The sequence below is a fragment of the Leptodactylus fuscus genome, unplaced genomic scaffold (genome assembly GCF_031893055.1).
Source record: "Leptodactylus fuscus isolate aLepFus1 unplaced genomic scaffold, aLepFus1.hap2 HAP2_SCAFFOLD_56, whole genome shotgun sequence".
Lineage (NCBI taxonomy): Eukaryota > Metazoa > Chordata > Amphibia > Anura > Leptodactylidae > Leptodactylus > Leptodactylus fuscus.
Window position 1 is genome coordinate 83601 of NW_027440589.1, and position 112661 is coordinate 196261.

The following is a 112661-nucleotide window of genomic DNA, read 5'->3' on the forward strand; positions in this document are numbered from 1 at the left end:
GGCGATACTTATACTGTATATACCCTGTGTCACTTATATACTATATAAGAGTCTGTGCTGTGTAATCATTATCTGGGGACACCGAGGATTATCTGATAGGACTGCAGGGGGCGATACTTATACTGTATATACCCTGTGTCACTTATATACTATATGAGTCTGTGCTGTGTAATCATTATCTGGGGGACAGCGAGGATTATCTGACAGGACTGCAGGGGGGCGATACTTATACTGTATATACCCTGTGTCACTTATATACTATATGAGTCTGTGCTGTGTAATCATTATCTGGGGGACACCGAGGATTATCTGACAGGACTGCAGGGGGCGATACTTATACTGTATATACCCTGTGTCACTTATATACTATATAAGAGTCTGTGCTGTGTAATCATTATCTGGGGACAGCGAGGATTATCTGACAGGACTGCAGGGGGCGATACTTATACTGTATATACCCTGTGTCACTTATATACTATATAAGAGTCTGTGCTGTGTAATCATTATCTGGGGACAGCGAGGATTATCTGACAGGACTGCAGGGGGCGATACTTATACTGTATATACCCAGTGTCACTTATATACTATATAAGAGTCTGTGCTGTGTAATCATTATCTGGGGGACACCGAGGATTATCTGACAGGACTGCAGGGGGCGATACTTATACTGTATATACCCTGTGTCACTTATATACTATATAAGAGTTTGTGCTGTGTAATCATTATCTGGGGGACAGCGAGGATTATCTGACAGGACTGCAGGGGGCGATACTTATACTGTATATACCCTGTGTCACTTATATACTATATAAGAGTCTGTGCTGTGTAATCATTATCTGGGGGACAGCGAGGATTATCTGACAGGACTGCAGGGGGCGATACTTATACTGTATATACCCTGTGTCACTTATATACTATATAAGAGTCTGTGCTATGTAATCATTATCTGGGGGACAGTGAGGATTATCTGATAGGACTGCAGGGGGCGATACTTATACTGTATATACCCTGTGTCACATATACTATATAAGAGTCTGTGCTGTGTAATCATTATCTGGGGGACAGCGAGGATTATCTGACAGGACTGCAGGGGGCGATACTTATACTGTATATACCCTGTGTCACTTATATACTATATAAGAGTCTGTGCTGTGTAATCATTATCTGGGGGACACCGAGGATTATCTGACAGGACTGCAGGGGGCGATACTTATACTGTATATACCCTGTGTCACTTATACACTATATACAGAGTCTGTGCTGTGTAATCATTATCTGGGGGACAGTGAGGATTATCTGACAGGACTGCAGGGGGCGATACTTATACTGTATATACCCTGTGTCACTTATATACTATATAAGAGTCTGTGCTGTGTAATCATTATCTGGGGGACACCGAGGATTATCTGACAGGACTGCAGGGGGCGATACTTATACTGTATATACCCTGTGTCACTTATATACTATATAAGAGTTTGTGCTGTGTAATCATTATCTGGGGACAGTGAGGATTATCTGACAGGACTGCAGGGGGCGATACTTATACTGTATATACCCTGTGTCACTTATATACTATATAAGAGTTTGTGCTGTGTAATCATTATCTGGGGACAGCGAGGATTATCTGACAGGACTGCAGGGGGCGATACTTATACTGTATATACCCTGTGTCACTTATATACTATATAAGAGTCTGTGCTGTGTAATCATTATCTGGGGGACACCGGGGATTATCTGACAGGACTGCAGGGGGCGATACTTATACTGTATATACCCTGTGTCACTTATATACTATATAAGAGTCTGTGCTATGTAATCATTATCTGGGGGACAGCGAGGATTATCTGACAGGACTGCAGGGGGCGATACTTATACTGTATATACCCTGTGTCACTTATATACTATATAAGAGTCTGTGCTGTGTAATCATTATCTGGGGACAGTGAGGATTATCTGACAGGACTGCAGGGGGCGATACTTATACTGTATATACCCTGTGTCACTTATATACTATATAAGAGTCTGTGCTGTGTAATCATTATCTGGGGACACCGAGGATTATCTGACAGGACTGCAGGGGGCGATACTTATACTGTATATACCCTGTGTCACTTATATACTATATAAGAGTCTGTGCTGTGTAATCATTATCTGGGGACACCGAGGATTATCTGACAGGACTACAGGGGGCGATACTTATACTGTATATACCCTGTGTCACTTATATACTATATAAGAGTCTGTGCTGTGTAATCATTATCTGGGGACAGTGAGGATTATCTGACAGGACTGCAGGGGGCGATACTTATACTGTATATACCCTGTGTCACTTATATACTATATAAGAGTCTGTGCTGTGTAATCATTATCTGGGGACACCGAGGATTATCTGACAGGACTGCAGGGGGCGATACTTATACTGTATATACCCTGTGTCACTTATATACTATATAAGAGTCTGTGCTGTGTAATCATTATCTGGGGACACCGAGGATTATCTGACAGGACTGCAGGGGGCGATACTTATACTGTATATACCCTGTGTCACTTATATACTATATAAGAGTCTGTGCTGTGTAATCATTATCTGGGGGACAGTGAGGATTATCTGACAGGACTGCAGGGGGCGATACTTATACTGTATATACCCTGTGTCACTTATATACTATATAAGAGTCTGTGCTGTGTAATCATTATCTGGGGACAGCGAGGATTATCTGACAGGACTGCAGGGGGCGATACTTATACTGTATATACCCTGTGTCACTTATATACTATATAAGAGTCTGTGCTGTGTAATCATTATCTGGGGGACAGCGAGGATTATCTGACAGGACTGCAGGGGGCGATACTTATACTGTATATACCCTGTGTCACTTATATACTATATAAGAGTCTGTGCTGTGTAATCATTATCTGGGGACAGCGAGGATTATCTGACAGGACTGCAGGGGGCGATACTTATACTGTATATACCCTGTGTCACTTATATACTATATAAGAGTCTGTGCTGTGTAATCATTATCTGGGGACAGTGAGGATTATCTGACAGGACTGCAGGGGGCGATACTTATACTGTATATACCCTGTGTCACTTATATACTATATAAGAGTCTGTGCTGTGTAATCATTATCTGGGGACAGTGAGGATTATCTGACAGAGAGGACCGCCATACTGTGAGGCATTTCCACTGCATTTTTTTCTGTAGTGTTTTGTTTGCTATGCGGGGCCTAAGGCGAGTGATCCAGACTGAGCGGAGTGTTACCGTATATGTCATTGCTGCAGTGTCATTTGGTCATTGTCGCTTCCTGATCATTTCTATTTAGGATTATATAGAAGGTGTAGGGAAATGTATAGCCAGATGTATAGGGAGAGATATAAGCAGGAGTATAGGCAGATGTATAGGGAGAGATATAAGCAGGAGTATAGGCAGATGTATAGGGAGACACCTTGGCCAGTAAATGATACGCAGATTACTAATCCTACACAAGAGATGACTCCGCACAGATTTGTGGACTCGGGAGGGTCGGGGGTGGATATAAGTTGGCTGTATTTGCCCCCCTGACAGGCGCCCGCTCCTCCGCAGCTGCCAGAACTTTGTTCCTATTTTGTAGGTTTCAGATTTTCCTTTTCTCGCTGTGACTTATTAGCGACTCTCCTGATAACGTATATAATGTATAGATTATAGAATAACACAGGGAATCTACAGCAGCAGGATCCTCCCTCTATAGACCCTGGGATGGCGGTATATAACACCATCTCTGCTCAGTGCACAGTCTTCAGCAGTTTTCCCCTCTGATTTGCTGTATCTGCAGTTCTCTCTGAGCTGGTGGCGGAGACTGTTACAGGAGACTGCGCTAGAAGAGTCTCTCACTGTCTCAGAGGATAGAAATGTCCCTGAAACTGGGTAAGGGAAGTCGCTATCTGCTGGTACATATACATGCGGTACATATAGGCGCGGTACTTTCCATGCTACGTATAGGAGTGGTATATGTAGGTGCGGTACTTGCTGTGTTACATATAGGTGCGGTACTTGCTGTGTTACATGTAGGTGCGGTACTTGCTGTGTTACATGTAGGTGCGGTACTTGCTGTGTTACATACTGGTGCGGTACTTGCTGTTACATACTGGTGCGGTACTTGCCGTGTTACATATAGGTGCGGTACTTGCCGTGTTACATATAGGTGCGGTACTTGCCGTGTTACATATAGGTGCGGTACTTGCCTGTTACATACTAGTGCGGTACATGTAGGTGCGGTACTTGCTGTGTTACATGTAGGTGCGGTACTTGCTGTGTTACATGTAGGTGCGGTACTTGCTGTGTTACATGTAGGTGCGGTACTTGCTGTGTTACATGTAGGTGCGGTACTTGCTGTGTTACATATAGGTGCGGTACTTGCTGTGTTACATATAGGTGCGGTACTTGCTGTGTTACATGTAGGTGCGGTACTTGCTTTGTTACATATAGGTGCGGTACTTGCTGTGTTACATGTAGGTGCGGTACTTGCTGTGTTACATGTAGGTGCGGTACTTGCTGTGTTACATGTAGGTGCGGTACTTGCTGTGTTACATATAGGTGCGGTACTTGCTGTGTTACATATAGGTGCGGTACTTGCTGTGTTACATATAGGTGCGGTACTTGCCTGTTACATACTAGTGTGGTACTTGCTGTGTTACATACTGGTGCGGTACATATAGGTGCGGTACTTGCTGTGTTACATATAGGTGCGGTACTTGCTGTGTTACATGTAGGTGCGGTACTTGCTGTGTTACATGTAGGTGCGGTACTTGCTGTGTTACATATAGGTGCGGTACTTGCTGTGTTACATGTAGGTGCGGTACTTGCTGTTACATACTGGTGCGGTACTTGCCGTGTTACATATAGGTGCGGTACTTGCCGTGTTACATATAGGTGCGGTACTTGCCGTGTTACATATAGGTGCGGTACTTGCCTGTTACATACTAGTGCGGTACATGTAGGTGCGGTACTTGCTGTGTTACATGTAGGTGCGGTACTTGCTGTGTTACATGTAGGTGCGGTACTTGCTGTGTTACATGTAGGTGCGGTACTTGCTGTGTTACATGTAGGTGCGGTACTTGCTGTGTTACATATAGGTGCGGTACTTGCTGTGTTACATATAGGTGCGGTACTTGCTGTGTTACATATAGGTGCGGTACTTGCCTGTTACATACTAGTGCGGTACATGTAGGTGTGGTACTTGCTTTGTTACATATAGGTGCGGTACTTGCTGTGTTACATGTAGGTGCGGTACTTGCTGTGTTACATGTAGGTGCGGTACTTGCTGTGTTACATGTAGGTGCGGTACTTGCTGTGTTACATGTAGGTGCGGTACTTGCTGTGTTACATGTAGGTGCGGTACTTGCTGTGTTACATATAGGTGCGGTACTTGCTGTGTTACATGTAGGTGCGGTACTTGCTTTGTTACATATAGGTGCGGTACTTGCTGTGTTACATGTAGGTGCGGTACTTGCTGTGTTACATGTAGGTGCGGTACTTGCTGTGTTACATGTAGGTGCGGTACTTGCTGTGTTACATATAGGTGCGGTACTTGCTGTGTTACATATAGGTGCGGTACTTGCTGTGTTACATATAGGTGCGGTACTTGCCTGTTACATACTAGTGTGGTACTTGCTGTGTTACATACTGGTGCGGTACATATAGGTGCGGTACTTGCTGTGTTACATATAGGTGCGGTACTTGCTGTGTTACATGTAGGTGCGGTACTTGCTGTGTTACATGTAGGTGCGGTACTTGCTGTGTTACATATAGGTGCGGTACTTGCTGTGTTACATGTAGGTGTGGTACTTGCTGTGTTACATATAGGTGCGGTACTTGCTGTGTTACATATAGGTGCGGTACTTGCTGTGTTACATGTAGGTGCGGTACTTGCTGTGTTACATGTAGGTGCGGTACTTGCTGTGTTACATATAGGTGTGGTGCAGGAGTTGTGGTGATGAATTTTAGAGCATACAGTGGATATATACAGGGATAAGGACATGCCAGCCATGGCGGGGCCCTGTGTATATTGGGTTTCAGGGTTTGGCGGTTGTGTCTCCGCCAGTAGATAAGAAGGTGTTACGGAGGGGCTGAGACTGTTTGGAACGACAACTGTTCATTAAACCATTTTTTTTGTGAGGCTCGTGTGTGGGCGTGGCCGTCCTTCCTGGGGTTTCCTAGTGCACGCTATAGGTGGAGGGCGGGGGTTTGACAAGCCCATACTCTCATTGGCTGCTTGCTGTGTCACTCGGAAGTGGGGCGGGGCTTCTTTGGCCATATAAGAATGTATGGGCTGGGGGGCGGGCTGGAGTAGCTGCACTAGTCGGTGACCGCTCCAGCTCTGTATATTGTCACCTATAGGGGCTGCACATCCTTTTTGGTTTTTCTTGTTTCCCGCCCCATCAGTAGAGACCAGCAGGGACCCAACAACGCGCTTCACATTTCTTTAACCCTTTCTGTCCCTTTTGAGCTAAATGTGTTCTGCTGGAAAATCACATTTACCGAAACCAAGAGCCCGACCCATAAAGTACAACGGGCGGAGGCGGAGTGTCCATGAAGACTTGTAACATCTGCTGCGGCGCCTCTTCTCTGCTGTACAAGTCCTTCAGTATATCAGCTGTTACTAGTCCCATTATAGCTGCAGCACACTGTACATTTCTCTCTGAGGCAGGGGCTGTATACAGCAGTCTGACCCCTCCCCATCCATTATTACTACTACTGGTTGTGATTCTGCCAGGAGTAACTGTAAAATAGCGACCAATAGACCACAATATAGGAACAGTGGTCTGCAAATCCAGGGCGTGATGGAGCTAAAGAGATCCCTGGCACAGACAAAGAGAAACCTGAGCACAATAAGAGAAGCTGCTGTCAGTGACTAACAACCTGTCCGCAGGAACACAAGCGGCTACTCGGTAGTAGGAAGAAGAGCAGACTCTCCTAACACTCACAGCAACAGATCGGGGTGTAGACAGGTATAGGCTGAGAGATCCGCCCCCCGACCCTGCCCCCTACCAGGGAAAGAAGACCCGCCCCTCCCAAGGAAAGAAGACCCGCCCCTCCCCCCTACCAGGGAAAGAAGACCCGCCCCTCCCAGGGAAAGAAGACCCGCCCCTCCCAGGGAAAGAAGACCCGCCCCTACCAGGGAAAGAAGACCCGCCCCTCCCCCCTACCAGGGAAAGAAGACCCGCCCCTCCCCCCTACCAGGGAAAGAAGACCCGCCCCTCCCCCCTCCCAGGGAAAGAAGACCCGCCCCTCCCCCCTCCCAGGGAAAGAAGACCCGCCCCTCCCCCCTCCCAGGGAAAGAAGACCCGCCCCTCCCCCCTCCCAGGGAAAGAAGACCCGCCCCTCCCCCCTACCAGGGAAAGAAGACCCGCCCCTCCCCCCTACCAGGGAAAGAAGACCCGCCCCTCCCCCTTACCAGGGAAAGAAGACCCGCCCCTCCCCCTTACCAGGGAAAGAAGACCCGCCCCTCCCCCTTACCAGGGAAAGAAGACCCGCCCCTCCCCCTTACCAGGGAAAGAAGACCCGCCCCTCCCCCCTACCAGGGAAAGAAGACCCGCCCCTCCCCCTTACCAGGGAAAGAAGACCCGCCCCTCCCCCTTACCAGGGAAAGAAGACCCGCCCCTCCCCCCTACCAGGGAAAGAAGACCCGCCCCTCCCCCCTACCAGGGAAAGAAGACCCGCCCCTCCCCCCTACCAGGGAAAGAAGACCCGCCCCTCCCCCCTACCAGGGAAAGAAGACCCGCCCCTCCCCCCTACCAGGGAAAGAAGACCCGCCCCTCCCCCTTCCAGGGAAAGAAGACCCGCCCCTCCCCCCTCCCAGGGAAAGAAGACCCGCCCCTCCCCCCTCCCAGGGAAAGAAGACCCGCCCCTCCCCCCTACCAGGGAAAGAAGACCCGCCCCTCCCCCCTACCAGGGAAAGAAGACCCGCCCCTCCCCCCTACCAGGGAAAGAAGACCCGCCCCTCCCCCCTACCAGGGAAAGAAGACCCGCCCCTCCCCCTTCCAGGGAAAGAAGACCCGCCCCTCCCCCTTCCAGGGAAAGAAGACCCGCCCCTCCCCCCTACCAGGGAAAGAAGACCCGCCCCTCCCCCTTCCAGGGAAAGAAGACCCGCCCCTCCCCCCTACCAGGGAAAGAAGACCCGCCCCTCCCCCCTACCAGGGAAAGAAGACCCGCCCCTCCCCCTTCCAGGGAAAGAAGACCCGCCCCTCCCCCCTACCAGGGAAAGAAGACCCGCCCCTCCCCCTTCCAGGGAAAGAAGACCTGCCCCTCCCCCCTACCAGGGAAAGACGACCCGCCCCTCCCCCCTTCCAGTAACTTTTAGAGGTTTTCTTGTAAAATCTTTATTACTCGGTGACATCAGAAATCCTTCGCACAATTCCATAGAAAAGTCTATTGTGTCACCGCCCGATACAAATGAACCCGTCACTTGTACAATAATCTCAGAGATGGCTGCCGCTGCCGCTGCCCCCCTTTATACCACGTGAATGAATCGGTAGGATAAGGGGCGGGGCTTCCCTTTTGGGGTCCCTGCACACGAGAGGGGATCGGTGAACACAAGGACGGCCCTGAAAAGCTTCGAGGAGTCGCCGTCAGTTATAAAGTCATTTACAAATCCAGATGTATGGCAACTCAGGACCCCTATAGAGGTAGAGGCTGCCCCATCTGACCCCCATCACAGCGGCACGTATAGGAGAGATGGCGGCGGCACGTGGAGGAGAGAGGGCGGCGGCACGTGGAGGAGAGAGGGCGGCGGCACGTATAGGAGAGATGGCGGCGGCACGTGGAGGAGAGATGGCGGCGGCACGTGGAGGAGAGAGGGCGGCGGCACGTATAGGAGAGATGGCGGCGGCACGTGGAGGAGAGAGGGCGGCGGCACGTGGAGGAGAGATGGCGGCGGCACGTGGAGGAGAGATGGCGGCGGCACGTAGAGGAGAGAGGGCGGCGGCACGTAGAGGAGAGAGGGCGGCGGCACGTGGAGGAGAGAGGGCGGCGGCACGTGGAGGAGAGAGGGCGGCGGCACGTGGAGGAGAGAGGGCGGCGGCACGTGGAGGAGAGATGGCGGCGGCACGTGGAGGAGAGAGGGCGGCGGCACGTGGAGGAGAGAGGGCGGCGGCACGTGGAGGAGAGAGGGCGGCGGCACGTGGAGGAGAGATGGCGGCGGCACGTGGAGGAGAGATGGAAGCACATAGAGGAGAGATGGCGGCGGCGCATAGAGGAGAGATGGAAGCACATAGAGGAGAGATGGCGGCGGCACGTGGAGGAGAGATGGAAGCACATAGAGGAGAGATGGCGGCGGCGCATAGAGGAGAGATGGCGGCGACGCATAGAGGAGAGATGGCGGCGGCGCATAGAGGAGAGATGGCGGCGGCGCATAGAGGAGAGATGGCGGCGGCACATAGAGGAGAGATGGCGGCGGCACATAGAGGAGAGATGGCGGCGGCGCATAGAGGAGAGATGGCGGCGGCACATAGAGGAGAGATGGAGGCACATAGAGGAGAGATGGAGGCACATAGAGGAGAGAAGGTGGCGGCACATAGAGGAGAGATGGAGGCACATAGAGGAGAGATGGAGGCACATAGAGGAGAGATGGAGGCGGCACATAGAGGAGAGATGGCGGCGGCACATAGAGGAGAGATGGAGGCACATAGAGGAGAGAAGGTGGCGGCACATAGAGGAGAGATGGCGGCGGCACATAGAGGAGAGATGGCGGCGGCACATAGAGGAGAGATGGAGGCACATAGAGGAGAGATGGCGGCGGCACATAGAGGAGAGATGGCGGCGGCACATAGAGGAGAGATGGCGGCGGCACATAGAGGAGAGATGGCGGCGGCACATAGAGGAGAGATGGCGGCGGCACATAGAGGAGAGATGGCGGCACGTGGAGGAGAGATGGCAGCACATAGAGGAGAGATGGAAGCACATAGAGGAGAGATGGCGGCACATAGAGGAGAGATGGCGGTGGCACATAGAGGAGAGATGGCGGCACATAGAGGAGAGATGGCGGCACATAGAGGAGAGATGGCGGCACATAGAGGAGAGATGGCGGCACATAGAGGAGAGATGGCGGCACATAGAGGAGAGATGGCGGCGGCACATAGAGGAGAGATGGCGGCACATAGAGGAGAGATGGCGGCACATAGAGGAGAGATGGCGGCGGCACATAGAGGAGAGATGGCGGCGGCACATAGAGGAGAGATGGCGGCACATAGAGGAGAGATGGCGGCACATAGAGGAGAGATGGCGGCGGCACATAGAGGAGAGATGGCGGCACATAGAGGAGAGATGGAAGCACATAGAGGAGAGATGGCGGCACATAGAGGAGAGAAGGTGGCGGCACATAGAGGAGAGATGGCGGCGGCACATAGAGGAGAGATGGCGGCGGCACATAGAGGAGAGATGGCGGCGGCACATAGAGGAGAGATGGGCAGGGGCTATGAGGTCTCTCCTGCAGTAAGGACTGACACCATGTATTGGATCTGTATTACATGACCCCGCGAGATGATGATGGCGGCCGGAGATCACATGACTGTGACCGCTCACAAAGATGCTGCGATGCTTATGGAACGACGTTTCGGGGTTAGAATTATATTCGCATTGTATTCTATAAGCTCAATAAACACGGAATATAACAAGCTCTGTCTGATATTGTGGAGACATAAAGGGGTCCTCAGGATCTGATCGGTGTCGGGGCCCGGCGCCAACCAGCTGCTCTTACTGAAGTGCAGCCTCCAGTATATAGCTGTATACAGTATATACAGTGGACAGAGCTGCAGGTACAGTGTCCAGTATATAGTGAGGTCTTCTCTATACAGTGGACAGAGCTGCAGGTACAGTGTCCAGTATATAGCGGGGTCTGTCCTATACAGTGGAGGGAGCGGCAGGTACAGTGTCCAGTATATAGCGGGGTCTGTCCTATACAGTGGAGGGAGCGGCAGGTACAGTGTCCAGTATATAGCGGGGTCTGTCCTATACAGTGGAGGGAGCGGCAGGTACAGTGTCCAGTATATAGCGGGGTCTGTCCTATACAGTGGAGGGAGCGGCAGGTACAGTGTCCAGTATATAGCGGGGTCTGTCCTATACAGTGGAGGGAGCGGCAGGTACAGTGTCCAGTATATAGTGAGGTCTTCTCTATACAGTGGACAGAGCTGCAGGTACAGTGTCCAGTATATAGCAGGGTCTGTCCTATACAGTGGAGGGAGCGGCAGGTACAGTGTCCAGTATATAGTGAGGTCTTCTCTATACAGTGGACAGAGCTGCAGGTACAGTGTCCAGTATATAGCGGGGTCTGTCCTATACAGTGGAGGGAGCGGCAGGTACAGTGTCCAGTATATAGTGAGGTCTTCTCTATACAGTGGACAGAGCTGCAGGTACAGTGTCCAGTATATAGTAGGGTCTGTCCTATACAGTGTCCAGTATATAGCAGGGTCTTTCCTATACAGTGGAGGGAGCTGCAGGTACAGTGTCCAGTATATAGTGGGGTCTGTCCTATACAGTGGAGGGAGCTGCAGGTACAGTGTCCAGTATATAGCGGGGTCTGTCCTATACAGTGGAGGGAGCGGCAGGTACAGTGTCCAGTATATAGTGAGGTCTTCTCTATACAGTGGACAGAGCTGCAGGTACAGTGTCCAGTATATAGCGGGGTCTGTCCTATACAGTGGAGGGAGCGGCAGGTACAGTGTCCAGTATATAGTGAGGTCTTCTCTATACAGTGGACAGAGCTGCAGGTACAGTGTCCAGTATATAGCGGGGTCTGTCCTATACAGTGGAGGGAGCGGCAGGTACAGTGTCCAGTATATAGTGAGGTCTTCTCTATACAGTGGACAGAGCTGCAGGTACAGTGTCCAGTATATAGTAGGGTCTGTCCTATACAGTGTCCAGTATATAGCAGGGTCTGTCCTATACAGTGGAGGGAGCTGCAGGTACAGTGTCCAGTATATAGTGGGGTCTTCTCTATACAGTGGAGGGAGCTGCAGGTACAGTGTCCAGTATATAGTGGGGTCTGTCCTATACAGTGGAGGGAGCTGCAGGTACAGTGTCCAGTATATAGTGGGGTCTGTCCTATACAGTGTCCAGTATATAGCGGGGTCCGCCCTATACAGTGGAGGGAGCTGCAGGTACAGTGTCCAGTATATAGTGAGATCTTCTCTATACAGTGGACAGAGCTGCAGGTACAGTGTCCAGTATATAGCAGGGTCCGTCCTATACAGTGGAGGGAGCGGCAGGTACAGTGTCCAGTATATAGTGGGGTCTGTCCTATACAGTGGAGGGAGCTGCAGGTACAGTATCCAGTATATAGTGGGGTGAGTCCTATACAGTGTCCAGTATATAGCGGGGTCCGCCCTATACAGTGGAGGGAGCTGCAGGTACAGTGTCCAGTATATAGTGGGATCTTCTCTATACAGTGGACAGAGCTGCAGGTACAGTGTCCAGTATATAGCGGGGTCCGCCCTATACAGTGTCCAGTATATAGTGGGATCTTCTCTATACAGTGGACAGAGCTGCAGGTACAGTGTCCAGTATATAGTGGGATCTTCTCTATACAGTGGAGGGAGCTGCAGGTACAGTGTCCAGTATATAGTGGGATCTTCTCTATACAGTGGACAGAGCTGCAGGTACAGTGTCCAGTATATAGCGGGGTCCGCCCTATACAGTGGAGGGAGCTGCAGGTACAGTGTCCAGTGTATAGTGGGATCTTCTCTATACAGTGGACAGAGCTGCAGGTCTGTGTTGAGTACGAGCAGAGCTGCCCCTGGCCTGGACCTGCGCAGTCGCCACGTCAGCTGATCGGTGCGGGGACATCTCCCGATCAGACAACCCACCCTATGGATAATTCAATATAAAAAAAACACATTGCAATAACTCAGCCCTTTCCGCAGGTTCGCACCAGACTTGGGGTTTCCGGCTCCATTTGGGAACCCTAAAAAAAAACACCCAATCCATTAAGAAGCCGTTACCCCAGAAACCAACGACTATAATGGCGCCGCCGCGTTTCCACCCATTTCCTGTTTGCACGTCTTTTCTTTCTGATTTTCCAGTGGATGGAAAGCCCGAGCACAGGTGTGACCCCGCCTGACGTTACCTGCACATGGGGGGGGGGGGGGGGAGACTTCCTATACCAACATTTAGCACCTTATCCAAGTGTTGCGTCCCCGGGGTCCCAACTGCTGGAATCTCCGCGTATCACTAGTATGAATGGCGCTCCAGCACATACGTGACCACCTGAGCACGGGGTCCAATAATCCCAGTGGAGCGGGATACACACAGGGGACGCGGGGACACTTTCTGGTGGTCGGGCGTCCCCCCACCATACATATATTACCGTCTCCTGGCTATAGGTGATAAAGGTTTCGTACAGAACCCCCGGACGTTCCGACATATACAGGTAGACATTACATAAGTGTCACTGCCAGCCGCCCGTATCTGCTAGACCTCGGTGTGCGTCTGCTCCACAAACTCCAGGCCCAGGTGCCCCCATACAGGAGGGGGGGTCTCCACAACATCCTTATAGACAGGCTGCACCGCAAACTCCAGCCGCCCAGGAGTCGGAGGACATGGGTCTGGTACAGCGAGATCAACCACGCGGTAGATACAAGCGTGCGCCAAGCCAAGGAGATGAGGCTGAGACTCCGGAGCCCGGTGACACGTAACGCCACGGCAGTATATGCGGAAGTGTCGGAGGTTCTCCAGAGGGTGCGTCCAGTGAAGGGTTAAGCTGACAGATAACTGGCTGCTTTCCTGGTCTCTTCGCCAGTGGACATGAGACAAGGTGAGGTCAGAAGGCTGCACGGAAGGCGGTAGAGGTAGCGAAGCATCTAGTACCTGCAAGAGAAGGAGGAGAAACGCTGATGACATCACTGTATTACTGTACACCTGCATGCAGGAAGCACATAACTATACACCATGGGATACACTGAGGGCGGGAGCACATAACTATACACCATGGGATACACTGAGGGCGGGAGCACATAACTATACACCATGGGATACACTGAGGGCGGGAGCACATAACTATACACCATGGGATACACTGAGGGCGGGAGCACATAACTATACACCATGGGATACACTGAGGGCGGGAGCACATAACTATACACCATGGGATACACTGAGGGCGGGAGCACATAACTATACACCATGGGATACACTGAGGGCGGGAGCACATAACTATACACCATGGGATACACTGAGGGCGGGAGCACATAACTATACACCATGGGATACACTGAGGGCGGGAGCACATAACTATACACCATGGGATACACTGAGGGCGGGAGCACATAACTATACACCATGGGATACACTGAGGGCGGGAGCACATAACTATACACCATGGGATACACTGAGGGCGGGAGCACATAACTATACACCATGGGATACACTGAGGGCGGGAGCACATAACTATACACCATGGGATACACTGAGGGCGGGAGCACATAACTATACACCATGGGATACACTGAGGGCGGGAGCACATAACTATACACCATGGGATACACTGAGGGCGGGAGCACATAACTATACACCATGGGATACACTGAGGGCGGGAGCACATAACTATACACCATGGGATACACTGAGGGCGGGAGCACATAACTATACACCATGGGATACACTGAGGGCAGAAGCACATAACTATACACAATAGGATACACTGAGGGCGGGAGCACATAACTATACACCATGGGATACACTGAGGGCAGGAGCACATAACTATACACCATGGGATACACTGAGGGCGGGGGCACATAATTATACACCATGCGATACACTGAGGGCGGGAGCACATAATTATACACCATGGGATACACTGAGGGCGGGAGCACACAACTATACACCATGGGATACACTGAGGGCGGGAGCACATAACTATACACAACGGGATACACTGAGGGCGGGAGCACATAACTATACACCATGGGATACACTGAGGGCGGGAGCACATAACTATACACCATGGGATACACTAATACAAGGAGCGGGAGCACATAACTATACACCATGGGATACACTGAGGGCGGGAGCACATAATTATACACCATGGGATACACTGGGGGCGGGAGCACATAACTATACACCATGGGATACACTGAGGGCAGGAGCACATAATTATACACCATGCGATACACTGGGGGCGGGAGCACATAACTATACACCATGGGATACACTGAGGGCGGGAGCACATAACTATACACAACAGGATACACTGAAGGCGGGAGCACATAACTATACACCATGGGATACAGTGAGGGCGGGAGCACATAACTATACACCATGGGATACACTGGGGGCGGGAGCACATAACTATACACCATGGGATACACTGAGGGCGGGAGCACATAATTATACACCATGGGATACACTGAGGGCGGGAGCACATAATTATACACCATGGGATACACTGAGGGCGGGAGCACACATAACTATACACCATGGGATACACTGAGGGCGGGAGCACACAACTATACACCATGGGATACACTGAGGGCGGGAGCACACAACTATACACCATGGGATACACTGAGGGCGGGAGCACATAATTATACACCATGCGATACACTGAGGGCGGGAGCACATAATTATACACCATGGGATACACTGAGGGCGGGAGCACACATAACTATACACCATGGGATACACTGAGGGCGGGAGCACATAACTATACACCATGGGATACACTGAGGGCGGGAGCACACAACTATACACCATGGGATACACTGAGGGCGGGAGCACACAACTATACACCATGGGATACACTGAGGGCGGGAGCACATAACTATACACAACAGGATACACTGAAGGCGGGAGCACATAACTATACACCATGGGATACAGTGAGGGCGGGAGCACATAACTATACACCATGGGATACAGTGAGGGCGGGAGCACATAACTATACACCATGGGATACACTGAGGGCGGGAGCACATAACTATATACCATGGGATACACTAATACAAGGAGCGGGAGCACATAACTATACACCATGGGATACACTGAGGGCGGGAGCACATAATTATACACCATGGGATACACTGGGGGCGGGAGCACATAACTATACACCATGGGATACACTGAGGGCGGGAGCACATAACTATACACCATGGGATACACTAATACAAGGAGCGGGAGCACATAACTATACACCATGGGATACACTGAGGGCGGGAGCACATAATTATACACCATGGGATACACTGGGGGCGGGAGCACATAACTATACACCATGGGATACACTGAGGGCGGGAGCACATAACTACACACCATGGGATACACTGAGGGCGGGAGCACATAACTATACACCATGGGATACACTGAGGGCGGGAGCACATAATTATACACTGGGGATAAACTATAACAAGGAGCGGGAGCACATAACTACACACCACGGGATACACTGAGGGCGGGAGCACATAATTATACACCATGGGATACACTGAGGGCGGGAGCACATAACTATACACCATGGGATACACTGAGGGCGGGAGCACATAACTATACACCATGGGATACACTGAGGGCGGGAGCACATAACTATACACCATGGGATACACTGAGGGCGGGAGCACATAACTATACACCATGGGATACACTGAGGGCGGGAGCACATAACTATACACCATGGGATACACTGAGGGCGGGAGCACATAACTATACACCATGGGATACACTGAGGGCGGGAGCACATAATTATACACTGGGGATAAACTATAACAAGGAGCGGGAGCACATAACTATACACCATGGGATACACTGAGGGCGGGAGCACATAATTATACACCATGGGATACACTGGGGGCGGGAGCACATAACTATACACCATGGGATACACTGAGGGCGGGAGCACATAACTATACACCATGGGATACACTGGGGGCAGGAGCACATAACTATACACCATGGGATACACTGAGGGCGGGAGCACATAACTACACACCATGGGATACACTGAGGGCGGGAGCACATAACTACACACCATGGGATACACTGAGGGCGGGAGCACATAACTATACACCATGGGATACACTGAGGGCGGGAGCACATAATTATACACTGGGGATAAACTATAACAAGGAGCGGGAGCACATAACTACACACCACGGGATACACTGAGGGCGGGAGCACATAATTATACACCATGGGATACACTGAGGGCGGGAGCACATAACTATACACCATGGGATACACTGAGGGCGGGAGCACATAACTATACACCATGGGATACACTGAGGGCGGGAGCACATAACTATACACCATGGGATACACTGAGGGCGGGAGCACATAACTATACACCATGGGATACACTGAGGGCGGGAGCACATAACTATAGACCATGGGATACACTGAGGGCGGGAGCACATAATTATACACTGGGGATAAACTATAACAAGGAGCGGGAGCACATAACTACACACCACGAGATACACTAATACAAGGAGCAGGAGCACATAACTACACACCACGGGATACGCTATTATTATTGGGGCCTTGGCAGCGACCAAAAGCTAAGAGACCAGGTCCCCCCAGTTACTTCAGGACCGGTTTCAGACTACGTACCCTGATCTCTCCCACGCGGCACACAAAGTTCTCGTCATCTTGGTTGTGCTTGGTTTTGGCCACCCGTACAGATAGGCTGGTGATCAGACACCCGCTGAGCTGCACCTCATAGAACCTGCAACGGGACAGGGAGATCCGTAACCACCTCGCATAACAGCCCCATGGGACAGGACACCAGAGCGCCCCCCGGCCTCACTCACCTCTTTAACCATCCGGATGATTCCTCCTGTTCTGTAAGAATCTGGGGAGGGTCTGAGGGGGTCTCTAGAGTGAGGGTCTGACCTAGGAGAGAAAACCTAAGAATAAGGCAATTGTATAGGGCAGGATAGATTTATATAGTAGATGAGGCAGGGACACAGCCTGGGGGTCCGCACACATCATTACTGTACTGGGGGTCCGCACACATCATTACTGTACTGGGGGTCCGCACACATCATTACTGTACTGGGGGTCCGCACACATCATTACTGTACTGGGGGTCCGCACACATCATTACTGTGCTGGGGGTCCGCACACATCATTACTGTACTGGGGGTCCGCACACATCATTACTGTACTGGGGGTCCGCACACATCATTACTGTACTGGGGGTCCGCACATCATTACTGTACTGGGGGTCCGCACATCATTACTGTACTGGGGGTCCGCACATCATTACTGTACTGAGGGTCCGCACATCATTACTGTACTGGGGGTCCGCACACCATTACTATGCTGGGGGTCCGCACACCATTACTGTACTGGGGGTCCGCACACCATTACTGTACTGGGGGTCCGCACACCATTACTGTACTGGGGGTCCGCACACCATTACTGTACTGGGGGTCCGCACACATCACTGTACTGGGGGTCCGCACACATCACTGTACTGGGGGTCCGCACACATCATTACTGTACTGGGGGTCCGCACACATCATTACTGTACTGGGGGTCCGCACACATCATTACTGTACTGGGAGTCCGCACACATCATTACTGTACTGGGGGTCCGCACACATCATTACTGTACTGGGGGTCCGCACATCATTACTGTACTGGGGGTCCGCACATCATTACTGTACTGGGGGTCCGCACATCATTACTGTACTGGGGGTCCGCACATCATTACTGTACTGGGGGTCCGCACATCATTACTATGCTGGGGGTCCGCACATCATTACTATGCTGGGGGTCCGCACATCATTACTATACTGGGGGTCCGCACATCATTACTGTACTGGGGGTCCGCACATCATTACTGTACTGGGGGTCCGCACACATCATTACTGCGCTAGTACTATAGGTAACGCTGACGGCTTGGGCGAGTCTCTTACCTGTTATCTCGGTGACGCTCTCCACGTCGCACACGGGGGCATCTTGTGTGGAGACCTCCAGTGACACGGAAACGTTCGTTGCGCTCTCCAGCTTGTACACAATGGCGAGCATCAGCTTTTCTGGAGCTGGAACATGTAGAGAGAACAACCTAGAGACCCCCCCAAATATTCAGGGCGTCAGCAAGGTGTGCAATGGATTAAACAAGTAACAGACAAGTGCACGGAGCGGGAGCACTGCAGGTACCACCCCGCAGCAGAGATCAGCCGATTCCCACCAGGGGTTTTACCCCTTCAGCAGGATCGGTTTACGGCTTTTACTTGTTCTCAGAGGAGTGAAGGTGTAATTCTAACCGACTGTGACTACACCCCACGAGGCCCCGACTGTGACTACACCCCACGAGGCCCCGACTGTGACTACACCCCACGAGGCCCCGACTGTGACTACACCCCACGAGGCCCCGACTGTGACTACACCCCACGAGGCCCCGACTGTGACTACACCCCACGAGGCCCCGACTGTGACTACACCCCACGAGGCCCCGACTGTGACTACACCCCACGAGGCCCCGACTGTGACTACACCCCACGAGGCCCCGACTGTGACTACACCCCACGAGGCCCCGACTGTGACTACACCCCACGAGGCCCCGACTGTGACTACACCCCACGAGGCCCCGACTGTGACTACACCCCACGAGGCCCCGACTGTGACTACACCCCACGAGGCCCCGACTGTGACTACACCCCACGAGGCCCCGACTGTGACTACACCCCACGAGGCCCCGACTGTGACTACACCCCACGAGGCCCCGACTGTGACTACACCCCACGAGGCCCCGACTGTGACTACACCCCACGAGGCCCCGACTGTGACTACACCCCACGAGGCCCCGACTGTGACTACACCCCACGAGGCGACGACTGTGACTACACCCCACGAGGCGACGACTGTGACTACACCCCACGAGGCCCCGACTGTGACTACACCCCACGAGGCCCCGACTGTGACTACACCCCACGAGGCCCCGACTGTGACTACACCCCACGAGGCCCCGACTGTGACTACACCCCACGAGGCCCCGACTGTGACTACACCCCACGAGGCGACGACTGTGACTACACCCCACGAGGCGACGACTGACTACACCCCACGAGGCCCCGACTGTGACTACACCACACGAGGACCCGACTGTGACTACACCTCACGGGGCCCCGACTGTGACTACACCCCACGAGGCCCCGACTGTGACTACACCCCACGAGGCCCCGACTGTGACTACACCCCACGAGGCCCCGACTGTGACTACACCCCATCATTCAGTATGGAGACTTCTCAGTAAGACACTCACCTCAAGGAAACTGCGTTGGTATCTGCTGACAGTGTCCCTTCGATGAGGAGTGAATTGCCCCCATGCCAGGCATCTTGAGGGCAGATCCGAGACTTGACGTAACTGGCGCCCTCACCAAGGGCTACTTGGGAGAAGATGGGCTGTAACTCCTGAGCGCTGAGGTTCAGCCAAGGACCAACATCTTCTGCCTAATGGGAGGAGAAACATCTAGTACATTACTGGGAGGTAATAAGAGAGTGGGATTAAAGGGGTCCCCAGAAGAGAGAACTGCTCTAGTATTGGGGTCACTCCTCATATAAGGCCACATTTACCTGCCGAGAATCGGAGTCTTCTCCTACCGGAGCCCAATACTCTAGTGCTGCAAACCCCTTTACATGTCATGATATATTTTGGAACCTTTATTTGGGGTACCCCAATCCTGTTACTGATGTGCCTGATCCTGAGGCTCCTCCTACTATAATGGCTGCCCTGACTTTGGGGTCTTTCATGTCGCCTTCACCATTATCTTCCATCCATAGCATTTGGGTCCAGATATGCCCCATGACGGCTCCGATACTTCGGGGACACTCTGAGACATACGGGCTGTATATTGGGAAGGATTTCTGAGACATACAGTATATTATATAGGGGACATACAGTATATTATATACAGGACATACAGTATATTATATAGGGGACACACAGTATATTACATAGGGGACATACAGTATATTACATAGGGGACATACAGTATATTAAATAAGGGACATACAGTATATTATATAGGGGACATACAGTATATTACATAGGGGACAGACAGCATATTACATAGGGGACAGACAGCATATTACATAGGGGACAGACAGCATATTACATAGGGGACAGACAGCATATTACATAGGGGACAGACAGTATATTATATAGGGGACAGACAGTATATTATATAGGGGACAGACAGTATATTATATAGGGGACAGACAGTATATTATATAGGGGACAGACAGTATATTATATAAGGGACATACAGTATATTACATAGGGGACATACAGTATATTATATACAGGACATACAGTATATTACATAGGGGACATACAGTATATTAAATAAGGGACATACAGTATATTACATAGGGGACATACAGTATATTATATACGGGACATACAGCATATTATATAGGGGACAGACAGTATATTATATAGGGGACAGACAGTATATTAAATAGGGGACATACAGTATATTACATAGGGGACATACAGTATATTATATACGGGACATACAGTATATTACATAGGGGACATACAGTATATTACATAGGGGACATACAGCATATTATATAGGGGACAGACAGTATATTATATAGGGGACAGACAGTATATTAAATAGGGGACATACAGTATATTACATAGGGGACATACAGTATATTACATAGGGGACATACAGTATATTACATAGGGGACATACAGCATATTATATAGGGGACAGACAGTATATTATATAGGGGACAGACAGTATATCACATACGTCAGACCACACCTCACATTATCTCATTCTATATTTCCAGGTGACAGATCTGCAGATCTGAGCCTGTATACGATGTACAGTAGTCAGTATATACCAGGGTAACATCACACAACATTCATGTCTAAATCCCTGGTAACAAAAGGGAGTGTGTTTCCGCCATACGCTGCTCTGGACACATACTGTACATTCACCACTAACAGCAGTAACACAGGCGTCCTGAAGCATCAGGTGGCAGCACTTCTGAGGTGTGCTTTGTGGTCTATGACTTTAGAGGTCGTCAGCCTTACAATTATTGCCGCACTCCGATGATCTCATCAGTAATTCTCTCATTTATATCGGCCGAACAATAAAGGATCCCTGGTACATAATATACAGACTGCGCTGAGATAGAGGCCACAGTCCAAATAACTTATATTACGCCCCCCACTGCTGGGAGCCCCCCCCGGGTCCTCCTCACTGCTACCCTCAGAGTCCCACTCACTGCCGCCCCCCGGGTCCCCCTCACTGCCCCCCCCCCACAAGTCCCCCTCACTGCCGCCCCCCGGGTCGCCCTCACTGCCCCCCCCCCCCACAAGTCCCCCTCACTGCCGCCCCCCGGGTCCCCCTCACTGCCCCCCCCCCCACAAGTCCCCCTCACTGCCGCCCCCCGGGTCCCCCTCACTGCCCCCCCCCCACAAGTCCCCCTCACTGCCGCCCCCCGGGTCCCCCTCACTGCCCCCCCCCCCACAAGTCCCCCTCACTGCCGCCCCCCGGGTCCCCCTCACTGCCCCCCCCCCCACAAGTCCCCCTCACTGCCGCCCCCCGGGTCCCCCTCACTGCCCCCCCCCCCACAAGTCCCCCTCACTGCCGCCCCCCGGGTCCCCCTCACTGCCCCCCCCCACAAGTCCCCCTCACTGCCGCCCCCCGGGTCCCCCTCACTGCCCCCCCCACAAGTCCCCCTCACTGCCGCCCCCCGGGTCCTCCTCACTGCCGCCCCCCACGAGTCGTCCCCCTCACTGACGCCCCCAGTGCCCCTCACCCCAGTCCCCCTCACTGCCACCCCCCGAGTCCCCCTCACTGCCTCTCCCCCCCCCCCCCCGGAATCCCCCTCACTGCCGCCCCCCCGAGTCCTCCTCACTGCCACCCCCCGAGTCCTCCTCACTGCCGCCCCCCAGTGCCCCTCGCTGGCTGGGACCACAACGGGGTATATACAGGGACTGCAGCCTGGGAACATAGACAGGAGTAAAGCCAATCCGAAATATGGTGAAGAACTGAAACAAGAAGTTTCTTCCTCTAGAGGAAGGTAGATGAGGTCCAAGGTCAGAACGTCACCCACCTGTCCATAAGAAAACCTCTTCATCCCACGACCAAGACAGAAAGACGAGCAAATCGGGAGGACGCTGAGGCTGTGAGCATAGAGGTGATTCTCCAGGAGAGACCAAAACCTGCGGCAGAAGGAGTGCAGAGAGTTATGGGGGACACTACGAGAACAGGCGCAAGTACAAGGCTCCACATACATATATATCAAATGTAAATGCGGGACCCTCAGAGAAGGTAAGTTGCTAGGTCAATCACACGGAGGCAAGGATATCAGCTCTCAGTTGTAGTCAGTTTATTGGGGGCAGTTCACACAGTCCACAGAATGTAAATCAAAAACAGCTTTCTTCAGCAAAAGGATAACACAAAGGAGCTTTCTTCAGCAGGGTACAAAAATGAAACAACAAAACAGTCCTTACTTCAGGATGTAAAGAAGGTAAGTCCTCAGGCTTTCCTCACCCACACACAAGGTGAATTTTAAGGTTTTATCCTCCAGACACACACAGGGCAGTGTGTACAACAGGTTTCTCCTCCAAGAGACGACCACACCCCCCTCCCATGGCCAACCTCAGTGCTTTAGTAGCTGACCACTTGGGTCAGCCAGAAAACCAGGACTGGAGTATCGGCCTGAGTTACTACAATACCTGACTCCTGGTCCCATACTCCAGCCAGTCACCTTGTAGATACCAGCCACCTCAGTGGAATGTACCTGCCCTCTACCACTTTACCATCTGCCTGTTTACACAACCTAGTAATATGGTGTGCTAACCACTGAGCCAGCATGCTAACTGAGGAGACACAATACTAACCGCTGAGCCAGGATACTAACCGCTGAGCCAGGATACTAACCACTGAGCCACGATACTAACCACTGAGCCAGGATACTAACCACTGAGCCACGATACTAACCACTGAGCCACGATACTAACCAATGAGTCACGATACTAACCGCTGAGCTACAATACTAACCAATGAGTCACGATACTAACCACTGAGCCACGATACTAACCACTGAGCCACGATACTAACCACTGAGCCACGATACTAACCAATGAGTCACGATACTAACCGCTGAGCTACAATACTAACCGCTGAGCCACAATACTAACCGCTGAGCCACAATACTAACCACTGAGCTACTATACTAACTGATGAGCCACAATAGTAACTACTGAGCCAGTATGATAACCACTGAGCCACAATACTAAATGCTGACCCACGATACTAACTACTGAGCAAGTATGATAACCGCTAAGCCACGATACTAACCACTGAGCTACCATACTAACTGATGATCCACAATACTAACTACTGAGCCAGTATGATAACCACTGAGCCACGAAACTAACCACTGAGCCACAATACTAACTACTGAGCCACAATACTAACCACTGAGCCACAATACTAACCACTGAGCCACGATACTAACCACTGAGCCACGATACTAACAACTAAGCCAGGATACTAACCACTGAGCCACGATACTAACCACTAAGCCAGGTAACTAACCACTGAGCCATAATACTAATCGATGAGTCACAATAGTAACCACTGAGCCACTGTACTAACCGCTGAGCCACAATACTAACCACTGAGCTACTATACTAACGGATTAGCCACAATGTTAACTACTGAGCCAGTATGACAACCAATGAGCCACAATACTAAATGCTGACCCACGATACTAACTGCTGAGCCAGTATGCTAACCACTGAGCATGATACTAACCACTGAGCCAAAATACTAACTACTGAACCAGTAAATACTAACTGCTGAGCCACAATACTAACTACTGAGCCACAATACTAACCACTGAGCCACGATACTAACCACTGAGCCATGATACTAACAACTAAGCCAGGATACTAACCACTGAGCCACGATACTAACCACTAAGCCAGGTAACTAACCACTGAGCCATAATACTAATCGATGAGTCACAATAGTAACCACTGAGCCACTGTACTAACCGCTGAGCCACAATACTAACCGCTGAGCCACAATACTAACCGATGAGCCACAATACTAACCGATGAGCCACAATACAAACCAATGAGCCACAATACTAACCGCTGAGCCACAATACTAACCACTGAGCCATAATACTAATCGATGAGTCACAATAGTAACCACTGAGCCACTGTACTAACCGCTGAGCCACAATACTAACCGCTGAGCTACTATACTAACGGATGAGCCACAATGTTAACTACTGAGCCAGTATGACAACCACTGAGCCACAATACTAAATGCTGACCCACGATACTAACTGCTGAGCCAGTATGCTAACCACTGAGCATGATACTAACCACTGAGCCAAAATACTAACTACTGAACCAGTAAATACTAACCGCTGAGCCACAATATTAACCACTGAGCCACAATACTAAGTGATGAGCCACAATACTAACCACTGAGCCACAATACTAACCGCTGAGCCACAATACAAACCAATGAGCCACAATACAAACCAATGAGCCACAATTCTAACCGCTGAGCCACAATACTAACCGCTGAGCCACAATACTAACCACTGAGCCACAATACTAACCGATGAGCCACAATACTAACCGCTGAGCCACAATACTAACCGCTGAGCCACAATACCAACTGCTGAGCCACAATACTAACCACCGAGCCACAATACTAACCGCTGAGCCACAATACTAACCGCTGAGCCACAATACTAACCGCTGAGCCACAATACTAACTACTGAGCCACAATACTAACCACTGAGCCACGATACTAACCACTGAGCCACGATACTAACAACTAAGCCAGGATACTAACCACTGAGCCACGATACTAACCACTAAGCCAGGTAACTAACCACTGAGCCATAATACTAATCGATGAGTCACAATAGTAACCACTGAGCCACTGTACTAACCGCTGAGCCACAATACTAACCGCTGAGCCACAATACTAACCGATGAGCCACAATACTAACCGATGAGCCACAATACAAACCAATGAGCCACAATTCTAACCGCTGAGCCACAATACTAACCACTGAGCCACAATACTAACCGATGAGCCACAATACTAACCGCTGAGCCACAATACTAACCGATGAGCCACAATACTAACCGCTGAGCCACAATACTAACCGATGAGCCACAATACTAACCGATGAGCCACAATACTAACCGATGAGCCACAATACTAACCGCTGAGCCACAATACTAACCGCTGAGCCACAATACTAACCGATGAGCCACAATACTAACCGATGAGCCACAATACTAACCGATGAGCCACAATACTAACCGCTGAGCCACAATACTAACCGCTGAGCCACAATACTAACCGATGAGCCACAATACTAACCGATGAGCCACAATACTAACCGATGAGCCACAATACTAACCGCTGAGCCACAATACTAACCGCTGAGCCACAATACTAATCACTGAGCCGCCATACTATCCACTAAAATAATATCGGATAATATACCCAGAAGCTGTAGAGATAACATTCTATGACGTATTCACAGACTATGCAGATGGCCTATGGGCGGAAGGTCCGAATCTCCAATCAGAAGAATGAAGGAGCCGCTGCCTCCCCTAAATACACAGGATAAGCAGGTCCAAGCAATCCATTGTGCTGATCCTTGGCGGTCCCAGCAATCACAAGTCCTTAGGCCCCCTGTGGTATCAGAGCAGGAGTCCCCTTCTATGTGTGTGCCCACCTCTCCATCCCCTTCTATGTGTGTACGTACCTCTCCATCCCCTTCTATGTGTCTGCCCACCTCTCCATCCCCTTCTGTGCGTGTGCCCACCTGTCCATCCCCTTCTGTGTGTGTGCCCACCTCTCCATCCCCTTCTGTGTGTGTGCCCACCTCTCCATCCCCTTCTGTGTGTGTGCCCACCTCTCCATCCCCTTCTGTGTGTTTGCCCACCTCTCCATCCCCTTCTGTGTGTGTGCCCACCTCTCCATCCCCTTCTATGTGTGTGCCCACCTCTCCATCCCCTTCTATGTGTGTACGTACCTCTCCATCCCCTTCTGTGTGTGTGCCCACCTCTCCATCCCCTTCTGTGTGTGTGCCCACCTCTCCATCCCCTTCTGTGTGTGTGCCCACCTCTCCATCCCCTTCTGTGTGTGTGCCCACCTCTCCATCCCCTTCTGTGTGTGTGCCCACCTCTCCATCCCCTTCTGTGTGTGTGCCCACCTCTCCATCCCCTTCTGTGTGTGTGCCCACCTCTCCATCCCCTTCTATGTGTGTGCCCACCTCTCCATCCCCTTCTATGTGTGTACGTACCTCTCCATCCCCTTCTGTGTGTGTGCCCACCTCTCCATCCCCTTCTGTGTGTGTGCCCACCTCTCCATCCCCTTCTGTGTGTGTGCCCACCTCTCCATCCCCTTCTGTGTGTGTGCCCACCTCTCCATCCCCTTCTATGTGTGTGCCCACCTCTCCATCCCCTTCTATGTGTGTACGTACCTCTCCATCCCCTTCTGTGTGTGTGCCCACCTCTCCATCCCCTTCTGTGTGTGTACGTACCTCTCCATCCCCTTCTGTGTGTGTGCCCACCTCTCCATCCCCTTCTGTGTGTGTGCCCACCTCTCCATCCCCTTCTATGTGTGTACGTACCTCTCCATCCCCTTCTGTGTGTGTGCCCACCTCTCCATCCCCTTCTGTGTGTGTGCCCACCTCTCCATCCCCTTCTATGTGTGTGCCCACCTCTCCATCCCCTTCTATGTGTGTGCCCACCTCTCCATCCCCTTCTATGTGTGTGCCCACCTCTCCATCCCCTTCTATGTTTCTACCTACCTCTCCATCCCCTTCTATGTGTGTGCCCATCTCTCCATCCCCTTCTATGTGACTGGCTGTGTACTTGGGCTGGGGGTAGAGGATTTTTGGCCATCAGAAATGATCAATAATCTTATGTGTAGGCCGGAGACTTGATGACCAGGCACTAGACAAGGCCTGCAGACATTGCAACGGTTACCTGTGCTGGTTCTCCAGGAATTGTTCTCTATTGAAGCACTCGTACACCCAACCGGGAGCAAAGAGCGCAGCAGAGAAGCCATACTGTCGTATCATCTCCAGCGACTGAAAGAGAAGGGGAGAAATATATAGGGTCAACAACAGATAGGAGGGAGCTGTGCCCTATACATAGGAGGGATCTGTACCATATAGATAGGAGGGAGCTGTGCCCTATACATAGGAGGGATCTGTACCATATAGATAGGAGGGAGCTGTGCCCTATACATAGGAGGGATCTGTACCATATAGATAGGAGGGAGCTGTGCCCTATACATAGGAGGGATCTGTACCATATAGATAGGAGGGAGCTGTGCCCTATACATAGGAGGGATCTGTACCATATAGATAGGAGGGAGCTGTGCCCTATACATAGGAGGGATCTGTACCATATAGATAGGAGGGAGCTGTGCCCTATACATAGGAGGGATCTGTACCATATAGATAGGAGGGAGCTGTGCCCTATAGAGAAGAGGAGGCCCAAAAGAGGGAGCTGTGCCCTATAGATAGGAGGGAGCTGTGCCCTATAGATAGGAGGGAGCTGTGCCCTATAGATAGGAGGGAGCTGTGCCCTATAGATAGGAGGGAGCTGTGCCCTATACATAGGAGGGAGCTGTACCATATAGATAGGAGGGAGCTGTGCCCTATAGAGAAGAGGAGGCCCAAAAGAGGGAGCTGTGCCCTATACATAGGAGGGAGCTGTGCCCTATAGATAGGAGGGAGCTGTGCCGTATAGATAGGAGGGAGCTGTGCCCTATACATAGGAGGGAGCTGTGCCCTATAGATAGGAGGGAGCTGTGCCCTATAGATAGGAGGGAGCTGTGCCCTATACATAGGAGGGAGCTGTGCCCTATACATAGGAGGGAGCTGTGCCCTATAGATAGGAGGGAGCTGTGCCCTATAGAGAAGAGGAGGCCCAAAAGAGGGAAGTGTGCCCTATAGATAGGAGGGAGCTGTGCCCTATAGATGGGAGGGAGCTGTGCCCTATAGATGGGAGGGAGCTGTGCCCTATAGATAGGAGGGAGCTGTGTCCTATAGAGAAGAGGAGGCCCAAAAGAGGGAGCTGTGCCCTATACATAGGAGGGAGCTGTGCCCTATAGATAGGAGGGAGCTGTGCCCTATAGATAGGAGGGAGCTGTGCCCTATAGATAGGAGGGAGCTGTGCCCTATAGAGAAGAGGAGGCCCAAAAGAGGGAAGTGTGCCCTATAGATAGGAGGGAGCTGTGCCCTATACACAAGAGGGAGCTGAGCCCTATACACAAGAGGGAGCTGTACCCTATACACAAGAGGGAGCTGAGCCCTATACACAAGAGGGAGCTGTACCCTATACACAAGAGGGAGCTGAGCCCTATACACAAGAGGGAGCTGTGCCCTATACACAAGAGGGAGCTGAGCCCTATACACAAGAGGGAGCTGAGCCCTATACACAAGAGGGAGCTGAGCCCTATACACAAGAGGGAGCTGTGCCCTATACACAAGAGGGAGCTGTGCCCTATACACAAGAGGGAGCTGTGCCCTATACACAAGAGGGAGCTGTGCCCTATACACAAGAGGGAGCTGAGCCCTATACACAAGAGGGAGCTGTGCCCTATACACAAGAGGGAGCTGAGCCCTATACACAAGAGGGAGCTGAGCCCTATACACAAGAGGGACCTGTGCCTTATACACAAGAGGGAGCTGTGCCCTATACACAAGAGAGAGCTGAGCCCTATACACAAGAGGGAGCTGAGCCCTATACACAAGAGGGAGCTGAGCCCTATACACAAGAGGGAGCTGTGCCCTATACACAAGAGGGAGCTGAGCCCTATACACAAGAGGGAGCTGTGCCCTATACACAAGAGGGAGCTGAGCCCTATACACAAGAGGGAGCTGAGCCCTATACACAAGAGAGAGCTGAGCCCTATACACAAGAGGGAGCTGAGCCCTATACACAAGAGGGAGCTGAGCCCTATACACAAGAGGGAGCTGAGCCCTATACACAACAGGGAGCTGTGCCCTATACACAAGAGGGAGCTGAGCCCTATACACAAGAGGGAGCTGAGCCCTATACACAAGAGGGAGCTGTGCCCTATACACAAGAGGGAGCTGAGCCCTATACACAAGAGGGAGCTGAGCCCTATACACAAGAGGGAGCTGTGCCCTATACACAAGAGAGAGCTGAGCCCTATACACAAGAGAGAGCTGAGCCCTATACACAAGAGGGAGCTGAGCCCTATACACAAGAGAGAGCTGAGCCCTATACACAAGAGGGAGCTGTGCCCTATACACAAGAGAGAGCTGAGCCCTATACACAAGAGGGAGCTGTGCCCTATACACAAGAGGGAGCTGTGCCCTATACACAAGAGGGAGCTGAGCCCTATACACAAGAGGGAGCTGAGCCCTATACACAAGAGAGAGCTGAGCCCTATACACAAGAGGGAGCTGAGCCCTATACACAAGAGGGAGCTGAGCCCTATACACAAGAGAGAGCTGAGCCCTATACACAACAGGCAGCTGAGCCCTATACACAAGAGAGAGCTGAGCCCTATACACAAGAGGGAGCTGAGCCCTATACACAAGAGGGAGCTGAGCCCTATACACAAGAGGGAGCTGTGCCCTATACACAAGAGGGAGCTGAGCCCTATACACAAGAGGGAGCTGTGCCCTATACACAAGAGGGAGCTGAGCCCTATACACAAGAGGGAGCTGAGCCCTATACACAAGAGGGACCTGTGCCCTATACACAAGAGGGAGCTGAGCCCTATACACAAGAGGGAGCTGAGCCCTATACACAAGAGGGAGCTGAGCCCTATACACAAGAGGGACCTGTGCCTTATACACAAGAGGGAGCTGAGCCCTATACACAAGAGGGAGCTGAGCCCTATACACAAGAGGGAGCTGAGCCCTATACACAAGAGGGAGCTGAGCCCTATACACAACAGGGAGCTGTGCCCTATACACAAGAGGGAGCTGAGCCCTATACACAAGAGGGAGCTGAGCCCTATACACAAGAGGGAGCTGTGCCCTATACACAAGAGGGAGCTGAGCCCTATACACAAGAGGGAGCTGAGCCCTATACACAAGAGGGAGCTGTGCCCTATACACAAGAGAGAGCTGAGCCCTATACACAAGAGAGAGCTGAGCCCTATACACAAGAGGGAGCTGAGCCCTATACACAAGAGAGAGCTGAGCCCTATACACAACAGGCAGCTGAGCCCTATACACAAGAGGGAGCTGAGCCCTATACACAAGAGAGAGCTGAGCCCTATACACAAGAGAGAACTGAGCCCTATACACAAGAGGGAGCTGAGCCCTATACACAAGAGAGAGCTGTGCCTTATACACAAGAGGGAGCTGTGCCCTATACACAAGAGGGAGCTGAGCCCTATACACAAGAGGGAGCTGAGCCCTATACACAAGAGAGAGCTGAGCCCTATACACAAGAGGGAGCTGAGCCCTATACACAAGAGAGAGCTGAGCCCTATACACAAGAGGGAGCTGTGCCCTATACACAAGAGAGAGCTGAGCCCTATACACAAGAGGGAGCTGAGCCCTATACACAAGAGGGAGCTGTGCCCTATACACAAGAGGGAGCTGTGCCCTATACACAAGAGGGAGCTGAGCCCTATACACAAGAGAGAGCTGTGCCTTATACACAAGAGGGAGCTGAGCCCTATACACAAGAGAGAGCTGAGCCCTATACACAAGAGGGAGCTGAGCCCTATACACAAGAGGGAGCTGAGCCCTATACACAAGAGGGAGCTGAGCCCTATACACAAGAGGGAGCTGTGCCCTATACACAAGAGGGAGCTGTGCCCTATACACAAGAGGGAGCTGAGCCCTATACACAAGAGGGAGCTGAGCCCTATACACAAGAGGGAGCTGAGCCCTATACACAAGAGGGAGCTGAGCCCTATACACAACAGGGAGCTGAGCCCTATACACAAGAGAGAGCTGAGCCCTATACACAAGAGGGAGCTGTGCCCTATACACAAGAGGGAGCTGAGCCCTATACACAAGAGGGAGCTGAGCCCTATACACAAGAGAGAGCTGAGCCCTATACACAAGAGGGAGCTGAGCCCTATACACAAGAGGGAGCTGAGCCCTATACACAAGAGGGAGCTGAGCCCTATACACAAGAGGGAGCTGAGCCCTATACACAAGAGGGAGCTGAGCCCTATACACAAGAGGGAGCTGTGCCCTATACACAAGAGGGAGCTGTGCCCTATACACAAGAGAGAGCTGAGCCCTATACACAAGAGGGAGCTGTGCCCTATACACAAGAGGGAGCTGAGCCCTATACACAAGAGGGAGCTGAGCCCTATACACAAGAGGGAGCTGAGCCCTATACACAAGAGGGAGCTGTGCCCTATACACAAGAGGGAGCTGAGCCCTATACACAAGAGGGAGCTGAGCCCTATACACAGGAGGGATCTGTACCCTATACACAAGAGGGAGCTGTGCCCTATACACAAGAGGGAGCTGAGCCCTATACACAAGAGGGAGCTGAGCCCTATACACAAGAGGGAGCTGAGCCCTATACACAAGAGGGAGCTGAGCCCTATACACAAGAGGGAGCTGAGCCCTATACACAAGAGGGAGCTGAGCCCTATACACAAGAGGGAGCTGAGCCCTATACACAGGAGGGATCTGTACCCTATACACAAGAGGGAGCTGAGCCCTATACACAAGAGGGAGCTGTGCCCTATACACAAGAGAGAGCTGAGCCCTATACACAAGAGGGAGCTGAGCCCTATACACAAGAGGGAGCTGTGCCCTATACACAAGAGGGAGCTGAGCCCTATACACAAGAGGGAGCTGTACCCTATACACAAGAGGGAGCTGAGCCCTATACACAGAAGGGATCTGTGCCCTATACACAAGAGGGAGCTGTGCCCTATAGAGAAGAGGGAGCTGTACCCTATACACAAGAGGGAGCTGAGCCCTATACACAAGAGGGAGCTGTGCCCTATACACAAGAGGGAGCTGTGCCCTATACACAAGAGGGAGCTGAGCCCTATACACAAGAGGGAGCTGTGCCCTATACACAAGAGGGAGCTGTGCCCTATACACAAGAGGGAGCTGTGCCCTATACACAAGAGGGAGCTGTGCCCTATACACAAGAGGGAGCTGAGCCCTATACACAAGAGGGAGCTGTGCCCTATACACAAGAGGGAGCTGAGCCCTATACACAAGAGGGAGCTGTGCCCTATACACAAGAGGGAGCTGAGCCCTATAAACAAGAGGGAGCTGTACCCTATACACAAGAGGGAGCTGAGCCCTATACACAGAAGGGATCTGTGCCCTATACACAAGAGGGAGCTGAGCCCTATACACAAGAGGGAGCTGTGCCCTATACACAAGAGGGAGCTGAGCCCTATACACAAGAGGGAGCTGTGCCCTATACACAAGAGGGAGCTGTGCCCTATACACAAGAGGGAGCTGTGCCCTATACACAAGAGAGAGCTGAGCCCTATACACAAGAGGGAGCTGAGCCCTATACACAAGAGGGAGCTGAGCCCTATACACAAGAGGGAGCTGAGCCCTATACACAAGAGGGAGCTGTGCCCTATACACAAGAGGGAGCTGAGCCCTATACACAAGAGGGAGCTGTGCCCTATACACAAGAGGGAGCTGAGCCCTATACACAAGAGGGAGCTGTGCCCTATACACAAGAGGGAGCTGAGCCCTATAAACAAGAGGGAGCTGAGCCCTATACACAAGAGGGAGCTGAGCCCTATACACAAGAGGGAGCTGAGCCCTATACACAAGAGGGAGCTGAGCCCTATACACAAGAGGGAGCTGTGCCCTATACACAAGAGGGAGCTGAGCCCTATACACAAGAGGGAGCTGTGCCCTATACACAAGAGGGAGCTGTGCCCTATACACAAGAGGGAGCTGTGCCCTATACACAAGAGGGAGCTGAGCCCTATACACAAGAGGGAGCTGAGCCCTATACACAAGAGGGAGCTGAGCCCTATACACAAGAGGGAGCTGAGCCCTATACACAAGAGGGAGCTGAGCCCTATACACAGGAGGGATCTGTACCCTATACACAAGAGGGAGCTGTGCCCTATACACAAGAGGGAGCTGAGCCCTATACACAAGAGGGAGCTGAGCCCTATACACAAGAGGGAGCTGAGCCCTATACACAAGAGGGAGCTGAGCCCTATACACAAGAGGGAGCTGAGCCCTATACACAAGAGGGAGCTGAGCCCTATACACAAGAGGGAGCTGAGCCCTATACACAGGAGGGATCTGTACCCTATACACAAGAGGGAGCTGAGCCCTATACACAAGAGGGAGCTGTGCCCTATACACAAGAGAGAGCTGAGCCCTATACACAAGAGGGAGCTGAGCCCTATACACAAGAGGGAGCTGTGCCCTATACACAAGAGGGAGCTGAGCCCTATACACAAGAGGGAGCTGTACCCTATACACAAGAGGGAGCTGAGCCCTATACACAGAAGGGATCTGTGCCCTATACACAAGAGGGAGCTGTGCCCTATAGAGAAGAGGGAGCTGTACCCTATACACAAGAGGGAGCTGAGCCCTATACACAAGAGGGAGCTGTGCCCTATACACAAGAGGGAGCTGTGCCCTATACACAAGAGGGAGCTGAGCCCTATACACAAGAGGGAGCTGTGCCCTATACACAAGAGGGAGCTGTGCCCTATACACAAGAGGGAGCTGTGCCCTATACACAAGAGGGAGCTGTGCCCTATACACAAGAGGGAGCTGTGCCCTATACACAAGAGGGAGCTGTGCCCTATACACAAGAGGGAGCTGAGCCCTATACACAAGAGGGAGCTGAGCCCTATAAACAAGAGGGAGCTGTACCCTATACACAAGAGGGAGCTGAGCCCTATACACAAGAGGGAGCTGTGCCCTATACACAAGAGGGAGCTGAGCCCTATACACAAGAGGGAGCTGTGCCCTATACACAAGAGGGAGCTGAGCCCTATACACAAGAGGGAGCTGTGCCCTATACACAAGAGGGAGCTGAGCCCTATAAACAAGAGGGAGCTGTACCCTATACACAAGAGGGAGCTGAGCCCTATACACAGAAGGGATCTGTGCCCTATACACAAGAGGGAGCTGAGCCCTATACACAAGAGGGAGCTGTGCCCTATACACAAGAGGGAGCTGAGCCCTATACACAAGAGGGAGCTGTGCCCTATACACAAGAGGGAGCTGTGCCCTATACACAAGAGGGAGCTGTGCCCTATACACAAGAGGGAGCTGAGCCCTATACACAAGAGGGAGCTGTGCCCTATACACAAGAGGGAGCTGAGCCCTATAAACAAGAGGGAGCTGTACCCTATACACAAGAGGGAGCTGAGCCCTATACACAGAAGGGATCTGTGCCCTATACACAAGAGGGAGCTGAGCCCTATACACAAGAGGGAGCTGTGCCCTATACACAAGAGGGAGCTGAGCCCTATACACAAGAGGGAGCTGTGCCCTATACACAAGAGGGAGCTGAGCCCTATAAACAAGAGGGAGCTGAGCCCTATACACAAGAGGGAGCTGAGCCCTATACACAAGAGGGAGCTGAGCCCTATACACAAGAGAGAGCTGAGCCCTATACACAAGAGGGAGCTGAGCCCTATACACAGGAGGGAGCTGAGCCCTATACACAGGAGGGATCTGTGCCCTATACACAAGAGGGAGCTGAGCCCTATACACAAGAGGGAGCTGAGCCCTATACACAAGAGGGAGCTGAGCCCTATACACAAGAGGGAGCTGAGCCCTATACACAAGAGGGAGCTGAGCCCTATACACAAGAGGGAGCTGAGCCCTATACACAAGAGGGAGCTGAGCCCTATACACAAGAGGGAGCTGTGCCCTATACACAAGAGGGAGCTGAGCCCTATACACAAGAGGGAGCTGAGCCCTATACACAAGAGGGAGCTGAGCCCTATACACAAGAGGGAGCTGAGCCCTATACACAAGAGGGAGCTGAGCCCTATAGAGAGGAGTGATCTGGGGTAAATCCTGCCACAATGGACCATCCTTGGCTAGTAATGTGGCTCTGCTGTGCACATAGACTGTAGTGTAGTACACACGTCTGTGCTTCATAGATTATATATAGGATCAGATGTATGGACTGAGCTGTAGTACTGCACATGGCCACTAGTCGGTATTAGGCATGACTATTCATTGATGTATAACTCTCAGAACGTCCAGTGTAAAATCCTAGAGACTCCTTTTATCAGTGTTATCATATAGGGTATCCAGCGAGCTATATAGGGGCCGCGTTGTGGTGTATTCAGATTGTCCTTACTGTACTGCAATGCTACATATCACCTGCAGGCAGCAGGACCGGGGCAGGGTCTACATGGCCGCAGCCCCCCATGACAACCTCAGCTATGGCCGGCTACTTGTGCACATCGCATATACTGTAGGATCAGAGAACCGAGACATAAAATCAATAGGACCATAAACACAAATATTCAGATACCTTAAAAGTTTCAAACTTTCCGCCTACAACATCTCCCCGAGCGAAGACGTCAACACCAACGTAGATGTCTGCGCTGCGCGGCCCGGCCGCCATGCGCACCAGGTGATCCTCTTTCCAGTTGTAGTTGGTGAAAATCCCATCACAGGCGTCAAAAAACTGCCTGAGGTGACGGAAATAAGGGACAGAATATGAAATAAGGCAAATGACTGGCCACATTACCCCTGGCTATAGGGCCTATATATGGGGCCCCGGAGCGGAGGATGGTCAGCACTGGCCACATTACCCCAGGCTATAGGCTCTGTATATGGGGCCCCGGAGCGGAGGATGGTCAGCACTGGCCACATTACCCCTGGCTATAGGCTCTGTATATGGGGCCCCGGAGCGGGAGGATGGTCAGCACTGGCCACATTACCCCTGGCTATAGGGCCTATATATGGGGCCCCCGAGTGGGAGGATGGTCAGCACTGGCCACATTACCCCTGGCTATAGGCTCTGTATATGGGGCCCCAGAGTGGGAGGATGGTCAGCACTGGCCACATTACCCCTGGCTATAAGGCCTATATATGGGGCCCCAGAGCGGGAGGATGGTCAGCACTGGCCACATTACCCCTGGCTATAGGGCCTATATATGGGGCCCCGCAGCGGGAGGATGGTCAGCACTGGCCACATTACCCCTGGCTATAGGGCCTATATATGCGGCCCCGGAGCGGGAGGATGGTCAGCACTGGCCACATTATCCCAGGCTATAGGCTCTGTATATGGGGCCCCACTGCTCTATAGGGGTCACCCCTCCTAAGGATAGCCCAGGAAAGGCCTATAGGGTCCCCAGAACTAGCACTCATTTGTATGAAAGCGATTTCTCTGGACTCCCCATACACAAGGAGTAGAGTGAACCATTGCAGGATTGTCCCATTAGTCTGACCCCCCAGATCCCACTGTATAGCTGCTATATGTAGCCCTGGACGCAGACCACTCTGTTCTCCGTGTAGTGACTCTATACAATAACTCAGCACAACCAATACCTGGAGAACACAAGGTCTGTGATAGTGGCGAGAACTGCTGATCTATAGGGTGTGTATAGCAGGCGCATTTTACGTCACTGCATGCTGAAGGTCTGAGATACTAAACCCCAAGATGAGCTCAGATACAGAACCTATAGATTCTACCTGATATGTCTGTATGACAACTTATCACATAGTGAAGGAGAGATGAGTAATGTAAGGAAGACAAGAGCGTGGACAGACACTTCGTGCATAGACTGACAACTATAGGGGCCACCGAAGCTTGTGACCACGTCCCCAGCCTGTGCACATGGATGCTGCATAGTAAGGGATAGATTAGTAAATGGCTAATGCAGGGGATTTGGGATGAAGGAGAAGACTACTCACCTGTTCTGGTCATTGAGCTCGTCCTGCCACTTCAGCTCTCCGCTGTGGATGACGCTGTCGTACCAGAGGACCAGACCCCCGGGGACCTGTGAGTGCAGCCTCTCTGTAAGATAGGAGAGGAACGCGGGCATCCGGGACACGGCAGCCGGCTACACGCAAGAGGAGAACACAAGGTAAAGCTTTATAGCCAGGTAATAGGGGCCTGGGACTGTGCGGGGTCACGGAGGGCAGGACTTACACTAAGAACATTCTCTATATTCACCAACCAGCCATCAAACCTATAGAATCGAGCAAGTGCAACCATCTGATCTGCAACCGCCTTATACGTAGACTCATCGCCAGACAGAATCGCTTCACAGACCTTGGCGCCATCTTCCCATTCAGTGATAAATGTGCCTGAGCGAAGGGGAAAAGATCAACGTGAGAAATCACGGAAATAGAAGAGTATGGAGAGTATAAGAGTACTGTATACACCAGCCATTATATATTGAGCTCTGCTGTACTGTATACACCAACCATTATATACTGAGCTCTGCTGTACTGTATACACCAGCCATTATATACTGAGCTCTGCTGTACTATATACACCAGCCATTATATACAGAGCTCTACTGTACTGTATAGACCAGCCATTATATACAGAGCTCTACTGTACTGTATAGACCAGCCATTATATACTGAGCTCTGCTGTACTGTATAGACCAGCCATTATATACAGAGCTCTGCTGTACTGTATACACCAGTCATTATACACTGAGCTCTGCTGTACTGTATACACCAGCCATTATATACAGAGCTCTGCTGTACTGTATACACCAGCCATTATATACTGAGCTCGGCTGTACTGTATACACCAGCCATTATATACAGAGCTCTGCTGTACTGTATACACCAGCCATTATATACAGAGCTCTACTGTACTGTATAGACCAGCCATTATATACTGAGCTCTGCTGTACTGTATACACCAGCCATTATATACTGAGCTCTGCTGTACTGTATAGACCAGCCATTATACACTGAGCTCTGCTGTACTGTATACACCAGCCATTATACACTGAGCTCTGCTGTACTTTATACACCAGCCATTATATACAGGGCTCTGCTGTACTGTATAGGCCAGCCATTATATACTGAGCTCTGCTGTACTGTATACACCAGCCATTATATACTGAGCTCTGCTGTACTGTGTACACCAGCCATTATATACAGAGCTCTGCTGTACTGTATACACCAGCCAATATATACAGGGCTCTGCTGTACTGTATACACCAGCCATTATATACTGAGCTCTGCTGTACTGCATATACCAGTCATTATACACTGAGCTCTGCTGTACTGTATACACCAGCCACTATATACTGAGCTCTGCTGTACTGTATAGACCAGCCATTATATGCAGAGCTCTGCTGTACTGTATACACCAGCCATTATATACTGAGCTCTGCTGTACTGTATACACCAGCCATTATATACTGAGCTCTGCTGTACTATATACACCAGCCATTATATGCAGAGCTCTGCTGTACTGTATACACCAGCCATTATATACAGAGCTCTGCTGTACTGTATACACCAGCCATTATATACTGAGCTCTGCTGTACTATATACACCAGCCATTATATGCAGAGCTCTGCTGTACTATATACACCAGCCATTATACACTGAGCACTGCTGTACTGTATACACCAGCCATTATATACTGAGCTCTGCTGTACTGTGTACACCAGCCATTATATACAGAGCTCTGCTGTACTGTATACACCAGCCAATATATACAGGGCTCTGCTGTACTGTATACACCAGCCATTATATACTGAGCTCTGCTGTACTGCATATACCAGTCATTATACACTGAGCTCTGCTGTACTGTATACACCAGCCACTATATACTGAGCTCTGCTGTACTGTATAGACCAGCCATTATATGCAGAGCTCTGCTGTACTGTATACACCAGCCATTATATACTGAGCTCTGCTGTACTGTATACACCAGCCATTATATACTGAGCTCTGCTGTACTATATACACCAGCCATTATATGCAGAGCTCTGCTGTACTGTATACACCAGCCATTATATACAGAGCTCTGCTGTACTGTATACACCAGCCATTATATACTGAGCTCTGCTGTACTATATACACCAGCCATTATATACAGAGCTCTGCTGTACTGTATACACCAGCCATTATATGCAGAGCTCTGCTGTACTGTATACACCAGCCATTATACACTGAGCTCTGCTGTACTGTATACACCCGCCATTATATACTGAGCTCTGCTGTACTGTATACACCAGCCATTATATACAGAGCTCTGCTGTACTGTATACACCAGCCATTATATAAAGAGCTCTGTTGTACTGTATACACCAGCCATTATATACAGAGCTCTGCTGTACTGTATACACCAGCCATTATATACAGAGCTCTGCTGTACTGTATACACCAGCCATTATATACAGAGCTCTGCTGTACTGTATACACCAGCCATTATATACTGAGCTCTGCTGTACTGTATACACCAGCCATTATATACAGAGCTCTGCTGTACTGTATACACCAGCCATTATATACAGAGCTCTGCTGTACTGTATACACCAGCCATTATATACAGAGCTCTGCTGTACTGTATACACCAGCCATTATATACAGAGCTCTGCTGTACTGTATACACCAGCCATTATATACAGAGCTCTGCTGTACTGTATACACCAGCCATTATATGCAGAGCTCTGCTGTACTGTATACACCAGCCATTATACACTGAGCTCTGCTGTACTGTATACACCAGCCATTATATACTGAGCTCTGCTGTACTGTATATACCAGCCATTATACACTGAGCTCTGCTGTACTGTATACACCAGCCATTATATACAGGGCTCTGCTGTACTGTATACACCAGCCATTATATACTGAGCTCTGCTGTACTATATACACCAGCCATTATATACTGAGCTCGGCTGTACTGTATACACCAGCCATTATACACTGAGCTCTGCTGTACTGTATACACCAGCCATTATATACTGAGCTCTGCTGTACTGTATACACCAGCCATTATATACTGAGCTCTGCTGTACTATATACACCAGCCATTATATACTGAGCTCTGCTATACTGTATACACCAGCCATTATATACAGAGCTCTGCTATACTGTATACACCAGCCATTATATACAGAGCTCTGCTGTACTGTATACACCAGCCATTATATACAGAGCTCTGCTGTACTGTATACACCAGCCATTATATACAGAGCTCTGCTGTACTGTATACACCAGCCATTATATACTGAGCTCGGCTGTACTGTATACACCAGCCATTATACACTGAGCTCTGCTGTACTGTATACACCAGCCATTATATGCAGAGCTCTGCTGTACTGTATACACCAGCCATTATATACTGAGCTCTGCTGTACTGTATACACCCGCCATTATATACTGAGCTCTGCTGTACTGTATACACCAGCCATTATATACTGAGCTCTGCTGTACTGTATACACCAGCCATTATATACTGAGCTCTGCTGTACTGTATACACCCGCTATTATATACAGAGCTCTACTGTACTGTATACACCAGCCATTATACACTGAGCTCTGCTGTACTGTATACACCAGCCATTATATACTGAGCTCTGCTGTACTGTATACACCAGCCATTATATACTGAGCTCTGCTGTACTGTATAGACCAGCCATTATATACTGAGCTCTGCTGTACTGTATACACCAGCCATTATATACTGAGCTCTGCTGTACTGTATACACCAGCCATTATATACTGAGCTCTGCTGTACTGTATACACCAGCCATTATATACTGAGCTCTGCTGTACTGTATACACCAGCCATTATATGCAGAGCTCTGCTGTACTGTATACACCAGCCATTATATACAGAGCTCTGCTGTACTATATACACCAGCCATTATATACAGAGCTCTGCTGTACTGTATACACCAGCCATTATATGCAGAGCTCTGCTGTACTGTATACACCAGTCATTATATACTGAGCTCTGCTGTATTGTATACACCAGCCATTATATACAGAGCTCAGCTGTACTGTATACACCAGCCACTATATACTGAGCTCTGCTGTACTGTATAGACCAGCCATTATATACAGAGCTCTGCTGTACTGTATACACCAGCCATTATATACTGAGCTCTGCTGTACTGTATACACCAGCCATTATATACAGGGCTCTGCTGTACTGTATACACCAGCCATTATATACAGAGCTCAGCTGTACTGTATACACCAGCCACTATATACTGAGCTCTGCTGTACTGTATATACCAGCCATTATACACTGAGCTCTGCTGTACTGTATACACCAGCCATTATATACAGGGCTCTGCTGTACTGTATAGACCAGCCATTATATACAGAGCTCTGCTGTACTGTATACACCAGCCACTATATACTGAGCTCTGCTGTACTGTATACACCAGCCATTATATACTGAGCTCTGCTGTACTGTATACACCAGCCATTATATACAGGGCTCTGCTGTACTGTGTACACCAGCCATTATTTACAGAGCTCTGCTGTACTGTATACACCAGCCATTATATACAGAGCTCTGCTGTACTGTATACACCAGCCATTATATACAGAGCTCTGCTGTACTGTATACACCAGCCATTATATACTGAGCTCTGCTGTACTGTGTACACCAGGCATTATATACAGAGCTCTGCTGTACTGTATACACCAGCCATTATACACTGAGCTCTGCTGTACTATATACACCAGCCATTATATACAGAGCTCTGCTGTACTGTATACACCAGCCATTATACACTGAGCTCTGCTGTACTATATACACCAGCCATTATATACAGAGCTCTGCTGTACTGTATACACCAGCCATTATATACAGAGCTCTGCTGTACTGTATACATCAGCCATTATATACTGAGCTCTGCTGTACTGTATACACCAGCCATTATATACTGAGCTCTGCTGTACTGTATACACCAGCCATTGTATACTGAGCTCCGCTGTACTGTGTACACCAGCCATTATATACAGGGCTCTGCTGTACTGTATACACCAGTCATTATATACTGAGCTCTGCTGTACTGTATACACCAGCCATTATATACTGAGCTCTGCTGTACTGTATACACCAGCCATTATATTCTGAGCTCTGCTGTACTGTATACACCAGCCAATATATACTGAGCTCTGCTGTACTGTATACACCATACATTATATACAGGGCTCTGCTGTACTGTATACACCAGTCATTATATACTGAGCTCTGCTGTACTGTATACACCAGCCATTATATACTGAGCTCTGCTGTACTGTATACACCAGCCATCATATACTGAGCTCTGCTGTACTATATACACCAGCCATTATATACAGGGCTCTGCTGTACTGTATACACCAGCCATTATATACTGAGCTCTGCTGTACTGTATAGACCAGCCATTATATACAGAGCTCTGCTGTACTGTATACACCAGCCATTATATACAGGGCTCTGCTGTACTGTATACACCAGCCATTATATACTGAGCTCTGCTGTACTGTATACACCAGCCACTATATACTGAGCTCTGCTGTACTGTATACACCAGCCATTATATACAGAGCTCTGCTGTACTGTATACACCAGCCATTATATACTGAGCTCTGCTGTACTGTATACACCAGCCATTATATACAGGGCTCTGCTGTACTGTATACACCAGCCATTATATACAGAGCTCTGCTGTACTATATACACCAGCCATTATATACAGAGCTCTGCTGTACTGTATACACCAGCCATTATATGCAGAGCTCTGCTGTACTGTATACACCAGTCATTATATACTGAGCTCTGCTGTATTGTATACACCAGCCATTATATACAGAGCTCAGCTGTACTGTATACACCAGCCACTATATACTGAGCTCTGCTGTACTGTATAGACCAGCCATTATATACAGAGCTCTGCTGTACTGTATACACCAGTCATTATATACTGAGCTCTGCTGTACTGTATACACCAGCCATTATATACAGGGCTCTGCTGTACTGTATACACCAGCTATTATATACAGAGCTCAGCTGTACTGTATACACCAGCCACTATATACTGAGCTCTGCTGTACTGTATATACCAGCCATTATACACTGAGCTCTACTGTACTGTATACACCAGCCATTATATACAGGGCTCTGCTGTACTGTATAGACCAGCCATTATATACAGAGCTCTGCTGTACTGTATACACCAGCCACTATATACTGAGCTCTGCTGTACTGTATACACCAGCCATTATATACTGAGCTCTGCTGTACTGTATACACCAGCCATTATATACAGGGCTCTGCTGTACTGTGTACACCAGCCATTATTTACAGAGCTCTGCTGTACTGTATACACCAGCCATTATATACAGAGCTCTGCTGTACTGTATACACCAGCCATTATATACAGAGCTCTGCTGTACTGTATACACCAGCCATTATATACTGAGCTCTGCTGTACTGTGTACACCAGGCATTATATACAGAGCTCTGCTGTACTGTATACACCAGCCATTATACACTGAGCTCTGCTGTACTATATACACCAGCCATTATATACAGAGCTCTGCTGTACTGTATACACCAGCCATTATACACTGAGCTCTGCTGTACTATATACACCAGCCATTATATACAGAGCTCTGCTGTACTGTATACACCAGCCATTATATACAGAGCTCTGCTGTACTGTATACATCAGCCATTATATACTGAGCTCTGCTGTACTGTATACACCAGCCATTATATACTGAGCTCTGCTGTACTGTATACACCAGCCATTGTATACTGAGCTCCGCTGTACTGTGTACACCAGCCATTATATACAGGGCTCTGCTGTACTGTATACACCAGTCATTATATACTGAGCTCTGCTGTACTGTATACACCAGCCATTATATACTGAGCTCTGCTGTACTGTATACACCAGCCATTATATTCTGAGCTCTGCTGTACTGTATACACCAGCCAATATATACTGAGCTCTGCTGTACTGTATACACCATACATTATATACAGGGCTCTGCTGTACTGTATACACCAGTCATTATATACTGAGCTCTGCTGTACTGTATACACCAGCCATTATATACTGAGCTCTGCTGTACTGTATACACCAGCCATCATATACTGAGCTCTGCTGTACTATATACACCAGCCATTATATACAGGGCTCTGCTGTACTGTATACACCAGCCATTATATACTGAGCTCTGCTGTACTGTATAGACCAGCCATTATATACAGAGCTCTGCTGTACTGTATACACCAGCCATTATATACAGGGCTCTGCTGTACTGTATACACCAGCCATTATATACTGAGCTCTGCTGTACTGTATACACCAGCCACTATATACTGAGCTCTGCTGTACTGTATACACCAGCCATTATATACAGAGCTCTGCTGTACTGTATACACCAGCCATTATATACTGAGCTCTGCTGTACTGTATACACCAGCCATTATATACAGGGCTCTGCTGTACTGTATACACCAGTCATTATATACTGAGCTCTGCTGTACTGTATACACCAGCCATTATATACTGAGCTCTGCTGTACTGTATACACCAGTCATTATATACTGAGCTTTGCTGTACTGTATACACCAGCCATTATATACTGAGCTCTGCTGTACTATATACACCAGTCATTATATACTGAGCTCTGCTGTACTGTATACACCAGTCATTATATACTGAGCTCTGCTGTACTGTATACACCAGCCATTATATGCAGAGCTCTGCTGTACTGTATAGGCCAGCCATTATATACAGAGCTCTGCTGTACTGTATACACCAGCCATTATATACAGAGCTCTGCTGTACTGTATACACCAGCCATTATATACAGAGCTCTGCTGTACTGTATACACCAGCCATTATACACTGAGCTCTGCTGTACTATATACACCAGCCATTATATACAGAGCTCTGCTGTACTGTATACACCAGCCATTATATGCAGAGCTCTGCTGTACTGTATACACCAGCCATTATATACTGAGCTCTGCTGTACTGTATACACCAGCCATTATATGCAGAGCTCTGCTGTACTGTATACACCAGTCATTATATACAGAGCTCTGCTGTACTGTATACACCAGCCATTATATACAGAGCTCAGCTGTACTGTATAGGCCAGCCATTATATACAGGGCTCTGCTGTACTGTATACACCAGTCATTATATACTGAGCTCTGCTGTACTGTATACACCAGCCATTATATACTGAGCTCTGCTGTACTGTATACACCAGCCATTATATACTGAGCTCTGCTGTACTGTATACACCCGCCATTATACACTGAGCTCTGCTGTACTATATACACCAGCCAATATATACAGAGCTCTACTGTACTGTATACACCAGCCATTATATACTGAGCTCTGCTGTACTGTATAGACCAGCCATTATATACAGAGCTCTGCTGTACTGTATACACCAGCCATTATACACTGAGCTCTGCTGTACTGTATACACCAGCCATTATACACTGAGCTCTGCTGTACTATATACACCAGCCATTATATACAGAGCTCTACTGTACTGTATACACCAGCCATTATATACTGAGCTCTGCTGTACTGTATAGACCAGCCATTATATACAGAGCTCTGCTGTACTGTATACACCAGCCATTATACACTGAGCTCTGCTGTACTGTATACACCAGCCATTATATACAGGGCTCTGCTGTACTGTATACACCAGCCATTATATACTGAGCTCTGCTGTACTATATACACCAGCCATTATATACTGAGCTCGGCTGTACTGTATACACCAGCCATTATACACTGAGCTCTGCTGTACTGTATACACCAGCCATTATACACTGAGCTCTGCTGTACTGTATACACCAGCCATTATATACTGAGCTCTGCTGTACTATATACACCAGCCATTATATACAGAGCTCTGCTGTACTGTATACACCAGCCATTATATGCAGAGCTCTGCTGTACTGTATACACCAGTCATTATATACTGAGCTCTGCTGTACTGTATACACCAGCCATTATATACAGAGCTCAGCTGTACTGTATACACCAGCCACTATATACTGAGCTCTGCTGTACTGTGTACACCCGCCATTATATACAGAGCTCTGCTGTACTATATACACCAGCCATTATACACTGAGCTCTGCTGTACTGTATACACCAGCCATTATATACTGAGCTCTGCTGTACTGTATACACCAGCCATTATATACTGAGCTCTGCTGTACTGTATACACCAGCCATTATATACTGAGCTCTGCTGTACTATATACACCAGCCATTATATACAGAGCTCTGCTGTACTGTATACACCAGCCATTATATGCAGAGCTCTGCTGTACTGTATACACCAGTCATTATATACTGAGCTCTGCTGTACTGTATACACCAGCCATTATATACAGAGCTCAGCTGTACTGTATACACCAGCCACTATATACTGAGCTCTGCTGTACTGTATATACCAGCCATTATACACTGAGCTCTGCTGTACTGTATACACCAGCCATTATATACAGGGCTCTGCTGTACTGTATAGACCAGCCATTATATACAGAGCTCTGCTGTACTGTATACACCAGCCATTATATTCTGAGCTCTGCTGTACTGTATACACCAGCCATTATATACAGGGCTCTGCTGTACTGTATACACCAGCCATTATATACAGAGCTCAGCTGTACTGTATACACCAGCCACTATATACTGAGCTCTGCTGTACTGTATATACCAGCCATTATACACTGAGCTCTGCTGTACTGTATACACCAGCCATTATATACAGGGCTCTGCTGTACTGTATACACCAGCCATTATATACAGAGCTCTGCTGTACTGTATACACCAGCCATTATATACTGAGCTCTGCTGTACTGTATACACCAGCCATTATATACAGAGCTCTGCTGTACTGTATAGGCCAGCCATTATATACTGAGCTCTGCTGTACTGTGTACACCAGCCATTATATACAGAGCTCTGCTGTACTGTATACACCAGCCATTATACACTGAGCTCTGCTGTACTATATACACCAGCCATTATATACAGAGCTCTGCTGTACTGTATACACCAGCCATTATACACTGAGCTCTGCTGTACTATATACACCAGCCATTATATACAGAGCTCTGCTGTACTGTATACACCAGCCATTATATACAGAGCTCTGCTGTACTGTATACACCAGCCATTATATACTGAGCTCTGCTGTACTGTATACACCAGCCATTATATACTGAGCTCTGCTGTACTGTATACACCAGCCATTATATACTGAGCTCCGCTGTACTGTGTACACCAGCCATTATATACAGGGCTCTGCTGTACTGTATACACCAGTCATTATATACTGAGCTCTGCTGTACTGTATACACCAGCCATTATATACTGAGCTCTGCTGTACTGTATACACCAGCCATTATATACTGAGCTCTGCTGTACTGTATACACCAGCCATTATATACTGAGCTCTGCTGTACTGTATACACCAGCCATTATATACAGGGCTCTGCTGTACTGTATACACCAGTCATTATATACTGAGCTCTGCTGTACTGTATACACCAGCCATTATATACTGAGCTCTGCTGTACTGTATACACCAGCCATTATATACAGGGCTCTGCTGTACTATATACACCAGCCATTATATACTGAGCTCTGCTGTACTGTATACACCAGCCATTATATACTGAGCTCTGCTGTACTGTATACACCAGCCATTATATACAGGGCTCTGCTGTACTATATACACCAGCCATTATATACAGGGCTCTGCTGTACTGTATACACCAGCCATTATATACTGAGCTCTGCTGTACTGTATAGACCAGCCATTATATACTGAGCTCTGCTGTACTGTATAGACCAGCCATCATATACTGAGCTCTGCTGTACTATATACACCAGCCATTATATACAGGGCTCTGCTGTACTGTATACACCAGCCATTATATACTGAGCTCTGCTGTACTATATACACCAGCCATTATACACTGAGCTCTGCTGTACTGTATACACCAGCCATTATATACTGAGCTCTGCTGTACTGTATACACCAGCCATTATATACTGAGCTCTGCTGTACTGTATAGACCAGCCATTATATACTGAGCTCTGCTGTACTGTATACACCAGCCATTATATACTGAGCTCTGCTGTACTGTATACACCAGCCATTATATACTGAGCTCTGCTGTACTGTATACACCAGCCATTATATACTGAGCTCTGCTGTACTATATACACCAGCCATTATATACAGAGCTCTGCTGTACTGTATACACCAGCCATTATATGCAGAGCTCTGCTGTACTGTATACACCAGTCATTATATACTGAGCTCTGCTGTACTGTATACACCAGCCATTATATACAGAGCTCAGCTGTACTGTATACACCAGCCACTATATACTGAGCTCTGCTGTACTGTATACACCAGCCATTATATACAGGGCTCTGCTGTACTGTATAGACCAGCCATTATATACAGAGCTCTGCTGTACTGTATACACCAGCCATTATATACTGAGCTCTGCTGTACTGTATACACCAGCCATTATATACAGGGCTCTGCTGTACTGTATACACCAGCCATTATATACAGAGCTCAGCTGTACTGTATACACCAGCCACTATATACTGAGCTCTGCTGTACTGTATATACCAGCCATTATACACTGAGCTCTGCTGTACTGTATACACCAGCCATTATATACAGGGCTCTGCTGTACTGTATAGACCAGCCATTATATACAGAGCTCTGCTGTACTGTATACACCAGCCACTATATACTGAGCTCTGCTGTACTGTATACACCAGCCATTATATACTGAGCTCTGCTGTACTGTATACACCAGCCATTATATACAGGGCTCTGCTGTACTGTATACACCAGTCATTATATACTGAGCTCTGCTATACTGTATACACCAGCCATTATATACAGAGCTCTGCTGTACTGTATACACCAGCCATTATATACAGAGCTCTGCTGTACTGTATACACCAGCCATTATATACAGAGCTCTGCTGTACTGTATACACCAGCCATTATATACTGAGCTCTGCTGTACTGTGTACACCAGCCATTATATACAGAGCTCTGCTGTACTGTATACACCAGCCATTATACACTGAGCTCTGCTGTACTATATACACCAGCCATTATATACAGGGCTCTGCTGTACTGTATACACCAGCCATTATATACAGAGCTCTGCTGTACTGTATACATCAGCCATTATATACTGAGCTCTGCTGTACTGTATACACCAGCCATTATATACTGAGCTCTGCTGTACTGTATACACCAGCCATTATATACAGAGCTCTGCTGTACTGTATACATCAGCCATTATATACTGAGCTCTGCTGTACTGTATACACCAGCCATTATATACTGAGCTCTGCTGTACTGTATACATCAGCCATTATATACTGAGCTCTGCTGTACTGTATACACCAGCCATTATATACAGAGCTCTGCTGTACTGTATACACCAGCCATTATACACTGAGCTCTGCTGTACTATATACACCAGCCATTATATACAGAGCTCTGCTGTACTGTATACACCAGCCATTATATACAGAGCTCTGCTGTACTGTATACATCAGCCATTATATACTGAGCTCTGCTGTACTGTATACACCAGCCATTATATACTGAGCTCTGCTGTACTGTATACACCAGCCATTATATACTGAGCTCCGCTGTACTGTGTACACCAGCCATTATATACAGGGCTCTGCTGTACTGTATACACCAGTCATTATATACTGAGCTCTGCTGTACTGTATACACCAGCCATTATATACTGAGCTCTGCTGTACTATATACACCAGCCATTATATACAGGGCTCTGCTGTACTGTATAGGCCAGCCATTATATACAGAGCTCTGCTGTACTGTATACACCAGCCATTATATACTGAGCTCTGCTGTACTGTATAGACCAGCCATTATATACAGAGCTCTGCTGTACTGTATACACCAGCCATTATATACAGGGCTCTGCTGTACTGTATACACCAGCCATTATATACTGAGCTCTGCTGTACTGTATACACCAGCCACTATATACTGAGCTCTGCTGTACTGTATACACCAGCCATTATATACAGAGCTCTGCTGTACTGTATACACCAGCCATTATATACTGAGCTCTGCTGTACTGTATACACCAGCCATTATATACAGGGCTCTGCTGTACTGTATACACCAGTCATTATATACTGAGCTCTGCTGTACTGTATACACCAGCCATTATATACTGAGCTCTGCTGTACTGTATACACCAGTCATTATATACTGAGCTCTGCTGTACTGTATACACCAGCCATTATATACTGAGCTTTGCTGTACTGTATACACCAGCCATTATATACTGAGCTCTGCTGTACTATATACACCAGTCATTATATACTGAGCTCTGCTGTACTGTATACACCAGTCATTATATACTGAGCTCTGCTGTACTGTATACACCAGCCATTATATGCAGAGCTCTGCTGTACTGTATAGGCCAGCCATTATATACAGAGCTCTGCTGTACTGTATACACCAGCCATTATATACAGAGCTCTGCTGTACTGTATACACCAGCCATTATATACAGAGCTCTGCTGTACTGTATACACCAGCCATTATACACTGAGCTCTGCTGTACTATATACACCAGCCATTATATACAGAGCTCTGCTGTACTGTATACACCAGCCATTATATACTGAGCTCTGCTGTACTGTATACACCAGTCATTATATACTGAGCTCTGCTGTACTGTATACACCAGCCATTATATGCAGAGCTCTGCTGTACTGTATACACCAGCCATTATATACTGAGCTCTGCTGTACTGTATACACCAGCCATTATATGCAGAGCTCTGCTGTACTGTATACACCAGTCATTATATACAGAGCTCTGCTGTACTGTATACACCAGCCATTATATACAGAGCTCAGCTGTACTGTATAGGCCAGCCATTATATACAGGGCTCTGCTGTACTGTATACACCAGCCATTATATACTGAGCTCTGCTGTACTGTATACACCCGCCATTATACACTGAGCTCTGCTGTACTATATACACCAGCCAATATATACAGAGCTCTGCTGTACTGTATACACCAGCCACTATATACTGAGCTCTGCTGTACTGTATATACCAGCCATTATACACTGAGCTCTGCTGTACTGTATACACCAGCCATTATATACAGGGCTCTGCTGTACTGTATACACCAGCCATTATATACAGAGCTCTGCTGTACTGTATACACCAGCCATTATATACTGAGCTCGGCTGTACTGTATACACCAGCCATTATATACTGAGCTCTGCTGTACTGTATACACCAGCCATTATATACTGAGCTCTGCTGTAATGTATAGACCAGCCATTATATACAGAGCTCTGCTGTACTGTATACACCAGCCATTATATACTGAGCTCTGCTGTAATGTATAGACCAGCCATTATACACTGAGCTCTGCTGTACTGTATACACCAGCCATTATATACTGAGCTCTGCTGTAATGTATAGACCAGCCATTATATACAGAGCTCTGCTGTACTGTATACACCAGCCATTATACACTGAGCTCTGCTGTACTGTATACACCAGCCATTATACACTGAGCTCTGCTGTACTATATAAACCAGCCATTATATACAGAGCTCTACTGTACTGTATACACCAGCCATTATATACTGAGCTCTGCTGTACTGTATAGACCAGCCATTATATACAGAGCTCTGCTGTACTGTATACACCAGCCATTATACACTGAGCTCTGCTGTACTGTATACACCAGCCATTATATACAGGGCTCTGCTGTACTGTATACACCAGCCATTATATACTGAGCTCTGCTGTACTATATACACCAGCCATTATATACTGAGCTCGGCTGTACTGTATACACCAGCCATTATACACTGAGCTCTGCTGTACTGTATACACCAGCCATTATATACTGAGCTCTGCTGTACTGTATACACCAGCCATTATATACTGAGCTCTGCTGTACTATATACACCAGCCATTATATACTGAGCTCTGCTATACTGTATACACCAGCCATTATATACAGAGCTCTGCTATACTGTATACACCAGCCATTATATACAGAGCTCTGCTGTACTGTATACACCAGCCATTATATACTGAGCTCTGCTGTACTATATACACCAGCCATTATATACTGAGCTCGGCTGTACTGTATACACCAGCCATTATACACTGAGCTCTGCTGTACTGTATACACCCGCCATTATATACTGAGCTCTGCTGTACTGTATACACCAGCCATTATATACTGAGCTCTGCTGTACTGTATACACCCGCCATTATATACTGAGCTCTGCTGTACTGTATACACCAGCCATTATACACTGAGCTCTGCTGTACTGTATACACCCGCCATTATATACTGAGCTCTGCTGTACTGTATACACCAGCCATTATATACTGAGCTCTGCTGTACTGTATACACCAGCCATTATATACTGAGCTCTGTTGTACTGTATACACCCGCCATTATATACAGAGCTCTGCTGTACTATATACACCAGCCATTATACACTGAGCTCTGCTGTACTGTATACACCAGCCATTATATACTGAGCTCTGCTGTACTGTATACACCAGCCATTATATACTGAGCTCTGCTGTACTGTATAGACCAGCCATTATATACTGAGCTCTGCTGTACTGTATACACCAGCCATTATATACTGAGCTCTGCTGTACTGTATACACCAGCCATTATATACTGAGCTCTGCTGTACTATATACACCAGCCATTATATACAGAGCTCTGCTGTACTGTATACACCAGCCATTATATGCAGAGCTCTGCTGTACTGTATACACCAGTCATTATATACTGAGCTCTGCTGTACTGTATACACCAGCCATTATATACAGAGCTCAGCTGTACTGTATACACCAGCCACTATATACTGAGCTCTGCTGTACTGTATATACCAGCCATTATACACTGAGCTCTGCTGTACTGTATACACCAGCCATTATATACAGGGCTCTGCTGTACTGTATAGACCAGCCATTATATACAGAGCTCTGCTGTACTGTATACACCAGCCATTATATTCTGAGCTCTGCTGTACTGTATACACCAGCCATTATATACAGGGCTCTGCTGTACTGTATACACCAGCCATTATATACAGAGCTCAGCTGTACTGTATACACCAGCCACTATATACTGAGCTCTGCTGTACTGTATATACCAGCCATTATACACTGAGCTCTGCTGTACTGTATACACCAGCCATTATATACAGGGCTCTGCTGTACTGTATACACCAGCCATTATATACAGAGCTCTGCTGTACTGTATACACCAGCCATTATATACTGAGCTCTGCTGTACTGTATACACCAGCCATTATATACAGAGCTCTGCTGTACTGTATACACCAGCCATTATATACTGAGCTCTGCTGTACTGTGTACACCAGCCATTATATACAGAGCTCTGCTGTACTGTATACACCAGCCATTATACACTGAGCTCTGCTGTACTATATACACCAGCCATTATATACAGAGCTCTGCTGTACTGTATACACCAGCCATTATACACTGAGCTCTGCTGTACTATATACACCAGCCATTATATACAGAGCTCTGCTGTACTGTATACACCAGCCATTATATACAGAGCTCTGCTGTACTGTATACACCAGCCATTATATACTGAGCTCTGCTGTACTGTATACACCAGCCATTATATACTGAGCTCTGCTGTACTGTATACACCAGCCATTATATACTGAGCTCCGCTGTACTGTGTACACCAGCCATTATATACAGGGCTCTGCTGTACTGTATACACCAGTCATTATATACTGAGCTCTGCTGTACTGTATACACCAGCCATTATATACTGAGCTCTGCTGTACTGTATACACCAGCCATTATATACTGAGCTCTGCTGTACTGTATACACCAGCCATTATATACTGAGCTCTGCTGTACTGTATACACCAGCCATTATATACAGGGCTCTGCTGTACTGTATACACCAGTCATTATATACTGAGCTCTGCTGTACTGTATACACCAGCCATTATATACTGAGCTCTGCTGTACTGTATACACCAGCCATTATATACAGGGCTCTGCTGTACTATATACACCAGCCATTATATACTGAGCTCTGCTGTACTGTATACACCAGCCATTATATACTGAGCTCTGCTGTACTGTATACACCAGCCATTATATACAGGGCTCTGCTGTACTATATACACCAGCCATTATATACAGGGCTCTGCTGTACTGTATACACCAGCCATTATATACTGAGCTCTGCTGTACTGTATACACCAGCCATTATATACTGAGCTCTGCTGTACTGTATAGACCAGCCATCATATACTGAGCTCTGCTGTACTATATACACCAGCCATTATATACAGGGCTCTGCTGTACTGTATACACCAGCCATTATATACTGAGCTCTGCTGTACTGTATAGACCAGCCATTATATACAGAGCTCTGCTGTACTGTATACACCAGCCATTATATACAGGGCTCTGCTGTACTGTATACACCAGCCATTATATACTGAGCTCTGCTGTACTGTATACACCAGCCATTATACACTGAGCTCTGCTGTACTGTATACACCAGCCATTATATACTGAGCTCTGCTGTACTGTATACACCAGCCATTATATACTGAGCTCTGCTGTACTGTATACACCAGCCATTATATACTGAGCTCTGCTGTACTGTATACACCAGTCATTATATACTGAGCTCTGCTGTACTGTATACACCAGCCATTATATACTGAGCTCTGCTGTACTATATACACCAGTCATTATATACTGAGCTCTGCTGTACTGTATACACCAGCCATTATATACAGAGCTCTGCTGTACTGTATACACCAGTCATTATATACTGAGCTCTGCTGTACTGTATACACCAGCCATTATATACTGAGCTCTGCTGTACTATATACACCAGTCATTATATACTGAGCTCTGCTGTACTGTATACACCAGCCATTATATACAGAGCTCTGCTGTACTGTATACACCAGCCATTATATACAGAGCTCTGCTGTACTGTATACACCAGTCATTATATACTGAGCTCTGCTGTACTGTATACACCAGCCATTATATACTGAGCTCTGCTGTACTGTATACACCAGCCATTATATACTGAGCTCTGCTGTACTGTGTACACCAGCCATTATATACAGGGCTCTGCTGTACTGTATACACCAGTCATTATATACAGAGCTCTGCTGTACTATATACACCAGCCATTATATACTGAGCTCTGCTGTACTGTATACACCAGCCATTATATACAGGGCTCTGCTGTACTGTATACACCAGTCATTATATACTGAGCTCTGCTGTACTGTATACACCAGCCATTATATACTGAGCTCTGCTGTACTGTATACACCAGCCATTATATACTGAGCTCTGCTGTACTGTATACACCAGTCATTATATACTGAGCTCTGCTGTACTGTATACACCAGCCATTATATACTGAGCTCTGCTGTACTATATACACCAGCCATTATATACTGAGCTCGGCTGTACTGTATACACCAGCCATTATACACTGAGCTCTGCTGTACTGTATACACCAGCCATTATATACTGAGCTCTGCTGTACTGTATACACCAGCCATTATATACTGAGCTCTGCTGTACTATATACACCAGCCATTATATACTGAGCTCTGCTATACTGTATACACCAGCCATTATATACAGAGCTCTGCTATACTGTATACACCAGCCATTATATACAGAGCTCTGCTGTACTGTATACACCAGCCATTATATACTGAGCTCTGCTGTACTATATACACCAGCCATTATATACTGAGCTCGGCTGTACTGTATACACCAGCCATTATACACTGAGCTCTGCTGTACTGTATACACCCGCCATTATATACTGAGCTCTGCTGTACTGTATACACCAGCCATTATATACTGAGCTCTGCTGTACTGTATACACCAGCCATTATATACTGAGCTCTGTTGTACTGTATACACCCGCCATTATATACAGAGCTCTGCTGTACTATATACACCAGCCATTATACACTGAGCTCTGCTGTACTGTATACACCAGCCATTATATACTGAGCTCTGCTGTACTGTATACACCAGCCATTATATACTGAGCTCTGCTGTACTGTATAGACCAGCCATTATATACTGAGCTCTGCTGTACTGTATACACCAGCCATTATATACTGAGCTCTGCTGTACTGTATACACCAGCCATTATATACTGAGCTCTGCTGTACTATATACACCAGCCATTATATACAGAGCTCTGCTGTACTGTATACACCAGCCATTATATGCAGAGCTCTGCTGTACTGTATACACCAGTCATTATATACTGAGCTCTGCTGTACTGTATACACCAGCCATTATATACAGAGCTCAGCTGTACTGTATACACCAGCCACTATATACTGAGCTCTGCTGTACTGTATATACCAGCCATTATACACTGAGCTCTGCTGTACTGTATACACCAGCCATTATATACAGGGCTCTGCTGTACTGTATAGACCAGCCATTATATACAGAGCTCTGCTGTACTGTATACACCAGCCATTATATTCTGAGCTCTGCTGTACTGTATACACCAGCCATTATATACAGGGCTCTGCTGTACTGTATACACCAGCCATTATATACAGAGCTCAGCTGTACTGTATACACCAGCCACTATATACTGAGCTCTGCTGTACTGTATATACCAGCCATTATACACTGAGCTCTGCTGTACTGTATACACCAGCCATTATATACAGGGCTCTGCTGTACTGTATACACCAGCCATTATATACAGAGCTCTGCTGTACTGTATACACCAGCCATTATATACTGAGCTCTGCTGTACTGTATACACCAGCCATTATATACAGAGCTCTGCTGTACTGTATACACCAGCCATTATATACTGAGCTCTGCTGTACTGTGTACACCAGCCATTATATACAGAGCTCTGCTGTACTGTATACACCAGCCATTATACACTGAGCTCTGCTGTACTATATACACCAGCCATTATATACAGAGCTCTGCTGTACTGTATACACCAGCCATTATACACTGAGCTCTGCTGTACTATATACACCAGCCATTATATACAGAGCTCTGCTGTACTGTATACACCAGCCATTATATACAGAGCTCTGCTGTACTGTATACACCAGCCATTATATACTGAGCTCTGCTGTACTGTATACACCAGCCATTATATACTGAGCTCTGCTGTACTGTATACACCAGCCATTATATACTGAGCTCCGCTGTACTGTGTACACCAGCCATTATATACAGGGCTCTGCTGTACTGTATACACCAGTCATTATATACTGAGCTCTGCTGTACTGTATACACCAGCCATTATATACTGAGCTCTGCTGTACTGTATACACCAGCCATTATATACTGAGCTCTGCTGTACTGTATACACCAGCCATTATATACTGAGCTCTGCTGTACTGTATACACCAGCCATTATATACAGGGCTCTGCTGTACTGTATACACCAGTCATTATATACTGAGCTCTGCTGTACTGTATACACCAGCCATTATATACTGAGCTCTGCTGTACTGTATACACCAGCCATTATATACAGGGCTCTGCTGTACTATATACACCAGCCATTATATACTGAGCTCTGCTGTACTGTATACACCAGCCATTATATACTGAGCTCTGCTGTACTGTATACACCAGCCATTATATACAGGGCTCTGCTGTACTATATACACCAGCCATTATATACAGGGCTCTGCTGTACTGTATACACCAGCCATTATATACTGAGCTCTGCTGTACTGTATACACCAGCCATTATATACTGAGCTCTGCTGTACTGTATAGACCAGCCATCATATACTGAGCTCTGCTGTACTATATACACCAGCCATTATATACAGGGCTCTGCTGTACTGTATACACCAGCCATTATATACTGAGCTCTGCTGTACTGTATAGACCAGCCATTACATACAGAGCTCTGCTGTACTGTATACACCAGCCATTATATACAGGGCTCTGCTGTACTGTATACACCAGCCATTATATACTGAGCTCTGCTGTACTGTATACACCAGCCATTATACACTGAGCTCTGCTGTACTGTATACACCAGCCATTATATACTGAGCTCTGCTGTACTGTATACACCAGTCATTATATACTGAGCTCTGCTGTACTGTATACACCAGCCATTATATACTGAGCTCTGCTGTACTGTATACACCAGTCATTATATACTGAGCTCTGCTGTACTGTATACACCAGCCATTATATACTGAGCTCTGCTGTACTATATACACCAGTCATTATATACTGAGCTCTGCTGTACTGTATACACCAGCCATTATATACAGAGCTCTGCTGTACTGTATACACCAGTCATTATATACTGAGCTCTGCTGTACTGTATACACCAGCCATTATATACTGAGCTCTGCTGTACTATATACACCAGTCATTATATACTGAGCTCTGCTGTACTGTATACACCAGCCATTATATACAGAGCTCTGCTGTACTGTATACACCAGCCATTATATACAGAGCTCTGCTGTACTGTATACACCAGTCATTATATACTGAGCTCTGCTGTACTGTATACACCAGCCATTATATACTGAGCTCTGCTGTACTGTATACACCAGCCATTATATACTGAGCTCTGCTGTACTGTGTACACCAGCCATTATATACAGGGCTCTGCTGTACTGTATACACCAGTCATTATATACAGAGCTCTGCTGTACTATATACACCAGCCATTATATACTGAGCTCTGCTGTACTGTATACACCAGCCATTATATACAGGGCTCTGCTGTACTGTATACACCAGTCATTATATACTGAGCTCTGCTGTACTGTATACACCAGCCATTATATACTGAGCTCTGCTGTACTGTATACACCAGCCATTATATACTGAGCTCTGCTGTACTGTATACACCAGTCATTATATACTGAGCTCTGCTGTACTGTATACACCAGCCATTATATACTGAGCTCTGCTGTACTGTATACACCAGTCATTATATACTGAGCTCTGCTGTACTGTATACACCAGCCATTATATACTGAGCTCTGCTGTACTATATACACCAGTCATTATATACTGAGCTCTGCTGTACTGTATACACCAGCCATTATATACAGAGCTCTGCTGTACTGTATACACCAGCCATTATATACAGAGCTCTGCTGTACTGTATACACCAGCCATTATATACTGAGCTCTGCTGTACTGTATACACCAGCCATTATATACAGGGCTCTGCTGTACTGTATACACCAGTCATTATATACTGAGCTCTGCTGTACTGTATACACCAGCCATTATACACTGAGCTCTGCTGTACTGTATACACCAGCCATTATATACTGAGCTCTGCTGTACTGTATACACCAGCCATTATATACAGGGCTCTGCTGTACTGTATACACCAGTCATTATATACTGAGCTCTGCTGTACTGTATACACCAGCCATTATATACTGAGCTCTGCTGTACTGTATACACCAGCCATTATATACTGAGCTCTGCTGTACTGTATACACCAGCCATTATACACTGAGCTCTGCTGTACTGTATACACCAGCCACTATATACTGAGCTCTGCTGTACTGTATAGGCCAGCCATTATATACAGAGCTCTGCTGTACTGTATAGACCAGCCATTATATACTGAGCTCTGCTGTACTGTATAGACCAGCCATTATATACTGAGCTCTGCTGTACTGTATAGACCAGCCATTATATACTGAGCTCTGCTGTACTGTATAGGCCAGCCATTATATACTGAGCTCTGCTGTACTGTATACACCAGCCATTATATACTGAGCTCTGCTGTACTGTATACACCAGCCATTATATACTGAGCTCTGCTGTACTGTATACACCAGCCATTATATACTGAGCTCTGCTGTACTGTATACACCAGCCATTATATACTGAGCTCTGCTGTACTGTATACACCAGTCATGATATACAGAGCTCTGCTGTACTGTATACACCAGCCATTATATACTGAGCTCTGCTGTACTGTATACACCAGCCATTATATACAGAGCTCTGCTGTACTATATACCCCAGCCATTATATACTGAGCTCTGCTGTACTGTATACACCAGCCATTATATACTGAGCTCTGCTGTACTGTATAGGCCAGCCATTATATACTGAGCTCTGCTGTACTATATACACCAGCCATTATATGCAGAGCTCTACTGTACTGTATAGACCAGCCATTATATACTGAGCTCTGCTGTACTGTATACACCAGCCATTATATACTGAGCTCTGCTGTACTATATACACCAGCCATTATATACTGAGCTCTGCTGTACTGTATACACCAGCCATTATATACTGAGCTCTGCTGTACTGTATACACCAGCCATTATATGCAGAGCTCTGCTGTACTGTATACACCAGTCATTATATACTGAGCTCTGCTGTACTGTATACACCAGCCATTATATACAGAGCTCTGCTGTACTGTATACACCAGCCATTATATACTGAGCTCTGCTGTACTATATACACCAGCCATTATATACTGAGCTCTGCTGTACTGTATAGACCAGCCATTATATACTGAGCTCTGCTGTACTGTATACACCAGCCATTATATGCAGAGCTCTGCTGTACTGTATACACCAGTCATTATATACTGAGCTCTGCTGTACTGTATACACCAGCCATTATATACAGAGCTCTGCTGTACTGTATACACCAGCCATTATATACTGAGCTCTGCTGTACTGTATACACCAGCCATTATATACAGAGCTCTGCTGTACTGTATACACCAGCCATTATATACAGGGCTCTGCTGTACTGTATACACCAGCCATTATATACTGAGCTCTGCTGTACTGTATACACCAGCCATTATATACAGAGCTCTGCTGTACTGTATACACCAGCCATTATATACTGAGCTCTGCTGTACTGTATACACCAGCCATTATATACTGAGCTCTGCTGTACTATATACACCAGCCATTATATACTGAGCTCTGCTATACTGTATACACCAGCCATTATATACAGAGCTCTGCTATACTGTATACACCAGCCATTATATACTGAGCTCTGCTGTACTGTATACACCAGCCATTATATGCAGAGCTCTGCTGTACTGTATACACCAGTCATTATATACTGAGCTCTGCTGTACTGTATACACCAGCCATTATATACAGGGCTCTGCTGTACTGTATACACCAGCCATTATATACTGAGCTCTGCTGTACTGTATACACCAGCCATTATATACAGGGCTCTGCTGTACTGTATACACCAGCCATTATATACTGAGCTCTGCTGTACTGTATACACCAGCCATTATATACTGAGCTCTGCTGTACTATATACACCAGCCATTATATACTGAGCTCTGCTATACTGTATACACCAGCCATTATATACAGAGCTCTGCTATACTGTATACACCAGCCATTATATACTGAGCTCTGCTGTACTGTATACACCAGCCATTATATACTGAGCTCTGCTGTACTGTATACACCAGCCATTATATACTGAGCTCTGCTGTACTGTATAGACCAGCCATTATATACTGAGCTCTGCTGTACTGTATAGGCCAGCCATTATATACTGAGCTCTGCTGTACTGTATAGGCCAGCCATTATATACTGAGCTCTGCTGTACTGTATACACCAGCCATTATATACTGAGCTCTGCTGTACTATATACACCAGCCATTATATACTGAGCTCTGCTGTACTATATACACCAGCCATTATATACTGAGCTCTGCTGTACTGTATAGGCCAGCCATTATATACTGAGCTCTGCTGTACTGTATAGACCAGCCATTATATACTGAGCTCTGCTGTACTGTATAGGCCAGCCATTATATACTGAGCTCTGCTGTACTGTATACACCAGTCATTATATACTGAGCTCTGCTGTACTGTATAGGCCAGCCATTATATACTGAGCTCTGCTGTACTATACACCTTACCCAAGATGGAGACGCCATGTTTGTGTGCAGCGTTGGTCCAGCACACAGGGGGAAGGGTGAACATGCGATGACTGAAGTAGACGAACACATCAATGTACTGCCAATGGTAGAAGACATAGGGATCCTTAGAGTCGGCGCCCTGGATGAATCTGCCGAGGACAGAAAGGTTACATATAGTTATATATCCTCATATATGTGACTTGTATATGGGTGACCTACCCTAGGGTCTATAGGTGATCGGTAGGTCCGAAAACCAGAACCCCTACCAATCAGCAGGCTGAAGAGTCCGCAGTGTTCAGGAAGGCCAAGTATAGCGCCATAGACAGTATAGTGGCTGCGCCTGGTATTGTAGCTCACTCCTGCACACTTGAATGGGACTGAGCTGCTGCTGTACTATATGATTGATAAACGTGTCATCGAAGTGCTTGTGAGGGCCACAGCCTCAACCAGCTGAATGGCAGGGCTACCAATAACATATAGAGGTCCTATAAGATATAGAGGTCCTATGACATATAGAGGTCCTATAACATATAGAGGTGCTATGACATATAGAGGTCCTATAACATACAGAGGTCCTATAAGATATAGAGGTCCTATGACATATAGAGGTCCAATAACATATAGAGGTCCTATAAGATATAGAGGTCCTATGACATATAGAGGTCCTATGACATATAGGGGTGCTATGACATATAGAGGTCCTATAAGATATAGAGGTCCTATAAGATATAGAGGTCCTATGACATATAGAGGTCCTATAACATATAGAGGTCCTATAACATATAGGGGTGCTATAAGATATAGAGGTCCTATGACATATAGAGGTCCTATAACATATAGAGGTGCTATAAGATATAGAGGTCCTATAAGATATAGAGGTCCTATGACATATAGAGGTCCTATGACATTTAGAGGTCCTATGACATATAGAGGTCCTATAACATATAGAGGTCCTATGACATATAGAGGTCCTATAAGATATAGAGGTCCTATGACATATAGAGGTCCTATAACATATAGAGGTGCTATAAGATATAGAGGTCCTATAAGATATAGAGGTCCTATGACATATAGAGGTCCTATAACATATAGAGGTCCTATAACATATAGAGGTCCTATGACATATAGAGGTCCTATGACATATAGAGGTGCTATAAGATATAGAGATCCTATAAGATATAGAGGTCCTATAACATATAGAGGTCCTATGACATATAGAGGTCCTATGACATATAGAGGTCCTATGACATATAGAGATCCTATGACATATAGAGGTCCTATGACATATAGAGGTCCTATGACATATAGAGGTCCTATGACATATAGAGGTCCTATGACAAATAGAGGTCCTATAACATATAGAGGTCCTATGACATATAGAGGTCCTATAACATATAGAGGTCCTATGACATATAAAGGTCCTATGACATATAGAGGTCCTATAACATATAGAGGTCCTATGACATATAGAGGTCCTATAACATATAGAGGTCCTATGACATATAGAGGTCCTATGACATATAGAGGTCCTATGACAAATAGAGGTCCTATAACATATAGAGGTCCTATGACATATAGAGGTCCTATAACATATAGAGGTCCTATGACATATAAAGGTCCTATGACATATAGAGGTCCTATAAAATATAGAGGTGCTATGACATATAGAGGTCCTATGACATATAGAGGTCCTATAACATATAGAGGTGCTATGACATATAGAGGTCCTATGACATATAGAGGTCCTATAACATATAGAGGTGCTATGACATATAGAGGTCCTATGACATATAGAGGTCCTATAACATATAGAGGTCCTATGACATATAGAGGTCCTATGACATATAGAGGTCCTATAACATATAGAGGTGCTATAAGATATAGAGGTCCTATAAGATATAGAGGTCCTATGACATATAGAGGTCCTATGACATATAGAGGTCCTATAACATATAGAGGTCCTATAACATATAGAGGTCCTATGACATATAGAGGTCCTATAACATATAGAGGTCCTATGACATATAGAGGTCCTATGACATATAGAGGTCCTATGACATATAGAGGTCCTATGACATATAGAGGTCCTATGACATATAGAGGTCCTATGACATATAGAGGTCCTATAACATATAGAGGTCCTATAACATATAGAGGTCCTATGACATATAGAGGTGCTATGACATATAGAGGTCCTATAACATATAGAGGTCCTATAAGATATAGAGGTCCTATGACATATAGAGGTCTTATAACATATAGAGGTCCTATAACATATAGAGGTCCTATGACATATAGAGGTCCTATAACATATAGAGGTCCTATGACATATAGAGGTCCTATGACATATAGAGGTCCTATAACATATAGAGGTCCTATGACATATAGAGGTCCTATGACATATAGAGGTCCTATAACATATAGAGGTGCTATGACATATAGAGGTCCTATAACATATAGAGGTGCTATGACATATAGAGGTCCTATGACATATAGAGGTGCTATGACATATAGAGGTCCTATGACATATAGAGGTCCTATGACATATAGAGGTCCTATGACATATAGAGGTGCTATGACATATAGAGGTCCTATAACATATAGAGGTGCTATGACATATAGAGGTCCTATGACATATACAGGTCCTATAACATATAGAGGTGCTATGACATATAGAGGTCCTATAAGATATAGAGGTGCTATGACATATAGAGGTCCTATGACATATAGAGGTCCTATGACATATAGAGGTGCTATGACATATAGAGGTCCTATGACATATAGAGGTCCTATAACATATAGAGGTGCTATGACATATAGAGGTCCTATAACATATAGAGGTCCTATGACATATAGAGGTCCTATAACATATAGAGGTGCTATGACATATAGAGGTCCTATGACATATAGAGGTCCTATAACATATAGAGGTGCTATGACATATAGAGGTCCTATAAGATATAGAGGTGCTATGACATATAGAGGTCCTATAACATATAGAGGTCCTATGACATATAGAGGTCCTATAACATATAGAGGTCCTATAACATATAGAGGTCCTATAACATATAGAGGTCCTATGACATATAGAGGTCCTATAACATATAGAGGTGCTATGACATATAGAGGTGCTATGACATATAGAGGTCCTATGACATATAGAGGTCCTATAACATATAGAGGTGCTATGACATATAGAGGTCCTATAACATATAGAGGTCCTATGACATATAGAGGTCCTATAACATATAGAGGTCCTATAACATATAGAGGTCCTATAAGATATAGAGGTGCTATGACATATAGAGGTGCTATGACATATAGAGGTCCTATGACATATAGAGATCCTATAAGATATAGAGGTCCTATAACATATAGAGGTCCTATGACATATAGAGGTCCTATAACATATAGAGGTCCTATGACATATAGAGGTGCTATGACATATAGAGGTCCTATAACATATAGAGGTCCTATAACATATAGAGGTGCTATGACATATAGAGGTCCTATAACATATAGAGGTGCTATGACATATAGAGGTCCTATGACATATAGAGGTGCTATAACATATAGAGGTCCTATATACCAGTCCCAGAAGACCCTATCACAAATATTTGCAGAAGTTGTATAGTCACATGGGACCTCGGCTGTGTCCTACCTGTCCTCCAGATAGCCGCCCATCATGTCATGGCAGACGAGGGTCTTGGGTCTGCGGCTAGTGAGCGGCGGGTAGCGCTTGGCGAGAGGGGTGACGGCGATATTAAACATGTCCTGGCTGCTCGGCTTCCAGGAAAGTAATTCTTCCAAATTGGAGAAGTAAAAGCTGATGGGCTCGGTCGTCCCTCGGTCATGGTGGCGAGCTAAAATGATAAGATATGCCCGTAAGGTCAGCGGTGTGTGAGCCTGGTACTGTATATACATAGAGTGATATATACTGTCCACTGTAATGTATACATCAGGTGCAGTCACCTCCTGGGGGTACAGCTCATATACACACCAAATATACCAGATGTAGGGATATACAGGAGTCTGACTAAAAACCAAGGCCTGTATATGTACCAGTATATGTCAGTATAGTCTATAGCTGTACCAGTATATGTCAGTATAGTCTATGGCTGTACCAGTATATGTCAGTATAGTCTATAGCTGTACCAGTATATGTCAGTATAGTCTATAGCTGTACCAGTATATGTCAGTATAGTCTATAGCTGTACCAGTATATGTCAGTATAGTCTATAGCTGTACCAGTATATGTCAGTATAGTCTATAGCTGTACCAGTATATGTCAGTATAGTCTATAGCTGTACCAGTATATGTCAGTATAGTCTATAGCTGTACCAGTATATGTCAGTATAGTCTATGGCTGTACCAGTATATGTCAGTATAGTCTATGGCTGTACCAGTATATGTCAGTATAGTCTATAGCTGTACCAGTATATGTCAGTATAGTCTATGGCTGTACCAGTATATGTCAGTATAGTCTATAGCTGTACCAGTATATGTCAGTATAGTCTATAGCTGTACCAGTATATGTCAGTATAGTCTATAGCTGTACCAGTATATGTCAGTATAGTCTATGGCTGTACCAGTATATGTCAGTATAGTCTATGGCTGTACCAGTATATGTCAGTATAGTCTATAGCTGTACCAGTATATGTCAGTATAGTCTATAGCTGTACCAGTATATGTCAGTATAGTCTATATATGTACCAGTATATGTCAGTATAGTCTATAGCTGTACCAGTATATGTCAGTATAGTCTATATATGTACCAGTATATATCAGTATAGTCTATAGCTGTACCAGTATATGTCAGTATAGTCTATAGCAGTACCAGTATATGTCAGTAGAGTCTATAGCTGTACCAGTATATGTCAGTATAGTCTATAGCTGTACCAGTATATGTCAGTATAGTCTATAGCTGTACCAGTATATGTCAGTATAGTCTATAGCTGTACCAGTATATGTCAGTAGAGTCTATAGCTGTACCAGTATATGTCAGTATAGTCTATAGCTGTACCAGTATATGTCAGTATAGTCTATAGCTGTACCAGTATATGTCAGTATAGTCTATAGCTGTACCAGTATATGTCAGTATAGTCTATAGCTGTACCAGTATATGTCAGTATAGTCTATGGCTGTACCAGTATATGTCAGTATAGTCTATGGCTGTACCAGTATATGTCAGTAGAGTCTATAGCTGTACCAGTATATGTCAGTATAGTCTATAGCTGTACCAGTATATGTCAGTATAGTCTATAGCTGTACCAGTATATGTCAGTATAGTCTATAGCTGTACCAGTATATGTCAGTATAGTCTATAGCTGTACCAGTATATGTCAGTATAGTCTATATATGTACCAGTATATGTCAGTATAGTCTATAGCTGTACCAGTATATGTCAGTATAGTCTATATATGTACCAGTATATATCAGTATAGTCTATAGCTGTACCAGTATATGTCAGTATAGTCTATAGCAGTACCAGTATATGTCAGTAGAGTCTATAGCTGTACCAGTATATGTCAGTATAGTCTATAGCTGTACCAGTATATGTCAGTATAGTCTATAGCTGTACCAGTATATGTCAGTATAGTCTATAGCTGTACCAGTATATGTCAGTATAGTCTATAGCTGTACCAGTATATGTCAGTATAGTCTATGGCTGTACCAGTATATGTCAGTATAGTCTATGGCTGTACCAGAATATATCAGTATAGTCTATAGCTGTACCAGTATATATCAGTATAGTCTATGGCTGTACCAGTATATGTCAGTATAGTCTATAGCTGTACCAGTATATGTCAGTATAGTCTATAGCTGTACCTGTATATATCAGTATAGTCTATAGCTGTACCAGTATATGTCAGTATAGTCTATAGCTGTACCAGTATATGTCAGTATAGTCTATATCTGTACCTGTATATGTCAGTATAGTCTATAGCTGTACCAGTATATGTCAGTATAGTCTATAGCTGTACCAGTATATGTCAGTATAGTCTATAGCTGTACCAGTATATATCAGTATAGTCTATAGCTGTACCAGTATATGTCAATATAGTCTATAGCTGTACCAGTATATGTCAATATAGTCTATAGCTGTACCAGTATATGTCAATATAGTCTATAGCTGTACCAGTATATGTCAGTAGAGTCTATAGCTGTACCAGTATATGTCAATATAGTCTATAGCTGTACCAGTATGTCAGTATAGTCTATAGCCGTACCAGTATATGTCAGTATAGTCTATAGCTGTACCAGTATATGTCAGTATTATCTATAGCTGTACCAGTATATGTCAGTATAGTCTATAGCAGTACCAGTATATGTCAGTATAGTCTATAGCTGTACCAGTATATGTCAGTATAGTCTATAGCTGTACCAGTATATGTCAGTATAGTCTATAGCTGTACCAGTATATGTCAGTATAGTCTATAGCAGTACCAGTATATGTCAGTATAGTCTATAGCTGTACCAGTATATGTCAGTATAGTCTATAGCAGTACCAGTATATGTCAGTATAGTCTATAGCTGTACCAGTATATGTCAGTAGAGTCTATAGCTGTACCAGTATATGTCAGTATAGTCTATAGCTGTACCAGTATATGTCAGTATAGTCTATAGCTGTACCAGTATATGTCAGTATAGTCTATAGCTGTACCAGTATATATCAGTATAGTCTATAGCTGTACCAGTATATGTCAGTATAGTCTATAGCTGTACCAGTATATGTCAGTATAGTCTATAGCTGTACCAGTACATGTCAGTATAGTCAATATATGTACCAGTATATGTCAGTATAGTCTATAGCTGTACCAGTATATGTCAGTATAGTCTATAGCTGTACCAGTATATGTCAGTATAGTCTATGGCTGTACCAGTATATGTCAGTATAGTCTATAGCTGTACCAGTATATGTCAGTATAGTCTATGGCTGTACCAGTATATGTCAGTATAGTCTATAGCTGTACCAGTATATGTCAGTATAGTCTATAGCTGTACCAGTATATATCAGTATAGTCTATAGCTGTACCAGTATATGTCAGTATAGTCTATAGCTGTACCAGTATATGTCAGTATAGTCTATAGCTGTACCAGTACATGTCAGTATAGTCAATATATGTACCAGTATATGTCAGTATAGTCTATAGCTGTACCAGTATATGTCAGTAGAGTCTATAGCTGTACCAGTATATGTCAGTATAGTCTATAGCTGTACCAGTATATGTCAGTATAGTCTATAGCTGTACCAGTATATGTCAGTATAGTCTATAGCTGTACCAGTATATGTCAGTATAGTCTATAGCTGTACCAGTATATGTCAGTATAGTCTATAGCTGTACCAGTATATATCAGTATAGTCTATAGCAGTACCAGTATATGTCAGTATAGTCTATAGCTGTACCAGTATATGTCAGTATAGTCTATGGCTGTACCAGTATATGTCAGTATAGTCTATAGCTGTACCAGTATATGTCAGTATAGTCTATAGCTGTACCAGTATATGTCAGTATAGTCTATAGCTGTACCAGTATATGTCAGTATAGTCTATAGCAGTACCAGTATATGTCAGTATAGTCTATGGCTGTACCAGTATATGTCAGTAGAGTCTATAGCTGTACCAGTATATGTCAGTATAGTCTATAGCTGTACCAGTATATGTCAGTATAGTCTATAGCTGTACCAGTATATGTCAGTATAGTCTATAGCAGTACCAGTATATGTCAGTAGAGTCTATAGCTGTACCAGTATATGTCAGTATAGTCTATGGCTGTACCAGTATATGTCAGTATAGTCTATAGCTGTACCAGTATATGTCAGTATAGTCTATAGCTGTACCAGTATATGTCAGTATAGTCTATAGCTGTACCAGTATATGTCAGTATAGTCTATAGCTGTACCAGTATATGTCAGTATAGTCTATAGCAGTACCAGTATATGTCAGTATAGTCTATAGCTGTACCAGTATATGTCAGTATAGTCTATGGCTGTACCAGTATATGTCAGTATAGTCTATAGCAGTACCAGTATATGTCAGTATAGTCTATAGCTGTACCAGTATATGTCAGTATAGTCTATAGCTGTACCAGTATATGTCAGTATAGTCTATAGCTGTACCAGTATATGTCAGTATAGTCTATGGCTGTACCAGTATATGTCAGTAGAGTCTATAGCTGTACCAGTATATGTCAGTATAGTCTATAGCTGTACCAGTATATGTCAGTATAGTCTATAGCTGTACCAGTATATGTCAGTATAGTCTATAGCAGTACCAGTATATGTCAGTATAGTCTATAGCTGTACCAGTATATGTCAGTATAGTCTATAGCTGTACCAGTATATATCAGTATAGTCTATAGCTGTACCAGTATATGTCAGTATAGTCTATAGCTGTACCAGTATATGTCAGTATAGTCTATAGCTGTACCAGTATATGTCAGTATAGTCTATAGCTGTACCAGTATATGTCAGTATAGTCTATAGCTGTACCAGTATATGTCAGTATAGTCTATAGCAGTACCAGTATATGTCAGTATAGTCTATAGCTGTACCAGTATATGTCAATATAGTCTATAGCTGTACCAGTATATGTCAGTATAGTCTATAGCTGTACCAGTATATGTCAGTAGAGTCTATAGCTGTACCAGTATATGTCAGTATAGTCTATAGCTGTACCAGTATATGTCAGTATAGTCTATAGCTGTACCAGTATATATCAGTATAGTCTATAGCTGTACCAGTATATGTCAGTATAGTCTATAGCTGTACCAGTATATGTCAGTATAGTCTATAGCTGTACCAGTATATGTCAGTATAGTCTATAGCAGTACCAGTATATGTCAGTATAGTCTATAGCTGTACCAGTATATGTCAGTATAGTCTATAGCTGTACCAGTATATATCAGTATAGTCTATAGCTGTACCAGTATATGTCAGTATAGTCTATAGCTGTACCAGTATATGTCAGTATAGTCTATAGCTGTACCAGTATATGTCAGTATAGTCTATAGCTGTACCAGTATATGTCAGTATAGTCTATAGCTGTACCAGTATATGTCAGTATAGTCTATAGCAGTACCAGTATATGTCAGTATAGTCTATAGCTGTACCAGTATATGTCAATATAGTCTATAGCTGTACCAGTATATGTCAGTATAGTCTATAGCTGTACCAGTATATGTCAGTAGAGTCTATAGCTGTACCAGTATATGTCAGTAGAGTCTATAGCTGTACCAGTATATGTCAGTAGAGTCTATAGCTGTACCAGTATATGTCAGTAGAGTCTATAGCTGTACCAGTATATGTCAGTAGAGTCTATAGCTGTACCAGTATATGTCAGTATAGTCTATAGCTGTACCAGTATATATCAGTATAGTCTATAGCTGTACCAGTATATGTCAGTATAGTCTATAGCTGTACCAGTATATGTCAGTATAGTCTATAGCTGTACCAGTATATGTCAGTAGAGTCTATAGCTGTACCAGTATATGTCAGTATAGTCTATAGCTGTACCAGTATATGTCAGTATAGTCTATAGCTGTACCAGTATATGTCAGTAGAGTCTATAGCTGTACCAGTATATGTCAGTATAGTCTATAGCAGTACCAGTATATGTCAGTATAGTCTATAGCTGTACCAGTATATGTCAGTATAGTCTATAGCTGTACCAGTATATGTCAGTATAGTCTATGGCTGTACCAGTATATGTCAGTATAGTCTATGGCTGTACCAGTATATATCAGTATAGTCTATAGCTGTACCAGTATATGTCAGTATAGTCTATAGCAGTACCAGTATATGTCAGTATAGTCTATGGCTGTACCAGTATATATCAGTATAGTCTATAGCTGTACCAGTATATATCAGTATAGTCTATGGCTGTACCAGTATATGTCAGTATAGTCTATAGCTGTACCAGTATATGTCAGTATAGTCTATAGCTGTACCAGTATATGTCAGTATAGTCTATGGCTGTACCAGTATATGTCAGTATAGTCTATATATGTACCAGTATATGTCAGTATAGTCTATAGCAGTACCAGTATATGTCAGTATAGTCTATAGCTGTACCAGTATATGTCAGTATAGTCTATAGCAGTACCAGTATATGTCAGTATAGTCTATAGCTGTACCAGTATATGTCAGTATAGTCTATAGCTGTACCAGTATATGTCAGTATAGTCTATAGCTGTACCAGTATATGTCAGTATAGTCTATAGCTGTACCAGTATATGTCAGTATAGTCTATGGCTGTACCAGTATATATCAGTATAGTCTATAGCCGTACCAGTATATGTCAGTATAGTCTATAGCCGTACCAGTATATGTCAGTATAGTCTATAGCTGTACCAGTATATGTCAGTATAGTCTATAGCAGTACCAGTATATGTCAGTATAGTCTATAGCTGTACCAGTATATGTCAGTATAGTCTATAGCTGTACCAGTATATGTCAGTATAGTCTATAGCAGTACCAGTATATGTCAGTATAGTCTACGGCTGTACCAGTATATGTCAGTAGAGTCTACAGCTGTACCAGTATATGTCAGTATAGTCTATAGCTGTACCAGTATATGTCAGTATAGTCTATAGCTGTACCAGTATATGTCAGTATAGTCTATAGCTGTACCAGTATATGTCAGTATAGTCTATGGCCGTACCAGTATATATCAGTATAGTCTATAGCTGTACCAGTATATGTCAGTATAGTCTATAGCTGTACCAGTATATGTCAGTATAGTCTATAGCTGTACCAGTATATGTCAGTATAGTCTATAGCTGTACCAGTATATGTCAGTATTATCTATAGCTGTACCAGCATATGTCAGTATAGTCTATGGCTGTACCAGTATATGTCAGTAGAGTCTATAGCTGTACCAGTATATGTCAGTATAGTCTATAGCTGTACCAGTATATGTCAGTATAGTCTATAGCAGTACCAGTATATGTCAGTATAGTCTATAGCTGTACCAGTATATGTCAGTATAGTCTATGGCTGTACCAGTATATGTCAGTATAGTCTATAGCAGTACCAGTATATGTCAGTATAGTCTATGGCTGTACCAGTATATATCAGTATAGTCTATAGCTGTACCAGTATATATCAGTATAGTCTATGGCTGTACCAGTATATGTCAGTATAGTCTATAGCTGTACCAGTATATGTCAGTATAGTCTATAGCAGTACCAGTATATGTCAGTATAGTCTATAGCTGTACCAGTATATATCAGTATAGTCTATAGCCGTACCAGTATATGTCAGTAGAGTCTATAGCTGTACCAGTATATGTCAGTATAGTCTATAGCTGTACCAGTATATGTCAGTATAGTCTATAGCTGTACCAGTATATGTCAGTATAGTCTATAGCTGTACCAGTATATGTCAGTATAGTCTATAGCAGTACCAGTATATGTCAGTATAGTCTATGGCTGTACCAGTATATGTCAGTAGAGTCTATAGCTGTACCAGTATATGTCAGTATAGTCTATAGCTGTACCAGTATATGTCAGTATAGTCTATAGCTGTACCAGTATATGTCAGTATAGTCTATAGCTGTACCAGTATATGTCAATATAGTCTATAGCTGTACCAGTATATGTCAGTATAGTCTATGGCCGTACCAGTATATATCAGTATAGTCTATATCTGTACCTGTATATGTCAGTATAGTCTATAGCTGTACCAGTATATGTCAATATAGTCTATAGCTGTACCAGTATATGTCAATATAGTCTATAGCTGTACCAGTATATGTCAGTATAGTCTATAGCTGTACCAGTATATGTCAGTATAGTCTATAGCTGTACCAGTATATATCAGTATAGTCTATAGCTGTACCAGTATATGTCAATATAGTCTATAGCTGTACCAGTATATGTCAGTAGAGTCTATAGCTGTACCAGTATATGTCAGTATAGTCTATAGCTGTACCAGTATATGTCAGTATAGTCTATAGCTGTACCAGTATATGTCAATATAGTCTATAGCTGTACCAGTATATGTCAGTAGAGTCTATAGCTGTACCAGTATATGTCAGTATAGTCTATAGCTGTACCAGTATATGTCAGTATAGTCTATAGCTGTACCAGTATATGTCAGTATAGTCTATAGCTGTACCAGTATATGTCAGTATAGTCTATAGCTGTACCAGTATATGTCAGTATAGTCTATAGCTGTACCAGTATATGTCAGTAGAGTCTATAGCTGTACCAGTATATGTCAGTATAGTCTATAGCTGTACCAGTATATGTCAGTATAGTCTATAGCTGTACCAGTATATGTCAGTATAGTCTATAGCAGTACCAGTATATGTCAGTATAGTCTATGGCTGTACCAGTATATGTCAGTAGAGTCTATAGCTGTACCAGTATATGTCAGTATAGTCTATGGCTGTACCAGTATATGTCAGTAGAGTCTATAGCTGTACCAGTATATGTCAGTATAGTCTATAGCTGTACCAGTATATGTCAGTATAGTCTATAGCTGTACCAGTATATGTCAGTATAGTCTATATCTGTACCAGTATATGTCAGTAGAGTCTATAGCTGTACCAGTATATGTCAGTATAGTCTATAGCTGTACCAGTATATGTCAGTATAGTCTATAGCTGTACCAGTATATGTCAGTAGAGTCTATAGCTGTACCAGTATATGTCAGTATAGTCTATAGCTGTACCAGTATATGTCAGTATAGTCTATAGCTGTACCAGTATATGTCAGTATAGTCTATAGCTGTACCAGTATATGTCAGTATAGTCTATAGCTGTACCAGTATATGTCAGTAGAGTCTATAGCTGTACCAGTATATGTCAGTATAGTCTATAGCTGTACCAGTATATGTCAGTATAGTCTATAGCTGTACCAGTATATGTCAGTATAGTCTATGGCTGTACCAGTATATGTCAGTATAGTCTATAGCTGTACCAGTATATGTCAGTATAGTCTATAGCTGTACCAGTATATGTCAGTATAGTCTATAGCTGTACCAGTATATGTCAGTATAGTCTATAGCTGTACCAGTATATGTCAGTATAGTCTATAGCTGTACCAGTATATGTCAGTATAGTCTATAGCTGTACCAGTATATGTCAGTATAGTCTATAGCTGTACCAGTATATGTCAGTATAGTCTATAGCTGTACCAGTATATGTCAGTATAGTCTATATCTGTACCAGTATATGTCAGTAGAGTCTATAGCTGTACCAGTATATGTCAGTATAGTCTATAGCTGTACCAGTATATGTCAGTATAGTCTATAGCTGTACCAGTATATGTCAGTATAGTCTATAGCCGTACCAGTATATGTCAGTATAGTCTATGGCTGTACCAGTATATGTCAGTAGAGTCTATATCTCTATCAGTGCACGTCAGTATATCTGTCCCATATGGGATATGTCCTTCTATACGGTACCATGTATGAGAGTAGTAAAGCGGATTCTTACCTGACAATGGCGCAGACTCGTATCTAATGACTTCTTTATAGACTTTCATTTCTGGGAGATTTTATCTAAGAGAGAACACGACAGACGGTGAGAGGTGAGATAATCTGCGGAGCCGTCAGACAGAGGACAAGACGCCGCTCTGGGACATATAGTATTATATAAGGGATTGTCCTTCTCACTGCAGATAATGAAGTCATTTGGGTCATAAGAACTTGTGGGGGATTTAATATCCCAAGTCAGTGACAGGTTCCCTTTAAGGGTCTGTTCACACACAGTGCTTGTGCAGGCAGATTCTGATGTGTAATCCGCCTCAAGATTCGCCTGGAAAACGCGTCTCATTCAATCCAATGGGAGTCAGCTAGCAGAAAAACCGTGTGACAAGCGCCATCTTCACGCGGCGTCCGCGGCTCGAGACGCACTCCTGCTTAGGACCGTACAGTCAGTGCGCTGCATCGTGTCGCGGCTAACCGCACGAAAAAGCCACATGGATAATATAATATACGAGTATGGTCTCGTATATGGGGTCACAGATATGAAGGGTCAGTATACTATATGTAATTATGGATAATATATGGGTATGGTCATGTATATGGGGTCACAGATATGAACTGTCCGTATACTATATGTAATTATGGATAATATATCGGTATGGTCACGTATATGGGGTCACAGATATGAAGGGTCCGTATACTATATGTAATTATGGATAATATATCGGTATGGTCACGTATATGGGGTCACAGATATGAACTGTCCGTATACTATATGTAATTATGGATAATATATGGGTATGGTCATGTATATGGGGTCACAGATATGAGCTGTCTGTATACTATATGTAATTATGGATAATATATGGGTATGGTCACGTATATGGGGTCACAGATATCTGCTGTCCGTATACTATATGTAATTATGGATAATATATGAGTATGGTCACGTATATGGGGTCACAGATATGAAGGGTCAGTATACTATATGTAATTATGGATAATATATGGGTATGGTCACGTATACGGGGTCACAGATATGAAGGGTCCGTATACTATATGTAATTATGGATAATATATGGGTATGGTCACATATATGGGGTCACAGATATGAACTGTCCATATACTATATGTAATTATGGATAATATATGGGTATGGTCACGTATATGGGGTCACAGATATGAAGGGTCCGTATACTGTATGTAATTATGGATAATATATGGGTATGGTCATGTATATGGGGTCACAGATATGAGCTGTCCGTATACTATATGTAATTATGGATAATATATGGGTATGGTCACATATATGGGGTCACAGATATGAACTGTCTGTATACTATATGTAATTATGGATAATATATGGGTATGGTCACGTATATGGGGTCACAGATATGAAGGGTCCGTATACTATATGTAATTATGGATAATATATGGGTATGGTCACGTATATGGGGTCACAGATATGAGCTGTCCGTATACTATATGTAATTATGGATAATATATGGGTATGGTCACGTATATGGGGTCACAGATATGAAGGGTCCGTATACTATATGTAATTATGGATAATATATGGGTATGGTCACGTACACGGGGTCACAGATATGAAGGGTCCGTATACTGTATGTAATTATGGATAATATATGGGTATGGTCACGTATATGGGGTCACAGATATGAAGGGTCAGTATACTATATGTAATTATGGATAATATATGAGTATGGTCTCGTATATGGGGTCACAGATATGAACTGTCCGTATACTATATGTAATTATGGATAATATATGGGTATGGTCACGTATATGGGGTCACAGATATGAGCTGTCCGTATACTATACGTAATTATGGATAATATATGGGTATGGTCACGTATATGGGGTCACAGATATGAGCTGTCTGTATACTATATGTAATTATGGATAATATATGGGTATGGTCACATATATGGGGTCACAGATATGAGCTGTCTGTATACTATATGTAATTATGGATAATATATGGGTATGGTCACGTATATGGGGTCACAGATATGAGCTGTCCGTATACTGTATGTAATTATGGATAATATATGGGTATGGTCACGTATATGGGGTCACAGATATGAAGGGTCCGTATACTATATGTAATTATGGATAATATATGGGTATGGTCACGTATATGGGGTCACAGATATGAAGGGTCAGTATACTATATGTAATTATGGATAATATATGGGTATGGTCACGTATATGGTGTCACAGATATGAGCTGTCTGTATACTATATGTAATTATGGATAATATATGGGTATGGTCATGTATATGTGGTCACAGATATGAGCTGTCTGTATACTATATGTAATTATGGATAACATATGGGTATGGTCACGTATATGGGTCACAGATATGAAGGGTCCGTATACTATATGTAATTATGGATAATATATGGGTATGGTCACATATATGGGGTCACAGATATGAGCTGTCCGTATACTATATGTAATTATGGATAATATATGGGTATGGTCACGTATATGGGGTCACAGATATGAAGGGTCCGTATACTGTATGTAATTATGGATAATATATGGGTATGGTCACGTATATGGGGTCACAGATATGAGCTGTCCGTATACTATATGTAATTATGGATAATATATGGGTATGGTCACATATATGGGGTCACAGATATGAGCTGTCCGTATACTATATGTAATTATGGATAAAATATGGCTATGGTCACGTATATGGGGTCACAGATATGAAGGGTCCGTATACTATATGTAATTATGGATAATATATGGGTATGGTCACGTATATGGGGTCACAGATATGAAGGGTCCGTATACTATATGTAATTATGGATAATATATGGGTATGGTAACGTATATGGGTCACAGATATGAAGGGTCCGTATACTATATGTAATTATGGATAATATATGGGTATGGTCACGTATACGGGGTCACAGATATGAGCTGTCCGTATACTATATGTAATTATGGATAATATATGGGTATGGTCACGTATATGGGGTCACAGATATGAGCTGTCCGTATACTATATGTAATTATGGATAATATATGGGTATGGTCACGTATACGGGGTCACAGATATGAGCTGTCCGTATACTATATGTAATTATGGATAATATATGGGTATGGTCACGTATACGGGGTCACAGATATGAGCTGTCCGTATACTATATGTAATTATGGATAATGTATGACTATGGTCACGTATATGGGGTCACAGATATGAAGGGTCTGTATACTATATGTAATTATGGATAATATATGGGTATGGTCACGTATATGGGGTCACAGATATGAAGGGTCCGCATACTATATGTAATTATGGATAATATATGGGTATGGTCACGTATATGGGGTCACAGATATGAAGGGTCCGTATACTATATGTAATTATGGATAATATATCGGTATGGTCACGTATATGGGGTCACAGATATGAGCTGTCTGTATACTATATATAATTATGGATAATATATGGATATGGTCACGTATATGGGGTCACAGATATGAAGGGCCCGTATACTATATGTAATTATGGATAATATATGGGTATGGTCACGTATATGGGGTCACAGATATGAAGGGTCCGTATACTATATGTAATTATGGATAATATATGGGTATGGTCACGTATATGGGGTCACAGATATGAGCTGTCCGTATACTATATGTAATTATGGATAATATATGACTATGGTCACGTATATGGGGTCACAGATATGAAGGGTCCGTATACTATATGTAATTATGGATAATATATGGGTATGGTCACATATATGGGGTCACAGATATGAAGGGTCCGTATACTATATGTAATTATGGATAATATATGGGTATGGTCACATATATGGGGTCACAGATATGAGCTGTCTGTATACTATATGTAATTATGGATAATATATGGGTATGGTCACGTATATGGGGTCACAGATATGAAGGGTCCGTATACTATATGTAATTATGGATAATATATGGGTATGGTCACGTATACGGGGTCACAGATATGAAGGGTCCGTATACTGTATGTAATTATGGATAATATATGGGTATGGTCACGTATATGGGGTCACAGATATGGGGTCACAGATATGAGCTGTCTGTATACTATATGTAATTATGGATAATATATGAATATGGTCACGTATATGGGGTCACAGATATGAAGGGTCCGTATACTATATGTAATTATGGATAATATATGGGTATGGTCACGTATACGGGGTCACAGATATGAAGGGTCCGTATACTGTATGTAATTATGGATAATATATGGGTATGGTCACGTATATGGGGTCACAGATATGAAGGGTCAGTATACTATATGTAATTATGGATAATATATGATTATGGTCTCGTATATGGGGTCACAGATATGAACTGTCCGTATACTATATGTAATTATGGATAATATATGGGTATGGTCACGTATACGGGGTCACAGATATGAGCTGTCCGTATACTATATGTAATTATGGATAATATATGGGTATGGTCACGTATATGGGGTCACAGATATGAGCTGTCCGTATACTATATGTAATTATGGATAATATATGACTATGGTCACGTATATGGGGTCACAGATATCAAGGGTCTGTATACTATATGTAATTATGGATAATATATGGGTATGGTCACGTATACGGGGTCACAGATATGAAGGGTCTGTATACTATATGTAATTATGGATAATATATGGGTATGGTCACGTATATGGGGTCACAGATATGAAGGGTCCGTATACTATATGTAATTATGGATAATATATCGGTATGGTCACGTATATGGGGTCACAGATATGAGCTGTCCGTATACTGTATGTAATTATGGATAATATATGACTATGGTCACGTATATGGGGTCACAGATATGAGCTGTCCGTATACTATATGTAATTATGGATAATATATGGGTATGGTCACGTATATGGGGTCACAGATATGAAGGGCCCGTATACTATATGTAATTATGGATAATATATGGGTATGGTCACGTATATGGGGTCACAGATATGAAGGGTCCGTATACTATATGTAATTATGGATAATATATGGCTATGGTCACGTATATGGGGTCACAGATATGAACTGTCTGTATACTATAGGTAATTATGGATAATATATGGGTATGGTCACGTATATGGGGTCACAGATATGAGCTGTCTGTATACTATATGTAATTATGGATAATATATGAGTATGGTCTCGTATATGGGGTCACAGATATGAAGGGTCCGTATACTATATGTAATTATGGATAATATATGGGTATGTTCACGTATATGGGGTCACAGATATGAGCTGTCTGTATACTATATGTAATTATGGATAATATATGGGTATGGTCACATATATGGGGTCACAGATATGAAGGGTCCGTATACTATATGTAATTATGGATAATATATGGGTATGGTCACGTATATGGGGTCACAGATATGAGCTGTCTGTATACTATATGTAATTATGGATAATATATGGGTATGGTCACGTATATGGGGTCACAGATATGAAGGGTCCGTATACTATATGTAATTATGGATAATATATGGGTATGGTCACATATATGGGGTCACAGATAAGAGCTGTCCGTATACTATATGTAATTATGGATAATATATGGGTATGGTCACGTATATGGGTCACAGATATGAAGGGTCCGTATACTATATGTAATTATGGATAATATATGGGTATGGTCACATATATGGGGTCACAGATATGAACTGTCCGTATACTATATGTAATTATGGATAATATATGGGTATGGTCACGTATATGGGGTCACAGATATGAAGGGTCAGTATACTATATGTAATTATGGATAATATATGGGTATGGTCACGTATATGGGGTCACAGATATGAAGGGTCCGTATACTGTATGTAATTATGGATAATATATGGGTATGGTCATGTATATGGGGTCACAGATATGAAGGGTCCGTATACTGTATGTAATTATGGATAATATATGGGTATGGTCACGTATATGGGGTCACAGATATGAGCTGTCTGTATACTATATGTAATTATGGATAATATATGGGTATGGTCACGTATATGGGGTCACAGATATGAGCTGTCCGTATACTATATGTAATTATGGATAATATATGGGTATGGTCACGTATATGGGGTCACAGATATGAAGGGTCCGTATACTGTATGTAATTATGGATAATATATGGGTATGGTCACGTATATGGGGTCACAGATATGAAGGGTCCGTATACTATATGTAATTATGGATAATATATGGGTATGGTCACATATATGGGGTCACAGATATGAGCTGTTCGTATACTATATGTAATTATGGATAATATATGGGTATGGTCACGTATATGGGGTCACAGATATGAGCTGTCTGTACACTATATGTAATTATGGATAATATATGGGTATGGTCACATATATGGGGTCACAGATATGAGCTGTCTGTATACTATATGTAATTATGGATAATATATGGGTATGGTCACGTATATGGGGTCACAGATATGAGCTGTCTGTATACTATATGTAATTATGGATAATATATGGGTATGGTCACATATATGGGGTCACAGATATGAGCTGTCTGTATACTATATGTAATTATGGATAATATATGGGTATGGTCACGTATATGGGGTCACAGATATGAGCTGTCTGTATACTATATGTAATTATGGATAATATATGGGTATGGTCATGTATATGGGGTCACAGATATGAAGGGTCCGTATACTATATGTAATTATGGATAATATATGGGTATGGTCACGTATATGGGGTCACAGATATGAAGGGTCCGTAAACGATATGTAATTATGGATAATATATGGGTATGGTCACGTATATGTGGTCACAGATATGAAGGGTCCGTATACTATATGTAATTATGGATAATATATTTGTATGGTCACGTATATGGGGTCACAGATATGAAGGGTCCGTATACTATATGTAATTATGGATAATATATGGGTATGGTCACATATATGGGGTCACAGATATGAGCTGTCCGTATACTATATGTAATTATGGATAATATATGGTTATGGTAACGTATATGGGGTCACAGATATGAAGGGTCCGTATACTATATGTAATTATGGATAATATATGGCTATGGTCACGTATATGGGTCACAGATATGAAGGGTCCGTATACTGTATGTAATTATGGATAATATATGGATATGGTCACGTATATGGGGTCACAGATATGAAGGGTCCGTATACTATATGTAATTATGGATAATATATGGGTATGGTCACGTATATGGGGGTCACAGATATGAGCTGTCCGTATACTATATGTAATTATGGATAATATATGGGTATGGTCACATATATGGGGTCACAGATATGAACTGTCCGTATACTATATGTAATTATGGATAATATATGGCTATGGTCACGTATATGGGTCACAGATATGAAGGGTCCGTATACTATAAGTAATTATGGATAATATATGGGTATGGTCACGTATATGGGGTCACAGATATGAGCTGTCCGTATACTATATGTAATTATGGATAATATATGGGTATGGTCACGTATATGGGGTCACAGATATGAGCTGTCTGTATACTATATGTAATTATGGATAATATATGGGTATGGTCATGTATATGGGGTCACAGATATGAGCTGTCTGTATACTATATGTAATTATGGATAATATATGGGTATGGTCACGTATATGGGGTCACAGATATGAAGGGTCCGTATACTATATGTAATTATGGATAATATATGGGTATGGTCACGTATATGGGGTCACAAATATGAGCTGTCCGTATACTATATGTAATTAAGGATAATATATGGGTATGGTCACGTATATGGGGTCACAGATATGAAGGGTCCGTATACTGTATGTAATTATGGATAATATATGGCTATGGTCACGTATATGGGGTCACAGATATGAAGGGTCCGTATACTGTATGTAATTATGGATAATATATGGCTATGGTCACGTATATGGGGTCACAGATATGAAGGGTCCGTATACTATATGTAATTATGGATAATATATGGGTATGGTCACATATATGGGGTCACAGATATGAGCTGTCCGTATACTATATGTAATTATGGATAATATATGGGTATGGTCACATATATGGGGTCACAGATATGAGCTGTCTGTATACTATATGTAATTATGGATAATATATGGTTATGGTCACGTATATGGGGTCACAGATATGAGCTGTCTGTATACTATATGTAATTATGGATAATATATGGGTATGGTCATGTATATGGGGTCACAGATATGAAGGGTCCGTATACTATATGTAATTATGGATAATATATGGGTATGGTCACGTATATGGGGTCACAGATATGAAGGGTCCGTAAACGATATGTAATTATGGATAATATATGGGTATGGTCACGTATATGGGGTCACAGATATGAAGGGTCCGTATACTATATGTAATTATGGATAATATATGGGTATGGTCACATATATGGGGTCACAGATATGAAGGGTCCGTATACTATATGTAATTATGGATAATATATGGGTATGGTCACGTATATGGGGTCACAGATATGAGCTGTCCGTATACTTTATGTAATTATGGATAATATATGGGTATGGTCACGTATATGGGGTCACAGATATGAGCTGTCCGTATACTATATGTAATTATGGATAATATATGGATATGGTCACGTATATGGGGTCACAGATATGAAGGGTCCGTATACTATATGTAATTATGGATAATATATGGGTATGGTCACGTATATGGGGTCACAGATATGAACTGTCCGTATACTATATATAATTATGGATAATATATGGCTATGGTCACGTATATGGGTCACAGATATGAAGGGTCCGTATACTATAAGTAATTATGGATAATATATCGGTATGGTCACGTATATGGGGTCACAGATATGAAGGGTCAGTATACTATATGTAATTATGGATAATATATGAGTATGGTCTCGTATATGGGGTCACAGATATGAACTGTCCGTATACTATATGTAGTTATGGATAATATATGGGTATGGTCACGTATATGGGGTCACAGATATGAGCTGTCCGTATACTATATGTAATTATGGATAATATATGGGTATGGTCACGTATATGGGGTCACAGATATGAGCTGTCTGTATACTATATGTAATTATGGATAATATATGGGTATGGTCATGTATATGGGGTCACAGATATGAGCTGTCTGTATACTATATGTAATTATGGATAATATATGGGTATGGTCACGTATATGGGTCACAGATATGAAGGGTCCGTATACTATATGTAATTATGGATAATATATGGGTATGGTCACATATATGGTGTCACAGATATGAACTGTCCATATACTATATGTAATTATGGATAATATATGGGTATGGTCTCGTATATGTGGTCACAGATATGAACTGTCCGTATACTATATGTAATTATGGATAATATATGGGTATGGTCACATATATGGGGTCACAGATATGAAGGGTCCGTATACTATATGTAATTATGGATAATATATGAGTATGGTCATGTATATGGGGTCACAGATATGAAGGGTCCGTATACTGTATGTAATTATGGATAATATATGGGTATGGTCACGTATATGGGGTCACAGATATGAAGGGTCCGTATACTATATGTAATTATGGATAATATATGGGTATGGTCACATATATGGGGTCACAGATATGAGCTGTCCGTATACTATATGTAATTATGGATAATATATGGGTATGGTCACATATATGGGGTCACAGATATGAGCTGTCCGTATACTATATGTAATTATGGATAATATATGGCTATGGTCACGTATATGGGGTCACAGATATGAAGGGTCCGTATACTGTATGTAATTATGGATAATATATGGGTATGGTCACGTATATGGGGTCACAGATATGAAGGGTCCGCATACTATATGTAATTATGGATAATATATGGGTATGGTCACGTATACGGGGTCACAGATATGAAGGGTCCGCATACTATATGTAATTATGGATAATATATGGGTATGGTCACGTATATGGGGTCACAGATATGAAGGGTCCGTAAACGATATGTAATTATGGATAATATATGGGTATGGTCACATATATGTGGTCACAGATATGAAGGGTCCGTATACTATATGTAATTATGGATAATATATGGGTATGGTCACGTATATGGGGTCACAGATATGAAGGGTCCGTATACTATATGTAATTATGGATAATATATGGGTATGGTCACATATATGGGGTCACAGATATGAGCTGTCCGTATACTATATGTAATTATGGATAATATATGGGTATGGTCACGTATATGGGGTCACAGATATGAAGGGTCAGTATACTATATGTAATTATGGATAATATATGGGTATGGTCACGTATATGGGGTCACAGATATGAAGGGTCCGTATACTATATGTAATTATGGATAATATATGGGTATGGTCACGTATATGGGGTCACAGATATGAAGGGTCAGTATAATATTCACAAATAGAGATACAGGGAATATCATGTGACCGTCGCTCATCTGTCGTGTCTACGGGCGTCTATGGATATGCTTGACGTATACGCCCAAAGCTTTATTGTCACACAACTATTTCTCGTTGCGTTTGCACCATTTTGTTGTGGTTGACAAATACACGAGTGGTGACGTGTGAGACGTATTAATACAAGCCACAGACAATAAATCCTATACCCGCCGTCACTATAGGGTCTCTCAGCCGCCGCCGATCCCTTCTGGTGAGGAGACGATGAGAACACGAGGGAGTGAGGAGGAAGGAAAACCTGGAGGAAGAAATATGGATATATAAGAGCTGCAGGGCATGGCCATGGTGGGTGTACACTATATATATATATATATATAGGGGCGATATACAGGGTACATACAGACAGGAGGACATGATGGGTGTACAGTATATATAGGATATATACAGACAGGAGGACATGATGGGTGTACAGTATATATAGGGGCTATATACAGGATATATACAGACAGGAGGGCATGATGGGTGTACAGTATATATATATATAGGGGCTATATACAGGGTATACACAGACAGGAGGACATGGTGGGTGTACAGTATATATAGGGGCTATACACAGGGTATATACAGACAGGAGGAGATGCTGGGTGTACAGTATTTATGGGGTATACACATTACAGTATATATGAGGTATACATATAGGGTATGTACAGACAGGAGGAGATGCTGGGTGTACAGTGTATATGGGGTGTATACATACAGGGTATATACAGACAGGAGGAGATGCTGGGTGTACAGTATATATAGGGTGTATACATACAGGGTATATACAGACAGGAGGAGATGCTGGGTGTACAGTATATATGGAGTATACACATTACAGTATATATGAGGTATACATATAGGGTATATACAGACAGGAGGAGATGCTGGGTGTACAGTATATATAGGGTGTATACATACAGGGTATATACAGACAGGAGGAGATGCTGGGTGTACAGTATATATGGGGTATACATATAGGGTATATACAGACAGGAGGAGATGCTGCGTGTACAGTATATATGAGGTATACACATTACAGTATATAGGGTGTATACATACAGGGTATATACAGACAGGAGGAGATGCTGGGTGTACAGTATATATGGGGTATACACATAGTACAGTATATATGAGGTATACATACAGGGTATATACAGACAGGAGGAGATGCTGGGTGTACAGTATATATGGGGCATACACATTACAGTATATATGAGGTATACATATAGGGTATATACAGACAGGAGGAGATGCTGGGTGTACAGTATATATGGGGTATACACATTACAGTATATATGAGGTATACATACAGGGTATATACAGACAGGAGGAGATGCTGGGTGTACAGTGTATATGGGGTATACACATGTATATATGAGGTATACATACAGGGTATATACAGACAGGAGGAGATGCTGGGTGTACAGTATATATGGGGTATACACATTACAGTATATATGAGGTATACATATAGGGTATATACAGACAGGAGGAGATGCTGGGTGTACAGTATATATAGGGTGTATACATACAGGGTATATACAGACAGGAGGAGATGCTGGGTGTACAGTATATATGGGATATACACATTACAGTATATATGAGGTATACATATAGGGTATATACAGACAGGAGGAGATGCTGAGTGTACAGTATATATGGGGTATACACATTATAGTATATATGAGGTATACATATAGGGTATATACAGACAGGAGGAGATGCTGGGTGTACAGTATATATAGGGTGTATACATACAGGGTATATACAGACAGGAGGAGATGCTGGGTGTACAGTATATATGGGGTATACACATTACAGTATATATGAGGTATACATATAGGGTATATACAGACAGGAGGAGATGCTGGGTGTACAGTATATATAGGGTGTATACATACAGGGTATATACAGACAGGAGGAGATGCTGGGTGTACAGTATATATGGGATATACACATTACAGTATATATGAGGTATACATATAGGGTATATACAGACAGGAGGAGATGCTGAGTGTACAGTATATATGGGGTATACACATTACAGTATATATGAGGTATACATACAGGGTATATACAGACAGGAGGAGATGCTGGGTGTACAGTATATATGGGGTATACACATTATAGTATATATGAGGTATACATATAGGGTATATACAGACAGGAGGAGATGCTGGGTGTACAGTGTATATGGGGTGTATACATACAGGGTATATACAGACAGGAGGAGATGCTGGGTGTACAGTATATATGGGGTATACACATTACAGTATATATGAGGTATACATATAGGGTATATACAGACAGGAGGAGATGCTGGGTGTACAGTATATATAGGGTGTATACATACAGGGTATATACAGACAGGAGGAGATGCTGGGTGTACAGTATATATGGGGTATACACATTACAGTATATATGAGGTATACATATAGGGTATATACAGACAGGAGGAGATGCTGGGTGTACAGTATATATGGGGTATACACATTACATACAGGGTATATACAGACAGGAGGAGATGCTGGGTGTACAGTATATATGGGGTGTATACACATTACAGTATATATGAGGTATACATATAGGGTATATACAGACAGGAGGAGATGCTGGGTGTACAGTATATACAGGGTGTATACATACAGGGTATATACAGACTGGAGGAGATGCTGGGTGTACAGTATATATGGGGTATACACATTACAGTATATATGAGGTATACATACAGGGTATATACAGACAGGAGGAGATGCTGGGTGTACAGTATATATGGGGTATACACATTACAGTATATATGAGGTATACATACAGGGTATATACAGACAGGAGGAGATGCTGGGTGTACAGTATATATAGGGTGTATACATACAGGGTATATACAGACAGGAGGAGATGCTGGGTGTACAGTATATATGGGGTATACACATTACAGTATATATGAGGTATACATATAGGGTATATACAGACAGGAGGAGATGCTGGGTGTACAGTATATACAGGGTGTATACATACAGGGTATATACAGACAGGAGGAGATGCTGGGTGTACAGTATATATGGGGTATACACATTACAGTGTATATGAGGTATACATACAGGGTATATACAGACAGGAGGAGATGCTGGGTGTACAGTATATATGGGGTATACACATTACAGTATATATGAGGTATACATATAGGGTATATACAGACAGGAGGAGATGCTGGGTGTACAGTAGATATAGGGTGTATACATACAGGGTATATACAGACAGGAGGAGATGCTGGCTGTACAGTATATATGAGGTATACAGATAGGGTATATACAGACAGGAGGAGATGCTGGGTGTACAGTATATATGGGGTATACACATTACAGTATATATGAGGTATACATACAGGGTATATACAGATAGGAGGAGATGCTGGGTGTACAGTATATATGGGGTATATACATTACAGTATATATGAGGTATACATACAGGGTATATACAGACAGGAGGAGATGCTGGGTGTACAGTATATATAGGGTGTATACATACAGGGTATATACAGACAGGAGGAGATGCTGGGTGTACAGTATATATGGGGTATATACATTACAGTATATATGAGGTATACATACAGGGTATATACAGACAGGAGGAGATGCTGGGTGTACAGTATATATGGGGTGTATACATACAGGGTATATACAGACAGGAGGAGATGCTGGCTGTACAGTATATATGAGGTATACACATTACAGTATATATGAGGTATACAGATAGGGTATATACAGACAGGAGGAGATGCTGGGTGTACAGTATATATGGGATATACACATTACAGTATATATGAGGTATACATACAGGGTATATACAGACAGGAGGAGATGCTGGGTGTACAGTATATACAGGGTGTATACATACAGGGTATATACAGACAGGAGGAGATGCTGGGTGTACAGTATATATGGGATATACACATTACAGTATATATGAGGTATACATACAGGGTATATACAGACAGGAGGAGATGCTGGGTGTACAGTATATATGGGGTATACACATTACAGTATATATAGGGTGTATACATACAGGGTATATACAGACAGGAGGAGATGCTGGGTGTACAGTATATATGGGGTATACACATTACAGTATATATGAGGTATACATACAGGGTATATACAGACAGGAGGAGATGCTGGGTGTACAGTATATATGGGGTATACACATTACAGTATATATGAGGTATACATATAGGGTATATACAGACAGGAGGAGATGCTGGGTGTACAGTATATACAGGGTGTATACATACAGGGTATATACAGACAGGAGGAGATGCTGGGTGTACAGTATATATAGGGTGCATACATACAGGGTATATACAGACAGTAGGAGATGCTGGGTGTACAGTATATATGGGGTATACACATTACAGTATATATGAGGTATACATACAGGGTATATACAGACAGGAGGAGATGCTGGGTGTACAGTATATATGGGGTGTATACATACAGGGTATATACAGACAGGAGGAGATGCTGGGTGTACAGTGTATATGGGGTATACACATTACAGTATATATAGGGTGTATACATACAGGGTATATACAGACAGGAGGAGATGCTGGGTGTACAGTATATATGAGGTATACATATAGGGTATATACAGACAGGAGGAGATGCTGGGTGTACAGTATATATGAGGTATACATACAGGGTATATACAGACTGGAGGAGATGCTGGGTGTACAGTATATATGGGGTATACACATTACAGTATATATGAGGTATACATACAGGGTATATACAGACAGGAGGAGATGCTGGGTGTACAGTATATATGGGGTATACACATTACAGTATATATAGGGTGTATACATACAGGGTATATACAGACAGGAGGAGATGCTGGGTGTACAGTATATATGGGGTATACATATAGGGTATATACAGACAGGAGGAGATGCTGGGTGTACAGTATATATAGGGTGTATACATACAGGGTATATACAGACTGGAGGAGATGCTGGGTGTACAGTATATATGGGGTATACACATTACAGTATATATGAGGTATACATACAGGGTATATACAGACAGGAGGAGATGCTGGGTGTACAGTATATATGGGGTATACACATTACAGTATATATGAGGTATACATACAGGGTATATACAGACTGGAGGAGATGCTGGGTGTACAGTATATATGAGGTATACATACAGGGTATATACAGACAGGAGGAGATGCTGGGTGTACAGTATATATAGGGTGTATACATACAGGGTATATACAGACAGGAGGAGATGCTGGGTGTACAGTATATATAGGGTGTATACATACAGGGTATATACAGACAGGAGGAGATGCTGGGTGTACAGTATATATGGGATATACACATTACAGTATATATGAGGTATACATACAGGGTATATACAGACAGGAGGAGTTGCTGGGTGTACAGTATATATGGGGTATACACATTACAGTATATATAGGGTGTATACATACAGGGTATATACAGACAGGAGGAGATGCTGGGTGTACAGTATATATGGGGTATACACATTACAGTATATATGAGGTATACATACAGGGTATATACAGACAGGAGGAGATGCTGGGTGTACAGTGTATATGGGGTATACACATTACAGTATATATAGGGTGTATACATACAGGGTATATACAGACAGGAGGAGATGCTGGGTGTACAGTATATATGGGGTATACACATTACAGTATATATGAGGTATACATACAGGGTATATACAGACAGGAGGAGATGCTGGGTGTACAGTATATATGGGGTATACACATTACAGTATATATGAGGTATACATATAGGGTATATACAGACAGGAGGAGATGCTGGGTGTACAGTATATACAGTGTGTATACATACAGGGTATATACAGACAGGAGGAGATGCTGAGTGTACAGTATATATAGGGTGTATACATACAGGGTATATACAGACAGGAGGAGATGCTGGGTGTACAGTATATATGGGGTATACACATTACAGTATATATGAGGTATACATACAGGGTATATACAGACAGGAGGAGATGCTGGGTGTACAGTATATATGGGGTATACATATGGGGTATATACAGACAGGAGGAGATGCTGGGTGTACAGTATATATGAGGTATACATATAGGGTATATACAGACAGGAGGAGATGCTGGGTGTACAGTATATATGGGGTATACATATGGGGTATATACAGACAGGAGGAGATGCTGGGTGTACAGTATATATGAGGTATACATACAGGGTATATACATACAGGAGGAGATGCTGGGTGTACAGTATATATGAGGTATACATACAGGGTATATACAGACTGGAGGAGATGCTGGGTGTACAGTATATATGGGGTATACACATTACAGTATATATGAGGTATACATACAGGGTATATACAGACAGGAGGAGATGCTGGGTGTACAGTATATATGGGGTATACACATTACAGTATATATAGGGTGTATACATACAGGGTATATACAGACAGGAGGAGATGCTGGGTGTACAGTATATATAGGGTGTATACATACAGGGTATATACAGACTGGAGGAGATGCTGGGTGTACAGTATATATGAGGTATACACATTACAGTATATATGAGGTATACATATAGGGTATATACAGACTGGAGGAGATGCTGGGTGTACAGTATATATGAGGTATACACATTACAGTATATATGAGGTATACATACAGGGTATATACAGACAGGAGGAGATGCTGGGTGTACAGTATATACAGGGTGTATACATACAGGGTATATACAGACAGGAGGAGATGCTGGGTGTACAGTATATATGGGATATACACATTACAGTATATATGAGGTATACATACAGGGTATATACAGACAGGAGGAGATGCTGGGTGTACAGTATATATGGGGTATACACATTACAGTATATATAGGGTGTATACATACAGGGTATATACAGACAGGAGGAGATGCTGGGTGTACAGTATATATGGGGTATACACATTACAGTATATATGAGGTATACATACAGGGTATATACAGACAGGAGGAGATGCTGGGTGTACAGTATATATGGGGTATACACATTACAGTATATATGAGGTATACATATAGGGTATATACAGACAGGAGGAGATGCTGGGTGTACAGTATATACAGGGTGTATACATACAGGGTATATACAGACAGGAGGAGATGCTGGGTGTACAGTATATATAGGGTGCATACATACAGGGTATATACAGACAGTAGGAGATGCTGGGTGTACAGTATATATGGGGTATACACATTACAGTATATATGAGGTATACATACAGGGTATATACAGACAGGAGGAGATGCTGGGTGTACAGTATATATGGGGTGTATACATACAGGGTATATACAGACAGGAGGAGATGCTGGGTGTACAGTGTATATGGGGTATACACATTACAGTATATATAGGGTGTATACATACAGGGTATATACAGACAGGAGGAGATGCTGGGTGTACAGTATATATGAGGTATACATATAGGGTATATACAGACAGGAGGAGATGCTGGGTGTACAGTATATATGAGGTATACATACAGGGTATATACAGACTGGAGGAGATGCTGGGTGTACAGTATATATGGGGTATACACATTACAGTATATATGAGGTATACATACAGGGTATATACAGACAGGAGGAGATGCTGGGTGTACAGTATATATGGGGTATACACATTACAGTATATATAGGGTGTATACATACAGGGTATATACAGACAGGAGGAGATGCTGGGTGTACAGTATATATGGGGTATACATATAGGGTATATACAGACAGGAGGAGATGCTGGGTGTACAGTATATATAGGGTGTATACATACAGGGTATATACAGACTGGAGGAGATGCTGGGTGTACAGTATATATGGGGTATACACATTACAGTATATATGAGGTATACATACAGGGTATATACAGACAGGAGGAGATGCTGGGTGTACAGTATATATGGGGTATACACATTACAGTATATATGAGGTATACATACAGGGTATATACAGACTGGAGGAGATGCTGGGTGTACAGTATATATGAGGTATACATACAGGGTATATACAGACAGGAGGAGATGCTGGGTGTACAATATATATAGGGTGTATACATACAGGGTATATACAGACAGGAGGAGATGCTGGGTGTACAGTATATATAGGGTGTATACATACAGGGTATATACAGACAGGAGGAGATGCTGGGTGTACAGTATATATGGGATATACACATTACAGTATATATGAGGTATACATACAGGGTATATACAGACAGGAGGAGTTGCTGGGTGTACAGTATATATGGGGTATACACATTACAGTATATATAGGGTGTATACATACAGGGTATATACAGACAGGAGGAGATGCTGGGTGTACAGTATATATGGGGTATACACATTACAGTATATATGAGGTATACATACAGGGTATATACAGACAGGAGGAGATGCTGGGTGTACAGTGTATATGGGGTATACACATTACAGTATATATAGGGTGTATACATACAGGGTATATACAGACAGGAGGAGATGCTGGGTGTACAGTATATATGGGGTATACACATTACAGTATATATGAGGTATACATACAGGGTATATACAGACAGGAGGAGATGCTGGGTGTACAGTATATATGGGGTATACACATTACAGTATATATAGGGTGTATACATACAGGGTATATACAGACAGGAGGAGATGCTGGGTGTACAGTATATACAGGGTGTATACATACAGGGTATATACAGACAGGAGGAGATGCTGAGTGTACAGTATATATAGGGTGTATACATACAGGGTATATACAGACAGGAGGAGATGCTGGGTGTACAGTATATATGGGGTATACACATTACAGTATATATGAGGTATACATACAGGGTATATACAGACAGGAGGAGATGCTGGGTGTACAGTATATATGGGGTATACATATGGGGTATATACAGACAGGAGGAGATGCTGGGTGTACAGTATATATGAGGTATACATATAGGGTATATACAGACAGGAGGAGATGCTGGGTGTACAGTATATATGGGGTATACATATGGGGTATATACAGACAGGAGGAGATGCTGGGTGTACAGTATATATGAGGTATACATACAGGGTATATACATACAGGAGGAGATGCTGGGTGTACAGTATATATGAGGTATACATACAGGGTATATACAGACTGGAGGAGATGCTGGGTGTACAGTATATATGGGGTATACACATTACAGTATATATGAGGTATACATACAGGGTATATACAGACAGGAGGAGATGCTGGGTGTACAGTATATATGGGGTATACACATTACAGTATATATAGGGTGTATACATACAGGGTATATACAGACAGGAGGAGATGCTGGGTGTACAGTATATATAGGGTGTATACATACAGGGTATATACAGACAGGAGGAGATGCTGGGTGTACAGTATATATAGGGTGTATACATACAGGGTATATACAGACAGGAGGAGATGCTGGGTGTACAGTATATATGGGGTATACACATTACAGTATATATGAGGTATACATACAGGGTATATACAGACTGGAGGAGATGCTGGGTGTACAGTATATATGAGGTATACACATTACAGTATATATGAGGTATACATACAGGGTATATACAGACAGGAGGAGATGCTGGGTGTACAGTATATATAGGGTGTATACATACAGGGTATATACAGACAGGAGGAGATGCTGGGTGTACAGTATATATAGGGTGTATACATACAGGGTATATACAGACAGGAGGAGATGCTGGGTGTACAGTATATATGGGGTGTATACATACAGGGTATATACAGACAGGAGGAGATGCTGGGTGTACAGTATATATGGGATATACACATTACAGTATATATGAGGTATACATATAGGGTATATACAGACAGGAGGAGATGCTGGGTGTACAGTATATATGGGGTATACACATTACAGTATATATGAGGTATACATACAGGGTATATACAGACAGGAGGAGATGCTGGGTGTACAGTATATATGGGGTATACACATTACAGTATATATGAGGTATACATACAGGGTATATACAGACAGGAGGAGATGCTGGGTGTACAGTATATATAGGGTGTATACATACAGGGTATATACAGACAGGAGGAGATGCTGGGTGTACAGTATATATAGGGTGTATACATACAGGGTATATACAGACAGGAGGAGATGCTGGGTGTACAGTATATATGGGGTGTATACATACAGGGTATATACAGACAGGAGGAGATGCTGGGTGTACAGTATATATGGGGTATACACATTACAGTATATATGAGGTATACATACAGGGTATATACAGACAGGAGGAGATGCTGGGTGTACAGTATATATAGGGTGTATACATACAGGGTATATACATACAGGAGGAGATGCTGGGTGTACAGTATATATAGGGTGTATACATACAGGGTATATACAGACAGGAGGAGATGCTGGGTGTACAGTATATATGGGGTATACACATTACAGTATATATGAGGTATACATACAGGGTATATACAGACAGGAGGAGATGCTGGGTGTACAGTATATATGGGGTATACACATTACAGTATATATGAGGTATACATACAGGGTATATACAGACAGGAGGAGATGCTGAGTGTACAGTATATATGGGGTGTATACATACAGGGTATATACAGACAGGAGGAGATGTTGGGTGTACAGTATATATAGGGTGTATACATATAGGGTATATACAGACAGGAGGAGATGCTGGGTGTACAGTATATATGGGGTATACACATTACAGTATATATGAGGTATACATACAGGGTATATACAGACAGGAGGAGATGCTGGGTGTACAGTATATATAGGGTGTATACATATAGGATATATACAGACAGGAGGAGATGCTGGGTGTACAGTATATATAGGGTGTATACATACAGGGTATATACATACAGGAGGAGATGCTGGGTGTACAGTATATATAGGGTGTATACATACAGGGTATATACAGACAGGAGGAGATGCTGGGTGTACAGTATATATAGGGTGTATACATACAGGGTATATACAGACAGGAGGAGATGCTGGGTGTACAGTATATATGAGGTATACATATGGGGTATATACAGACAGGAGGAGATGCTGGGTGTACAGTATATATGGGGTATACATATGGGGTATATACAGACAGGAGGAGATGCTGGGTGTACAGTATATATGGGGTATACACATTACAGTATATATGAGGTATACATACAGGGTATATACAGACAGGAGGAGATGCTGGGTGTACAGTATATATAGGGTGTATACATACAGGGTATATACAGACAGGAGGAGATGTTGGGTGTACAGTATATATAGGGTGTATACATATAGGGTATATACAGACAGGAGGAGATGCTGGGTGTACAGTATATATGGGGTATACACATTACAGTATATATGAGGTATACATACAGGGTATATACAGACAGGAGGAGATGCTGGGTGTACAGTATATATAGGGTGTATACATATAGGATATATACAGACAGGACACATGAGCAGGCACCTGAGGTAAGATGGCGGCCGCGGGCTCTTGTGTCAGCTGCGGTTTATGCTCCCGTTACTCCCTGTTCATGGTGCTGCGGTTCTCCGTCCTGCCGTCTATACTGTCACTTCCGCCTCTGCATGTTCCTGTCATGGAGCCGTCCCCTCCGCCATATTCCCGTCCCCTCCGCCATATTCCCGTCCCCTCCGCCATATTCCCGTCCCCTCCGCCATGTTCCGCCTTTTAGTGTCCGTGCCCGGGGGTGTAATACCGCACCCACCTTCTAGTCATAGCAATGTATTGCAGGTACCGCAGCTGCCTTCTGTACAGGCGGGTGTAGTACACACAGTGCGGCTCTAGGGGGAGACAAAGCTCTGCATGTGCGGCCGGAGCCGGCTGGGCCTCATTCACATTGGAATAATCCCTACGTGCAGTTATGATGCGGTTTTAGTTTATTTCTGCCATTGTTTCACCTTAAGAATTAAGAAACTGCCCCATAACCTGCAGCAGCTGCCTGTGTGAACGCTGCCATAGCGCTGTACGTGTAATGTATACATCTATATACCTGCAGGGTTATATGAGGTCGCAGGACGGCCATGATTAACTATTTCATCTCCATCACTCACTGGAGGTCTCGGCGGGGTTCAGTATATGTCAGTTATATATCCCTATATATTATATATACTGTCTCCTCGTTGTCCCTCAGGGCTCGGCCGCCATAGGACAAACCAGCACCAGATTCCGGTCCCATCTTTATACTGATGACACCCGATTATACACATAAGATAAGAGATAAGATAAGATAATCCTGTAATAGTGGCGCAGTGCGGATCCTCAGTGTGTACAGCAGCCTAGTCATACAGATCCAGGATAATACACAGGAATATATTACAGGAGATATATATATATACTGAGGAGAGGAGATATACGAGGAGGCCGGAGCAGCTAAGGAGGAGGAGACGTCCTAGTCATAGTCCTGTGTGCGGAGTCTGCGCTGGGTCTGATGGAGATTATACAGCCTGGTCGCGGGGGGAGGAAGGACCTGCGATAGCTCCTTCTCACACTTGGGGTGACGCAGACGGTCACTGACACTGCGCCAAGTCCCATCAGGGTCCCATACATGGGGTGGGAGATGTTCTCCAGCATGGAGGTCACCACAGACAGTCTCCTTCTGTCACCCACCACCTGTACTGGGTCCAAGGGGCCCCCCAGGACAGAGCCGGCCCTCCTGATCAGCCTGACAAGTCTATTCCTATCCCTGGTATACAGCGCCCCCAGCAGGCTACACCGAGAAAGAGGCAACCACAGAGATGAAGAAGGACCTAAGAAGTGGCCCCTGGACCCCCGGCCCTAAGAAGTGTCCCCTGGACCCCCGGCCCTAAGAAGTGGCCCCTGGACCACCGGCCCTAAGAAGTGGCCCCTGGACCACCGGCCCTAAGAAGTGTCCCCTGGACCCCCGGCCCTAAGAAGTGTCCCCTGGACCCCCAGCCCTAAGAAGTGGCCCCTGGACCCCCAGCCCTAAGAAGTGGCCCCTGGACCCCCGGCCCTAAGAAGTGTCCCCTGGACCCCCGGCCCTAAGAAGTGGCCCCTGGACCCCCGGCCCTAAGAAGTGTCCCCTGGACCCAACGGCCCTAAGAAGTGTCCCCTGGACCCCCGGCCCTAAGAAGTGTCCCCTGGACCCCCAGCCCTAAGAAGTGGCCCCTGGACCCCCGGCCCTAAGAAGTGTCCCCTGGACCCCCAGCCCTAAGAAGTGTCCCTTGGACCCCCGGCCCTAAGAAGTGTCCCCTGGACCCCCGGCCCTAAGAAGTGTCCCCTGGACCCCCGGCCCTAAGAAGTGTCCCCTGGACCCCCGGCCCTAAGAAGTGGCCCCTGGACCTCCGGCCCTAAGAAGTGGCCCCTGGACCCCCGGCCCTAAGAAGTGTCCCCTGGACCTCCGGCCCTAAGAAGTGTCCCCTGGACCCCCGGCCCTAAGAAGTGTCCCCTGGACCCCGGCCCTAAGAAGTGTCCCCTGGACCCCCGGCCCTAAGAAGTGTCCCCTGGACCCCCGGCCCTAAGAAGTGTCCCCTGGACCCCCAGCCCTAAGAAGTGTCCCCTGGACCCCCGGCCCTAAGAAGTGTCCCCTGGACCCCCGGCCCTAAGAAATGTCCCCCGGACCCCCGGCCCTAAGAAGTGTCCCCTGGACCCCCGGCCCTAAGAAGTGTCCCCTGGACCCCCGGCCCTAAGAAGTGTCCCCTGGACCCCCGGCCCTAAGAAGTGTCCCCTGGACCCCCAGCCCTAAGAAGTGGCCCCTGGACCTCCGGCCCTAAGAAGTGGCCCCTGGACCCCCGGCCCTAAGAAGTGTCCCCTGGACCTCCGGCCCTAAGAAGTGTCCCCTGGACCCCCGGCCCTAAGAAGTGTCCCCTGGACCCCGGCCCTAAGAAGTGTCCCCTGGACCCCCGGCCCTAAGAAGTGTCCCCTGGACCCCCGGCCCTAAGAAGTGTCCCCTGGACCCCCAGCCCTAAGAAGTGTCCCCTGGACCCCCGGCCCTAAGAAGTGTCCCCTGGACCCCCGGCCCTAAGAAATGTCCCCTGGACCCCCGGCCCTAAGAAGTGTCCCCTGGACCCCCAGCCCTAAGAAGTGTCCCGTGGACCCCCGGCCCTAAGAAGTGTCCCCTGGACCCCCGGCCCTAAGAAGTGTCCCCTGGACCCCCGGCCCTAAGAAGTGGCCCCTGGACTCCGAAGGCCCTAAGAAGTAGCCCCTGGACCCCCGGCCCTAAGAAGTGGCCCCTGGACCCCCGGCCCTAAGAAGTGGCCCCTGGACCCCCGGCCCTCGGCGTCCTGAGCAGGTAAAGTCTGCTGTGGCCCTTTCTGTGCAGCGCCTCCAGGTGATCGGCCCAGTCTAGTTTATTATTGAGGAGCACGCCCAGGTACTTATAGGTCCTGACTATCTCCATACATGTCCCCTGGATCTCCACCGGGGTCGGAGCACCTCTCCGTTTACTAAAGTCCTCCACCATCTCCTTGGTCTTCCTGGCATTAATCCTGAGCTGGTTCCGCTGACCCCAGTCCACACAGTCCCGGTATAAGTCTCTGTACTCGCTGTCGCCCCCGTCTGTGGTGAGGCCACTATTACAGAGACATCGGAGGACTTCTGTAAGTAACAGCTGGAGGAGTTGTGCCTAAAGTCAGCCGTGTACAGTGTGACCAGGGGCGAGAGCTGGACCTTGTGGTGCCCCCGTACTACAGATCACAGTGTCAGACACACAGTCCTGGGCTCTCACATACTGAGGGCGGGGTGTCAGGTAGTCTAGGATCCAGTAGGACCGGTGATGGTCCCTCCACCAAGGTCCAGCTTCTCCCTCAGTAGTCCCGGGCTCTCACATACTGAGGGCCGGGTGTCAGGTAGTCCAGGATCCAGTAGGACCGGTGATGGTCCCTCCACCAAGGTGCAGCTTCTCCCTCAGTAGTCCCGGGCTCTCACATACTGAGGGCGGGGTGTCAGGTAGTCTAGGATCCAGTAGGACAGGTGATGGTCCCTCCACCAAGGTCCAGCTTCTCCCTCAGTAGTCCTGGGCTCTCACATACTGAGGGCGGGGTGTCAGGTAGTCTAGGATCCAGTAGGACAGGTGATGGTCCCTCCACCAAGGTCCAGCTTCTCCCTCAGTAGTCCCGGGCTCTCACATACTGAGGGCGGGGTGTCAGGTAGTCTAGGATCCAGTAGGACAGGTGATGGTCCCTCCACCAAGGTTCAGCTTCTCCCTCAGTAGTCCCGGGCTCTCACATACTGAGGGCGGGGTGTCAGGTAGTCTAGGATCCAGTAGGACAGGTGATGGTCCCTCCACCAAGGTCCAGCTTCTCCCTCAGTAGTCCTGGGCTCTCACATACTGAGGGCGGGGTGTCAGGTAGTCTAGGGTCCAGTAGGACAGGTGATGGTCCCTCCACCAAGGTGCAGCTTCTCCCTCAGTAGTCCTGGGCTCTCACATACTGAGGGCGGGGTGTCAGGTAGTCTAGGATCCAGTAGGACCGGTGATGGTCCCTCCAAGGTGCAGCTTCTCCCTCAGTAGTCCCGGGCTCTCACATACTGAGGGCGGGGTGTCAGGTAGTCTAGGACCAGTAGGACCGGTGATGGTCCCTCCACCAAGGTTCAGCTTCTCCCTCAGTAGTCCTGGGCTCTCACATACTGAGGGCGGGGTGTCAGGTAGTCTAGGATCCAGTAGGACAGGTGATGGTCCCTCCACCAAGGTGCAGCTTCTCCCTCAGTAGTCCTGGGCTCTCACATACTGAGGGCGGGGTGTCAGGTAGTCTAGGATCCAGTAGGACAGGTGATGGTCCCTCCACCAAGGTCCAGCTTCTCCCTCAGTAGTCCCGGGCTCTCACATACTGAGGGCGGGGTGTCAGGTAGTCTAGGATCCAGTAGGACAGGTGATGGTCCCTCCACCAAGGTGCAGCTTCTCCCTCAGTAGTCCTGGGCTCTCACATACTGAGGGCGGGGTGTCAGGTAGTCTAGGATCCAGTAGGACCGGTGATGGTCCCTCCACCAAGGTGCAGCTTCTCCCTCAGTAGTCCTGGGCTCTCACATACTGAGGGCGGGGTGTCAGGTAGTCTAGGATCCAGTAGGACAGGTGATGGTCCCTCCACCAAGGTCCAGCTTCTCCCTCAGTAGTCCTGGGCTCTCACATACTGAGGGCGGGGTGTCAGGTAGTCTAGGATCCAGTAGGACAGGTGATGGTCCCTCCACCAAGGTCCAGCTTCTCCCTCAGTAGTCCTGGGCTCTCACATACTGAGGGCGGGGTGTCAGGTAGTCTAGGGTCCAGTAGGACCGGTGATGGTCCCTCCACCAAGGCCCAGCTTCTCCCTCAGTAGTCCCGGGCTCTCACATACTGAGGGCGGGGTGTCAGGTAGTCTAGGATCCAGTAGGACCGGTGATGGTCCCTCCACCAAGGTGCAGCTTCTCCCTCAGTAGTCCTGGGCTCTCACATACTGAGGGCGGGGTGTCAGGTAGTCCAGGATCCAGTAGGACAGGTGATGGTCCCTCCACCAAGGTGCAGCTTCTCCCTCAGTAGTCCCGGGCTCTCACATACTGAGGGCGGGGTGTCAGGTAGTCTAGGATCCAGTAGGACAGGTGATGGTCCCTCCACCAAGGTTCAGCTTCTCCCTCAGTAGTCCCGGGCTCACATACTGAGGGCGGGGTGTCAGGTAGTCTAGGATCCAGTAGGACAGGTGATGGTCCCTCCACCAAGGTCCAGCTTCTCCCTCAGTAGTCCTGGGCTCTCACATACTGAGGGCGGGGTGTCAGGTAGTCTAGGATCCAGTAGGACAGGTGATGGTCCCTCCACCAAGGTCCAGCTTCTCCCTCAGTAGTCCTGGGCTCTCACATACTGAGGGCGGGGTGTCAGGTAGTCTAGGGTCCAGTAGGACCGGTGATGGTCCCTCCACCAAGGTGCAGCTTCTCCCTCAGTAGTCCTGGGCTCTCACATACTGAGGGCGGGTTGTCAGGTAGTCTAGGATCCAGTAGGACCGGTGATGGTCCCTCCACCAAGGTGCAGCTTCTCCCTCAGTAGTCCTGGGCTCTCACATACTGAGGGCGGGGTGTCAGGTAGTCCAGGATCCAGTAGGACAGGTGATGGTCCCTCCACCAAGGTGCAGCTTCTCCCTCAGTAGTCCTGGCTGATGGTGGTAAAAGCTCCGGAGACATCACAGGACATTATTCTCACAGTGTTCCCGGGATTCTCCAGGTGAGAGAGAGCTCTATGAAGAAGGTGGATGATGGCGGCATCTACCCCAATGCCCGGCCGATAGGCAAACTGGAGGGGGTCACTAGGGGGCGTAGGTGTGTCAGGACCAGTCTCTCTAGGACCTTCATCAGGTGGGATGTCAGTGCTACAGGTCAGTAGTCATTGTAGCCCATCGGGTTGGGTGTCTTTGGGACTGGCACCACACAAGATGTACCTCTCCCAGCTTCAGGCTCATATTGTACATGTGCGTAATAATACCATCTAGCTGGTCACTGCACATTGTAAGGACTCTTGCGCTTATACCATCAGGTCCTCCGGCTTTGTCTGCTTTAATCCTCTTGATTTCCCGACACACCTGAGACTCCTGCAGGATCAGATAGTCAGATTGCAGTTGACCGCAGGTCGGTGGGGGTTGGGTCTTGGTGTGTGAGGAAAGGGGGGTTGTCTGACATGCTGGTGGAGGGAGCACTCATACAGAACACCAGTGACTGTCTCTCTGCTGTCTCTAATATCATGTCCTCGCTCTATCTGACACTAAATCTCTCTAAGACTGAACTACTACTGTTTCCACCATCTAACAGATCTGTCCCTGATATATCCATTGCAGTCTCAGGCCTTACTATAACTCCTAGGCAGTAGGCCCGCTGCCTCGGGGTCATGTGTGACGCAGACCTTTCCTTCACCCCTCATATTGAATCACTCGCACGTTCATGTCACCTCCACCTCAAAAACATCTCCAGAATACACCCTTTCTTTACCAGAGATACACTAAAGACACTTACTGTCTCTCTGATTCATTCTCGCCTTGACTACTGTAACTCCTTACTAATCCGTCTTCCCCTCACTAAACTCTCCCCTCTACAATCTATTCTGAATGCAGCGGCTCATCTATCAGGCTAGACGCTACAGCGATGCCTCCGGTCTGTGCCGGTCACTACAGCGAGGCCTCCGGTCTGTGCTGGTCACTACAGCGAGGCCTCCGGTCTGTGCCGGTCACTACAGCGAGGCCTCCGGTCTGTGCCGGTCACTACAGCGAGGCCTCCGGTCTGTGCCAGTCACTACAGCGAGGCCTCCGGTCTGTGCCGGTCACTACAGCGAGGCCTCCGGTCTGTGCCGGTCACTACAGCGAGGCCTCCGGTCTGTGCCGGTCACTACAGCGAGGCCTCCGGTCTGTGCCGGTCACTACAGCGAGGCCTCCGGTCTGTGCCGGTCACTACAGCGAGGCCTCCGGTCTATGCCAGTCACTACAGCGAGGCCTCCGGTCTGTGCCGGTCACTACAGCGAGGCCTCCGGTCTGTGCCAGTCACTACAGCGAGGCCTCCGGTCTGTGCCGGTCTCTACAGCGAGGCCTCCGGTCTGTGCCTGTCACTACAGCGAGGCCTCCGGTCTGTGCCGGTCACTACAGCGAGGCCTCTGGTCTGTGCCGGTCACTACAGCGAGGCCTCCGGTCTGTGCCGGCCACTACAGCGAGGCCTCCGGTCTGTGCCGGTCACTACAGCGAGGCCTCCGGTCTGTGCCGGTCACTACAGCGAGGCCTCGGGTCTGTGCCGGTCACTACAGCGAGGCCTCCGGTCTGTGCCGGTCACTACAGCGAGGCCTCCGGTCTGTGCCGGTCACTACAGCGAGGCCTCCGGTCTGTGCCGGTCACTACAGCGAGGCCTCCTGTCTGTGCCGGTCACTACAGCGAGGCCTCCGGTCTGTGCCGGTCACTACAGCGAGGCCTCGGGTCTGTGCCGGTCACTACAGCGAGGCCTCCGGTCTGTGCCGGTCACTACAGCGAGGCCTCCGGTCTGTGCGGGTCTCTACAGCGAGGCCTCCGGTCTGTGCCGGTCACTACAGCGAGGCCTCCGGTCTGTGCCGGTCACTACAGCGAGGCCTCCGGTCTGTGCCCGTCACTACAGCGAGGCCTCCGGTCTGTGCCGGCCACTACAGCGAGGCCTCCGGTCTGTGCCGGTCACTACAGCGAGGCCTCCGGTCTGTGCCGGTCACTACAGCGAGGCCTCCGGTCTGTGCGGGTCTCTACAGCGAGGCCTCGGGTCTGTGCCGGTCACTACAGCGAGGCCTCCGGTCTGTGCCGGTCACTACAGCGAGGCCTCCGGTCTGTGCGGGTCTCTACAGCGAGGCCTCCGGTCTGTGCCGGTCACTACAGCGAGGCCTCCGGTCTGTGCCGGTCACTACAGCGAGGCCTCCGGTCTGTGCCGGTCACTACATCAATTATACCGGCGGGAACGCGGCGGCTTCTGTATCGGTATAAGAGGGCAGAAAGTCCGCAGAGGAGACCTGTGCGAAAGCGCAAGGAAAAACAAAGTGATAAAGCGCGATGCGTTTCTGCCGCTGTTTTCTCTGCAGCGTTTTTTTTCGCTCGGCCTCGAAGGGTTTTCCTGCCCAGTAATAACAGGATAAGTGTCTGCAGCGCCGATCCTGTACACGTAACCGCCAGGCAGGCGACCGCCGGTGAGATCAGTGACATAGCCGCGGTTTTCCCGCATAACGCACTGACACATTCTATAGGCAGACGTACACGACCGGGATGTCACTGATCAGGGTCCGCGCCGCATAATATACAGCAGAAGTGCACCGGGCCGAAACTCAGATTGGCTGCAGTCCGTCTGTAATCCTTATTATTAGCGCAAAGTCCGTCAAGTTCTAGGGATCGGCATAGACGGATTCCTGCCAATTACAGATCAAATCAAAAAAAGCTTTATTGGCACATCAAAAGAGACATTTGGCATTGCCAAAGCAAAGAGAGGGGTTGGTATGGTGGGGGGGGTTGGGGCATACAGGGGTGGATGAGTGATTAGGAGGGGGGTTGGGTGACTGGAAGGGGCAGTAATGGGGTATAACAGTCCGTGGAGTCTCATCTTCCTCTTGTTTGGTGACCGTTATATGGGGAGGTGTGGTGGGGTGGGTGTATTGGGATAAATATAACAGTCCGTGGAGTCTCATCTTCCTCTTAGTTGGTGACCGCTATATGGGGAGGTGGGGTGGGGCGGGTGTATTGGGATAAATATAACAGTCCGTGGAGTCTCATCTTCCTCTTAGTTGGTGACCGCTATATGGGGAGGTGGGGTGGGGCGGGTGTATTGGGATAAATATAACAGTCCATGGAGTCTCATCTTCCTCTGGTTTGGTGACAGCTGGACACGTATTGGGCAGCGATCTCCACAGTGGCCTCTTCTTCTCCCAGTAGGATGTAGAGTTTCCTCTTCTCGTCTGCAGATATGAAGTCTGGGATGTGGGCACCGGGAGTACAGGAGGAGAGAGCGCGGTGCACGCTGGGAGTACAGGAGAGGAGAGCGGTGCACGCCGGGAGTACAGGAGAGGAGAGCGGTGCACGCCGGGAGTGCAGGAGGAGAGGAGAGCGGTGCACGCCGGGAGTGCAGGAGGAGGTGAGCGCGGTGCACGCCGGGAGTGCAGGAGGAGGTGAGCGCGGTGCATGCCGGGAGTACAGGAGGAGAGAGCGCGGTGCACGCCGCGAGTACAGGAGGAGAGGAGAGCGGTGCACGCCGGGAGTACAGGAGGAGAGGAGAGCGGTGCACGCCGGGAGTACAGGAGGAGAGGAGAGCGGTGCACGCTGGGAGTGCAGGAGGAGAGAGCGCGGTGCATGCCGGGAATGCAGGAGGAGAGAGCGCGGTACACGCCGGGAGTACAGGAGGAGAGAGCGCGGTGCACGCCGGAGAATACAGGAGGAGAGCACGGTGCACGCCGGTAGTGCAGGAGGAGAGAGTGCGGTGCACGCCGGGAGTGCAGGAGGAGAGAGCGCGGTGCACGCCGGGAGTACAGGAGGAGAGAGCGCGGTGCACGCCGGAGAATACAGGAGGAGAGCACGGTGCACGCCGGGAGTGCAGGAGGAGAGAGTGCGGTGCACGCCGGGAGTGCAGGAGGAGAGAGCGCGGTGCACGCCGGGAGTACAGGAGGAGAGAGAGCGCGGTGCACGCTGGGAGTACAGGAGGAGAGAGAGCGCGGTGCACGCCGGGAGTACAGGAGGAGAGAGCGCGGTGCACGCCGGGAGTACAGGAGAGAGTGCGGTGCACGCCGGGAGTACAGGAGGAGAGAGCGCGGTGCACGCCGGGAGTACAGGAGGAGAGATCGCGGTGCACGCCGGGAGTACAGGAGGAGAGGAGAGCGGTGCACGCCAGGAGTGCAGGAGGAGGGGAGAGCGGTGCACTCCGGGAGTGCAGGAGGAGAGGAGAGCGGTGCACACCGGGAGTGCAGGAGGAGGGGAGAGCGGTGCACGCCAGGAGTACAGGAGGAGAGAGCGCGGTGCACGCCGGGAGTACAGGAGGAGAGAGCGCGGTGCACGCCGGGAGTACAGGAGGAGAGAGCACGGTGCACGCCGGGAGTGCAGGAGGAGGGGAGAGCAGTGCACGCCGGGAGTACAGGAGGAGAGAGCGCGGTGCACGCCGGGAGTGCAGGAGGAGGGGAGAGCGGTGCACGCCGGGAGTACAGGAGGAGAGAGCGCGGTGCACGCCGGGAGTACAGGAGGAGAGAGCGCGGTGCACGCCGGGAGTACAGGAGGAGAGAGCGCGGTGCACGCCGGGAGTACAGGAGGAGAGGAGAGCGGTGCACGCCAGGAGTGCAGGAGGAGGGGAGAGCGGTGCACGCCGGGAGTACAGGAGGAGAGAGCGCGGTGCACGCCGGGAGTACAGGAGGAGAGAGCGCGGTGCACGCCGGGGTGCAGGAGGAGGGGAGAGCGGTGCACGCCGGGAGTACAGGAGGAGAGAGCGCGGTGCACGCCGGGAGTGCAGGAGGAGGGGAGAGCGGTGCAAACCGGGAGTACAGGAGGAGAGAGCGCGGTGCACGCCGGGAGTACAGGAGGAGAGAGCGCGGTGCACGCCGGGAGTGCAGGAGGAGGGGAGAGCGGTGCACGCCGGGAGTACAGGAGGAGAGAGCGTGGTGCACGCCGGGAGTGCAGGAGGAGGGGAGAGCGGTGCACGCCGGGAGTGCAGGAGGAGGGGAAAGCGGTGCACGCCGGGAGTACAGGAGGAGAGGAGAGCGGTGCACGCCAGGAGTGCAGGAGGAGAGAGCGCGGTGCACGCCGGGAGTACAGGAGGAGAGAGCGCGGTGCATGCCGGGCGTACAGGAGGAGGTGATAGCGGTGCACGCCGGGAGTGCAGGAGGAGAGAGCGCGGTGCACGCCGGGAGTACAGGAGGAGAGAGAGAGCGGTGCACGCCGGGAGTACAGGAGGAGAGAGCGCGGTGCACGCCGGGAGTACAGCAGGAGAGAGCGCGGTGCACACCGGGAGTACAGGAGGAGAGGGGAGCGGTGCACGCCGGGAGTACAGGAGGAGAGGGGAGCGGTGCACGCCGGGAGTGCAGGAGGAGGTGAGCGCGGTGCACGCCGGGAGTACAGGAGGAGAGAGCGCGGTGCACGCCGGGAGTACAGGAGGAGAGAGCGCGGTGCACGCCGGGAGTACAGGAGGAGAGGGGAGCGGTGCACGCCGGGAGTGAAGGAGGGGAGAGCGGTGCACGCCGGGAGTGCAGGAGGAGAGAGCGCGGTGCACGCCGGGAGTGCAGGAGGAGGGGAGAGCGGTGCAAGCCGGGAGTGCAGGAGGAGAGAGCGCGGTGCACGCCGGGAGTGCAGGAGGAGGGGAGAGCGGTGCACGCCGGGAGTACAGGAGGAGAGAGCGCGGTGCACGCTGGGAGTGCAGGAGGAGGGGAGAGCGGTGCAAGCCGGGAGTGCAGGAGGAGAGCGCGGTGCAGGCCGGGAGTGCAGGAGGAGGGGAGAGCGGTGCACGCCGGGAGTACAGGAGGAGGGAGCGCGGTGCACGCCGGGAGTGCAGGAGGAGGGGAGAGCGGTGCACGCCGGGAGTGCAGGAGGAGGGGAGAGCGGTGCACGCCGGGAGTACAGGAGGAGAGGAGAGCGGTGCACGCCAGGAGTGCAGGAGGAGAGAGCGCGGTGCACGCCGGGAGTACAGGAGGAGAGAGCGCGGTGCACGCCGGGAGTACAGGAGGAGGTGATAGCGGTGCACACCGGGAGTGCAGGAGGAGAGAGCGCGGTGCACGCCGGGAGTACAGGAGGAGAGAGAGCGCGGTGCACGCCGGGAGTGCAGGAGGAGGGGAGAGCGGTGCACGCCGGGAGTACAGGAGGAGAGAGCGCGGTGCACGCCGGGAGTACAGGAGGAGAGAGCGCGGTGCACGCCGGAAGTACAGGAGGAGAGGGGGGCGGTGCACGCCGGGAGTACAGGAGGAGAGAGAGAGCGGTGCACGCCGGGAGTACAGGAGGACAGAGAGAGCGGTGCACGCCGGGAGTACAGGAGGAGAGGGGAGCGGTGCACGCCGGGAGTACAGGAGGAGAGAGCGCGGTGCACGCCGGGAGTACAGGAGGAGAGAGCGCGGTGCACGCCGGGAGTACAGGAGGAGAGAGCGCGGTGCACGCCGGGAGTACAGGAGGAGAGAGCGCGGTGCACGCCGGGAGTACAGGAGGAGAGGAGAGCGGTGCACGCCGGGAGTACAGGAGGAGAGGAGAGCGGTGCACGCCGGGAGTGCAGGAGGAGAGAGCGCGGTGCACGCCGGGAGTACAGGAGGAGAGAGAGAGCGGTGCACGCCGGGAGTACAGGAGGAGAGAGCGCGGTGCACGCCGGGAGTACAGGAGGAGAGAGCGCGGTGCACGCCGGGAGTACAGGAGGAGAGAGCGCGGTGCACGCCGGGAGTACAGGAGGAGAGAGCGCGGTGCACGCCGGGAGTACAGGAGGAGAGGGGAGAGGTGCACGCCGGGAGTACAGGAGGAGAGGGGAGCGGTGCACGCCGGGACTGCAGGAGGAGGTGAGCACGGTGCACGCCGGGAGTACAGGAGGAGAGAGCGCGGTGCACGCCGGGAGTACAGGAGGAGAGAGCGCGGTGCACGCCGGGAGTACAGGAGGAGAGGAGAGCGGTGAACGCCGGGAGTGCAGGAGGAGAGGAGAGCGGTGCATGCCGGGAGTGCAGGAGGAGGGGAGAGTGGTGCACGCCGGGAGTGCAGGAGGAGAGGAGCGCGGTGCACGCCGGGAGTGCAGGAGGAGAGAGAGCGGTGCACGCCGGGAGTACAGGAGGAGAGGAGAGCGGTGCACGCCGGGAGTGCAGGAGGAGAGAGAGCGGTGCAGGCCGGGAGTACAGGAGGAGAGAGCGCGGTGCACGCTGGGAGTACAGGAGGAGAGAGAGCGGTGCACGCCGGGAGTACAGGAGGAGAGAGCGCGGTGCACGCCGGGAGTGCAGGAGGAGGGGAGAGCGGTGCACGCCGGGAGTGCAGGAGGAGAGAGCGCGGTGCACGCCGGGAGTGCAGGAGGAGGGGAGAGCGGTGCACGCCGGGAGTGCAGGAGGAGGTGAGAGCGGTGCACGCCGGGAGTACAGGAGGAGAGGAGAGCGGTGCACGCCAGGAGTGCAGGAGGAGAGAGCGCGGTGCACGCCGGGAGTACAGGAGGAGAGAGCGCGGTGCATGCCGGGAGTACAGGAGGAGGTGATAGCGGTGCACGCCGGGAGTGCAGGAGGAGAGGAGAGCGGTGCACGCCGGGAGTACAGGAGGAGAGAGAGCGCGGTGCATGCCGGGAGTACAGGAGGAGGTGATAGCGGTGCACGCCGGGAGTGCAGGAGGAGAGAGCGCGGTGCACGCCGGGAGTACAGGAGGAGAGGAGAGCGGTGCAGGCCGGGAGTGCAGGAGGAGGGGAGAGTGGTGTACGCCGGGAGTGCAGGAGGAGAGGAGAGCGGTGCACGCCGGGACTGCAGGAGGAGAGAGAGCGCGGTGCACGCCGGGAGTACAGGAGGAAAGAGCGCGGTGCACGCCGGGAGTGCAGGAGGAGGGGAGAGCAGTGCACGCCGGGAGTACAGGAGGAGAGAGCGCGGTGCACGCCGGGAGTGCAGGAGGAGGGGAGAGCGGTGCACGCCGGGAGTACAGGAGGAGAGAGCGCGGTGCACGCCGGGAGTGCAGGAGGAGGGGAGAGCGGTGCACGCCGGGAGTGCAGGAGGAGGTGAGAGCGGTGCACGCCGGGAGTACAGGAGGAGAGGAGAGCGGTGCACGCCAGGAGTGCAGGAGGAGAGAGCGCGGTGCACGCCGGGAGTACAGGAGGAGAGAGCGCGGTGCATGCCGGGAGTACAGGAGGAGGTGATAGCGGTGCACGCCGGGAGTGCAGGAGGAGAGGAGAGCGGTGCACGCCGGGAGTACAGGAGGAGAGAGAGCGCGGTGCATGCCGGGAGTACAGGAGGAGAGAGCGCGGTGCATGCCGGGAGTACAGGAGGAGGTGATAGCGGTGCACGCCGGGAGTGCAGGAGGAGAGGAGAGCGGTGCACGCCGGGAGTGCAGGAGGAGAGAGCGCGGTGCACGCCGGGAGTACAGGAGGAGAGCAGAGCGGTGCAGGCCGGGAGTGCAGGAGGAGGGGAGAGTGGTGTACGCCGGGAGTGCAGGAGGAGAGGAGAGCGGTGCACGCCGGGACTGCAGGAGGAGGTGAGCAC

At 46.6% G+C, this 112661-nt stretch overlaps 1 protein-coding gene across 2 annotated transcripts; it reads right to left on the minus strand.

The window, feature by feature from the left end:
• Positions 1-12764: 12764 nt before the first annotated feature.
• ENGASE (endo-beta-N-acetylglucosaminidase) lies at positions 12765-98687 on the minus strand. 2 transcript variants are annotated; one of them, XM_075261882.1, is made up of 15 exons: positions 98546-98687; positions 87146-87234; positions 76435-76499; positions 66652-66853; positions 62991-63139; positions 38090-38247; positions 37852-38000; positions 36464-36623; positions 27986-28089; positions 23055-23163; positions 20239-20426; positions 18890-19038; positions 17777-17858; positions 17577-17691; positions 12765-13841 (listed from the first exon to the last, which is right to left on the minus strand). In XM_075261882.1, the coding sequence occupies exons 3-15, from the start codon at positions 76481-76483 to the stop codon at positions 13446-13448; spliced, it is 2010 nt and encodes a 669-aa protein (XP_075117983.1). In that variant the 5' UTR covers positions 76484-76499; positions 87146-87234; positions 98546-98687; the 3' UTR covers positions 12765-13445. The 2 variants fall into 2 exon arrangements, with proteins under 2 accessions (XP_075117983.1, XP_075117985.1); XM_075261884.1 differs by lacking the exon at positions 98546-98687 and having other exon boundaries at positions 87146-87238.
• Between the last annotated feature and the right edge of the window lie 13974 nt (positions 98688-112661).

Coding starts and splice junctions, on each gene's coding strand:
- ENGASE (XM_075261882.1), bottom strand. CDS start 76,483: ATGAAAGTCTATAAAGAAGTCATTAGATACGAGTCTGCGCCATTGTCA. Junction 36,624..37,851: donor GAGCTCAATGACCAGAACAG/GTGAGTAGTCTT, acceptor CCGTCACCTCAG/GCAGTTTTTTGACGCCTGTG. Junction 28,090..36,463: donor GAAAGTTTGAAACTTTTAAG/GTATCTGAATAT, acceptor CTTCTCTTTCAG/TCGCTGGAGATGATACGACA.